This window comes from Danio rerio, chromosome 3 (genome assembly GCF_052040795.2).
Source record: "Danio rerio strain M-AB ecotype USA chromosome 3, GRCz13ab, whole genome shotgun sequence".
In the NCBI taxonomy this organism is placed as follows: Eukaryota; Metazoa; Chordata; class Actinopteri; order Cypriniformes; family Danionidae; genus Danio; species Danio rerio.
The window spans coordinates 49,088,756-49,232,934 of NC_141023.1; the positions used below are offsets into that span (position 1 = coordinate 49,088,756).

Genomic DNA, 144,179 nt, shown 5'->3' on the forward strand with positions numbered 1-144,179 from the left:
TCTCCCTTCTCTGGTAACATGCCGGATCTGTTACCCCGATCTGTTCAGGGACCTTGCAATTTACTAGTTTAGCACTGGAAACACCCATATACACTCATTCACACACACACAAACACACTTATACACCATGTACAGTTAGAACCAGACGTTTACATACACTGTATAAAAAGGCACATAACAATTTTTAAAAAGTCAGATGTTGATGTGACTAAACTTTTTCTCTTTTAGGTAAGTTAGGATTATCAAATTAGTTTCTATTATGCTTAATATCAGAATAATGAGATTTTTTTGTGTGAAATTGTTATAACTTTTCTTAAAAGTCAAGTGTACATAGAATAAGATTATTATGCCTCTGAAAAAAGCTCAGATGATGATGTCAAGGTTTTGGAAGTTTCTGATTGGCTAATTGACAAAATTTGAGTTTATTGGAGGCACAACTGTAGAATAGTATTTTAGGAAAACCTCAAACACACTGCTTAATTTTGTGACAACATGGGAAAATAAACAAGTCAGAATTAACAAAAAAGCCAAATTAAAATTGACTAAATTACTCTGGGACAACAAAAATTTTTTGGACATATGTCCTGTGGTCTGATGGAACTAAGATTGTAATGTTTGGCCATAATGACCAGTGTTACATTTGCATGACAAAGGTGGACGCTTACAAGCCTAGGAACACCATCCCAACTGTGCGGCAGCATCATGTTGTGGGGCTGTTTTGCTGCAGGAGGGACTGGTCCACTTTACAGCATAGATGGCATCATGAAGAAAGAACATTATGTTGAAATACTAAAGCAACATCTCATGACATCAGCCAGGAAATTAAAACTTGGCCACAAATGGGTCTTCAAAACCGACCATGATACTAAGCATACTGCCAAATTAGTTAACATGTGCTTTAAGGACAATAGAGTGAATGTTTTGGAGTGGCCATCACAAAGCCCTAATTTCAGTCCTACAGAAAATTTGTGGGCAGAGTTGAAAAAGCTTGTGCGAGCAAGACAGCCAACAAATCTGACTCAGTTGCACCAATTCTGTCAAGAGGAATGGGCCAAAATTCCTTCAAACTGTGGAATTATGAAAAGCTTGTGGAAGGATACCCAAAACATTTGATCAAAGTTTTACAGTTTAAAATCAAAGCAAAAAAAAAAAAAAAAAAAAAAAAAAAAACAAGGAAATGTATGTAAACTTTTGACTGTCAAGAAATTAATTAAAAATATATCAAAAAAGAAATTCTCTTATTATTCTGGCATTTAGCAAATGTAAATGATTTAAGTAATCCTAACGGACCTAACATAGTAAACGCTTAGTATGATTTAACACCTGAAAAAAAGAAATGGTTATGTTTCTTTTTTTAGAGTGTGTAAACTTGAATTGATATCTTCAAACTTTCAAAGTATTAGTAACTTAAACATTTCAAGTTCAGTTATCAAATCACTTCAGGTTTAATTAACCTAAACAACAATAAAACAACTATAAAGCTACTCAAATCGTCACCTTAGAATTATAGCATTTAAATCTGCATTCTAAATGACTTAGAGATATTGAGCTTCAAAGTTTTTACATTTCATAGCAAAAAGTATGTGTAACATTTTTTTTTTTAAATCCCATAATGTAAATAAGTTGTCAGTTAAAAAGAATATGTCAATAACTCAATTTTGACAGAAATATCAGATAGAACTTTAATAATTCCAAAGAGGTGAAATGGTCTGGTATTCCTTCTAGCATTAGAGTTAAGTTAACACAATATTTATATAAAATTCATTTACAACACATTCAGTTAGAGTTCTTCTTAATATAATCAGTTTATGAGTTACTTTAACTCTTTTTTCATTGAGTTAAAGTAACTTTTAAAACAAACAAACAACTTATTTCATTTAGTGATTTTAACTGTTAGGTTTAACCATTTTCAAAAGGTTAAAAAAAAATGTAGTTAATAATATAAATAAATGGTCAATAAGAATATGTAATAATAATAGGATAAAAATATTGTGTAAGAAAAAAAAGAACTATTTTCTGAAAGGAACTTTTGTAAACTCCATGTGACTTATCAAATTGCAGTGAAATTCTCCTTTTATAGAGTGCAGTTTTCTGATTGTATTTAGATTGACACAAAATAATATCTGTATACAAATCCTAAGTTTACAATCCTAAGTTTAAATATTTAATTTCAATATTGTCTAATCTATTTCAACCACTACAGTATACCAATATGAGTGTTGTGATTACACACTTCTGCGTCCCCCCATCTGCGGTCTTGAGTCAGCAGCCGCTGCGGTCTGACTGGATCCCACCAATTGACACAATCACAACACTAGTCAAAACAATCAGTTTATACATTTACACCATACAATCCTTAACACACATAAATCAGACATATTGATTTATTAACCTCTCTTTGTAAAACAATCTATCCTCACTAAATAATTTAGTGCAGTTTGATTTCCCACTTCAAACATTTTTTAGACTATATTTAACTTTGCAAGACGGTTTGGGGGGATTTCAAGGAATAGTTCACCCCAAAATGAAAAGATTTTAGTCACCTTTGACTTGTTTTAATAGTCAAAGTATTTGTCTTCTTTCTAAAGGACATATACTGAAGAATGTTAGAACATAATAACCACTGACGTCTATAGTATTTGTTTTTGGTAACACTTTATTTTGATGGTTTAATTGAAAATAAGTAGACCATCTCCTTAATATCTGTTAATACTGCTCCTTCAACAGACCTTTAACTGACTACAAGAAACTTTGCAAGTAAATGTAAACTTACACTAACTCTAATCCCAACCTTACAGTTTACTTATAATCTAATGAGAATTAGCTGACGTGTAGATGCAATGTAACTTAAATTCAACAAAAGGACCATCAAAATAAAGTATGACCTTGTTAATTATCAGTTTCCAACATTCTTTAAAATGTCATTCTAAAAAACTTTATGGGCAAACTGTCACTTTAATGGGTGAAGAGTAAATGAACATGCCAGCTCAAGTAAATGACTGTTTTGTGGACAATCAAGCCACTTTACAAACACTCTACTGGTATTGTAGTGTATTATAACAGTGTTATAGTAAGTAATTTCAAAATAAAGTTTAAAAAGAACCCACATAAACCACATATAAACAACATTTGAGACATGTTACAGTAAACTACTTGAATTAATCCGTGAACAAAATTGTATATTTACCAAGGTAACACAACAACTATTTAAAAGACAACCACCCGATACTGTAGTTTTCTACAACTATAATAGGGTATTTATTACAGATTATCAGTCCACTATTAATGTAGATATTGTATAAATATTGATTTTGGCTGAATTACTCCTTTTTAATATTCTAGTTTCCTGTAATATTATCACATATACTGTATAATACACATTACTATAGCAAAGTTCAAAAACACTATACATAGTAAAACCCAACAGTCAACTTTATCTAATGAAATGAGTGTAGTTAACTCAAAATTTTGAGTTAACTCAGTTGACTCAGAGTATTGAACTCTGTAAACCCGTAAAGTAAACCCATTGAAACTTGGAACTGTTAAGTTGACTTAATTTTTATTATTATGCAAATTGTATTCATATAATAAATACACATTTATTATCTTTGTTTTTATTCCAGCTTTTCTGTATCTATCAAAATGGCAGAAACTGTAATATATCTGTTCTTCCAGACTCCATTGTGTCTTCTTAATTCAATACAGGCTGTAATTGGAGATTTTATACACATAATGAAGCACCAAATATGTAATTATTAAAACAGACATGCTGAAATAGTCTGACACTATAAAAAAGGATTTGTTGACTTGAAAAGTGAGTACAATTAGCATAATTATAAAAATTTGTCAGCTTAACAGTTCCAAGTTACAATGGATTTACTTACATTATTTATGTAAAGTCAAAGCAATTGGCTTACTAACTATGAGTCACTACTCAGTTTTTACTGTGTAAATACCTCATTACTTTAACTCAAATGGAGTAAGTTCACAGTACTCATCTAGATTAGTTTATTTCTTTTACCCCAAAAATTGGTTCCCTCAAATAGTTTGAGTTGCCTTTACTTATTGGGTTTTACTGTACTCAGTTGGTTTGAGTTCTCTTCATGTATTGGGCTTTACTGTTCTCAAATTGCTTCATTTACTCAAATAGATTAAGTTCACAGTACTCATTAGGATTCGTCTGTGAACTTAAATGGTTTGTTGCCATCAGTTTTCTCAAATTATTTGAGTTACCTTTACTTTTTATGATTTACAGTGTAGTATTTACTATAATATTTTTCATGTGTTATGCCTAAGTGGACCTCATAAATGTCACCATGTAGAAAAAGGCCTAGATATTAATATAAGGACTAATTCTCACTGTTAACTACAGTAGTTGCTTATTAGTATACAATTAAGAAATGAGCTGTTTATTAGTACTTACAAAATACATATTCAGCACAATCTTATTCTACATCCCTAATACCTAAACTACTACCTAGCTAACTTAATTACTAAGCAACAAATTATGAGTTTATTAAGGCAAAAGTTATAGTTAACAAATTTTTTATAGCGATAACTGAACCTTAAAATGAAGCGTGACCAAGTTTTCTCATCCATACCTGCTGTTTACTTGGAGCCGGCGATTCTTTAGGGATGAAATGCAGAGATATTGAAGCTGCCAGGCCAAGAGTGAGTAGCGTGACCCATATGATCAGTCCCCGAATCAGCGTTCTCTGATGGATCAAAGCACCATTAAAACCACCACCACCACCCCTGTCTCCACTTGTATCACGGCAGTGTTCGGCAGACAGAGACATGATGCAGTAGTGAGAGAAGAGTGAGTAGCACTGGTGAGTTCTCCGATGCTGGAATTGACAGTGTGTCGATTGAGCGTGGCCTCAACCTCTCGCCTTCTGGTTGGCCCGTAGACAAACCTCAGAATGTGTCAAGCTTCCTGTACCGTGGCTTTGTGTTTGCGCGAGTGAGCGCCTGTGTGTTCCTGTTCAGTTTCTCAGCAGATGTCCAAGAGGAGTGCTGAAGTGTACTTTCCCCAAAGCATGGGTGAAGTGCAATGCGAAACAGCTTCGGGTACAGGGACAGGCCCTCCTACTCGCTGTCAACTGAGGGAAGCAGGTGTCACAGTCCCTTTAATAGACTGCTGGGAGTTTTTCTTACTACAAAACCATCACCTTCTGTAGGCCACGCAATGTGACGCACTATGCGAGACCTGTGCTGGGCTGTTGTGTACAGGTGCTGGTTTTGTTTTTCTTGCCGTCAATTTTTGCGGTGGATGAAGTGAACAAGTTTTGACATGTTGTGGAGTATGTATACGCTGTTATTCTAAGACATGTTCGAACGTGGGAATGATTACAGGACGCCGATGCATCATATATGACTATGATATTCATGTATAGTTTTGACATTTACATTAGATTAGCAGTGGTATTTACACCACACTGAACTGAATTTCAACAGTGAAAACTGGACTGAAGCAGTTTCGATTTACGTCTGTGCTAGGCTGTTTTGACACAATCTCCATTGTAAAAACACTATAGAAATAAACTTTAATTGAATTTAATTTAAAACATAGTTTTGTTTTAAATTAGTTCATTCATTTATAAATTGAGTTCATTACTTTGGCTGTGTCCGAAATCGCCTACTCAGTAGGTACTGCATTCGAATTTGAATTAACTATATGACCGTTAGAAAAGTAATGTGAGTAGTATGAATGGAACTCGGATGTACAACATCCACCATTTTTCATGATCACTCGATCTACTTACGCCAATTGTGTTGCTTCACTTCCATTTGAGAATTCTCTCGCATGCCCCCTTCAAAATCTCGCAGGAAGTAGTAGCTCATCCTTTTCGCATGCTGTTTTTCGAATTCTATAAATTCGGACATACTACTCAGCTTACATACTTATTTTTTTAGCATACTATATAGTATGAAAGTATGCAATTTTGAAAGCAGCCTTTTATTTACGTATATTGATGTAGTTTTGACTAAAATAAAACATTGAATAGAGCTTTTCATTTTTTTTAAGCTTTCATTTTTACGCATCATACCCTTGTAGCAAACTAATGGTTAGGTTGGTTTGGTTAAAAATATTGTTCTTGACAAACTCACTATCATGAATCTGGTTCGTTGATTGTCAACCTTTTCCCCTCTGTGTTCTCCTACCAGCTGTCAGAGCTTGCAATCAGTGCGAGCACTGATCAGCAGTCACCTGTTCTCGCTTTGTCATTATTGACACTCCTATATCTACCTCCCTATTTTCTCCCTCTGTTGTCAGATTATTGTTATTCTGTGCGTTTGCTCTCCATGTATTTTGTCTTTACCAATATCAGATCACATCATCATTGTCTTGTCTCATCTCGTCTGGTTGTTGATCACCCTCCTGTGTTCATCGTTTTATGTTGAGATTCCCGCAGCTTGTTGCTCACCTGTTGACTGTGCTCTGACCATCAGCACCCGGAGGTCAGAGGTTCCCGCATCGCTGTGGACCGATTGGCTCTTCCTCTCTCTCGCTCCCGGTGGGTGGCCCCCTTTTGAGTTTTGTTTTAAAGATGTAGATGTGTGTATTTCCTCTGAATTACAGTCAGACTGCTTTTGTTGAATTTTCTATTAAAAGACTTAGTTGAACTGCACAAACCTCTCTATTGATTCTGTTTCGTGACACTCGCATCAACAGAGAAGGATTACCACTCAAAAAAAGTAAATTGGTCATATTTGATTAAAGATTCAATTGCAGTTTTTTTGTTAATTAACTTGCAATGAATGTTTGTTCACCTAAAACAAATGACAGCTATGTTTCCTTTCAAAGATGTGAACTATATGTTTGTGCATGACTGGATTATCGCATAGAAAACGTGTAAATAAAGCAGTGCTTCCAACCAAGTAGTCAAAAAGAAAAAAAAAACGTTCTTTCCTGATTAACTGGCACAAAATATCACACGTAAAAACTGAATTTGCTGACATAGGAGAAGCTCCGTGAGTCTTTTCTTTAAATGACTAAATGATAATGATAATTTAAATGATAGTGTGCCGATAGCAATGAATGCTTGGTGGTTTTTGAAGGCATCAGACATTTGACTCTTGACAATTCTGGAGGTAATTATTAATTTAATACTATAGTATATATTATAAAATAATATATACAAAATGCTAAAAGGGACTAAGCCGACAAGAAAATGAATGAATATACAAAATGCGCATAAAAATACAGCTTTGGATACAGAATTCTCTCACATGCACACTTCAAAATCTTGCCGGAAGTAGTAGGTCACCCTTTTCTCATGCTGTTTTTCGAATTCTATGAATTCTGACATACTACATAAAAACAGGTGGATGAAAATGTAACTGAGGTGTGCAAGAAAAATAAACATTGAACTTTTGATTTCACACAGACTTTAACATTATTGTTGGAAGAATGGGTTTTAACCACACTGGTTCGAACTGTAGTTCTGCCGAGTGGCTAAAAATCAGCATGATGGTAAAAAAACTGTACATTTCTAGTCAAACTATTCTTCTGCGATCTCATACCAAAAACAGAAATAAGGGCAGTGTTGATAGCTTAAAATACGAGAGAGTGTTGATTTTATGCAATTGTATTGTATTGCAATATGGAGCAAATAAGTGTTGATGTTAAATCAAAAGTTATTCACAAATACTTGGTAATGAGATGATTTAATGACAATAATTTTCTATGGTTACAACTGAATTAATTACAAAATAACTGTACAAAATAATAAAATATGAAATGATAAAAACATTATAATAAATGTACCCATCTTAAATGTAAAAATAAAGTTACCAGAGGTAGAAGTAGAGACAGGGGGAGGGAGAGACAAAGGCCGTACTCACACTAGGTACAGTTGCCTCGAACCGGGCCAAAGCACGCTTGTCCCACCTCCCGTCTCCCCCGACGGCCCGCGCTCACACCACAAATGGGCTTCGGCACGCTTACGTCATCGCTGCTGGGCTGATCAGTGAGAAGCGCTCTCTCACTCAGCAGCACAGTGGAGATTTCTCTAGTTATATCGTTTCAGTCGTTTGATATGCCGTCAAATATTTCGCCTAACAGTCCTTAGAGATGCAGGGACACGCAGTCAGATATTTCGCTGAACAGATACGCTACTTTTGGCGCTCATAAACAATCATAAAGCCCTCGTGCTGCAGGAATGAGGAGGTCTGCTGAAGGCGCGCAGCTTTCGTGAAGTGAGGAGTTTGCGTCTTTAATAAACGACGGCAGTTTGCATTCACTGAACAGTAAGAATGAATCCATATGAAACAGTCCCTTAAAAGTCACGTCTCGCTTTTAGTTTCGGGTTTTGGCGCGTTTTGCACTCACACACAAGCGTACCGCGCCAAAGCCCAAGTGAACCGGGCTCAGGCACACCTCTTCCAACCGGGCCAGGGCCGGCCAAGTGAACCGTGCTTGAGCCCGATTCAGCGCACTCACACTTCTCAAACGATCCGGGAAACAGGCCAGGGCACGGTACGGATGGCATAGTGTGAGTAGGCCCAAAGAGAGTAAGTAGGCCTCAAAGAGGCAGAGAAGATAGGCTCCAGATCAGGAGAGGAGCAAAGCAAGAAAGCACAGAGCTAGAAAAGAAACAGAGCAAAGTTTACCACCTAATGTGTCACTTTCTTGACCATGTGACTAAAGCCCAAATACTGAGACATTCAAACTGACCAATCAACATGTGACTACATCAACAACAAAAAAAAAAAGTCCACATACCAGGCCCTGATCTAATCAATATCTGCCTTTGGAATTTGTGTGAGCTCTCTTTGGTGATTGAAGACATGTTTTGTCATATAAGCAAATGCATATGATAATTTAGACTTTGAATTTACATTATGAATACTAAAGATCCCAACATCCAAGAGGGCAATTATTTGATCAGAGATTGTGAAATATTTTTACAATTCTATTAGAATTTTTGATAACTCTAAGTATCACTTGTCACTATTATTTAATGGCCTATTATCTGCTCACTAATATATATATTGGCTCTTCATTACTTACATAGAACATATTCACAAAGTCATATGTTAAAGGTGCCCTATACCTATATGCATTGTCGAGTTCAGTATATAGAAATGGCCATACCGTTAGCCTCAAACACAATTGTTTCCTCCTTCTCATAAAAAAAAAAAATCCACAAATGTAAAACCCCAGTGGACAAAAGTTTAATCTGAACACAAAGCAGATTGTTTCGGACTAACGGGCCAGGCCCTCAGCATTTGCATGTACTTCAGGTTGTTTATCTGGATCTGATTAACAACCAAGTTATCAGGTGAACCTAGAGTGAAATGTAGGTCTGGGGTTGTTAATATGCACGCCTCAAGCTGTGTTTGTTAAGCCACAATGTTTCCTAGTGAGACAACAATGGTAATTTGTTTCTCTTCCTTGTTTTAAGTTTACATTCAACTTATGTTTGTGGGAGTTTTATTTTGAAAGTGGGAAATATGGATAGTTTGCTATGCGTTACTAAAAAAGGCAACATAATACATCTCTATCTGTCTATTTCATCAAGTTTAATTATAATTTAGTCTTTATCCACAACAGGAAGGAAAATGAGGGAAAAAAAGATACAATACTCTGATGGGTTTACATTATAGAGTTCACTCACTCCATGCATAAATAAATAAAAAAAGGAAAAGGAAAAATAAGCCTCCATTTATCAATTTAAAAAGATTTATCTAGACTTATCTACTTATCTTAATTAACTACTTTGTTTGTTAAAATACTTTTTTGACAAATTTTATAATATTATATTGACCATTTTCAGCATACAACATGCTGTGTGAGTCTGTGAAAGCTAAGCAGAGCTCATTAAGGCCCCGTTTACACTAATATGTTTCAGTGAAAACATCTGAGCTCCAGGCAGTCATCTATCTAAATGAGAGCTGTACACGTGGAACTGTTTCTCATGGATCTACCGCCTGATGTAATCAACCTATCTTTGTTAAACATGATGTGTAATTAATCTTGTTCTTTATCCAATAACATATTCTCCAACTTTTAAATTATTAATTGTTCTCATGTGTTTTGGCTGTGTGCATAGTTAATATATTAAATAATGTAACCACATACACTGATTCTACTCATTTGACAGATTGCTTGCATTTAGGTCCTATAATGTATAAACTTATTGTATGTTATACTACTATAATGGCCATTATTGATTATTAAAACTGATATTCAGGAAAAGAGAGGGTATGTTTCATATTTTCAATGAGAATGATAGGAGGCAGAAATATTTTTGGCTCCATTTTGTTATAAATATGCATACAGTGAAGATGACGCTCATATAAATAAATAGCTACACGACAGTGTCCCAACATTTTTGGTCTCTGTTAAGTTGCTAATATTAAAATGAAAATAGGCAGTTGCTTAAATCATGTTTTTGTCTTATTGCTAAGAAAGTGAAACAACATAGCCAGGGTGATGTGAATTAGGTATAAAGTAGCTACACTGTTTCTTTTGAAGATTTACCCAACATGTCCTTAGGAGTTTGTTTTCCTTATCGAACTTGCAAAGTCTGAACTTACAAGAAGAGGATGCAAGTTTGATCTGTGTATAAGCTACTTAATATTGAGAAAAAAGCCCCAATTAGATGCAGGCAAATGTCTGCAGCCCCGCCTCGATTTTCAGATGTCTATGTTTTGTCTCATTCACACTGACACATAGCAGCAGCTTTTTAAAATGAAAATGATCTCTCCAGTGTTTTAAAAAAGCTGCGTTTTGAGAGCTCGAAAACACATCGAAGTTTGGACAGATGACATAACCATAGCAAAACTTATGCATTTTCAAACTGATTTGTATCAGTGTAAACAGGGCCTAATTTTCATGACTGACCCAAATATGGTCAATTGTTGACCATCTGATTCTAGGGGTATTTTTGGAGTAAAAAAATGAACGAATAAAACTATTTTTGAAGATTTTTTTTTTTACTTAACAAAATGCCATATAACTACTATGTATATTTCATAGAACAATTTAACTTATTGAACCAAATGCAGTATACTGTATATCACCTTTATTAGATAAAAAGAAAATGCAATTATTAGCAAATTTAGAAGAATATCTCCAGTTTTAGTGTTACGTGATTCTTCAGGAATTATTTTAATATTCTTATTTGATTATCAAGAAATATATTAATAAAAACAAGGGTAAAAGCAATTGTACTGCTTAAGTTTAAATATAATTTAATAAGTTAATAATTAAAATTTTTTAATAATTTAAAAATAGACAGTTTAAAATAGAATGCTTTTAAAACATTGTTCATTCATTCATTCATTTTCTTTTTGCCTTAGTCCCTTTATTAATCTGGGGTCACTACAGCAGAATAAACTGCTTGCTTATCCAGCACATGTTTTACGCAGCGGATACCCTTCCAGCTCCAACCAATCTCTAGGAAAGATCCATACACTCTCACACACACACAATTTTATCCTACCCAAATCACCTGTACCACATGTCTTTGGACTGTGGGGGAAACTGGAGCACCCGGAGGAAACCCACGCGAAAGTTGGGAGAACATGCAAACTCCACACATAAATTCCAACTGACCCAGCCGAGGCTTGAACCAGACCTCGACCTCAGAACTCGACCTTTTTGCTGTGAGGGGACAGCACTACCTACGTACTGCGTTGCCTGAAACACTGTTAAAATGGATATTAAAGTTTTAAAAAAAGCTATTGGTTTTAAAAATAGCTTTCTCATAAAGCTCAATTAAAAAAAAAAAAAAAGCGTTCAACCAAATTCACTGACTTTTCAAAGTGGTTCAAGATATTTTGAAGAATAATGGAAATTCTGAAACATGCTGGAAAAAAGTCAACTATAGACATTCATAATAGGAGTGTACTAGTTTCTTTAACATTCTTTAATATATCTTTCTTTTTTATTTAACAAAAAAAAAAAATGAACTATCACGTTAAAGCATTAGCCAGATTTATTATTTTATATATTTTTTTAAATTATTTTTATTATTTTATTTTTTATTATTTATTCAGATTTATTCTAAGAATTGAAATTCTCTCAGAAAAGCATATATATATATATATATATATTTTTTGTATATTGTATATACTCATCTGTGAATTTGACCTAATTGTGATTTCCTCCTGTGTGACCCAGAATCATCAAGAAAGCCTGAATGTAAAAATGAATGCAAACACTCTTAGTAATACCAGTAGTTTCCCCCCTGCTTCCTTTTTATATATCATTCTCTGAATTTGGAAGAATTTTTGATTCCAATCATTTAGCAGCAAATTCTATAAAAATGACCTAAAAAAGGATGTTTGTTTGTGTACGTGTTGACCTGTGTATGCTGAAAGCTCCAGCTTGTGGTGGAAGTGTGAAAGCTTTGGGTAGAGCTCTTGCTATTTGTCATCAAGCAGATAAAGTGCTTCACAACACCTGCAGGAAAATAATAAACCAATAAACCACAAAGAGAGAAATGATGAAATATCAACACTTTCCAAAGCCACAACAGATTTCCCAGTGTTAGCTTTTTAAAGCCTTCGGCAAGACAATAAACCGGTGAAGAGGAGAACCAAAAGAGGAACAAAGGTACTCTGATGTGTTTGATTGAGAGGAACTAAAACAGATGAAGTGGCACAAGTGCAGGATGAGGTCATTCATGACTGTTGGTCACTCAGGAAGCTTAGAGATCTGAGAAAAAAAAAAAAAATACAACACTAGAGATGTGTGGGGAAAGTTAGGTTTGATGAACATGTTTCAAATCTACAAATGACCTTTCTCTCTCCTACACAGATTCCATCTTTAACCAACTGACCATGCTGACATTATAACTAATTATCTAATGAACTAGGCTATACTTAGACTACTTAGAAAGGTTTCTTGTGGTATAAAATGGTGAGTTTTCAGAGGTGGTATATGGTTTCAATGAAATAAGGCCATGGGGGATTTTGGAGGTAAGGTGCTGTAAGATGTGAAAAAGTGACATTAATCCAGCTCAGGGTGGATTTACTGCTGTAATTTGAAGCGATAAAGACGACTAATCATTAATTCACTTCACTGGAATTGAATCTTTCTTAGAAGCAGATGACATTCCCATGTCAAAACATTCCTTTACACGTGTAAGTCACATTCAATTTTCGCTTTCACGTGAATAACAACAAAAAAGTACCTTTTAAGGACTGTCTGTTCTCTCTCCAGGTTTATTTTTACCGCATCTGGGCAACATTTTTTATGACATCAAGTACAGGATGGGCGAAATAAGGGGAAATAAAGGGTTAGTTCACACAAAAATGTAAAAATAAAGCAATTACTTCATATGGGTAAAAACTATTTGAGTTTCGTTCTTCTGTTTAACTCAAAGTTAAGATATTTAAAAAAAATAAATAAACAACACAAGACCAAAAGAAAGAAAGAAAGAAAGAAAGAAAGAAAAGTTAAAAATCATGAAAATAAATGCTGAGGCTATTTTTGTTGTTGGCTGAACCATCTCTTTAAAAGCACATGTAAGTTTTACAACAACAAAGAATCTTGGAAATGTCAATACGGATCCACGTTTTACCACTTCTCTTTTCCTCAAATCTTCTTGTGCTTATTAAGCTATTTTTTTTTGTCATTTATTTCTTCTTTCGGCTACAGAATCCTCAGCATACAATAATTAAAGTTCATGTTTATTTATTTTATAAAGCATTTAAAAACAGCTAAAAAAATTGACTAAAGTGCTGTACATAGTAGTAGTAGTAGTAGTTAACTATTTTGTCCTCGACAGGAAATTTGTCATGCATTACCATATTGCAGACATTCCATAAAAACAAGCAATAAAAACAACACAAAATACAGTAGTTACAATAAATATAATGCTAATTAAGATAAACTATTGTTAAGTAAACCCACTGAAACTGGTACAAAGGATCTCTTGTATCGGTTCAACCTACACTTTGGCACTTTATATCTCCTACCAGAGGAAAGCAGTTCATAATGTGGAAACAAACAATGAGTTGGATCATTCTGAATTCTTTCCACCTGATTGAGGGCACAATTCTCATATAAAACTTGATTAAAATATTCATCATGCCCAACAATTCTCCATCCTGTCTTTAAGAGATGCATCAACTTAGATTTACACTGTACAGATAGGTTGCCAAACCACACCGTGCTACCATATCTAACGATGCTTTCAAGAACAGCTTCATAAAACATTATCATAAGCTTTTTGTTACTTCAAAAAGACATAACCTCCATAAAAAATACAATCTCTGGTGTAAACGAGAGCAAACCCACTCTATGTGTTTTCATTGTAAAAGAACTATCAATGTAAATGACCAAGTAAATACCAAAGTGCCAATGGCCACCTATACACTATGGGTCTCTTTAGTTTTTTAGTATTTATTTTTAGCTTATTGTTATCACACCAATCCACAAACCAGCTTATTTCTGACAGGTAACTAACACTATATAGAACAATAATGATTAAAGCTGCAAGCAGCAATGAAAGGGTCCTCCTGAGACCCAAATAATTTTTTTCCCCCGTGATTTCCTACATTCACAAAAAAAAAAATAAAAAAAATAAAATAAAAATAAATAAATAAATAAATAAATTCTAAAATTTAGAGTTTTTACATCTTGTTTTTATTTTTTAATTTTATAGCATGTCCACTGTAGTGGACCACATGACCATTTTTGTTTGAAACGACCACCACTCAGACAAAAAAAAAAAAAAAAAAAAAAACTGTACAGGATATGGCTGTAAAGGAAAATTAATCCAATATAAATGTAATAAACAAAACAAACGCCATTTTTTCCTTTTGAATTTAAATTTCTGAAACAGTTTAGTATGAAAGAGAGTGGAACTAAAAAAAAAAAGAAGAAAAGAAGTGATGTTAATCCAAAACAAATTTAACACAAAAGCAATTTAAAACTGATTGTCATTATTTAATTGTCTCTAATCTAACTTTTTGATTTAGTGCGGGGGCAGGGCAGCCGAAGCGACTCCCTTTAGATTCAACATGCATGATTGCGTGCATCAAATTTGCTTAAACTAAGCATTCTAAAGTTTGACTGTATGTCACAAGGATTCTGACACAACAACGCAAAGCAGACACTAGGGTTTAAAGGGGAATTCAATTCAATTCAATTCAGCTTTATTTGTATAGCGCTTTTACAATGTAGATTGTGTCAAAGCAGCTTCACATAAATGGTCATAGTAACTGGAACAGTGTGGTTCAGGTTTTAGTGTTTAAGTTCAGTTCAGTTCAGTTTAGCTCTGTTCAGTGTGATTTAATCATTACTGAGAGTTCAAACACTGAAGAGCAAATTCATCGATGCGTAGCTCTACCAATCCTGAACCATGCGAGGCAGTGGCGACAGCGGAGAGGGAAAAAAAACTTCACCTGATGGGAGTGAAGAAAAAAAACCTTGAGAGAACCAGACTCAGTTGGGCACGACCATTTTAATTTCTCCGCTGGCCAAAAGTCTTGTGCAGAACTTCATTCGCCGTGGTTTATGCTGGAAGATGGCCTCAATGAAGACTCGTCTGTCCCTGGAGCGTCGCTGGAATCAGACTCATGTTCTCCACTCCCTACGCCAATCTGCGCAGCAGCAGCTCAGGATATGGCCTGGTCCCGGATATGGAATCCTTGGGATCATCACGTCGCTGGTCTTGGATCCAATCAGTGACTCCGCCTAATCTGAGGACCTCGGGATGAGTATCCCCAGGTAAAAATAGAGAATAAAGAGAATAATTAGCGTAGCTGCTGTTCATAGTGTATATAAGCAAGATGTAGAAGCCAGTGTGGAACCCGCTAGGTGATGCATTGAGTGTATGCTTTACTAAACAGATAGGTCTTTAATCTAGTTTTGAACTGGGAGAGTGTGTCTGAGCCTCGGACATTACCAGGAAGGCTATTCACGTCAAACTTAATACAACAATGGAGGGCGCATGTTGAAAGGCAGAAGAATGCGTTGCCTTTGACAGTTCGCGACTTAAAGGGCCATGAAACCCCCTTGTTTCAGCAGGGTGTTTTCACACCTCTACTTTGGAAAAAGTCAGAAAAGTGGGCGTGTCCTGCTCTGTTTAGGGGGGAGTGTCGGAGGAAGAAAAGTGGGATGGTGTGGAAGTGTCTATTTAGGTACGCGCGAGTTTCGAAGTCAAAACACACACACGCACAAACATGGGAGAAAGTTATGCCATTTACATGGACATCTGTTGTCGAACTATTTGCCAAAATATTAAATGTTGGATTTTAACTGCAGTTTGGCTCTTTCAATCAGGGAATTCATTCATGCCCCTCGCGACAAACAAGATATTTGATTTGAGGAACTGCTTTAAGAGTATAATTTTCATGCAATGTTGATACCGTACGGTGAATGAGAGAAAAAAAACCCTCATTTCCCAGAAACTTAGATGCACACAGCAGGTAGCGTCAGAAAGCTGCGTGTGTTATTCTGGTCACTTAATACGATGAAAATCCTACACGAGGTTAAAGTTTGGTTATGGTGCTAACATGTTTACACTCGGTGCAATATTTAACTTAGTTCGATACGAACAAACTGAATAAACAATGAGCACTGGTCGCTCACTTACCAAATCTGTAGAGACAGGACCATCCACAGCAACTAGAGCCGCTTCTTTATTAAGAGGAGACTACAAGCGAATCCGGATCTCAGCATTTGCAGATGAGAACAGCTCTCAGGTAAACAATAATCCTCCTTAGACACACAAATTGTTGTTGTCGAGCGTCGCGTACTATGTTAATCCACACGTGACTCCAGCTGAGCTCTCACAGAGAGAAAATGAAAACAAAACTTAATGGCAGCAAACTATAAAAGCAACACTTCACGCTTGTTTTGCCAATACAACGTGGCGTCTCTGTCGTCTAAACACTGTGACAGTAATGAATATTAATGAAGTTGCACAATAGAGCGTGCTAATTGGTTTGAACCAAGCCTTACTCATGCATTAATGCATCACACTGTAAGACGTAATAAGACACACTCTGGCACAGACGTCCAGTCTGCACGTTGGAATACAACGCTATTATGTCATGATCGTGACGCAGCTTAAAAAATTAGTTTCAAACCGGAAGTACGAATGTGCTTGAAATAATGCAAAAACAACCAATTTACACTTTTTAGCGAAATATAAGTGTCCTAATAGTGTTTTTAGCAGTGTGGGACACATATACGACTGTCAACAGCTCAAAAAATGTGTTTTGGTGTTTCGTGACCCTTTAATCTTGCACTTCATTTACATGGACACCAATACTCTGATTTTAATATGAATAAGATAATACTCTTATTGAGAGTCTAACATGTAAGCAGCGATTTTTGATTACCTTAAAAGACCACGAGTTACGAAATGCGGAGGTCTTTCTTTTAGCTTTGCCATGCGACATACATTTTTTTATACTGAAACTTGCTTTCAAAAAGTGCTTCCTTGGCCTTATCCATATTTCCTTGCACATTAAACACACGTCGACCACAACAAGAAAAAAAATAAATAAATAAACTATATACATATATATTCTTAACTATGTACTATAACATAGGACAGACTAAACAAGTACTTTTACAAATGACAGAACAATATTGTGCAAGATATAGTGCAAAATAAGTATTAGTAAGGTAGAAAAAAAACAAGTAGTGCAACATGATTTGTATTACATTCACAAGTAAACTTTGTTTTCTTTATTTTGCCCTTCTAAGATGGAGTTTAAGTAATTTTTTGGTTCATATATAGAGAGAGGAGTGTTTCTATGGGTGCTTTGTCAGGCCCACTCACCTGTGTGAAACACACTCAGAATACACAATGCTTTTTAGAGATATGGGCTGATAAAGAAAGTGTGGTGCAAATGAGGAAACTGGTGCAAATGTCTGGGAAAGAGTCAGAGAGATGAAAGAGTGTGTTTTCAGGTGGTTTCCTTGCTGATTATCTTTAATTTTATTTAAATAACAAATGTAGGAAGACAAAATGCCCAAAGTTTTCAGTAAAAAAATGTATTCTGAAAATTAACAAATGATTTAACTTTGAAAATGCAATAAACTTAAAAAAATAAAAAATAAAAATAAAAAAATATGGGACAGAGGCAAAAAAAGTGTAAAGGCCATTGAAAATTCAAATAAAACTGTTTTGAAAGCATGGGTTAGTCTTAAGGGTGTTCAGGGTGCCACTAAATATTAAAAAAATTGCTTTCTAGACTAATTTATACGAGCAATATCACACTCGTAGCAGTGCGATATGGCTGTATATCAGCACTGGTGGGAGGCGTGCATTACATGCCTTAGCGTCCCACCAGTGCTGATATATAGCCTCATCGCACTGCTACAAGTGTAAAATTGCGTTTATACAACCTTTCGACGGCAAAACCGTGTATAAAAATAAGAAAATCAAACATGAAGAGTGTAAAACCCCTTTTTTATTAGGAACTACTTTCTTCTGCCATTCATTCACATCTGCAGCTGATGTCAGAACAGCAGAAGGTGTTAATAATCCACCAATGTCACTTTAGACATAGTGTTTAAATGACTCTCTATAGCGTAATGTCTAAGTGATAACAAAACAGCTGATTTTGCTGACATTTTAAGATTATAAGACTGAACATGAAATAAAATGCCACCCGTCTCCCTACAGTCTATTACAGTCTTCAGTATTTCTCTGTTGTGTAATCAGTTTATTGTGACGGGTGTCAGGAATAAAAAAAAAGGGAGACTATTTCACTCTTCCTATTTGTATTTATGTGTTTCTCCAAAGTTATCGCTGAACTGAGCTCCATGCATATGTGCTTACATCTCAAAGGTTAACCAACCACAGAAGAAGTCATCTTAAAGGGGACATGACATTTATACACAATGCATATCAAACATTAAGCAGCAGTTACAATATCAAAATAATTAACCCTTAAAAAAGCAGACTGCTGTTATGTTTGCAATAAGGAGGAGGTGTTCGGGGGTGAGGTCTCTGAATAACACTGTTATTGGGATAGGAAAGTAACTGTATTAAAATAGGCACTGTTCTTATAAATAAACTGCATAGTTGAAGTCTATAGAAAAATAGATAGACTTAGAATATCACCTAACAGTTTAATAATGATTTGATCAGATGTCGTTAGAAAACACACAGTTTTAATCTTCTAAGCAAGGGCTTATTATGCGGTCCTGGCGCCATTTTGTGGATAGACAACGTCAACCGTCTTTGACTAATGGACACCGATGCGTTGTCAGAAACTATAAATATTTTGAAAAAGGCACTATACTTATAAATAAACTGCATAGTTGCAATCTAAACAACTACATTCTCGACTAAAAAAGCCCCAAAAGTACATTATGTTTCCCAACAGCAGGAATATTTGTCAAACTGTAGAGTGCCCTCTGCTTGTATGTCGGCAGACACAAAGGTGAAGAGGCCTTTGTATGCGGTTACTGGCAAAATATCTCATGGCTATCAGCCAATCAGATTCAAGAACCAGTCATTATATATTTATATGACAACAACAACAACGATAACAGTGAAGAAGATTTTATTCTCTCTGTATGAAGTATTTTCTAAGTGTAAAGCAGTTAGTTTTCTCTTCTCAAAATGTATGTAGTGTTTGCAGCAAACATGCCAGCGTGTGTTAAAAATACTGTGTAAGATGAGTATGCCTGCACATGAGCAACACTAGGAGAAGGCTATGCTGAAGAATGATTGTGTAGAATAACTGAATATGTAAAGCACTGATTATATATGTTAAATACTTGTATGAAGCTATATGTGTCAGAAGTTAAAATGAGTAACATATTATCAAGTTATTATCCTATCATAACAATGTATGTAAACACTTAGTTCCTTTGCATAAGTTGCATCTATACTTTGCTGACATAGACCTGTAACATCTCTGTTGACATGAGCTAGTGGGCTGAGAGCCAAGAATAGCAGCACCCCTTAGACTAGAAAACCTATTCGAAAATGGTCAAGAGTTAAAAAGAGACACAGAGGGGTGTGTCAAAAAACATGTATAAATATTTTGGAAACACACAGAAACTTTAGAAGGAGCAGGAGGAGTATGCTATAAGGTCTGCTCTGCTCTTTCTCGGCTTTATTATGGAGAATAAAGTCTATTTTCTGATATTCAAAACCTCCTGTCTGATAATTTCTAATTGATGAGAAGTCGAATTACGACAACAGTCACAAAAGGGACTGAAACAAGGTTAATAAGTATTAACAGGTTATTGTAAGGCAGGAATATTTATTTACTTGATGGATATGGCTGAAATGATTGGAAGATGTATATGGACGGACAGGAACACAGTTAACCAGATACAGGTGAATCAACAGACAGGGGACTAGGATAGACCACACTAGGAGGGAAAGATGCAGGAGATTACAAGGAAACATGAGAGTTGTGTACTCAAATAGATGAGGTGCGTTCGACTTCATGCAGCATTCGACTGCATAAAGCGGTGCATTCTGGTTCGAAATTTTGTCCGGATTGGAACTGCATTGATGACAGAGATATAGGCCGAGTTCACAGCATGACAATAACCACATGTGTTTCAGATTTATTATTGAACAAATTCCAATTCACAAATTTCAAAACAAACAATCAACATTTCATAGCATTTCTATCTTGTGATGCTTATTGAAAAACTTAAAATATTTTACAGCAGTATGCAAAATACGATGGGACCATTGCAACTGGCCCACCTTTATAGGTCCTCTGCCCTGCACCAACTGTGGGCCAGTGGCATAACTGTGGTATAATTCCCCCCTCCTTTCTTCCTTCAGCACCAGTTAGGGAGTTAGGGATATACTCTTTATAAGGGTTTGTGGTTACAGCCGGTCATCAGATGGGCACCCTCCTTCCTTGGTGTTTCAACAATTTAAGCCCATGACACCTCAGGAGGGCTTGACAGCAGATTCAGCGTCCTGGATCTACTCCTGCTGACCACTACCCAACTCTATGATATAGTTTGTCTTTCAACAGGTTGGCTTTTCTCTCATGCCCTCCCATCTTGTCCAGCTGCCCTGCTTTTTCATACCAACAGCTTTAACTTGCCGAGTTTCCTCCTCTGCTTTGCGGACCTCTGTTTGTATTAGCCTGCAGCATTCCTTTGGGTCTGCTTTGTTCCAGCTCGCACTAGTGAAGCAACCCAATCCAAGCCTTCTCTGTGCTACTGTCCCAACAATATCAGCATGCTGCAGTCGTTCCTCTACATCCCTTATCGCTTTGTTAGCTGAACATTTGCGGCCTGCCCTTACCACAATGTCTCCCTGGCGTACTTTTTTATCCTTACTGTCTCGCAACATTATGGCCTGCCGAGTTTTCGTTACTTTGTACTCCTCCAGAACTGATGTCACTGGTAGCTGTAGCTTGCTGCCTGTGCTATGTAGACCAATGGAGCAGAAGCTCCTTGGCACACCCAACCACCGTCGAAGATAGGTGTTCATCTTCTTCTACAGTCCTTCCACTGGAGAGACAGGCAACTCATAAACAAGCAGAGGCCAGGGCAGTCTAGGAAGTGCTCCATGCTGGTAATCCCAGGCCTTATATTTGCCAGGTATGCCACTCTTCTCTAAAGATGTCATCCAGGTATCTACTTGGGCAATCATTTGCCCCACGCTTTCTTTTTCATTAAGGTCTGCCCTGTACCACATCCTCAAACAACTTGACTGGTTTCTCTCTGACTGTTGGGATGGAGGTACCTTTTATTATGAACCAAAAGCCGGTTCTGAATGCACCCCCTCCTCAATACCAGGCTCCTGGACTTCTCAGGTTTACACTCCATCCGTGCCCAATCGGTGAGTTCCACGAGATCCTCTAGAATCCATCTCCCTTCAGGTACTGATTTTGCCATTATGGTGATGTCATCTATAAATTCTCTTATAGGCTGGTTGCCATTGGTCAACATTGCTCCATGCCACAATTTCTCTGCTGACTTAACAAGAAGATGAATTGCTTCTGAAAACAAGATCACTGAAATTGTGCATCCAGTGACAATGCCCACCTTTAGTCTCTGCCACTCTGTGGTAAAATTCCTACAGGTGAATCGAATGTGGAATTTGGCATAATAGCATCGCAAGAGCTTCCAGAATCGTTCTGGGACATGGTAAGTCTCCAGTGTCAAATCCACCAGGTTATGGGGTATCGTTCCATATGCATTTGTTAAATCAAGCCACAAAACTGCCAGATCACCACGGTTCTTTTTCGCATCGTCAATGATCTTGGTGATTACGCTGGTGTGCTCAGGGCAGCCTGAAACCCCTGGAACTCTTCCCTTTTGGACAGATGCATCCATGTATTCATTTTCCATCATGAAAGATATCAATCTCTTTGCCAGAATCCCAAGAAAAAAAATTTTCCTTCGACTTTAAGAAGTGAGATAGTTCAAAATTGATTGATTCCTGCAGAATTTCCTTCATTAGGGATGAAACATCCCTCCGCCACCAGCCAACTATCAGCAAGAAAATCCTTCTTCCATGCCACTCTCAGTAGCTTCTACAATCGTCTCCTCAGCCTTTCACAATATGTATACACTTTGTATGGAATGCCATTCAGTATCATCTTTTGTTAAAAAATCTGGTTATAAAGACTAGATTTATTAGATTTAGACACAGGTTTATTTTCCAACCTTTTTTTTACAGACAATTTACTCCATTTAGCTCCATGAATGATTTTATATATATATATATATATATATATATATATATATATATATATATATATATATATATATATATATATATATATATATATATATATATATATATACATATTAGTAAATAACCTAAATATTAACTCAGTTAAGTCTAATAAACTTGAAATAAAATAATTATAATCATGCCAGAACCGCATGATAAGCCCTAACGCTTAGACGCTTATAACACACTGCAGTTTGTAATTTGTAACTATATCAGATCAAAGCATTATTAAACTGGCATGCCTGCCAACATTCCTGTTTTTTATTTCTTCCGGAAAACAATTTCACCCACCCCCTCTTTGGCACAGTCTGCAAACACCCCCGGGTTGTCAACTTTGGTACAGTCCAATCGCAGGCCAAAACCTGCTGCATCCCATCCCGGTTCTCAACAGCGTTATTCACCCCTGAACACTGATTATCAGAGACATTTTGGCAGGTTAGATGATCTCTCACTTTTGTATGTTGTAGTGCTGTATTTATACCAATTTGCTCGCATATCAGGAATGTGTGTTGTTTTAGCAGATTGAAATAAGCAAAGTCCGCACATAATTAGCATTTTTCCTTATCACAAACACAACAGCAGTCTGATATTGATTGCATTGCTTCTTTCGGGGTTAATTATTGTGATATTCCGATTGCAACAGAGGAATGCTGTAGACTGTAACACTATAAGAAAATATCTCTGTAGATGGATGGCATTTCATGTCATGTCCAGCCTTATAATCTTAAAGTGAACAACATCAGCTCTTTTGTAATCACTTTAGAAATTAGGCTATAGAGAATCATTTAAACTCTAGCTCTAAAGTAATGTTGGTAAATTAGCAACGCCTTCTGCTATTTTGATGTCAGCTGCAGATATGAATGAAAGGCGTAAGAAAGTAGTTTGTAATAAAAAGGGGTTTTTAGACTCTGTTTCTGATTTTCTTATTTATACACACGATTAAGCCGTCGAACTGTTATATAAACACAATTGCACACTCGTAGCAGTGCGATATGTCTGTAAATCAGCACTGGTGGGAAACTAAGGCACTCGGCCTGCGGCCTTGTGTCAACGCACGCCTCCCACCAGTGCTGATATACAGCCATATCGCACTGCTACTCGTGTGATATTGCTCATATATAATTTCCGGTCTAGCCATTTATACACAAGTTTTAAAAGTGACATTGATGTACCTGCTCTTTCTGGAAAACTTCTACTTAAAGTGTAGCTCACTTATTTTAGGAATGTTATTTTGTTCAATCTTTGTGGATTAAAGTGCTCTTTTTGAAAATGCTTTCATTATTAAAAATAATCTTAATCATTGTTTAAGACGTAATCAAAACACCTTTATTTGGGATTTACACTGATGTATGTTGGAAAGTTTTATATCTGTAAATGTAAATAAATGTAAACCCCTTTTTAGCATATTCAAACAAGAAGTAGCCTAAACTAGTGAAGTTTAAACTCTTAAAATGTGTGCTTATTGCTTTGTATTTAATAGGCCTATTTATTTTTATGTTTATATTACCCTCTCATTTCCCTTTATTTCTCTCATACATTTGTTATGTTAATTCATAATTCATAATAATACACATTCTGTTTGTTTAGTAAACGGATTTCCATCGCAGTTTATGCCCATCTTTTCTTATCAAATATAAAGTTTATCCTACTCAGTTATGCGTGTGTTTTTTATGCGTATTTTCAAAAGTTATGTGCATCTTGACGTTTCCATCAATTGTGTTTTATGCACATATTCAAAATGAGCATCAAAATAGATGGGTGGAAACGTAAGGCTAAGGCGAGAAATACAGCTTTGTCTTTAAAAAAAGAAGAGAAGACTGACAAAAACTCAAAGTTTAGTGAATAAAACCTCCTCCTCCTGACCAGGTTAGGTTCACAGAGTAAGTTACCACAGTAACTGGCTCAAAGTTAAAGTTACCTTTCTCTCAGAAACAGGCTTGACTAACTGCCTTTTCCAGTTTAACAAACCTGCCATTTTGAAACGAAAAACCCAGAGTTTCTCTCATTTCAGGGTTACAATACTCTGAGTTTTTACCTAACCTTCTTTCTGAATCAGGACCAATGTGTTATGCCGTGGACACACTACCCTGCTGAAAAATCCAGCCTAAACCAGCCTAGGCTGGTTGGCTGGTTTTAGCTGGTTGACCAGGCTGGTTTTAGAGGGGTTTTGGCCACTTCCAGGCTGGTTTCCAGCCGTTTTCAGACTGGTCTTAGCTGGTCAGGCTGGGAGATGACCAGCTAAAACCAGCTTGACCAGCCTAGCCAAGCTGGGAGTCCAGCCAAAACCAGCTATATCCAGCTTAAACCAGGCTGGTCAAGCTGGTTTTAGCTGGATTTGGCTGGTCATTTTCCAGCCTGACCAGCTAAGACCAGGCTGGAAATGGCTGGAAACCAGCCTGGAAATGGCCAAAACCCCTCTAAAACCAGGCTGTTCAACCAGCTAAAACCAGCCAACCAGCCAAGGCTGGTTTAAGCTGGATTTTTCAGCAGGGTAGTGTTTGAGCATGCAAAAATCTGTCATAAGGCGCTGCGAAAAAGAGCAGGATTAAGGCTCGTACTCACCGGGATGCTTTTCGTTTGTGTTTATTGTCAGCGTTTTACGAGACTTTTTCCAGATTCAAACCCAAGCGATTTTCACTGGAGTCAAGCAGAAGAGTATGCAAAATTACTCCTTGACGTTAGATGGCGCTACAGAACTTTAAGCTTCTAACACCCTGCTTATAACACAAAGGAAGAGGAAGAGAGGAAGTTTACACGCTTGTTGTTAAAGTTTCTGGTGACTCGAACAAGCATGGATGGTTCAAGTAGCAGCTTCAGCTCTAGCGATGAAGAAATAATTATTGTACACAGAGCAATAAGCAGCTCTGTGTACAGTTAGACATTTATAAAACCCAGCATTTGGTCCATATTTTACATTTCTGTCTAGAGAGGTCATGTTTTGATCTTTGATTGGTCTATTTCAATGCTGTAATGTGATTTCGCAGGTCAGAGTTCACCAAGCTTGAACTTTGCTATGCAGCTAACTGCAAAACTTGTTGCACGAGCTTGCGTCTTTAGTCTGACGCATCTGCGTGTGTATGAATGGCAGTCTACGGGGCGAAAAGTGCAGTGTGACCGCGGCTTTAGAAGACCTGCTGCTAAAAGGTCAATCAAAAACATGACTAACTGTGTCTTTGCAGTGATTGGGATGGAGAGACTGCATTTAAAGAGACACCAAAAAGGGACCGTAGCAGATCGAGAGCTACTCCAAAACTGTGTGTTTACATTTCTTTGTGTTAAGTCACAATAAATACAATTATTTTGTTCCTGTGTCTTACCTTTGTCCTTAAACAACACAGACTTGTAAAATGAAATCAATCAATCATACTTTTAGCAGAATCGCCAATTCTGGACTGTGTACTTTGGTTCATGAAACACCAAAGAAATGATTTATAATCCTTAAAAACATCATGAATTTATATTATTTAACTGACTTATTTATGCTGAAACATGAATGTATTGCATGCTAAATTCAGCAAATGTCATCTCATTATGTTTGATAAACAAGAGTATTATTAGATTAGTTTTTTAATTAATTAACATTTGGGAATCTGATCAAATGCATGCATCAAGATTGAGATGGTAAAAAGCAGGTCACTGGGTCATGGAGTCCAAAGGGTCTACACCAAAACTGTTTTGTAGATGTCACATCTTGAAAAGAATGTTATAACAATATTATTTTCACTCTTCATTTTATTTACATTATATGTGTGCTGATAATTTCATCAAGACACATGTCTACATTTGGTCATTCTGATCTTAAAACAAATGGCTGTTTGTCTCCACCTACAGGTCCTAAACAGTTTCTATACTCTATGTGATTTTATATGTAGAATTAGAATCAGAATGAGTACAAATTCTTATTTTTGTAGTTTACAGGAGCTCAGGGTACATACTGTACATACATATTAACAAAAGGGGAAAGGAGCTTTAAATAAGTTTTAAACAAAGTAAACAATACAATTCTAAGTATTATATGTAGACTGCTCAGCATAAATGAGTACAGGGTGTGAATTACAGGGGGGTTTGAGGGGATTGACGCCCCTAATTAGGGTTTGACTCCCCACCTCCCACCCCTAAAGAACATCAAAACAAAATGTTCCTTTAAATCTGAGAAAAAGTTCACTCTAATTTGTATTTTAAATAATAATGTTGATAATTGAAATAATAGATATCCATTTGACCACCGCTATGTTTCATTCCATTGGGACAGCATAATCGCGTCAATCGATCTATGCGAGAAAAAATAAATAAATCATTCAACAGTCTGAAACTGGCCGATTTAGAGCACCGCATTTGATTTCTCATAAAATAGGTGCTTTTTTCTAAAGGCTAAAACTAGTTAAATCTGATGTGTTGCCAAAAAAACCTAAGCCAAAAAAGTAAGCCAAAAGTAGCTAATCAGGTCATAACACACTAAATAACCTTATACACTAAACAACGCATATCACAGCGATGCGGTGGTGCAGTAGGTAGTGCTGTCGCCTCAGAGCAAGAAGGTCGCTGGGTCGAGCCTCAGGTGGGTCAGTTGACGTTTCTTTGTGGAGTTTGCATGTTCTCCCTGTGTTCGCGTAGGTTTCCTCCGGGTGCTCTGGTTTCCCCCACAAAGACATGCGGTACAGGTGAATTGGGTAGGCTAAATTGTCCGTAGTGTATGAGTGTGTGTGAATGTGTGTGTGGATGTTTCCCAGAGATGGGTTGCGGCTGAAAGGGCATCTTGAGTGTAAAAACGTGCTGGATATGTTGGCGGTTCATTCCACTGTGGTGACCCCGGATTAATAAAGGGACTAAGCAGAAAAGAAAATAAACGAATGAATGAATAAATGAACTATGTTTCAAAAGCATTCTCTTTAAAACTTAGGCAATTCTTAAATTTCATTCATTACCTTCATTTATAGCACTACCTACTGCGTCACTGCCTCGCCCCAATTCTTAAATTTAACTTATTAAATTCTATTTAAACTTAAGCAGTACAATTGCTTTCACAATTGCTTATATTAATTCATTTCAAGATAATCAAATCAGAATATTAAAATGATTCCTGAAGAATCACGTGACACTAAAACTGGAGATATTCTTCTAAAATTGCTAATAATTGCATTTTTATATCTAATAAATGTGCTATATACTGGATTGGTTCAATAAGTTAAATTGTTCTCTGAAATATACATAGTAGTTATATGACTTTTTTAAGTAAAAAAAAATCTTCTGAAATGGTTTTATTTGTTAATTTTTACTTCATAAAATATCCCTAGAATCAGCATTGACCACAATTTTGGTCCACAATTGGACATATTTGGGTTAGGGTTAGGTCGTGAATATTAGGCCCTGTTCACACTAATAAAATTTAGTTTGAAAAGGCATAAGTTTTGCTATGGTTATGCCATCTGTCCACACTATGCTGGACACAAAACACTGAAAACTTAAATATATTTTTTTAATAAATTAGATGTGATTTAAATAAATACATAAATTTGCATGTATTACACAAGCTAACATTACCGAAAAAGTTGACCCACAAATGAAAATTCTGTCATCATTTATTCACCCTTCACTTGTTCCAAACCTTTGTGTTTCTTTCTTCTGTTGAGCAAAAAATAAGACAATTTGAAGAAAGCTGGAAACTTGTGACCATGTATCTCTATTTGTTTTGTTTCTACTAAGGAAGTCAATGGTAACAGATTTTCGCTTAATTTATTATTTTTTTTTATTAATTATATTTTGTTGGATTTTTTTAAGAACAACCACAAAGAAACACATACACACAACACTCGCCACTGTCCCAGACAAATCCCATCGAATGTGTCAAAGAGCAAAACAACAATGACAACATAGTTTAGCGGGTGACAACAGAAAACATTATAAAGAAATAAAACTAAATAAATTAATAAATTAATAAAATAAGTCAATCAAGTCTCTGAGAAATCACAGAGGTTGACTGGCTGGTTTGTTCATCCAGATAGTTAAGAACCCTAAACACTACAAAAAATGTCAATAGAATGAGTCCTCAGAAATCTCAATCATTCTACCTGTATTACCAAAATCATGTTCGCAATTCAATTTGAAAATGAAGGGGGTAAAGATGACTTCCAATCCCGTTGCACAAGCCACAATCATACCTAAAGACAAGGACTACAAGTTCTGCATCAGGTGGTAAAGATTTACCATAAGCTTTAGAATGCCAATCAAATATGCTTGATTAAAATGTATATAACAAAGGACAAAACCATTCAGCTAACTTCTAAACATCTTCTTTTGTGCTCAGCAGAAGAATAAAACTCATACCAATTTGGATCAACTTGAGGGCGAGTAAATAGTGAGTACATTTTTGGTTACATTTTTGGGTGAACTGTCCCTTCAAGAGCACAGAGAGGCTCTCCGAGGTGGGACGGAAAGGAAAATGTCATTGTCAAAACACTCACCAGATGGCAACATTTCCCAATTCTCCAAAGATCCCCAGACTTGCAAATATAACTGAAAACATGGAGGTCTCCATGAAACCTTTACAAGAACCAAGATTATGCAAAGTGACATTTACAAAAAAATAAATAAATAAAAGTAAAAAACTGATTACAGTTAATATTATTCTGTTGTAATCTGTGCTGTGAGTACATTGAAAAGGTGTGAACAACAAATATATATAAATCTACTACATTCAATTAAAAGAAAAAAGAAAAAAAGAGAAAAAAATCTGCTGATCAGTGCCTTAAATTAGTTGGAGCTGAAAGACAAGAAGAGGCAACATTTGCTGCTCTCATGAGAAAGGATAGAGAGAGGAAAGAAGACAAGCTTTGCTGCAGGGGATTTAAGTTGATTGAACAGATTTGCAGTGTTGACCGACAGAAAGCTTTCAATAAAATCTATGAGCTTTAAAAGTGGTTTCTGTCAGATACTTCGCTACACTATTGATAAAAGACAATTCTTTCTTTCTTTCTTTCTTTCTTTCTTTCTTTCTTTCTTTCTTTCTTTCTTTTTTTTTTTCTTTCTTTCTTTCTTTCTTTCTTTCTTTCTTTCTTTCTTTCTTTCTTTCTTTCTGAGTGTGACTATTGCTTTTAAAAACTAACTATTGGATGTTAATTTACATAACTGTTGTAATTTTTGGACCTGAAAATGTTTTTTTTTTTTTTTTTTTTGGTCGAAGTGCAAGACTTTTTTAAGGCAATTTCAAGGTACACGTTTTTGAAACCCACACTCTTATCAAATCAGTGTTATCTATACAAACATAACTTTGAAAAATGGTTGACATATGTCTGCAAGATGTATTGTTTGGTAAACATCTGCTGTGTTCAAAGGTCTAATAAACATCAATAAAAGGTTTGCTGAATAAACACTCTGAATTTTAGGACATATCTTTAGGACTTATTTGAAATGTCAATGACTCTGCAATGTACATGTGTTTATAAGGATCAAATATTCCCAGTTTTGCACTGTTACATGCCTTGCATGAATAAAATGTTTATTTATTTATTTATTTATTTATTATCCATTCATTCATTTTCTTTTCGGCTTAGCCCCTTCATGAATCTGGGGTCGCTAGAGCGGAATGAACTGCCAATTTATTCAGCATATGTTTTATGCAGCGGATGTCCTTTAAGTCACAACCCATCACTAGGAAACATCCACACACTCTCATTCACACACACCCTCAATCACTTTGGACAATTTAGCTTATTTAATTCACCTATACTACATGTTTTGTACTTGTGGGGTAAACCGGAGCACTGGAGGAAACACACACGAAAACGGGGAGAAGATGCAAACTCCACACAGAAATGCCAACTGACCCAGCCAGGGCTCGACCAGCGACCTTCCTGCTGTGAGGCGATTGTGCTACCCACTGTGCCACCGTGCTGCCTCTTATTTATTTAATATTTTTTATTATTTATTTAATATATTGTTACCTATTTATTTTTCTTTTTTTTTTATTTATTAATTAATTAATTGGAACAAGAATGTTTTGACATTGTGGTCAGTTTGTAATGTAAAACCTTTCAAATGTACAAAGGAAACACTTTCTTTTTCATTACACTGTACATCTATCGTTTGGGGTCAGTAGTTTAATTGTTTCAAAATAAGCTTTTCCTGCTCATCAAGGCTGCGTTGACTTAATCAAAAATACAGTAAAAATTGTAAAATTGTGAAATGTTATTGTGCTATAAAAATTTTATTTAATAATTAATTCCAGTGATTTAAAATATGATTTTTCAAAGTCATTACTCTAGTCTTTAGCATCACATGATCCTTCAAAAATCACTCTAATAATAATAATTATTATTGGTATTATTATTATTATTATTATTATTATTATTATTATTATTATTATTATTGTTGTTGTGGTTGTTGTGTTCATGTCATTATTATATTTATATACTACTACTACTACTACTACTACTACTACTACTACTACTATTAATAATAATAATAATAATAATAATAATAATAATAATAATAATAATGATTATTATCATCATTATTTCTATTGTTGTTGTTGTTGTTACTATTGTAATAAAATTAAAAATGACTGGGGTAATAATTTAATTTGAAACTACATACAACAAGAAAACAGTTATTAATTAATAAAATTGTAATATATATATATATATATATATATATATATATATATATATATATATATATATATATATATATATATATATATATATATATATATATATATATATATATATATATTAATATATATATATATGTGTGTGTGTGTTTGTGTGTGTACAGTATGTATATATACATACACACAATATTTTTAACAATTTAATAAATAAAAAACAAACATGAAATAAAAAAAAAGAATAACGATACTGTACATTAAGCCAAATATATAATATATAAACCTGTCCCAAACAGAAGCTTTTGTCTATTTTTGGCTGTGCCCTTCATGCACAGATCTAGAATTAGCTGCATATGACACTGTTAAATAGCAATAACAAATAGAAAGTCATAAAAGGATTAACTTTCTATTTCATAACATAACTTCTTAAATTCTTAATGTCAAATCTGAGGGACATTCATACCAAGAACATTATAAAAACGATTTAAAAAAGCGCAGCAGCACATCTGCACTACATTTTCTCTGTCTGCATGACCATTTTTAAGGCATAGAAGTTAATTGGCAAACAATGTTTTATATTCATCAGCTGAAAAAAAGAAACTTTTCATATAACTGATTACACACGAGAAAAAAAAAAAATAAATAAAAAATAAATATGGGCTGAAGCAGGGGTAGTGCTGTCACATCACAGCAAGAAGGTCGCTGGGTCGCTTGTTTGAGTCTAAGCTGTGCTTGGCTCAGTTGGTGTTTCTGTGTGGAGTTTGCATGTTCTCCCTGTGTTTGTGTGGGTTTCCTCTGGGTGCTCCAGTTTTCCCCACAGTCCAAAGACATGCGGTACAGGTGAATTTGGTAGGCTAAATTGTCTGTAGTGTATGAGTGTGTGGTGGGTTGCGGCTGGAAGGGCATCCTCTGCGTAATAATTTGCTGGATAAGTTGGCGGTTTATTCTGCTGTGGCGACCCTGGATTGATGAAGGGACTCACTAAGCCGACAAGAAAATGAATGAATAAATAAATAATCACGGTTTTCTTAAATGCTTAGGCTGAATCAAATTAACCTTATGAGTCCATTGAAATTATGCTATGTTAAACTGACTTAAAACAGCCTGCGTAAATTCAAGTTAGAACCTGATTACTTAGTTTAATAAGTTGCAATGAACTAAAAACCTTCACTGTCATAAATATTTGCTGCTATAATCATATAATTTTGTAGAGTGCAGTTAGTTTATTCATATCATTCCACTTTGTTGTGGTCTTGTGGACTATCCTGTTATTTTATACTAAGAATGCTTTTACTGTGTCTTAGTAAATCTTTATGCAGGACTTCACACAATTACGTTATGTTGTCGCAAAACAAATTGATTTAGTTGTTTTTAGAAATTATAGTAGATTAGATATAAAACAGTTAAGTTATTACTAATATTATTTATTATTTCCTTTATTTAGCCAGGAGATCACATTGGGACAGTACTCTCTCCCTGGTCAACATGGCTGGCAAATTACAAAATCACCATTCATAAAAAGATCAGATCATAAAAAAAAAAAAAAAAAAAAACAAGTTCAACCCTAAAACAAAAACAAGAAAATAAATAAAAAAATAAAAAATAAACGATAAATAAATAAATAAATTAATTAATTAATAATAATAATAATAATAGTAATAATAATAATAACAACAACAACAACAACAACAACAACAACAACAACAATAATAATAATAATAATAATAATTTTATTTTAAATAAGTAGTTTGAACAAGCATTAAACATCTTTTTTCAATGTTGGTGTTAACGATCAGATTAATTAAAAATAAAATTTCACAGGCGAAAACGTTCCCTAAGTATCCATCTACCAAGTTTTCACACGTTCGGATCGCATATTCAACACCAGAATGCTGTCTAGGAAGGAAGCTCAGTAGGATTTGTGACAGCCCCAAAGAGGGGCGGAGGAATAACTAATACCCACAAATCAAAACACGATCCGCTTCAAGTTTTCTCTCGGTTGGGGAAGGAAATAGGAGTTTTGACATGGAGAGTACAAGTCACAGAGGATGACAACTTTTGACTGACATATGTTTTCAGGAATGTGCTTTTCTCCATCATGTCCAGATGATGATGGCCAAACTGCAGCTCAAACTTCTCTCAAGTGCTGGAGAAAGGAGTTTTCGTGTAAAAGAGAGCGAACCAGGATCCCTGTGCAAGATTGTTCGCTTTTATTAGTTAAAGTTTCGGCATTCACTTATTTTAAACGTACGCTTGAGTTGTGACAGTTATTGGATTTTAACGGAAACGTTCAGAAGGATTCGAAACTTAAAGTGAACTTTATTCTTAAGCTGTCAAGTTGGTTTTATCTGCGTTATAAAGGATAACATATACGCAAAAAAAGTATTGAATTTTACGGACATCATGCAGAAGTTGAATTCGGTGAACAGTATGAATTCGGAGCTCCAGCAGCGGCTGGCGGATAACGGCGGATCCGGAGAGGCAGCGAGGGAGAACGGCACGAAGCACATCCTGAGCCCCGCTGAACCTGTGGATACGGTTCAGTGCTCCAGCAGAAAGATGCTGGTTGGGCTGGACATCCTCTGTCTGCTCGTGGGTAAGAGAAAGAAAGTTGTGTGAGAGTTTGAAATAACTTTCATTGTTATGTTAATGACATAATGGCATGTCATTAGATCATTTGCAAAAGTGTCATCAAATAACTAGGTTACACTTCTTGGTTTTAGCATTAAGAAACATTATATAACGTTCTGCAGGTCAGTTCAAAGATATTTCATAACTTGTTATGCATTAAGGTTATGCCAAGCTGATGCAATTTTTTCCCACCTCCTCTGCTTCTATGCAAAGAAAACAATTCTAAAGCAGCACAACAGATTTATAGCAGGGCTTTAAAAGTTGTGCAACTACTTCATGTGTTGTCCTCACAATATATAACAAAAATGTTTCTGACGCAAACGACTTGACATGGGAACAAAGTCTCAAAAGTTGCTCAATCCAAATAATCCCCCTAAAAAGCCAAATCAGAGCTTAGAAAGGGAAAATAATAAGTTCATAACCTCTGCGCACGTGGTTTGTGTGTCTTCAGTTTAGAGTTGGCAGGAAAGTTTGTCCTGGGAAATTCAGCGTATCCATGGAAACAAGCAGTTCTCCAGAGAAAAGTGAAACTGCCTTTTCAGATGGCTCGAACCGCATGTGTTATTTACTTTGTTTTGGCTGTACTTTATTGTAACTTTCATTAAAAGTTAGAAAAAAGTGAAACTGCTATTTTTACTGTTACCACTACCTGATCTGATGCATAATTAAATGCTTTTTTTTTCTAATGAAATGCATTTGATTATGTCTGATAATGCCCTCATTTTGGCACTACAAGAACTGGGAAGGGTTTTGGTTCTAGGAATGCCATTTGAACGAACTACATTAGCACAGAAGGAATTGCAATGGCATAAGAACTGATCACAACAACAGCACAGCATTTTACACATTCAAAAAGAAAATGTCAGTATCATGTGTCATCTTTGTTTGTGGCGTGCCTTTTTTTGCCAAGCTGATATTTAGCACCACAAAAAGTTTATATATTCCGGCTTTTTGTTATTTCATTCACATAACTCTACATTTCAACTGTAGGCCAACATACTGTATGACACTTCAGAGTTCCTAATGACACAACCAAGAAAACTGTCTAAAGTAAATTAGTTTTTAGGGTACTGGTCCTGGTGGATGGTTCCTATTAGCGAGTTCCTATACAGTATGTGTCACTTCAGAGTTCCTAGTTATGCAACCAGGAAAATTGTCTAATGGAAATTTATTTTTGGGGAACTTTTTTCTGGTGGCTGGTTCCTTTGAGCTAGTTCCTATATGCCACTTCAGAGTTCCTAGTGACACTACCAGCAAAACTGTCTAGTGGAAATTAGTTTTTGGGGAACCAGTCCTGGGGGCTGGTTGCTATTAGCTAGTTTCTATAACTATATGTCATTTCAGAGTTCCTAGTGACACAACCAGGAAAATTGTCTAGTGAAAATAATTTTTTTGGGAAACAGGTCCTGGTGGTTAGTTCTTATTAGCTTGTACCTTTGATTATAATTCACTTCAGACTTCCTAGTTGTGGAATCAGGAAAATTGTCTAGTAAGAATTATTTTTGGGGGGAACTGGTCCTGGTGGCTGGTCCCTCTAGACCAGGGGTCACCAACCCTGTTCTTGGAGAGCTACCTTTCTGCAGAATTCTGTCCCAACCCTGATCAAACACACCTGAACCAATTAATAGTACCTAAAGCAGCAATTGATAATTACAAACAGGTGTGTTTGGTCAGGGTTGCAACTGAAATCTGCAGGAAGGTAGCTCTCCAAGAACATGGTTGTTGACCCCTGCTCTAGACCCTATAACTATAAGTCATTTCAGAGTTCCTAGTGACACAACCAGGAAAATTGTCTAGTGGAAATTAATTTTTGGGTAACCGGTCCTGGTGCATGGTTCCTCTTAGTTAGTTTCTACAACTGTTTGGTGCTAAAGCCCTTGCATTGACAAAATAAAATACCCACCCAATCTCACAATAATTTGTTACTTTTTGATAAGTTGTTAATTCGTATGAATTTGTTTGATCTTATTTTATACATTTAAATATGATTTGCTCATAGTTGTTGGGTTTAGAGGTGGGGCTTGTGGCCCAAGCCTTCAAATAAAAAACATAAATTTTAAAATACTTAAAATAGTTAAATTTCTTGGCTAACAATACAATGTTTTTAGTCATTTTGCTAATTATGGTAAGTTGGGGTTGTTTTGAAAACACTCTATAACATCAGCTCTTTCTGAAAACATCCTCCTATATTTATAGAGATTGTGAATTTTGCTGCCAGAAGTACGTATGGCTGCATTTTGTATTAAAAATTAATGATACAGGACGGTATAATGGCATTCCTGCTTTTCCGCTGTTACCAATTTGTTCAGTAGTTTGCCATGTACATCGGCAGACTTGAGACGCAGAGAGGAGTTGACTATGATGACCGGGTTACTATGTGACAAATTACAGTCCTAGAAAGTTGGTAAGACAAAAACAGAAACCAGAAAATAAAATAAAGAAGTAAATAAAAGGGTGAGAATGTAGTAAAATCTGAAAATGTGGTAAGGGCTTTTCTTTTTCTGGTTTGCTGTTTAAAACACTGTCAGTTGGATTTAGGTATTAGGTGGGCAGGTCAATCTGTGCTTTTAAAAACACTATTGGTTTTGTTTTGGGTAAGGAGGAGGGTGGGTCAGTCGATGAGTCAGTCTGTCGACAGCGGCCTCTGGTGGATTTACGCGATAACGGCAGGTGTGGATGTTAAGAGCAGGCATGGATGGCACCTTTAAAAAAAGTTTGAGGTTTGAGGTAAAAGTACATACACAGTGGCCACTTGTGGGTTTGCAAAAACAAAAACTGCAAAAAACAAAGCACCTAGGACATATTTGGCACTCTCCAGAAATGTATATAGGTGTACGTTTTCAGAATGAGCTTGGGTTGATACTGTCTGTACACAAAACATTTCATATATGCAAAAAAAAAAAAACTTTTTTGTTTACCATTGTACCATAAGCATACACTCAATGTAGACTACATGAACTAACCATGATGATTTAAACAAGTTATTAAAAATGGTAAAGTTTCCCCGCCACTACAAAAAAAAAAAAAAAAAAGGTCTTTTCATCTCCATTAAACCTTGAAAAATGTTGTCCCGGTGGTTTCTCTATGGATTTACTACATTTTACATTGCTGCTAGTAAAATCAGTGCACACCCCGTCTGTTTCAGACGATTTAATGTGTCACAACAACATTCACACTAAGGATGAGGGGATAAACACTTTTAATTATGTCTTTTTTATGTCGTTGCTTTTGCACTGCCAGATAGAACCTGTCCAGGCAGCCAGACAGGTTACAGTGAGTTTTTCACCAGTCTGACTGAGTGCAAATTACACAAATAGGACCTGCTATAGGCCTTCAGGTGAAAGTCCTTATCCCACAGAATCTGTTTTTAGAAAAGTGTAGTTATAGTAGTGTCAGGGAGAGCTTGAGGTTTCTGAGGGTAAATGTCATGCAAAGAACTTCCTTTGATTCAGGATGACTATCGTTTTACACCTCGTGATGCTACGCTCATGCACTCAGCAGTTTTGAGAACGCGTAACAGGATTCACACATGATTAAGAAGGAGCAGTTCATGTAACCTTGTGATGACAGACTGGAGAAAGTGGAGAGTGAGCAGAGAGGAACTGTGGGATGAGGCATGACTTGATTGAAGACGAGGTCATTTGTAACTGTTTGCTCCGGTTACCATCGTACACGTTTCCCTCGTTTAATGGAAGAGAAGTTTGTGGGACTTCCTTTTGTCATTCATTACAACTCTCAAAAAAACAAAACAAAAAAAAAAAAAAACAAAGGTACATGATGCAGATAATTTGTGCTGTATTCTCCTAACATTCTGACTTTTGATTTGGAAAAACATATTTATTTTGGATTCATACTTTAAATAAATAACATAACATATAAGTTACAAACATTTGAAGAATATAGTGCAAATATTCTAGTGAAAATATTTTGTTCCCCCACTACCACCCCCACCCAAAAAAAAAAACAAAAACAATTATTCACCCTCAAGTGGTTCCAAATCTTTCTTTATTCTGTTAAACACAAAGTAACATGTTTTGAAAAAAAAAAAATCTATTGATTTGCATTGAAATATCCCCAAAAAGAACTCTGACTTGACTTCCATAGGACAAACAAATTCTATAGAAGCCATTAGTTAGTTTTTTAGCCCTTTTCAGAAATATAAAGAAACTCATAAAGCTTTGAAACAAGTAAAATGTGAATAAATTATGGCATCATTTCATTTTATGTGAATTATCCCATTAAATTGTATTATTGTTTAATAAAAAACAGTAAAGTGAAATGAAAATTTTGCCCACTTAAGTAGGTTTTAACAGCATCATTATATGTAAATGATGACAGACTTTCTATTTCTGGGTAAACTGTCATTTTAAAGCATTATGTCACGTAAAATCCACGAGAATCAGCAGAATAAAAGAAAAGCAGCTTAATTCAGAGAAGAAAATGATTCACAGAATCAGACGTGGATCATAATCATTAACAATGAAAACAAATAAGTGACAGAAACTAAAAATATTGGGTGTTCACACAGTTCAAGTTCTCTTGGTCTGGACTGAAAGGATAATAACGCATTTACAGTAGGCCTGGTTCACTTATCACTCACACAGTCATAATCACTGAATATAAAGCTAAAAATATGTTAATTTTGCAGCAGAACACGATTCTGTGCTGTGCTAAAAAAACAGTCATTGTAAGCCAGTATATGTAGTAGGACTGGGGCCGGTATAAGATTCTGACGGTATGATTACCTTGGATAAAAATATCACAGTATCACGGTATTGTGCTCACTGCTCTAAATTATAATATTTTTAAATGTGGGTAAAAAACAAAACCTTTTTTCCCCTATCGAAAACAATATATGTATTTTTTTTTTTAAATGTATAATATTTTATTACAGTAAACATGTCAGGCTAATTAATTCAAATAAATTATTGACTTCTGCTGTCTTTGTTTCAAAAATACAGATTTCTTTATAATTTAAAACAACATCTTTGGATATCTTTTCAGCTGGAGATACTATATTACAGTAAATGTGGGCGGTTTTAAATCCTTGACTTTTCCAAAATGCGGTAAACCTTGAAAAGGGTTGTCATCCCATTCATAATATGCGGCCTAATGGTTTGTTTTTTCTTTGTATTTAATTTTTTTTTTTTTTTATCAATTGAGAACTTAGTTGTATAACTGTAAAATTTAAACTAAAGGAGTCATAACATAAGAATTCCTCCATTAAACACAAATAAAAAAAAAATCTGTTGAAAGGAAACATGTTTTTAATATCTATATTAAACTGTTTACATTGTAAAGAAATGTTGACTTAACTTAAAATTTAATGTAACAAAATTCAGGACATTTTTTTAGTTTACTCAACTTAAATCGAGTCAAGTGCAGTAATTGGGTTGAAAGATGAGTCAACTCAAAAATGTCCTGAAGTTTGTTGCCTTAGAACTTTTTTTTTTTTTTCTTTTTTTACAGTGTAGGTCTTAAGACATTAAAATGAAAAAAAAATAAATAAATTATATATATATATATATATATATATATATATATATATATATATATATATATATATATATATATATATATATATATATATATTAGGGATGTAACGGTATCAGAATTTCACGGTTCGGTAATACCTCGGTATGAATGTCACGGTACGGTATTTATTGAATCATTTACAGGAAAAAAAAAACTTTTGAAAATACTCCAAAAAAAGTGCCAAAAGTGTCAATGACATACAAATTAGCCATCTATCTGTAAGCTTTGAAACACTAACTTCAATTTTAATAACAAAAAAATATTAAACCATGTAAAAAAATAAAGTTTCAATTTAGTATTGTTGAAAACTCATCACATTCAACATTTAATCACTCACTCACTTAGATAGAGATGGGTTTAAAGGAAAATTATCATATAATTATAATCTGGTAAAAGCTGGTATCTCTGGGCATTTACAATGTCCCCTGCAACAGAAAAAAAACCCTCTCATTTGGTACTGAGGTTTCTGGAACAAGAGAGATATGACTTGGCCCAGGTTGACAGCAGTGGGGTAACATTGTGCATTGTCTTTCCCCCACTTGAGAAGACAAATCATGAGTGAGATAGAGGTCTCTTTGCGGTACAAGTCAATGTCTGAATCAATCTGAACAGTGTGCTGTGTTTCTGCAGTCCCCATGACTTTTATTAGTCGTATTCCCCAACTTGCAGGCACGTGCACACATAGGGCTCAACCTGTGCAGTGCACATGCCCTTTTTAGTCTTGAATAGAAAATGCCCTTCCAAAACGATCAAAAGTGCCCCCGCGACGCGACACACCCTCCGTCCAATCCAGCCCTTCAGTAGGCGCGCGACAACACCTCTCTTGAATATGCGCGCTCAACCCCCCCTCGGCGCTTTACAATACGCGCGCCACAACACAGCTGATCAGAACGCGCGCGACAGCACCGCTATTCAGCACGCGCGCGGCGACAACACCCGCTTTAGGTTCGATCATTTCCATCTTTTTTTCATCTCCGCTACTAGCAGCACACTCCATTTCCGCATTACTGGATCTGTAGCGACAACAGACCGCAAAGGATTATGGCCACGCCGGGGCTGATGGGAAATGAAGTTTCAGCTACGTCCCGTTCGCTTCATTCGCCTGAGCAAATTTTCTCAGGAGACCTATAGTTTTACCGAGTCATGCGACTTCGGTAATATCGAAAAAAATTAATATTGCGGTATGACGGTATTTACAATACCGTTACATCCCTAATATATATATAAATAATTAAACTACTGTTATCTTTTCTGTGTAATTAACAAAACTATGGTTTTGTGAAATGGGTGACACATGTCTGAATTATGTATTTTAAAGATCTATTAGTCTGGAAAACTTTTTTTGTGTTTAAAGATCTGATAAACCTCTCTAAAAGGTCTGCTGAGACATTTCAAAAAGATGCTTTAAATTTACGCGTAATGGGCATTTCACAGATGAGCAAATGCTTTAATAAATTTGTCCTCCAGATGTAAACAAGCATCAAACACATTACTTGTTTGATTATATTGTTTGGAAAGTATTTTCTTTATTCAAAGATCTGATAAATGTCATTAAAAGGTCTGCTTAATGAACAATCTAAATTTGAAACATCATAAGGGCATAATATTAATGTCAGAAAATTTACATGTATTAGAAATTTAGCAAATGCTGTTTGATAAACATAAATAAATAGACGTCTCTGTAATGTCTTAATGTACAGCAAAGATTTAAAGATCTGCTAAACAAAAAGATCTGCTTAAGGTCTGCTGTATGAATGCTCTACAATTGAAACTTCTTAAAAGCATACCTTAAATTTCTATTTAACATCAGAAAATTTACGTGTAATGGACGTTTCGCAGATGAGCAAATGCTTTAATAAATTTGTCTACCAGATGTAAACAAACATTAAATGAATAGACGTCTCTGTAATGTCTTGATGTACAGCAAAAATTTGAAGATCTGATAAACATCTTCCTAAGGTCTGCTGTATGAACACTCTAAATTTGAAACATCTTGTAAGCATACTTTAAATGTCTATTAAAATTCAGAAAATTAACATGTAATGGATGTTTCACAGATGAGCAGATTTTTTAATAAATTTGTCTTCCAATTGTAAACAAACATCAAGCACATTACTTGTTGTGATTCACAATAAAATGTATTGTTTGGAAAGCATTTTCTTTGTTTAAAGATCTCATAAACATCTTTAAAAGGTCTGCTGAATGAATGATCTAAACTTGAAACATGATAAAGCCATAATCCTAACATTAGAAAATTAACATGTATTAGACATTTTGCAGATGAGCAAATGCTTTAATAAATTTGTCTACCAGATCTAAACAAACATTAAATGAATAGACGTCTCTGTAATGTCTTGATGTACAGCAAAGATTACAAGATCTGGTAAACATCTTCCTAAGGTCTGCTGTCTGCACTCTAAATTTGAAACATCTTAAAAGCATACTTTAAATGTCTATTTAACATCAGAAAATTAACAAGTTGTCAACATTTCGCAGATGAGCAAATGTTTAGACAAATTTGTCTTGCAGATGTAAACAAACATCAAATACATTACTTGTTGTGATGTAAATTAAATTTCATATTATTTGAAAAGCATATTCTTTGTTTAAAGATCTGATAAACGTATTTTAAATGAACGTTCACTGATTAATTTGGTTTTCAGTCATCCAATCAAACACTGATTCATCTTACCTCAGTACACATTTCCAAAGTGTGATGGTCTGTCCCAGTTGTCCAAAGAAGTCGACAGCGCTTCTGGACACTGTTAACATAGGCAGCTAGCTCTCTGCAACTCTCACATGGTCGCCCACTGAAGCTAAGCAGGGCTGCGCCCGGTCAGTACCTGGATGGGAGACCACTTGGGAAAGCTGGGTTGCTGCCGGAAGTGGTGTTAGTGAGGCCAGCAGGGGGCGCCCAACCTGCGGTCTGTGTGGGTCCTAATGCCCCAGTATAGTGACGGGGACTCTATACTGCTCAGTGAGCGCCGTCTTTCGGATGAGACGTTAAACCGAGGTCCCGACTCTCTGTGGTCGTTAAAAATCCCAGGATGTCCTTCGAAAAAGAGTAGGGGTTTAACCCCGGCATCCTGGCCAAATCTGCCCACTGGCCTCTGTCCATCATGGCCTCCTAACCCTCCCCATATCATGATTGGCATATCATCACTCTGTCTCCTCTCCACCAATCAGCTGGTGTGTGGTGTGCGGTCTGGTGCAAAATGGCTGCCGTCGCGTCATCCAGGTGGATGCTGCACACTGGTGGTGGATGAGGAGATTCCCCCCCATTGTGTAAAGTGCTTTGAGTGCCCAGAAAAGCGCTATATAAATGTAACGAATTATTATTATTATTATTAGGGCTTCCTTTTGGCACAGTACAGCTTTATTTGGCATTTCTTCTAAATTTGAAACATCATAAAGGCATATTCTTAATGTCAGAAAAGTAACATGTAATATACGTTTTGCAGATGAGCAAACATTAAATAAATAGATGTCTCTGTAATGTTGTGATCTACATCAAAGATTCAAAGATCTGATGAAGGTCTTTTAAAGGTCTGTGAAATGAACATTCTACATTTTAAACACCAAAAGGCATATTTTTACTATCAGAAAATGAACATGCAGTAGACGTTTTGCAAATGAGCAAAATGCTTTTATAAATTTGTCTTCCAGATATAAACAAGCATCAAATAGATGTCTCCGTATTGTCGTGATGAAAGATTCAAAATATGATAAACATATTTAAAAGGTCTGCTGAATAAACGTTAAACATTTTAAAAATCACAAAAGCAGAGGCACATAGCACGAAGGTCACTGGATAAAGTCCCAAAAGGGCCATTTGGCAATTTCTGTTTGGAGTTTGCATGTTTTCCCAATGTTGGCATGGGTTTCCTCTGGGTGCTCTGGTTTCCCCACAGTCCAAAGACGTGCGCTACAAGTGAATTTGATTAATTAAATTGGCTGTAATGTATGAGTGTGTGTGTGAATAGATGTGTATGGCTGTTTTCCAGTACTGAGTTGCAACTGGAAAGGCATCCGCTGCATAAAACATTCTGGAATAATTGGTTCATTCCACTATGGTGACCATAAGGGACCAAGCCAAAGGAAAATAAATGAGTGAATGAACATTGGAAAAATAAATCTATCTTTAAGGTCTGAAAATTGACATCCAAAAGATATTTTGCAGATGAGCACACACCCTAATAATAAAATGCTATTGTTTATGATCTTGAGGCATGCTTTGTTTTTGCATTTAGATGGGTTTGGTTTTAGTTGTCTTTAGTGGTCAACGTATTTTGAGTGCCTGGGTTTGGACGCCAGTGTTTAGAAATAAAGCATATATAGAGCAGTCAAACCAGAGTTTGCCTGAATCAATGTAAACCTGCTAAGTGTGAAAACATCTTAAAAGCCCATCACACATAACATAAGTGTGACAGTATGATCTGCAATTGAGTACACCCGTGTTCATTTGAAATGCAATATTATATAACAAATTGGAGTTCAAAAAATTACTGTACTTCTTTGAAGCATGACAAAAGATGATTAAAATATAATTATTCAATTATCTTTTCATTTGAAACGATTACTAAAATGTCCTAAATATGTTAAAACATCCATCAATCAATAAATCAATCTTTTTACAATTATGGTTACTTATTTACATTAAAAAATAATTATCATTGAATGAATAGATTTACTGTGCAGACATACTGTCATTGTGTCATGTGTCATCAGTTGAATTTTGTGCAATGGACTAGTTTTCTATGTTCCATCCTGCAGTTTGGCCAGTGAACATTAATGTAGAACAAGCATGTGCAGTCATAGTATATTATTGTCAGCTATTTCTTCATAATATATAATATGTTTGCATTTGCTTTAAAATCTGATTTGATGAGATACAGTAAAATCTGCTACACTAACAGTCAACATATTAACACCTGCGACTCCACAACAATTAGTTCATACTGTATATTGATGCTTGAACAGTTAACAGCGCACAGATAATGAATAATATTTATTATCAGCCTATTACAAATTTTATTTCTAAAATGTATTTGGTTATTTATTAGGACTGAAAAAAGTCATGTATATTTGAAATGAAAAAAAAAAAGAAGTAAAAAACGTATGTTTCATATTATTTCAGACAAAGGAAAGCACCTTACAACATCTGGAAGTAAACAACCTTGTTATACTGTTGCGTAAAACTAATCAGACATTTTAGGAATGCATTCTATCACGATCACCACCAATCTACTTCTTGCAGATTGCCGATGAACTACACATATGTCACTGAACTGGACTACAAATACCTTCATGCACCTAACACACACCAGTTTCTGATAACCCCTGATTACACACACACACAGCTGGTAACTCATTATGGACTGATTTCCTGGACTTTATATTTACCTCTCACACACACGTTGCTGAGTCTGTTTTTCTTTGCCTCCTAGCCTGACCTTTTGTCTGTTTTTTTATTTATTTTTTTACTTTGTATTTTGGATTACCTTAATGCTACTGTTTGCTATGTCTTTGACCATTGCCTGCATGACTTCTCATTAAATAAACTGCAGGCGTATCCTCATCTCTGTTGTCAATATCCATACATTACACAAACAAGCAAAACATGGTAAAAATGAAAATGAATGTTTTATGCATGCTCATAGCAACTGTCGTTAAGTGTAATTTGCTTAGTGATATCATTTTAAATGCAAAGGTGAAATTGTTTGAGACATCTTTGTTATGATATAATTCTGGACATTTAAAGCACTTTAAACATTGTGGGGAATCTCCTCATCCACTGCCAGTGTGCAGCATCCACCTGGATGACGCGATGGCAGCCATATTGCACACCACACACCAGCTGATTGGTGGAGAGGAGACAGAGTGATGAAGCCAATTATGATATATAGATGGTTGGAAGGAGTCTGGACCTCGGTTTAACGTCTCACCCGAATGACTGCGCTCACTGAGCAGTATAGAGTCCCCGTCACTTTACTGGGGCATAAGGACTCACACAGACCACAGGTTGGGCAGCTTCAGTGGGGGACCATGTGAAAGTTATAGAGAGCTAGCTGCCGGCTATATAAACAATTCATCATAACCTGTCTATGTCATGACAACTTGACATTAGAAAACAAAAGCTGTCATAAATCTGTCATAAACATGATTGTCAGGAGGCCATTATAATGGTGTCATGAATTTTATAACAGCATTCTTTTAACAGCATTTCTTGACCTTAACTACAGTTGACTGTGTCTTAAATGTCAAAAAATAATAATGACTCTGTTTTAAACAATTATTTGACAAATAATTGGCAGTTTTAATGAGTAATTCGAATGACACATTTAGTTTGTTCTACTTAAAAAAATGATCAGAAAAGGATAATTCATTCATTCATTTTCTTGTCGGCTTAGTCCCTTTATTAATCCAGGATCACCACAGTGGAATGAACAACTAACTTATCCAGCACGTTTTTACGCAGTTGACGCCCTTCCAGCCACAACCCGTCTCTGGGAAACATCCACACACACTCATTCACACTCATACACTACGGACAATTTAGCCTACCAAATTCACTTGTACCGCATGTCTTTGGACTGTGGGGGACACCGGCGCACCCAGAGGAAACCCACACGAACATAGGGAGAACATGCAAACTCCACACAGAAAAGCCAACTGTTTCCCTTTCATTTGCAATCCTCAAAACTGTCATATAGCGATGCGTGACTGTCAGCTAACGCGCTTCATAGTGATAAATAGACGCTGTTTCCCAAACGGATTATATATACGCAATTTGAAGCGAAGCAAAAGTCTGGGTTCTTTAGCATGGTGGGCATATCCCTAATTTTCACATCCCAATGTTGACAAGTATGGTGTGAACACCTGTTCAATCCCCTTTTAGTGTGTAAATCTGTTGCTGACTTCACATTTTCTTATGTGTTGTGTTGATTTTAACACAGGCTCGTTGTGAAAAGGTACCCCCATATACATTACTGGAGAGCACGAGTTATGTAGCCAGAGCTACGTATGGCTGCATATTGTCTTTAAAATGAATGCTACGGGGTGGTATGACGTGTTGCTAGCTACTGTTTCGTTTTGCGCTACCAGCTGACCACTTACTTCCGTGTGGATGGCTTTTTTACACTGTTAACAGTTTGCCCAGTAGCTCACCATGTACGTCGCAGAGAGGAGTTGATTGTGACGATGGGATTCAAGTCTGGCAAAAAACGGTTCCAGAAAGCACATAAAATAAAAACAAAAGATAAAAAATTAAGTAAACAAGTGAATAACCTGAAAATGTGGTAAAAATCAGGCGAAGCCTTTCTTTATCTGTATTGCTTTTGAAAACAATGTCGGTTGGGTGTAGGGAAGGAGATGATTTGGTCAATCTGGTCAATTTTACTTGAGTAAAAATGTCCGCAAGTGAGTTGTTACCCAATAAATAGGTATATTGTTCTTTAAATTTGTCTGTAGCCAACCATACTGAAACTGTGACCCCAAAACTGTCACACATACTGAACCAAGAGTAGGTTGAACCCAAGTTATTTAGCGGTTAGCTCAGAATAACATACTTTATAATGTTACGACTGATTTATCAGAAGTGAGTATTTTAACCGTTAAATACTATTAACTAAACACCAGTGTCTTTCCTTGTTTTTCTCTATGCTGGCTTAATAGCTGTCGACTAAATGCTAAAGTGTTGTAACTGATTTCAGTTTGTTGTGTTTCAGTAGTGAATAGGCCATTCATGCCGCAGCATTCTGATCCACTTTTAATAAGTCCAACAAAGCTGGAATAAGAGCAGCTTTGAGCGGATCTGTTTGAGAAACTCTTGCTGTGCATGTGAATGCGAGCGGCCGACGGCATCAGCAGCGGAAAACAACACTGCAGATTGTTTACAGAGGCGCTGAGACACGCTGAGGCGATCGATCACACACTTGGCTCCGCTTCTCTCCAACTCTTTTGTCAGTACATTCCACTCGGCCGGGCTACAGTGCAGCGAGGAGGTTTTGGAGAAATGCTCGCCCCGGAGATATGCTTCAGTACCTGTGGCTTGAGCAGGGTCAAAGGTGAAAGTGTGAAGCAAAGTTCACAGGCATACCTGAGCAAGCTAAAGCAAGCAGAGCCACAAGGATGTATACATGCTTTTAGTGTAAACAGACTCGGTTTACATCCGGTCTTTAGATGGTTTTTTAGAGATTGCAAGTGTTTGGATGAAGCTCTGGTACTTCTACCTTGTAGTAATTCTTCAAATGGGTCGATTTGTTACATGCTTTGGGACTTTATTTGAGATTATCCTCTTTTTTGTGATGATTGTTTAGTGCTGCAAACAAGATAGTAGTACTATGTAAAACAAACACTAGCTCTACTGTGATATTTAAATTCTTTTTCAAATTTTTCCCATGTCATGTTTCATTAGGTTAACTAGGCAAGTTAGCTTAATTAGGCAAGTCACTGGACAACAGTGGGTTGTTTTGTAGCCAATCAAAGAAGAAAACAAAAAATCAAGTTGTCTTAATTTGTCTAATAATATTGACCCTGCATTTATGTATACAGTTGAAGTCAAAATTAATAGCCCCCTTTAAATATTTCCCAAATGAGGTAGGAAATTTTCACAGTATGCCTGATAATATATTTTTTCTTCTGGAGAAAGTCTTATTTGTTTTATTTTGGCTAAAATAAAAGCAGTTTTTAATTTTTTTATGAACCATTTTAAGATCCGTATTATTAGCCGCTTTAAGCTAATTCTGTTTTTGAGGGTCTTGCCTAATTACCCTAGCCTTTGTCTTTTTAACTAAATTAAACTAGTTAAGCCTTAAAATGTCACTTTAAGCTGTAAATACTTGTCTTGAAAAATATCTAGTAAAATATTATTTACTGTTATCATGGCAAAGATGAAATAAATCAGTTATTAGAAATGAGTCATTAAAACTATTATGTTTAGAATTGTGTTGAAAAAATAAGCAGGGGGGGCTAATAATTCAGAGGGGGGTAATAAGTCTGACTTTAACTGTATATAAAACTGGCTGTTGCCGCTAAATTTGTGCCATGGCCTGTTTAATAATGAAAACATAATCAAGAGGTTCATGATTGTGTGGGTTTGTTACTTTGTTTGTATATGGGTCAAAGATAAAGAGGGGATTTCACAAATCACAACAGTAGATGGATAGATTAGAAGACGCCCACTAAAATGTCATTTAGTGTAACAATAGTTTATGGTATATAACAAAAATGATGACAGTCATATTGAGAATAAGAATCATTTGATGACGCATTGAGAGACCCAAAAAAGGATCTCCAAAATACTCATCAATTGTATTTCAAGTATTTATACTTTGCCTCTGTCCTTCGAATCACTAGGTTTTACACATTTGCCAGCAAAAAGCTTTTAATAATTTGAAACATAATACAATTAAAATGATTGTTTATACTTTTAAACATCTTAGTAAGTACAAATCAGAGTGTGCTGTTCCTTTTGAATGTAAATATCTGATGCAATGAATGAGAAAGTTAGAAAGCGGAAATCGTCACCTAATAAGGTTCTATTTGATTTGTCAAAATTGAGTCATTGACATATTCTTATTAAATGACAACTTATTTACATTATGAGATTTAAAAAAAAGTTGTTTACATTTTAAGACTTTTTATTAAAAAAAAAACAAAAACAAATGTTACACACATACTGTTTGCTATATGGAATGCAAAAACTTTGAAACTCAATATCTCAAAATCATTCAGAACGCAGATAGAACCTATAATTCCAAGGAGAAGAAATCTTATTTAAACAAGTAGACACTTTACATGTATATGAAATTAATTTGTAATATATTACATATTAAATATTAACAGTGTGAATTTTACATTGACATTTAGGTCAGCCTTTCTATTTTGTAATAATACATAGGTATGCCTCATTAAACGAAACTCTTGTTGTAGGTTTTAGTAAATTCTTATTTATAAATGTAATTTATGTGGTACATTTTTCCGAACTGTGTCAATCAAATTTATATAACCTTTATTCCATTTTTTTTCATACATATTTTTGTCATTATTTATTCATTTATTTATTTTATATATATATTTTTACAAACTATTATTTTTTGGAAACCAGAGCACCCAAAGGAAACCCACGTGAACGCATTGAGAACATGCAAACTATAACTGACCCAGCCAAGGCTCCAACCCGCGACCTTTTTGCTGTGAGGCGACAGCACTACCAACTGCGCCACTGCGTCACCCCTCATATTATATGTATATTATAAAATAGTTTTTGGGACTCTTTTGATAGTACAGTTCACAAGAAAGAAGTAAAAAAAAGAAAACAAAAGAAGAAATAATAAGACTGTCACGTTTTAGTAAAGGAAATGTGCAAGGACTTAAATGCAGGAAAATAGATGGGTATTTATTAATAATAAAATAAAATAAAACAGCAAAAACAAACTACACTAAGGGAGGTCATTATCAAAAGGCAAATAACTCGACTGGGCTGTCAAGGCAGGACACGACAGTACTGGAACAGGAATACAGTCGAAGCATTGACGACAAACTGTCATAGGATATCAGAAAAGAGTGACCTATAAGCAGAAATAATTAACAAACAAGTAGGTGAACTGCATAAACTAATAATGGGATAACAAGGAGGATGGGACTAGACTAGACAATAAACAGCAGAGCACATAAGCAAAAGATTCAACACAAGTCGTGTGCGAAGTCAAAAGCTTCGTAATGATACAGGGTAAACAAGACTCAGCAATGTGGGTGGAAATGAGAGGTGTCTTTATAGTCCAGGTAATGAATCAATGATGAGCTTTAGCTTTGTGTCTGTGTGTGGATGTCATCAGGGAAAACCAGAATAGGTGTGTGAGGTGCATTGTAGTCCATTTGGTGGCAGGTTTGTAGTTCTCTAGTGATCCACAGAATTGAGATCGCTGGTGACTTTAATTTTTACATTGCAGCCTTTCACATTTACCAAATTGCAATGTTACAGGATGTACTGTCAGTTTTCAAAATTGTGATAAAAATCACAGATCTAACGATAAATGCAATTATAAATTGTACTTTTATCAATCTTTTTTTTTCTTTTTTATCTGTAGTTTTTCTTTAAACTGGCAACCATGACAATAGTAGTAATAGAGTAGTAATAAAGTTTTCTTTTGTGTGTGTGTGTGTGTGTGTGTGTGTATGGTTTGGATTTAGTGCTGCTTCAGTGACTCTGCGTCAATCTGACCCTTAGTGCTTCATCAGATTTGTACAGGTGAGCTGCCCGCAGGTCTGCTCCAAAGGAAATGATTGAGACATCAAAGCAGAAGACATAGACACGGTAGCGACTGTGTGTGTGTGTGTGTGTGTGTGTGTGTGTGTGTGTGTGTGTGTGTGTGTTAACATCTCATTGAGCATTTTCAGGACGTGCTGCCTATCAGATGGAGCAAAGCTGTACCTGAATGAAGCCTCTCTTCCTGTTTATCACTTCTCTCTCCTTCACCTTTCTTCCCTGACACAAAAAAAAATGTGGCAGCAAATCAAAAGTGCTTTTACAAAAGACTCGGCAGAAAGTGTGTGTTTGTGTGAAGCATCTTGTGTTTCCACTGAGTTGGCAGGGAAAGCTGTGGAGTGAGACAGTAAGATTGCAGCACGCTGTAGCATGTCAGTTATGTGGGCGGCTGTACATTCAGAGCACATGGTGTCTGCTGTTTCCACATGCTCATTCATGTTGATAAATGCACTGAGCAACATGAACTCGCTTCAGTTCACACTAATAGCTCAATCAATATGTGACTGTATGGCGAGTATCAACTATTGTGCTAGATAACATTGGTGTTCTAGGATGAAATAGTTATAGTAATATGCAAAAGTTCTACATTGTTAAAAGACAAAATGCATATGCATGAATGTGAATCTTCTTACATTTAAGCAAAAATAAGTTTGCATGTATTGCTTTCTTGAAATATTTATATTTATTTATACCGAGTAGACCTTACTAGTACTGGGTTGGACCCCCGTTTGCTTTCAGAACTGCCTTAATCCTTTGTGGCATAGATTCAACAAGATACTGGAAACATTTCAGAGATTTGGAGGCCATTTGAGTACAGTGAACTCGTTTTCATGTTTAAGAAACCAAGCTGAGATGATTTATGCTTTACGATATGGCGCAATATCCCGCTGGAAATGGATGGGTACACTGTGGTCATTTGGGGATGGACATGGTCAGCAACAATACTCAGGAAGGCTGGGGTGTTGAAACAATGCTCAATTGGTACTAATGATCACAAAGTGCATACATCCCAATGGGTTGACAGATCTGAAGAGGGGTGGGGCAGTATGCGAGCTGAATAGCGGTGGGAGCGAGTGGCTCGAGATATACCTGAAGAGCTGGGTGGAATGCAGTGGAGAGGGGTGTGCGATGTATTTAAGGACCAAGCGGGAGACCCGCGATTTCCGGGAGATTATCATTCATTTGCTGGCATTCGGGAGTCTCTATGCATTTGCAGGAGACTCCTGTGACTTTCGGGAGACTAGGGATGTCTGAAAGTGTGCTAAGAAAATATCTCCCACAGCATTACACCACTCATACCACAGACTTATCAAACCTGGCAGCTTATTTTGTCCAATTTTGCTGAGCCTTTGCGAATTGTAGCCTCAGTTTCCTTTTCTTACCAGGGAGGAGAGGCACCCAGTGTGGTCTTCTGCTGCTGTAGCCCATTCGCCTCAAGGTTGAACACGTTATGCATTCAGAGATGCTCTACTGCAAACCTCGGTTGTAATGAGTGGTTATTTAAGTTACTGTTGCCTTTCTATCAGTCTGGCCATTCTCCTCTGACCTCTGGCCTCAACAAGGCATTAGCGCCCACAAAACTACCGCTCACTGGATATTTTCTCTTTTTCTGACCATTTTCTGTAAACCCTAAAGATGGTTGTTCGAGAAAATCCCAGAAAATCAACAGTTTCTGAAATAATCAGACCAGCCCGTCTGGCTCTAACAACCATGCCACGTTCAAACTCACTTAAATCACCTTTCTTTCCCATTCTGGTACTCTGCATGAACTGCAGCAGATCGTCTTGACCATGTCTACATGCCTAAATGCATTGAATTGTTGCCATGTGATGTTTAAACAATTTGCGTGAATAAGCAGTTGGATAGCTGTACCTAATAAAGTGTCCGGTGAATATATATATATATATATATATATATATATATATATATATATATATATATATATATATATATATATATATATATATATATATATGATTTATGCCTTGATTACAGCTTTCACACCTTTATTAGCAAATAATCGTCCTGTCAGATGGAGTCTAGTTCTACAATCTACTCTCATTTGTTCAATAAATGACCACCGAGCCCACCCTGCCATTATCTCTGTCTGTGTTCTCGCCTTGGGCTAAAGTGCATTAGTCTAGCATCAGACTCGCTCTAAGCTACTCAACACTGATCCAGTGCAGCCTGCTGGAGCCTGCCAACTCTCTTCTGTGCGCAGGGTTACAGCTCTAAATGAGGAAACCGCCCAGGGCCATCAGAGAAAGAGAGATATGCTGTGTTTGCTGCTGGATTAATACTGTTGTTTTGAATTTAGCGAAAGGTCAGAGGTTAAAGGATGGTGCTGGCTGAGATCTGTGATAGCAGTTTGTCTCCCACGTGACTGAATGAAACCACAGTGAATCCTGCCCAAAGACACTACAAATTAGAGGATTACACTGTTTTTCTTGAGAGAGGTGAGGGAATGAGTGGCAGTTAGCAGTTCAATTACCTGTGCTTTATTACTGAAAATTGTGCACCGAAAATATGCAGCCCTGCCTGTTCATGTCTGTTTGTAATACCTGTCTTTTGCTGTGGTCTCAGCTGTATCAGAGGAATGTGTGAACTAATGAAACCCCTCGCTCCTCTCCACCTCTATGTATTAGAGAGACAGCTTCCCCCTAAGATGTGTCATAATACTGGTATACCGGATCAGCCTTTTGTCAAGCCTGCCTCAACACAGCTTCATTCCCAAAACTCACACATGCTCTTAAAGAGCATGGAGGCACCGCTGACCCCTTCAGCTGTTCGCTGTCTCCTGTGCACAGTGTGTTGCATGATGGGGTAAAGTATATCCCCCAGCCTGAGGACGCATGTCTGGACTCGGCTACTGTAACACCAGAGGGGGGTCAGAGAGGGATAAGAAGGAAACCCGAGCAAGCTTCAACTCATCTCTCCCTGTGGTTCTGCTCACCATCACCTCAACGCCTGACAGATTAGTTTATTTTTAGGTGTGTAGGAATGCTTGAAGGGGATACGGGAAATATTGGCTGCGTTTCATAGAAATGCATAGATGTTAAAATCAGAGGAGATCAGGGGTTTTCCTGCTGAGATTATCTGCAACCCTGATCAAATTCTCTTGCCTGTAAATTTCTTGTTCAGATATTTTTGATTAGTGTTGGAAGCTAAAGCAGTCCTCTAGGGTTGGAGTTGAGAATACCTGAAATAGACAGTGGGCAAATGCCTACAGGAAATATGCATCCGTATGTCCCATTAGATTTGATTCCAACCTAAATCCAAGAGCCCTCACAGTTGTTATTTTGTATGTTCCTAGTGCCACTTTTCTACTGAGTGGTGAAGTTCAGTACAGTACAATATGGTTCAGGAAGGGTCACCTTGATCAGGCTTGCATTTCCAATGGTAATAGTACCCTTACATGGTAAGTGTGGTGTATGACAAAACAATGAGATGGACTTCATTCCAATTGGAGAAGAAAGCTGTTATTGTCTGCTCATACATCAGTTCCTTTGAACCTTCAAGTTCATTATTTCAAATGTAGATGAGCGTCAAGTTCCTAAGAATTATAGGAGAGGAAGTAGCCCACCTTGGAAACAAAAATATAATATGTACTGTACTGTAATATACTAAATCATCATGCTCAGTGGAACTTCATGAGTGTGTAAGACATGATAGGTTTGCAATATGGTCAGTATTTTGGTCCTCCAGGATCATGGAGCTACTCAGTTTGAAAGACATTAACCTTTAAGTGGGGATTTTGTAGAAGTGATCATCGTAGGGAGATGGGGTGTGAATCTTTAGGGATCGATCAGGGAAGCCATGACCCAAGTCAAAAATGATTCTTAACCTACATTTTCCTCCTATTTCTTCTGCTGTATATATTAATCTTTAAAATTTAATTTGCATTACAGTTACATGAAATTGTGAACCAAATTTATTAGCCCTCCTGTGAAATCTCCTTCAACTTTCAACTGTATATAAATGGCCTACATTTAGGGACCGAGCACCGGAACAGTGTGTAGACCCTATTGGAATTGCTCTATTTATTATTATTATTATTATTTTTTTTTTTTTTATTATCACCATAATAATTGAATAACATTCAATTATTCATTCTGGAATGAATTGAAGAACATTTTTGAGGGTCTGAACCAACTCAACAACTCAAAAAAATTTGTACGCACGTCAGCTGCCAAAAATTTACATGTGGTATGTGTTTCAGAAATGGGTATGGCAAAATGACTCAACAGTACCACCTACAGGTTTCAGAAGTGGGTGTGGAAAAAATGACTCAACAGCGCCACCTATAAACATTCAATGAAGTCCCTCGTGAGCTAAGTTACATGCACACATACAAAAATTGGCACACACATCAAACATGCCAAATCCTACAAAAGAAAAATCTCAAACCCAACAGGAAGTTGGATATTTTTTTCAGTACCTCCGCCAAAAAAGTGCAGTTTTTGCCATTTCCAGGTGTTGTATTTTAATGAACTCTTCCTTGGGATTTTATTAAATGAACACCAAAATTGAGTATAGTGTCATGTAAAGGCCTTGGCTATGTTAAATTGCGAAGATCTAGAGTTTTCATCAAAGGCCGTGTCCATGGTGGTCTCATAAACTTTGATGCTTCGTTACTACAGGGGAAGTTGTTATAATTCATGCACAAATTGTCCAATCTGTCCTAAAGTACACACGTTTGATAACAGTCCTGACCGTAATATGTTCAAATGCCAATTTCCAGTTACAGTTATAGCGCAACCTGCTGGCAACTGAAAATGACATAGTGTAACAAACTCCTATATTGAATCCCAGTTGAGTCAGTCTAATTGAAAGGCCTTTGTAGTGTTAAATTGTGAAGATCTACAGTTTTATCGAAAAACGTTTCCGTAGCGCACTGACAAAGTGTCACCATGGAGGAGGTACTTATATCTCACAGTTTTAATACGTTCCCTCTCCTGAAGACGTGCGCATGCCAATATTGTGTCAGAATCAGAATGTAAACCACAAGCCTTAACTCATTTGTAATGGAGTGTGTTGTAATGGTGACATATGATTATTTTATAGTCAATGTCAATGTATCACGTTAATACCAACTAGTCTGCCTCCTGTAAAGATTCTAAAGTTGGTCACACACTGGAAGCACAGCGACTTGAATATAGTCCTTAAGTTTATCCATCCATGACAATCAAATTTGCATACAGAATCAATTCTAATTCATTAGGGAAAGAATCATTGGGTCATTTGTTTGTCCCACCCCTAGTTGATTAGCTGATACTCTAAATCAAGGGTCACCAACCTCGTTCCTTGGGGTCTGGTGCCCTGCAGGGTTTAGCTTCAACTTGCCTCAACACACCTGCCTGGGTGTTTCAAGTATACGTAGTAAGACCTTGATTAGCTTGTTCAGGTGTGTTCGATTTGGTTTGGAGCTGAAATCTGCAGGACAACGGCTCTCCAGGAACAAGTTTGGTGATCCCTGCTCTACATTAATAGATTCATAAAAAATTGAGGAAATCTGGCTATGTTAAAATTAGGTAGATAGAGACCAGCATTGCAAATTCCAGCCGCAGAAGTACATTTTCTTGCAGAGTTAAGCACCAGTCCTGATCAAATTCTAATCCTGATCAACTTTCTAAAGGCCTTAATTGTTTGAAAGCTTTACATTAGTTTTTGGAGGAAGGTGATCCTTTAGACCCAGAGTTGAAAATACCTAATATTTGGAGACCTGAAATTGATACTAAGTAGAAAGTAGACTTCAAAGTAGACTTGGAACTTTTTTTTTGTGTGTGTTTAGGGACTCTAGGAACCATAGTCCATTGGAACCATAGTCCTACTCAGTCTCAAAGGCAGATGACTATTCAGGAACTAGGGCACATGTGTGCCATAATGGACATTGTGGAAGTAAAAATCAATGCAATTCCTCATTTTATCTGTGCGCTACAACAACAATAGGACTATCTATACATCTGACAATGTTTGGGTCATGTAACAGTATAATTACCTTGTTAAGGGGACCATTGTATGTACCCTGTGTTAACAGACAAGTGAAAGAGTTCATTGTTAAGGGATTTGGTTGTTCACTTTCACTTGGAATGCCCCTGCGATAATGCCCCTTTTCCAAAGTGCCCCTCTTTAGATGGAATTTGCCCTATTTCTTATGGTAGCAGCTTAGGTTGAGTAAAGAAGTACTGAGCCCTTGATGTAGCCATATGGTATTTTGATTACGCTGTAAGGGGAAAGAGAGGTTTTGATATTAGAGGACGAAAGGAGTTGTCTTGGCAGCTCAAGGAGACATTTAGCTTGTTCTACAGAGTTTGATGGAGGTCAAAATTAATGAGAAGCACTGTGACAAAATGCAATACTGCAAGTGGAGACAATCTTTTCCCAATGGTACTAGTCGTCCCCGAGGACTCCTTAGTTAGCTGAAGCACAGAAGGCTGTGCAAACAAAATAAAAGCAGACAAATAAATGTAGAAGAGTTGTATTTCATTTAAACAGGATCAAAATGTAAAAGTATGACTAGGAATTTAAATAACCTTTCCAGGGACACTTTTTTTTATTACATAGGTTTAATGGCATCTGGTTTCTATGGCATCTTTATGGAGTAAAATGTTCTGCTTTGTCATCAGAACCTAACTAGGACATCACTAAGTAGGTTCTGTGGTGTCATAGGGATTTAAAAGGCTCTGTTATATCATCGGGACTAAAATCGTTCTGGAATATAATTGAAAATGAAAAAAAAATAAAAGCTGAACAGAGCACTCTGACAGTGCTTTCACACTAGCACTTTTGGTCTGGTGTGATTAGTCAGTGTGAACACTTCTTTCTGAACTCAGGTGCACATGCACCCATGAACCGTACCTGATATTGTACCCAGTTTGCCTGAAGGAGGTGGTTTGGGGTGCAGTTCGTACAAACTCTGGTACGCTTCACTTTTGATATGAGTGCAATCATACCATATAACGAAAGTGAACTGCCAATTGTACAACAATTTTTAGTTTAACGTTAATTTTTTTGTGTATGTCTGTGTATCACCTACCTTGGTGACAAGGAGGACTGATGCAGTGCAAACAGTGAAAATTGTCTGCTAGTCTCCACCAAAATTGACTTCTGCAGACATTGCATGATGTTCTGAACATTTTTAATGTATATGCGGCAGATAGATGCAAGTGGCTGGCTGTATTTTGGTAACAAAACCAAAAGATTCAGTAAAAAACAGAATGACCGTGATATGTAGACGTCTCCATTTTGGCACTTTGTTTTGTGGCAGCCTCCTAGCAACAGCTGTACACAAAACAGCAGCTTGATGATGCAAGCGTACCGGGGTTTATAAGGAAAAAAAAAAAAGACGATGTGAACACAACCCATCCGCGAAGGTGGCAAGAAGGGACAATCAAACTTGGGTTTGGTCCAGGCAACTGAACCAAGTGTGAAGCCACGAGATAAACAATTATCAAGTCAAGAAGGAACACCAAGTACAAGTAATTATGTTCAATTTAGTATATTTTTTTACAAATATTTGCAAACAATATGGATCATTAGAGTGAATCCTTCTTTAGCAAGTTAAAAAAATACTGTAAAAATTGTACTTAATCCTCCTCAGATGCAGAAAGACTAATGCATCTCACACAGGCATATGATGCACACTCTCCTTTTAGTCAGCTGCTGTCCGTTTGGTGTGTTCATACAGCTTTTTGGTCCAGATGGAACCAGACTTGAGCCAACACGAGGTGACAATGCAGCTGTTTTCAATGTTGCTAGTTGTTTGGCATTGGCTTGATGTGTCCTGGCCAGAAAAAAATGCCAAAAACATTAACAAAGAAGTTGTGCATTGCATTTAGATTGTTGTGAAAAATTACTTTCATGTCCACAATGCCCAAACAGTTGAAATGTACAATAATTGGGGAAAAAAATAATAATCCATGCTTCTCAGGGCTAAATGTAAAGCATATAAGGTCCTTGGTCAGATTAAGTCAAAGTTTGTTTGAGATGCTGTTTTATTTATTTATTTATTTTTGGAAAATCCCATTGCTTTGAAGTTCCACAATTTATGCAATTTATACAAATGCTAAATGAATGTTCAATTGGATGACAACAAACTCCAACCAATGGCAATAGATTGGAACTAACAATAAATGGCCGACTGGGTTAACACAATGATCCAACAAACTCCAACAGACTCCAATGCAGTGTGAATTGGCCTTATATCATATTTACCTCAAACCTTGCAAGGTACTACAGCATTGTGTGAACTTAAAAAGCTCTTTGATATCTTAGTAACTTTAAAAGGTTAAGCTTATCAACCTATAGAGTTCTGTGACATCTTAAGATCTTAAAACAAATCTATGACATTATAGGCCCTTTGAAATCTTAACTTTAAAAAGCTCTGTGACATCATATGAATTTGAAGTGTTTCAAAAGATCATTTGAACTTAAAAATTTCAAAGGAATTAAGTGAAGATTAAAAAAAAAAAAAGGTTTAGCTTCATCACAGTAAGTAACTTCAGTGGGTTCACAGAAACTTCTAAAAGTACCTTGGAAAGCTTTATTCTGAATAATGCGGTAGCTTTGTTATTTATTTGTGCTCGTATCTGTTGATGTGTTGCCCCTGTCTTCCTCTCTAGCCATGCTCCTTTGTTCTTGGTGTGATTTGTCTTTAGTGTGAGCTGATCAGGGTAGACACAACAGAACACCAACCAACAACAGGAAGAGTAATGTCACCCCTTGAGCTATCTCTCTCTTTTTACAGAGATCAGCTCTGCCCGTCTACCCAAACAGACGCTCTTCCAGACAATAGCTTCAATTAGAAGTTTAGTGGATGATGGTCCTGTGATCTAAAACACAGCCGCAGGGCCAGAGGCTATATCATCTCTGTCTCATCTCGGTGTGCTTGTTTGTCAGACTTTAACTCATGCACACCTGACCATGTTTTTTTTTTTTCCTCCACAAAGCCTCTTTTTGTCTGATGAAAAGACACAGAAAACATAATGCAGACAATGACGGAGATTAAACAAGATTTGGCAAGTAATTACATCCCACCTCTCACACACTTCCTTTGATGAAGAGGGAATGTTTTGCTTCTTGTTCCCAGAAAATATACAGGATGTGTCTCGATCAGAACCCATCTCCGAAGTCATGGATCAGTACACCAATATGACTTCACCAAAACCCAATCCCAGTTCTACTCCTTAGCACTTCCCCTTACTCCAACCCTTCGATTTGCGCATTTACATAAAGGGGTAGGGATGTCCCAAATCTCTTTAGCTTGAAGGTGAAGGGCTAAGGGGAAGGGTTAGATAGCCCTTAAAACTGAGATTTTTTAGGACCACACTCAAACCAAGGGGTACAAAAAAATCCTAGAAAACACCATCTACAACCGCAGCATGACTACATACAGAAGTCAGAAGATGCACAAAGCAATAGTCATTATGACAAAGTTTTACGAAAAATAAAATAAAATAATTGGAATTGGGCCCAAGTAAGACTTTCTTGATTTCTTTCTTGTTTCTTGACAAACATCTATGTTGATCCGATCAGTCAATCAGAATTAAGGGATGTATTTACCCTTTATGTTAAGTTTAGGATTACGGTTAGGTTTATACTCTTCTACATGATTATTATCCAACTATTATTCCCCTCAGATTTTGGAAATAATGTACAGTTATGGTTGGGTTTAGAGGTAGGGAATAGGGTTACACTTTATTTTGATAGTTTGTTTAATAAATATAAGCTACATTGCATCTACATGTCAACTCATTCTTTTTAGATTATAAGTGGATTGTTAGGTTGGGGTTAGTGTAAGTTGACATGTAATTGCTAAGTTTCTTATAGTCAGTTAAATGTCTGTTAAAGGAGCATATCAACAGATATTAAGCCTACAGTCTACTAATACTCAAATGAATCATCAGAATACAGTGTTACCAAAAATAGGTATGGATTACATTTTCCAACAAAAATGATGTTCCAGGATCAACATATATATTAATCCAGGATTGCATCTTACTTGGCAAAACAACCTTCTTGATGTGAGGCGACAGTAGTTAGCGCTTTATTAAAAATAAATAAATATAAACGTCTCTTGTTTGGCATTATGTTTGATGATTTGATTCACGTGCCTCATTTTTTACACTTCTGCACTACCATTAAGGGCGCATAGTAAGCATCAGTGCACCTTAATTTCCACAGTTAACTTTGGCAACTATCAGGGCATGAAAGTTTCAGTGTACTGGAATGCTGTGTTCACACAAGACACGGAAGAAACATCAAGTATGAGTGATTTACATGTTAAGTCAATGCAAAGATGCAAGTAGTCATCCTGCTGCATGAATGACATGATTCACACGAATAAAGTGGCGCTAGTTGACTTTTTTTAGTGCAATTGGCGCACTTAACATGCATTTGCGCAAATCACTTAAGTTAGAATATCTGAACTTCAGCACACATTTGTACCGCGTTAACCAATTAGGAGCTCTCTCTTGTAGGGGTGTGATTATGATGTAGTGTCTGTTGTTCTGGGGGAAAATCCTCTTGTTGTCAATGAACAACAGTTCATTGAAGTGGGCTCAGCTCAGTCAGAAGCATCACTGAAAGCGTCCATCATCCATGTATAGTTTTTGGAGGAGTTGACGAGTTCACAGAGCTGGATGCACCTCTGAAAGTCTCTAGGAAACTCAAAACAAATCGACAATGTTTAATCATCATTCCTAAAGAACATAAACACAGCCATTCTCTCAATAAAATCCTTGTTAGCCATTTAGCAGCGAAGCTAGAGTAGCAGACAAACAGAAGCCCTCCCCATGATGCGAATCCGTGTCTGTTGTGAAGTAAATTGCACGCACGAATGAAACAGATTTGACGCAAGAATGAAGCAAGTAAACTCAAAATGTGCATGCATCTATTTGTGTGTGAATAGCGCAATTTATTTGCACGTTCCTTGACTGGTGTGACACAGCAGAAGAAGTTTACCATTGAGAGACCCTAATCAGTGCGCTGACTACAAAACAAGGGTGCTGATTGAGACACATGTATATTTTTCTTTTTTAATTGCCAAAGGTGGCTATATTGGTTCTCATAAGTTTGTCTTTTCATGCAGAGAAGAGCCTGTCTACCTGCTTGGTTTTCCAAGCAATACTGTGTTTGTATAGTCCAAGGCCGTCCGGGGTCATTTGTGTGTTTGTGAACGTGTGCGGCGCGGTTGGTTTAGTCTGCGTTTGTGTATAGATGACGTCCGTGTGGTTGTATATTGACACTGTGGTTACTGAGGTTTGGAGAGGTGTTTGTGTATCTGTATGCTGGTGCGTCCGTGTGGAACCAGTGGTTTTTGCAGCCATGTTTTGTAAGCCGATCCCCAGTGTTGTGGTGATTTTGATGGTGAAGTTTGTCAGTAGGGTCTTTTTTGTATCGGTTTTTAGGGCGCTTTATTAAACGCATGTGTGGATGTTTGAGTTGAGGCTGGCGGTGATGGGGTGTTTGTGTGTAGTTTTGCAAGAATAAGTGCATATTGTAATAATGAGGTGTTTGTGTGAATGTGTGCGTGTATTGTTATAAAGAGGAGGGGGCCTGTTTACAAAGTAGATTTCAACTGAGCCTCGTTCTCTGACCTCACATTCCTGAATCGCCGCTAATCGCCTCCGTCTGGCAAACTCTGACTCTCTCGTTCTCATCTCTCACACTCACTATTCTGCTCGTTCTTTTCTCCAGCTCCTCAGTTGCTCAGGGCTTTTTAGGCTGTTTAGTTGATTCTTAGTGTTGTTTGCAAAGGCAAGCATTGCTTACTCTCACTCACATATGGGTATTGGGTATTAGGGCATTTAGACACTTTCAAACCTTTGAATAGTAAGTAAACTTACCAAAAACATAGTTTTATTTTCTCCATTAGTTTATTGTGTTTTTGTGAAAAAAAATCCAGAGTGTATACTGTTTTTTATTTTTTTTATTTGAAAGTCTCTTATGTTTATAAAAGACTATGCAATTTCTATATATAATTCATAACTTTTTGATTGAGTTGCAAACTTGTAAAATAATATTAATAATAATAATAATAATAATAATAATAATAATAATAATAATAATAATAATAATAATAATAATAACATTTCCTTACATTTATTTAGTACTTTTCTGGACACTCAAAGCACTTTACACATTGGTGGGCTATCTCCTCATCTACCACCAGTGTAAAGCATCCAGCCACATTGTGCCAGACCGCACACCGCACACCAGCTGATTGGTGGAGAGGAGACAGTGTGATGAAGCCATTTATGATATGGGCATGGTTAGGAGGCCGTGGTAGACAGGATGCTGGGGTTAAACACCTACACTTTTTTAAAGGACATCATGAAATTTTTAATGACCACAGAGTCAGGTTTAACATCTCATCCGAAAGACATCATCCCATCAATGTAATGGAGCATTAGGACGTATACTGTATTTCATTTATTGAACAGCAAACTTGACATTGCAGGCAGATCATCTTTAAAAACAAAATGCAAAAATTGTGCTTTATAGGAATTTGATAGTGAAAGCAAACTTCATCCCAGCACTATAATAGCCTGCAGTGCTCGTGGTCATGAAATTCAGAAGCAAAAGCATAAAACATGTGAGCAAGCATTCAAAGCAGGCGTCTTTGGTGTTCATCTTGCTCGATAATGAGCAATTCTAATCATAGGTGGAGCGTGTGTAAGGCTCAGGAAGGCTTAAAAAAACTGCATTAAAAACATGTAGTGGGTGTAAGGTGAAATATGAATTAATTTAATGTTGATGAATAACAGAACACTTTAGTAATTGTAAGTTTGTCAGTCTAATTTAAAGTTCCCCTCCGCACAAAAATTGTACCCATTTCCAACTTAGCACTTTGCACTGATGAGCGCTGTTTATTACTGGAGTTTGCAGCAGTGCTGGAAACGAAGCAGCAAAGTATTAGCCAGCGAACTATTGGCCAGCTGGCCAGGGGGCTATTATGGTTTGCTGGTCAAGGACATAAGTAATACAATGACAAATGAGCATTAAGAGAGGTACTGTATAATAATCGATTATTCTGGTTTAACTTGTTTTCAGCATTAAATGAAATTGGTAGTTCCATTGTAATGTATGGTGTAGTAATCATTTTTAGGCAGTTTGTAGTTTTACATTTCAAATGCTACATTTCAAAGTCAAATATTTATTGCTGAATTACAAGTTCAGTTTTCGATTGGCCTCATGAAAAGAGAATGATTTTGGATTCTTGACACATTTTTTCAATTTAAAAACAAAGACAACATCAACACTTACATTGTCAGGTCTAAAAGGAAGATTTTGCTGCATGAGGTAGGGCAGAGGCTAATATTTATTTGGTGCCAAAACACATTTTTGGTTGTTAGACAGAAGGCTATAGTTATAATAATATAATATAATATATCATAATATAGTGTAATAAAATATAATATAATATAATATAATATAATATAATATAATATAATATAATATAATATAATATAATATAATATAATATAATATAAAATAAAATAAAACAATATAATATAATATAATATAATATAATATAATATAATATAATATACTATAATATACTATAATATAAAATAATATAATATAATATAATATAATATAATATAATATAATATAATATAATATAATATAAAACAATATAATATAATATACTATAATATAATATAATATAATATAATATAATATAATATAATATAATATAATATAATATAATACAATATAATATTATTATTATTATTATTAATATTATCATACAATACCCGTCCAAAGTTAAATAAAATTGTGAAATGTTATTGCACTAAAAAATATCTGTTCAAAAGTAGTTTATAATTTAATTGAATTGTTTCTCCGGTGATTTTAAAGATGATTTTTAGCTTAATTACTCCAATCTTCAGTTACACGATCCTTCAGAAATCACTCTAATATTTATTTTTATTATTATTATTATTATTATTATTATTATTATTATTATTATTATTATTATTATTAATGTAATAATAGTAATTAAAGCAACAAGGAGTAATAATTTCATTTAAAACTACATAAAGTAAGTCATAAATAAATATTTAACAAAAGTATTTAACAATTTAACCTTTTTATATTTAATAAATCATCACTTTAAAATTATAAGGTTTTATCTGAAAAGGTTATATTTTTTGTCAAAATTTAGTTACTGACATATTCTTATACTAATTATTATTACAATAATTCATATAGAGCATAACATTTTATAAATATTAACATATTAATTAGACTAAAATTAATATCTGCACTGGACAGAATATTTAACACAGCCTTGTATGCTTAATTTGAACACGAAAGAATATTCATCCTAAAACATGAAATAAATGCTATAGAAAGCAAAAATTGTAGTTTCTCAAGCATCAACATATTGTTACAACACCAACTTATATATTTTTGGATTGTATTTTTGGAAAAGTAATGTTTTAATGAATGATTTGCCAGATAGAAGCTTATAATTCCAAGTGGAAAATGACTTTTTAGAATGAGAAGGTTCTATCTGCATTTGCCGTGTTTTTTTTTACTCCAATTTGCAAATGTAAGAGAACTTTGATAATTTACATTTAGAGAACCCTTAGGGTCTCTGTCATGTTATTGCATGAAAGAAAACTGTAACACACATATTGTTTGCTATATGGAATGGAAAAACTTTGAAGCTCAATATCTCAAAATCATTTAGAACGCAGATAGAACCTTTTAATTCCAAGGTGATGAAATGCTTGATGAACAGAATACTTTTAATCACATTTTTATATTTAATTTATAATTAAATAAACTGAAATAAACTGGGGGGAGGCAGTGGCGCAGTAGGTAGTGCTGTCACCTCACAGCAAGAAGGTTGCTGGGTCGCTGGTTCGAACCTCGGCTCAGTTGACGTTTCTGTGTGGAGTTTGCATGTTCTCCCTGCCTTCGCGTGGGTTTCCTCCGGGTGCTCCGGTTTCCCCCACAGTCCAAAGACATGCTGTACAGGTGAATTGGGTAGGCTAAATTGTCCGTAGTGTATGAATGTGTGTGTGGATGTTTACCAGAGATGGGTTGCGGCTGGAAGGGCATCCGCTGTGTAAAAACTTGCTGGATAAGTTGGCGGTTCATTCCGCTGTGGCGACCCCGGATTAATAAAGGGACTAAGCTGACAAGAAAATGAATGAATGAATGAATGAATGAAATAAACTGACCCCAAGGTTTTGACCAGCAGTGTAGATCAGTGGGTTAGTTTAATAAAATAATTTAATGTGTTTTTTGAATATAATAGATGTTTGTTGATGGCCGGTGATTTTGTTAAACATCTTCTTTGTTGGTCGCAAATCTTTTTTAATGCATTAAAGGGCAGCGCATATATAAGCTTTACCCTGGAGTTTGTTCACCCTTCGCTTATAAATATAACTGTGGCATGTCACTGCTTCATTTAGGAGGGTTTGAAACAACAGACTCGACTCTGGTAGTCGATTCCTGTCATGGAGTCAGTTCTGATCTTAGGTCAATGAGAGTTGAGGAATCAACTCTTTTGGAGTTGACTCCTCATCCCTAGATGGTAGACAAACCTTGGAAGTCACATGGCAGGACTCGATACTTTTGACTTTTGACAGTCTGTAAGCAACTGACAACAAACTCGATTGAGTTGAACAGAACTCTAGCAACCACATAACAATGCATAAAAAACTTTCCAGATCACCACAGCAAACACCATCATAGTGTTGCATAGCATTTTTGTGTTTACAATCACTTAAACCAACACACATGATCTACACCAGAAAACCGAACGCACTTTTGCCTGCTTTTCTCCGCTCTCTGCTGTTGTTCCTTCTTGTTTTATTATTATTCTTTCACGGTGAGCTCATTCTGGGCTGTGGTTCTCAGAAGTGTAAATTAGAACCAGATCGTTTCTTTGCGAGCGATGCCAAGACTGCTTCTCATCTAATGTTCTGTTCCCTCTCTTGTGACTGAAAAAAAATGGCCCAGGCTGAAAGCAAATTGTGCAATTCCACGCAGCCTCGCGCTCTGTTTGTCTTCCATCTTCTCTGTCCTGCTTTCCCATAATCTCCATCCATGTTCTCTGTGTGTTCTCTCCTTCAGCCAGGTGCTGGAGTTTGCTCGCAGCTGCTTGACAGATTACGTGCGGCCAGCCAGTGGTTTTGGAGGTTTGTTGTGAAGCTCGAAAGAGAGTGTATCTGCGGTTGAAGTGACCTCACAGTGCTCATTTGGACTCATGTGCGCTGCTTGTCTTCTGTGTGTAGCGTGTTTGCACTGGGCTTGAGCAAAGCCGGCTTGTGGCGCGTTTCTCAGTAAGGACTGAATCACGGCTGTGTTCGTCTCTGAGATGCCAGGGTTTCTAGGCCATGGCTTTTTGGGTGTGATGCTAATGTAGACGTGTTGATCTGCTAACTTCACAGGCAGTTGGCTAATAATTTATTTTTAATTGTTCTAACAATGCTTGAGAACACTACTATAAAGATTTAGACTTGGGATTTTTTTGTCTAATTTTGATACTGGTCAAGCAAACAGTGCTATAATATTTTGCAATTCAAGAGTTCACACTTAGCTGATGATTTATAAAAGCTTGTTTGGCATGCTGTCCCGGGACAGAGCCCCGAGCTCAAGGGATCCTCGAGTCCGGGGCTTCCTCCCGTTGGCAGAGCGAGAGGGGAGTCTCAGCTCGGTGGATCTCAGAACTCACTGACTGCGGTAGCTAAGGGAACAGAGAGGTTAGAAAATGCTTGATTGTTATGCATGTTGAATGTCTTTGGATGGTGAGAGGAAACCGGAGAACCCGGGGAAAACCCACGCGGACACGGGGAGAACATACAAACTCCTCACAGAAACGCCCACTGGCCCTAATGGACCAGGGCCGGCAGTGTTCTTGCTGTGGGGCTTGCAGTGCTAACCACTGGGCCGCCGTGCCGCCCAAACAGAGGTAAAGGAGAAGAATAGGGGAGAAGGGGGGTTTCTTCCAAACGAAGATAAAATGAGCTGAAAACTGTGGCTATTTATAGTAGCTTAGGGCTCATGTGATTGAAATATAATGATTAGCAAATACGGGACCGGCCGTGATAAATCATAAGCATGTGATCCTCTCGAAATTAGTTTATGAATAAACTTCACTCAATCGAAGTTTAATTTTGATTTTCATTTTGGCTTCAGAGCAGACACAGACTTGTAAAGTCATCTTTTAGGTCAAATACATGCATTTAATGTGGCGCTGTGCTGTGTTATGTATTGCATGAGCATAAAGAGAATGAAAAGGCATGTGTAATTGTAAATCGGAACTGTGCTTTTAGCGTGGTATATTCTTGCAACTGCTGACTGTAATTATCATTAATAAATAAAACAAAGGGCAAGGACAAAACTGCTATTGATGGAAGAACTTTAAACATAAATTGGTAACACTTTACAATAAGGTTCATTAGTTAATGCATTTACTAACATGAACTAATCATGAACAACACATGTACAGCATTTATTAATCATAATTGAACATTTTCTAATGCATTAATAACATCCAAGTCCATGCTTGTTAACATTAGTTAATGCACCATGAGTTAACATGAACTAACAATGACTAGCTACTGTATTTTCATTAACTAACATGAACAAATACAGTAGTAAATGTATTGTTCATTGTTTGTTCATGTTAGTAAATGCATTAATTACCATTAACTAATGAACCTTATTGTAAAGTGTGACCAATAAATCTAAAAAAACAAAACATTATATTAAAACTCTTTTTTTTCTAGAACAACTCACCACAGAGTTATAGGAGCAAAAATGTCAATCTGTTTATATGTTTATACTTTAAATGAGAGAGAGAGAGAAAAAAAAAAAAACATGCGTTATGGATGTGACACAAACGCCTGCGTGTTTGCAGTATACAACATACTATAAATTAAACTGCACACTCCAAAAGAAACAATGATTATCAAAAGGACAAGAGTCGTCTCTCTATAAAACAAAAATGATTGATTTTATTTTATTTAATATTTTCACATTTATGAGGAAAAAAGTGTCATTATGGATGTGACATCTCTCCGTTATGGATGTGACAGATGTGAAATTGCCACTTGTGTGACTTTGGTAAATCAAATAGAATAGTTTGACAAGATTGACAGATACATGTTTAAGTATTTCTAAGGTGCTGTGAAATACCTGCTTACCCCTCACTCTGTGGTCCTTAAAGCACATGTTAACTAATTTGCCAGTATGCTTAGGGTCATGGTCTGTTTGGAAGACCCATTTGTGGCCAAGTTTTAATTTCCTGGCTGATGTCTTGAGATGTTGCTTTAGTATTTCTACATAATGTTCTTTCTTCATGAGGCCATCAATGCTGTGAAGTAGACCAGTCCCTCCTGCTGCAAAACAGCCCCACAACATGATGCTGCTACTCCCTTATTTCACAGTTAGGATAGTGTTCCTAGGTTTTTAAGCTTCCCCTTTGTCCTTCAAATGTAACACTGGTCATTATGGCCAAACAGTTCAATCTTAGCTCCATCAGACCACAGGACAAATCTCCAAAAAATATTATTTTCCCCAGTGTAATTTAGTAAATTGTAATTTGGCTTATTTGTTGATTCTGGCTTGTTGATTTTCCAATGTTGTCACAAAAGGAAGCAGTGTGTTTGAGGTTTTCCTTGAATACCATTCTACAGTTGTGCCTTAAATTAACTCAAATGTTGTCAATTAGCCAATCAGAAACTTCCAAAACCTTGACATCATCATCTGAGCATTTTCAGAGGCATACCAATCTTATTGTATGTAAACTTGACTTTCAAGAAAATTTATAACAATTTCTCAAAAAAAATAAAAATAAAAATCTCTCTCTATATTCTGCTAACAGAAACGAATTTGATAATCCTAACTTACCTAAAAGAGAAAAAGTTTAGTCACAGTAACATATTACTTTTTTTAAATGGTTATGTGACTTTTATACAGTGTATGTAAACTTCTGGTTTCAACTGTACATCAAAATAATAAATATAAATAACATTCTATGATTGAAAGTAAAATAAAAATATATTCAGGCAACAAATAAATATTAGTTCCGGTTATAATAATAATAATAATAATAATAATAGCAACAAATAGCAAAAATACTGGGTTGTATGTGGGGCAGGGGTGATATCACATGGCATTTTGCAATCTAAACCTTGTCATAAAGTTTACAGATATTTTGATATTGACACACACTCATGATGGTCTTTCCACGATAATATGCTTTTGACGATCTGAATCTCAGTTGTGTTCATATCCGAGATGCCAGCATTTCTGGGCCGCAGCTTTTTGGAAGCGATCTGCTAATGGACTTGTGTTGATCTGCAAACTCCACAGGCACACTGGTGCGTTAATGGAAACAACATGTAGAATCTACCTCAATCAATAGCATCGATTGGGTCTAAGGTTATAAACGCAAAGTAAAGAGACCGATGGATATGGGCTATTGCATTACCGCGTGGATCCATTAGCGATGTCCTCTTGAAAAGCGAGCCTGCTTGGGTGGGTCACTGATCCTGACATCAACTCTCAGCGTTAATGGAAGTGTTTCGCTGCATTTTACACAGTACTCCGATGTGGCATAGATTTTTACCAGCCCCTCTGGCCTTGTCCCATAAACAAATCCAATTGAAGTGTCACTGATACAGCAGGCTTTAATGACTGCAGACACCTGTATCAGTGACTTTAAGATGGCAAAACTGCTACATTTGAGCAGATGTCTTAGTCAAAGAGGAAGTGTTTTATTAAAGTTTATAATATATGCAGTTACTGTTCTGTTAATGAACAAATCTGATTTTTAAATTAATTATCTAACAAAGTCACAAGTGTCAGGTGGACAAAGGGTAAAATATTAACTTTGGCCCTGGTTTAAAATGTGTTTTTATCACATACGTGGTCAGTTAAGATGGATTACTCTTTCCAATTGGTATTAAAGGCAGAGTAGGTGATTTAGTTAACCCTGTTGAAAGTCTCTTCACATCCCAGTAGCACTCATTAAAGATGATATACAAAGAAAATCTGGATATTCCTAGTCATAATAATAGTTCAGTACATGAAAATGACATACTGTGAACCGCTAACATGATCGTTTCCTTGTTCTCATGCTAATGCAATGAGTGTAAAACTCTTGTGAAAATCAGGTCAGTTGGAACAATACACAGAATGTTACATTGCACACTGGATTATTAATATGCTTACCCCAGGCAGTGTTTGATTGACAACAGTGTTTCCTAGTGAGATTACAACAATGCTAGTTGTTTACCCTTAAAGTTTATCTCTGCTTGTACTATACACATACCGGCCACTTTATTAGGTACACTTTAATAGTACCAGGTTGGGCCGTCGTTCGCCTTCAGAACTGCCTTAATCCTTCATAGCATTGATCCAACAAGGTACTGAAAATATTCAGAATATATTCAGAAAAATTTTCAGAAAAATCAATCAATATTGACATGATAGCTTCACGGAGTTGCTGCAGATTTGCCGACTACACATCCATGATGTGAAACTCCTGTTCCAACACATCCCTAATGTGCTAGCTAGATCTGGTGGCTGAGTACAGTATCTCATTGTCATGTTCAAGAAAGAAGTCTGAGCTGATTTGCGCTTTATGACATGGTGCGTTATCCTGCTGGAAGTAGCCATCAGAAGATGGGTACACTGTGGTCATAAAGGGATGCAACAATACTCAGGTTGGATGTGGCATTGACAGGATGCTCAACTGGTACTAATAGGCCCAAAGAAAATATGCCCCACACCATTACACCACCACCACCTGAACTGTTGATACAAGGTAGGAAGGATCCTTGCTTTCATGTTGTTGATGCCAAATTCTGACCCGACCATCTGAACGTTGCAGCAGAAATCGAGACTCATCAGACCAGGCCAAGTTTTTTCCAATCTTCTATTGTCCAATATTGGTGAACCTGTGCCAATTGTAGCTTCAGTTTTCTGTTCTTAGCTGTCAGGAGTGGCACCCAGAGTGGTCTTCTGCTGCTGTAGCCCAAGGTTTGACATGTTGTGCGTTCAGATATGCTCTTCTGCATACCTCGGTAATGAGTTATTTGAGTTACTGCTGCCTTTCTATCAGCTGGAACCAGTCTGGCCATTTTCCTTTGACTTCTGGCATCAACAAGGTATGCGTCCACAGATCTGCCACTCACTGGATATTTTCTCTTTTTGGGAGAAATTATTAGCCCTGTCAATTCTTTTTTCAAATATTTCCCAAATAATGTTTTAGGAGCACACCAAACACGCTTTTTGCATTGAGAGGCCCATGTTTTGAATGGTTCACTAACAGCCGCAAGCGTTTAGCATGCTGCTTTTGCGCCCTGCATGCAAGTTTTAACCTCCTGCTACACCTCGCGCTTTTGCCGTTGTGCACTGTGCGCTCACAGTTAAACAAACGCCTGAAAAAACTCAGAGCAGATAAAGCGAATTACTTCAGTAGTGCCTTTTTCATTCCCCAATCAAATGAAAGCAGAGGCAGAGTTTCTCTTAAGGTGACAGCAGTGTTTGTGCTGTCAAGACAACTACGGATACTTTTAAAGATAGAGACGTGACTATTAGTCGCTGTTTCAAGCGAAATATTATTAAATATTGCTATTATAAAAATATAAACAGTGCACAATATACAGCTGACATTAAAAGCACACCACGCTGTCTGGTGTGCCTTGCTTTTTTGTAAAATAAAAGCGCGTTCTGCGTGATTGGCGCCTAACAGAGCAAGAAATTTTTTAACAGTATTTACTATAATGTTTGTTCTTCTAGAGAAAGTTTTTTTTGTTTTATTTTAGCTAGAATAAAAACTTTTTTTTATTTATTTTTTTATTTTATTAAAACCTCTTTAAGGTGAATATTTTAGCCTCCTTAACTAACTTAACTAAAGACTAATAATTTTGACTTCAACTGTATGTAGAACTTTTATTTTGAAAATTGTACATGCTTTAAGGAAGAGTAATGCCGAGTTCAGACTGCACCATGTTCAAATCATCAGATTGCAAAATGTAAGTATAAACAGATTAAAATGTCATAAAGTCAGTTTAAATTAAATTAATTTTTTGTTTAACGTTTAAGGCCTGTGCAGACTGAAACATTTTTTGCTCGCGTTTTCTGTCAACATTTAACGCCTCGTGACTAAATAAAGGGTGGCAATTTAATCGTGCACATCAATACATAAAATGCAAGACGTAAAAGCCTCATTAAAAAAAAAAAAAAAATCTCATGCTTGTTTTTTTTTTTTTGTTGTTTTTTTTGTTTTGACGCGCCATGCTTAAACCTTCTTCTCCAATCAGATTGGCACTTTTGTTCACGTGCACAGAGCTGCTGAAGTTACAGTAAACAACACATGGAGGGTTAATGCCACAGGAATAAATTGACCCAACTGTAATATTTTTCCATTCATGTTTTTTTTTTTTTTTTTTTTTTTTTGGTGGAGTAGTTTTGGTCTGTGTATCCTTGATGGGAGGGATGTTTAGCTTTAGAAACTGCTAGCTACTCTGAAATCACCTTTCAATCCTTTAACATAAAATGAATCTCTTGTGAGCATTTGTAATCAGATTTTGTTGAGACCCTTTCTTATTTTATCATGCGCTATATACTTTCTTTGGAGCTCTTGGTACCATGTAGTGACTTAATCCACACAGCTTGTGAGTGAGCGGGAAAGCAAGTAAAAGAATGTGGGTGATTTTAATCGTAATCCACTTGTTTTGGTACAACTCAATATGTTTTGGTGTGCTTTCTCACAACACATCCCATAATGATAATAATGTACGTCAGTAGACAGAATGAAGGGTGATGCCGTCCTTTACAGTATGTCTCTTTTTTTTTTATACAAATTTAACCACCTGAACGTTTACACTTCGAATTAAATCCAACCGGAATGGGGTAGTGTTTCTCAAGGGCAGAAGCTCAAATGTAAAAATAAAAAAAAATGATTTTAATATCTAGTTTTCATTGACATATTTTTAATCACTCTATTTGTGTAGCAATATATTTTGGCCATGTATACGAGTACAATAAGTTAAAATTGTAAACATTGGCACTAAAACTAAATATTTTGAGTAAAACCCAATAAAAGTTTTGGAAATCTTTATTAACAGGACAAAATTATAGATTTAGATTAATTTAGGGTGTAATAATTCTTGCAGTGCCTGAATTTATTGTCTTGTATGTTATATTTCTGTCACAAGAGTTACTTAGTGGGTAGCGCTGTCGCCTCACGGCAAGAAGGTCACTAATTCGAGCCTCGGTTGGGTCAGTTGGCATTTCTGTGTGGAGTTTGCATGTTCTCTTTGCGTGGGTTTCCCTCCGGGTGTTCCCGTTCCCGTTTTCCTCGGGGTGTCCCGGGGGAAAATCCTTCTGCCTACACTGACAAAAGGGCTGGGCTAGGCTTTGTCAGAAGCACCGCTGAAAGCTTCAATCATCCCGGTTAAGTTTCTGGCAGAGTTTTTGAGCTTATAGAACTGGGTGCACCTCTGAAAGGATCTAGTGGACTCAGACACTGCTCCAAACGAATCAACGCTGTTTTAAGCCTTCATAAAGCACATAAACACAACTATTCTCTTGATAAAATCTATGTTAGCCATTTAGAAATGAAGCTAGAGTCACCAGGCAGACAGAAGCCCTGCCCATCATGGGAATCCGCATCTTTTGGGAAATAAATTTGATGCGCGAATGAAGCAGATTTTGACATGCAAAGGAAGCAAGCAAACTCAAACTCTATCCATGCGTACCGTGTCTGGTGTGAACACAGTATAAGAAGGTTAGGGGAAAAGCAAGTCAGTCCCTGTACTTAATACAGTTGTGATCCCACAGTAGTTTGTATGTTTAGGGAAAGGTTTAGGTGCCGTCTTTTTCTCTAAATATATCCATTTTCATAAAACCAGTAATAAAGCAGTAGCTCACAACATCACGCGAGATTAACTTAGAGGAAAACCAAGAGGAGGAAGTGTTTTCAATCAATGCTTTATTTCCATTTCTCCAAAATAAATCATGACACAAGGAAACTGAAAGTGTGTCAGTGTGTTGTAGGGGGGATTTTTCAAGGACATGCATTGTTGGATTAATTCTCGATCCTTGACCTGTCTGCATGTGGTGCATACGTGCCATCCAGTTTACCACAACTGATCTAGCTAATGGTTAACTCCGCTGACAGCTGCTAGCTAATATGCTGTTTCAGTGATAAGCAGTTTCCTTTAGAGATGTGAGCTAGCGGACCACCGTGAGCTGGGTCTGTGAGGACACCGTGTGTTAAGTGTGTTCAGCTCAAGCGTTGAGGGTGCCATTTCCCTACAGATTTCCCAACCTGACCAAAGTGTGAGCGTCCACCGATAAGAGGATTAGTACACCAGGGAAGATTAATGCTAACCTCATCTCGTTCCTCAGCCCAGGCAAAGCGGTTCAGAGTTACATTTGGCATTTCACAGCCTGCAGAGTGTCTTTAGAGATTTTGTCAAAGCCCGACTGTTGTTAGCCAACTTTCCCAAAAAGAAGAAGCGGAAGAGTGGCGGGACTTGTAAAGTTTTACAAAATCAAATTTAGATTCACGGACAGTTTACCAAGATTTTAATGAGAGGAAAAAGTTTCTAGCGTAGCTGATATAATGCTCGGTTGCCCCCAGACGAGTGGTCCGCTAGTCTACATTCGCAGCAGTTTCACAGGATTGCACCAGCTCCAAACTCTTATTGCCTCCTGCCTACTAGTAGACAAACATGGTGGAGGATGATGATTTGCAGTGCTCTACAATACACACCGCCTACAATTAATACTGGTTAAAGAGATGGTTCATCTAAAAATGTACATTTACTCACTATTTTCTCATACTCAAAATGGTTTTAAACCTTTATAAATTTATGTTTGATGTTGAACAAAAAAAAAAATGTTATTTAGAAAAATGTCAGAAAACTGTATCCATTGACTTTCATTGTAGAAAAACACATATGCCTACTAAGTCAGCAGTTTTCAGCATTAAAATACCTTATTTGTGCTCAGCAGCAATAAGAAAATCAAACAGGTTTGTGGCAAGTAGAAGATACATGAAACATTGTTACTCAACAATTCGCTAATAGCTTTTTTTTTTTTGTATTGTTTTGACAATGCCCGAGAACACTTTATGGATCAAACTGTATTATAATTACATAAACATGTCATGCATGTCACATGGACAGCTTTGCGACCTTTTTCTGTATGCAAAAAAATAAATAAAATAAATAAATGAAAACTAAAATAAATAAACAAATGAATAAAAGTAAATAAATGAACGAATGAATGAATGAATGAATGAATGAATGAATGAATGAATGAATGAATGAATGAATGAAGGCGAGACAGTAGCCCTCACAGCAAGAAGGTTGCTGGGTCGCTGGTTCGAACCTGGGCTCAGTTTGAGTTTGAGCATGTTCTCCCTGCTTTCGCGTGGGTTTCCTCCGGGTGCTCCGGTTTCCCCCACAGTCCAAAGACATGCGGTACAGGTGAATTGGGTTGGCTAAATTGTCCCTAGTGTATGAGTCTGTTTGTGAATGTGTGTGTGGATGTTTCTCAAAGATGGGTTGCGGCTGGAAGGGCATTCACTGTGTAAAACTTGCTGGATAAGTTGATGGTTCATTCCGCTGTGGCAACCCCGGATTAATAAAGGGACTAAGCCGCCAAGAAAATGAATAAATGAATAAATAAATAAATAAATAAACAAATAAATAAATAAAGTTGAAGTTTGAATTGATTAGCCCCCTGAATTGTTAGCCTCAATTTTTTTTTCCCCCATTCCTGTTTAACGGAGAGAAAAAAAATTTTCAACACATTTCTAAACATAATAGTTTTAACAAATCATTTCTAATTACTGATTTATTTTTATCTTTGCCATGATGACAGTAAATAATATTTTACTAGATATTTTTTCAAGAGACTTCTATACAGCTTAAAGTGACATTTAAAGGGGCTAATAATTTTGTATGTAAAATGTTTTTTTTTATTAAAAAAAAAAAAAAACTGCTTTTATTCTAGCTGAGATAAAACAAAGAAAACTTTCTTCTGAAGAAAAAAATATTATTAGACATACCGTGAAAATTTCCTTGATCTGTTAAACATAATTTGGGAAATATTTAAAAATGAAAAATAAATAAATAAATAAATAAATAAATAAATAAATAAATAAATAAATAAATAAATCAAAGGGGAGCTTTTAATTCTGGCTTCAACTGTGTGCATCATTTTTTTTTTTTACATAAATATAACTATAAATAAATCAAAGAAAAAAAATGTAACTGGAAAACAATCTAAAGACACAACTGGAGAAATGCTAAGATTATTTAAGAAATCTTTTGTGTGAATATTAAGTTTCATTACAATAAAATTCTATAGACAGTTCTATTGAATACAAAAAATATGTTTTATAGAATTATCTGTTGTGCATTGTCTTAGACACGACTATTTTATAACTGTAAAAAGAGGGAATTCAATTTTAAAAGAGCAATCATAACTTTATTTATCAATATGTGAACCTTTTTGGGTTTTTGGAAGCTATGGAAATGTTTTTTTTTTTTTTTCTATTTGGCTTTAAGTTCTATTAATCTGGTTTTTAGATTGAATTTAATTTTAAAGTACTATCATCATGATAGACAATAGAAATTAGTTATAATATTACAATACTATCTTTGTTAAACATTACTTAGGAAATATTTTCACAAAAATTAAACATTGTCACAGGAGGGCTAATAAATTTGCCTTCAAGTGTGTGTGTGTGTGTGTGTGTGTGTATGTGTGTTAAATAATATATTCATATTAATATATGTGACATAGTAATGAGGGTCTTTCAGTGTTATTCATTTATATAATTGTTGAAGCTGTAAATTATCGCAGCTTTGTTAATATTTTAATAAGTTTTTAATTGAATTGAATTGAAGGCTGAAGTATGAGAAGGAGGTCTATCCCACTGAAAATTTTGCCCTCTCCTGTGGTCTGTAATGTTTTAATTCAGAAATTTCTCATCACAGAACGGGTATTTATAATGTGTTAAATGTATAATTAAAAAAAGGAAGAACGAAAAATAAATAACAAATATATAAAAGTATAAATGTATATAAGTACACCATTTTATAATGTGTGATATATGCCAGCTGTTGCCAAATCTCTAATTTATCGTTATCATTATTATATAATTTTAGTATATTATTATTATTATTATTATTATTATTATTATTATTATTATTATTATTATTATTATCAGTAGTGTATATATATATAAAAAAATGTCAATGAGAAATGATCTGTAGTAGCCTAATCTTTTAAAACAATCTGCCTTAAAGATTAAGGAAGTTTAATGACTGTAGACTTCTATTTAAAAAAAGCAATCTGGACAGGAGCTTGGTCACCAATCCTTCATATCTGTTTACTGCATGGAGACCAGTGCTAATGATAGAGATCTCACTTAAACACAAACACACGTGGCCGGGCTACAGTGGACCCTGCAGGGTAACAGTGTACAGACCTATTCAAAGCATGGAGGAAATGTCAAGCATGAGCCCTAGCGAAAGCGAGATCAGGGTCAGATCAGGTTGTTGCCGACGTGAAGATCAGCGCTATCTCGTCAACAGTTTGTCTTCTTCTGCATATTCAGCAGTGCAGGATGTTGCGTCTCACCTTATCTTTGTTTGGCCTCTGCTTATTCTCAGAAAAGCAGCTGTCAGTGATATACACACTACAAATTGAATTTCTAAAATTCTGATTAAACTTATCAGTGTTTCCATAAGGAGCACTTGTAAGCATTCATGCTGATATACAGGTCTGCATTTGCGCTTGTTGAGTATGTTGTTTTTGAGATATAGAAATGTGTTAGAGTAGTATGGCACCGATTGGGGACTGAATTTAAAAAGCATATAGCGCTTTGATTTAGGTATTTGATTTGTCATACCAGTGTGATTACAGTGTTCAGTGCATCACATAATCAGCCTCTAAATTCAAATCTGTTTTTCCGAGATAACTCAAGCTGAGCCAGAGGGAAAAAACAAACAAACAAACAAAAAAAATAAATAAATAAATAAATAAAAAAAAAAAATATGCACAGTGCTTTTCATAAATCATATATTATGTTTACAAGACTGGTGCAAAACCTTTATAATCATAATATGACACAAAATATATTAATTTATGCACGGTTATGACAACAGTCATTGTGTCATTTGCTAAGTCATTTTAAATGCAAAGATGACCAATACAGGCTCATTAGTAGATCAATACGTAGCCCTGTACATTTCTGGAATTATGTAGCAGAGGTAGGTATGGCTGCATTTCGTCTTTGAAATAGTTGCTATATGGCGGTTTGACGCCGCCACCGGCTTCTTTTTTCCTTTCGCGCTACCAGCTGACCACTATCATGTGGACAGCTTTTCTCCTGTTACCAATCTGCCCAGTGTACATTGGCGGACTTGGAAGGCGGAGCGGAGTTGACTGCGACGACAGGGTTCAAGTCCGGCAAAGAACGATTCCAGAAAACAGGTAGAATAAAATTAAAAGACAAAAAATAAATTAATCAAGTAAATAACAGGGTGATAATGTGGTAAGATCTGAAAATGTGTTAAAAATTAGGCTTTTTCTTTGGATTGCTTTTGACAATACTTTTGGTGGGGTTTGGGAAAGGGGGTAAGCGCTGGTCAATCGGTGCTTTTGAAAACACCATCATTTGGGTTTAGTTAATGGAGGGGGAGGATCTGTCGGACGATCAGTAAGTCAGTCAGTTGACAGCAGCCTCTGGTGGATTTACGCGAGAAGAGAAGGCGTGAATGGCACTCTTGAGAGAAATTTGAAATCTGAAAAAGTTTACACAGCATCCTCTGATGGACTCCTCAAAACAAAAACTGCAAACAAACATACCTCCTGGGATTCATTTTGAGCTCTGTAGGAATGTATACGGAGGTACGTATCCATAATGAGCCTGGGTTGAAGATGACATTGTTATGACAACATAAGAAAACAAATAGATTATAACCTTCTTTGTCATGACAACTTGACATCAACAAGACAACATAACGTCATAAATCTGTCATAAATATAATGCCAGTGTTACCCAAGTTATTTTTAAGAATGGCATCAAGTAATTAGATTCATTTTTTTTTTTATTTACAACAAAGTGCCAACAAAAAGACATTATTTCTAGTGGATTTTCCTTGTTTTCATTGCACTCCTTTAAGTGCATATATTAATGGACTAATGTAGAGAAAATTGAATGAGTGTGTACACTCTCAGATTTAAAGGTACAAAAACTGTGCCTGATGTGATACCTTTCCAAAAGGTACACTTTGTACCAAAATGGTCCCTATATGGCCTGTTTCCACTGAGTGGTACAGTACCGTATAGGTCAGTACAAGTCACCTTTATCAGTTTCCACTGCAATAACAATAAGTGTACCAATTGTACTTTTAGTGAGTGTGGTGTTCGACAGAAAGCTTCAGTCAACGTCAATCTTGCTAGAGGCAATATCAAAGTACAGCTGTACGGGTCGTTCACATGTCATATGAAAGCACTCCTCACAAAACAAATACTTTATACACAAATACAGTCACATACACATACAGAACCGTACAGTCTCTAATATGTTACCAATTATTATGTTACCCATGTCTTAGATTGGTGAAAGATTAATTTGCTCTTTCGTTTTTTCCAGCTTCTTCTTTTGTTTTTTCACGATTCACTCTCATGTTTGTCTGTTTCTGAAAGGATCTGATGTCAGAAGCACTTCAGTAATCATGCACACCTTATTATCATCAGCTTAAGAAATCATTATTTTAAATATAGATGCGTGGCGAGTGCACACAAGCTCTCTGGAAAAACCGCTGTCGCTTTATGACCTTGTAAAACAAAAACAGTACACATCAGATTTTGCTCTTCTTGGCTTTGTGGCTGTTCATCAAGATGACGACAAGGTTTGTTTGAGCTTGAGTCGACCATGGCTTGTTATTATATGCATATAGTATTTTGATATAATGTCTCAGCTGTATATTAAGAATGGTGGTTCCTTTGTTTTCATTCTTCTGGCTTGTGCACAAGATAGTGACATATTTCTGTATACCAATAGCGTTCAGTTGCATATCTAGCTTTTTTGGTACACTTTTGTTGTGTTAGGTATCCTCTCAAAAGGGGAATCCAAAACGTGGTATGGTAAAGTTCGTTTTTTGTGTATCTTTTGACAGTGAACATGACCATAATAGAGTACCATACCGTACCATAGCATACCACTCAGTGAAAATGGGCCAATAGATACCTCAAAGGTACATATTAGTACCTAAAAAAGTACAAAGCGTACCGCTTAAAATTTGCAGGTACCAATATATTCTTTTGAAGTACCAATATGGACCCTTTAAGTACAAATGTGTGTCTTTTAAAAAAGGTGACAGCTCTCTTACCTTTATTTTAGAGAGTGTAGGGGCAATTTCAGACATAGCCAAGGTCTTTAAACTGACTTGAAACTTCCAAGCAAGTGTGTTGGAGCAACTCTCGATAGCACAGATTCATATTAGATTAATTTTGCTCACAAATCTTTGCTAACTACTGGCGAATGTGACTGTGTCTTTGTGCATGTACACATAGCATAGATATTCCTGTCTGACATTCTCAGTTGTCAATAGCAAAATTACTCAACTGTTGGTCATAGGGAGGGTCAATTTTGCAAACCTTTGCATCTTTAACCACTTGAAATCATTAGAAGGTTTGCACTTGCATCGAGATTTGGTCAGTTGCGTATGCGTGTCCATAAATGTCGATACTCATGTAAACAACAACAAGGATTGCGCAGTTAATGTCCCACTGAACATGTTGTTCTATCTATTCATGCTGTAAAAACTATAGGTTAAAGCTGCTAAATGATATAGAAAATGACTTGGTATGCAGGAAAGGGTGCAGTATTTTGACAAACTGAATTTGATAGGTGATAAAAGATTCATATGATTAGTAGAAGCCTAGTATTTTACTTACTTGACCAGAAGTTATAAGAACAAGCATGAATCTTGTCAAGTTTCTTGCCCTGTTATTCCTGTTTCAGTGGGGTCAATCCCAAACACCTTTTGTTCCTCAGTTGTTTTTTGTCTCTTCTGCTTGATTTGTTATAACATTTGACAGTCGGTATCACTCTAAATGTTTTTTTTTTTTTCTAGTCCAACCAGCAAGTTATATTTAGCAAAACATGCAAGTTTTGTTCGGTTCAGTGGCATTGTTTACGTTCTGTGCCTTCAAAATGGCCGACTGATGAGGCACAAACCATTCTATACTTTTGTTTAGTTCAGGAGACTCTAAGCTCTTAGTAAATGTGAGATAGTAATCAAAGTCTGTGAACTTAGTACTTTTCTGGCATCAGAGACCTACTTTTGCACTTCCATCCATCTCTGGATATGTTTTGTGCGAGCATGTGTATGTGCCCTGGAAGCTGAGCGGTCACATACTCTGAGAGATTCCCTGGCAGGGGCTGTGTTTTTTTGGCTGGGTTGGTTCCAGCTTAGGGAGAGAGTGGAGGGTTAATGATTAGTCTCATGCTCTGTGTGGATCAAGGGCATGGGACTGTAGGGGCCTGGGGGAAACAAGAGAACAAGAGAAAGGCAGAAAGAGAGCACAAACCAAGAACACAACAGCTGAATCACTCATCACATCTATATTCATGCTCAGCTCCTGGAACAAACCTATATTTATGCACCAGTTCTGCGTTCTCAACATTCATTTCCAGTAATAAGTGTATTGTATATTTAATAATAACTAATCATTATCACTCAGTCCATTAAAGTCACTGTGAAATCAACATTTCCAATGTTAATTTTGCTAGCGCACATTGTTTGGTCACACTTAATTTGATGATCTGTTTGTTGAATTTAAGTTACTTTGCATCTACATGCCAACTAATTCTCATTAGATTATAAGTAGACTGTTAGGTTAGGGTTAGGGCTAGTGTAAGTTGACATGTACTTACAAAAGATCTTATAGTTTTATTACATGCCTGTTGAAGGAGCACTATCAACAGACATTTAGCAGACAGTGTACTTATACTCAAATAGACCATCAAAATTAAGTGTTACCCACAGTTTTTCCTTAGGTGAGTAATAATCAGTTAATCCACTGGAAAAAAAAAAAAATTAGCAATCAAGCTCAATCAAATTCTGATCAATTGCTTCCACTTTTGGGGTCATTGTCCTTTTGGTTTCAGCAACAATATTCTAAACCATAGCCCTCTTAAATTGAAGTGACAGACGAATCTCCACTTTGATTCCTTGGGCAGTCTGAACACCCGCCGGTAACTTACACCTACATCTTCTCCACGATGGACGTCCAGGATTCAGCCTGTGGCACTTAAACTGTAGCTCTGCACAAGATATTTGGCCAGATTAGAAATGGTCGTGCCCAACTGAGCTTGGTTTCTCTCAAGGTTTTTTCCTTTGATTTTGTCAGTTGATGAAGTTTATTACTGTTGCCATTGGCTTGCTTAGTTTATGACTTGTGGAGCTGCACATTGATGGAACTAAAACTAAACTATAATCAACTTCAACTCTGAAAACTGCACTTACACCATTTCAATTTACTTATTAATTATGTTTAGTTTGCTACAAGGGAATGATGTGCTAATAGAAATCTCTACTCTCTACTCAATATTTCATTACAATTGGAAGTATGTTAACTTACTAAAATAAAGGTTTCAGCAACATCCAGATCATGTGGACTTTAAGGTTATTGTAAGTGATTTTTTTTACTTGCCAGGTGGCTCTAAATAGACCAAAGAAACTGCATTTGCCTGTGTGAAAACACAGAATTGTGTAAACTGATTTTTTTTTTTTTTTTTCGAAAAACTAGTCAATCAGAAACACCAAATGTAAAACATTTGCTCACTTGGCTCTCATTTTTTTTAGATATTTGCCAAATAAGTGGAAATGTACTGAAATTGATTACAGCACTTTATATAATATATATTATATAATATATAACTTCATAAAAGTTTCAATTTGTATTTTATTAATTCCTAATTCATGTAGAAATTAAATAATAGCAGGCTCAAGATCAACTGAAAATGGTTGTCTCGGCCCTACTCCAAACAAACTGATGAGTTGGCCACTTGTGGTGAGAAAGCAATATGACCCAAATGACAAGTGAACCAAGCTTGTCATTAGAAATGCATTGAATAACTCTGGAACAGCGGCAATCAAGGCTAAAATACAGTATATGTGTGCATGTTTCTGTGTCTGTGGAACAAATGAAACCAAGGAGTCTGTATTTTAGACAAAAGCAAAACATTCTACTGGTCCCTTAGACAAAATGTAATTATAGACATTTGTTACTTGCGTATGGGGGACAACACAGTGGCTCAGTGGTTTGCACTGTCGTCTCACTGCAAATAGGTTGCTGGTTCGAGCCCCGCCTGGTTCACTTGCCATTTCTGTGTGGAGTTCTCCTTGTGTTCGTGAGGGTTTCCTTTAGATGCTTAGGTTTTCCCCCGCAGTCCAAAGACATGCGGTATTGGTGAATTGAATAAACTAAAATGGCCGTAGAATATGTGTGTAAAGGAATGTGTTTGGATGTTTCCCAGTACTAGGTTGCAGCTGGAAGGGCATCGGCTGTGTAAAACATGCTGGATAAATTGGAGGTTCATTCAGCTGTGGCAACCCATGATTAATAAAGAGGATAAGTCGAAGGAAAATGAATGGTACTTAAATGCTAGAACATACATTTTATTGCCATCTATTCCTCGAATGACTTTTATTTTGATCTGTTTGCTTGCTAATTTCTAACTACAGTGGTCACCCATTCACTTGGAACAACATCCTGGTTCAATTGCCTAGAAGTTTGAGTGTTACTGCCTACTGTCATAATGTTTAATCTTTAAATAAGTAATTGTTCAACAAGGAAGTAGAAAAAAGTCAGACACACTGAAATCAATTCTGTTAGGAATTCTGGAAGGAATAATCCAAGCAACAGTAGTGTGCAGAACTTATTCCACTAATTGTTTTTCTACTCTACTTCTATTGTCTTTCCAACACACCTGTTTGCAACCATCCAGGTTAGCAATGGATTTGTGTGTTTTCCTAAAAGCGAAAATCCCTTGCACACTCCAAGTGAACCATATCCACTGCAAAATTCGCAAGAAACTTTCCAATCTCTGACCTCAATCCTGTATTCTTCAGGGTCTTTTCTTCTCCACATGCCTCATCTATCCAGGCTGTCATTCTCTTTCAGCCCCCACCCTTTCCTTTACACTTTCTGCCAGAGCTATGCGTGGAATGTCATCTCCTTGGGCTGGATCTCTATTCCCATCAGTAAGATCGAATGACAGTCTCAGTATCTAAGCCACATTCATGATTCTAATTGCACATAATAGAGCATTAAAGATGTATGTGTGTCTGATCGCGTGATGCCAAAGAAACACTGAAAGACAGAGAAGAATGTTCCTCTAGGTAATTCCGAAAGGAACATTAACTCATGTGTATGTCTCTCTCTTGACAGCCTCCATTCCATTCTTCGCCTGTGAGCTCAAAGCGGTGACACCATACATGAGAGGCTTCTTCTGCGGGGATACCAGCATTACCTACCCTTACATAGAAAGTGAAGCCATTCCTGATAGCGTGCTTATAGCCGGGGGCATCATAATCACAGGACTTACGGTGAGAATATGCACACTTACAAAAATATCACTAGCTGAAATCCCTTCAAGGTATTCTGCACCCTACTGTTTTCATCTACTCACCCTCAGGCCAGACATATCTTCTTTCTAGGAACACTAAATTTTTTCAAGAAGTGTATTATTTTCCGTGGAATTGCAAAACATTCCACAAAAACAAAACAAAATAGGGTCCAAAACTAAATTAAATGATTACAGTAATAGTATAAATGACTTGTGCCTTCAGAAGACTTATTTAAAAAGGCCAGGGCAACCAGTTTGATTTAAAAACCAAAAGTAGTGACAACTAAACAAACTTGTTGTCTTGTTGCTGTGACTTGCATCTAGGCCCAGCAAGTTGTTCTTCAGTTTACCACAAGTCTACAGCCTGTGGCTAACTAGCACAGGTGTTCTTTACCTGTGCTGGAGGAAATAGCTGTCCAAAGCCGCAGGTGGCCATAGTCTGAAACAGGAAAGTCCATGTCTGAAAAAGGAGTTTAAGGCCCCGTCCAAAATGACAGCTGTCAGGCAGATGTCTAATGCTTATCTCACCTTAATGTGGGCTCAGTAAAAGTGCACACTGAGGTCAGTGCCAATAGCCTAGTGATAAAGTGTGCCAACATATAGCACTGAGATGCTCACGACAACCTGAGATTCCTGGCTTGAGGTCCATCACCGATACTTCCCCTCTCTCTGCTTCCCATGTATTCCTCTCATTCTCATTTCTACTGTCCTATATAATAAAGGTGAAAAACCCCTAAAATGTTTATAAAAAACTGCACAATGAGGAAGAATAGAGGGATTACTTAAAAGGGATGCTAGTGATCAGCCTTCTGAAAACTAAAACGATCAATGGGACACTCTACATCAGGTGTCACCAAGCTAGGTCATGGAGGGTTGGTCACTTGCAGAGTTTAGCTTCAACTTACCTCAAGTTCTAAGTGTACATGGGCAGTCGTGACCTAATGGTTAGAGATTTGATTTGGGATCCAAAGATTTGAGGTTATAGTGCCAGCACCAGAAAGGATTTTGAACAAGCAGCACTCTCTTCCACAAGTCACTTTGGATAAAAGCATCTGCTAAATGCTAAATTGTAAATCTAACCTAGTAAGAACTTGATTTGCTTGTTCAGATGTTTGATTAGGGTTGGTCCTAAAATCTGCTGTAAACTGGCCCTCCAGGACAGAATGTGGTGACCCCTGCTCTACAGTCTAATAAACTTATTACACACACATGCACGTCACAGCAATTTTAAGACGATGTGTGTTTTGGGACAGGATGAAAAGTTCTTGTGAAATTTGCTTACTTTTGTAACTTTAATTTTTGTTCTTGTGTGTAAATCAGAACAAAGCTGAATCAGATGGCAGTTCAGCTTTGCCAGTCAGCTAAAATGGCCTGTTGTGAAATATGGAGCAAAAACTAGTTTAACACTATTCAATCGTGGACAGACAATAGTATGTTAAAGTACACTACCTGACAAAAGTCTTGTTGTCGATCCCAGTTGTTAGAGCAACAAATAATAACTTGACTTCCAGTCTTTCAAATGGAAAAGTGGCAGAAGATAGATTTTTCTAATTAATCATCTGTTAAATTCCCAATCATCACAAATAATGCAGAGGACCCCTTGGAACCCGCAATGGACCCAAGCATCTCACAGAAATACAGTATGTTAAGTTGGGAAAAATCATGATTTGGGGTTACATTCAGTATGCACGAGATCTGCAGAGTGCATGGCAACATCAAGGCTTTTGTCAGGTGGTGTATATGAGTTAAACATAACCTGACCACTCTTATTTGTTAGCAAATCACTCATTTGAAAGATTTCTCTCAAGTCTTATGAGCAGGATAAGGAAATATATGCTGGACGTCAATCATAATTATTAATGTCTTTTTTATTTCCTATTTACCCACACACAACAATTGTAATAGTTTGTGAATTACTTCAGTGCTGTATAATTGTAATGAGTGAAATCTTATAATTTAACATTGTCTTTTTTTGCACTGGAAGAAAGTAAGTCATCAATTATAAACAACATGACAGATGACAGATGCTCATGCATTTTTTTTTTTTTTTTTACGGGGTGAACCATCCTTCGAAGAGCCTTGGTGTTCACAGTAGTATTAGCCCACGGTTCTCCAGTTACTGAGGGCTATTGATTTACTCTTTTCATCTACTTCGCTATTGAACAAGAGTCTCTCTTTGTGCAAGAACGCATGTGTGTGTGTGTGATGCTGTGAATTATTTAAGGCTTCATGGGCCTTGTAGTGTTTAACTCAGTGTTGCATGGCTGTAACCTCAGTGGTGTTCCCTGTTTGTTTCAGATTGCAGTTGGAGAGTGTTACCGGGTACGATTCAGAGATGTGCACTCACGGGCATTTGTACGCAACCTCTACGTGTCCTGTCTCTACAAGGAGTTGGGCAGCTTTTTATTTGGCTGCTGCGTGGGGCAATCTTTAACCAACATGGCAAAGCTGAGTGTTGGCCGACTCCGTCCCCACTTCCTGTCGGCGTGCAATGTGACCTATGAATCACTTAACTGCACACCCGGAACCTACATCTCACATGTTGTCTGCAAAAGCTCAAAAAAGATAGTGGAGGAAGCCAGGTAAGTGGTGGAAAAGAGGATTTTTTGAAGCTGTGAAGATGAGATGAGCTCTGTTCCAAAACCTAGGCTGCCTATGAAACTGCATTCTCTCTGAGTAGTTATTTCTTTTGAAAGAGCACTTGATTTGCAACTGTTTAATGTATATTATTTTGACCTTGGTGGCAGCCCCTGTTAATTAAGGGACTATGCTGAAGTAAAATGAATGAATGAGTAAATATTGACCTTGTTCTTCATGTATGAGCAAATCTTTGTTGCTCGGGATTTCCAGTCTCTTTCAGGTCCATTAATTTTTTAACTTTAAATACTTGGTGTTTCCTACAAGTCCCAAGACATGCGGTACAAGTGAATTGGGTTAAGCTAAATTGTCAGTAGTGTATGTGTGTGAACCCAGTTACGGGTTGCAGCTGGAAGGGCATCCGCTGCGTAAAGCATATGCTGGATAAGTTGGGGGTTCATTCTGCTGTGGTAACACCAGATTAATAAAGGGACTAGGCTGAAAAGAAAATGAATGAATGAATGAATTAATGTTTTATTTCAACCAGTGCCTTAGGTATTAATCACAATTAGGTATTTCAGACATTGCAATTCCTAAGTTCACCTGTAAGCTTCTGAATTTTCTGCTAAAACCAGAATGCTACAATGGATCAAATGGAGACATACTCCAATGTCAATCTATAAATTTGTAGAAAAGATGAGCAAGTAATTTTGAATCTTGACTGTTAGAAATACACTTTAAAGTAAAGCAACCTGTTATAATTTGTTAGGTGAGATATCCATACAGTGATACAGAACTTACTGACTTAATTACTCCCAGGGCCTTTTATATCGAAGTTGATATTTAGATGCACCATATTGTTTTTTTGTAACATCAAGTGTCTAGTATAAGAGTCAATCAGTGATCGCTATTGACCAGGGATGTCAAACTTAATTCCTGGAGGGCCGCAGCTCTACACAGTTTAGTTCCAACCCTGCTTCAACCCACTTACTGGAAGGTTTTAAAGAAGCCTGAATGACTCAATTAGTTTGATCAGGTGTGTTTAATTAGGGTTGAAGTAAACTGTGTAGAGCTGCGGCCCTTTAGGAATTGAGTTTGACATCCCTGCTATTGACTGATGAGTCTCTGGGGGAGTTGCTTGAACCAGAAGTAAATTTCTGCAGATTTTGTGATTCAAATGTTTAGAAATTAAACTAAAGCCACAGTAGTTGTTTCATTGTACTGTTGATTTCTGATATGAAATTTAATCGTAAGCTTGGAAAGCAATTTTGAAGAATTTAATGTTTCCCCATTCAGACAGAATGTCCGAGCATACTGCCTGAGAAGCATAAGATGGATGCCAAGGGAAATTACTTGCCTTAAAGCAGGCATGTCCAAACTCTGTCCTGGAGCGCCATTGTCCTGCAAAGTTTAGTTTCAACCCCAATCAGACACACCTAGGCTTGCTAATCAACCTCTTACAAGGCTTTCTAGAAACATCCTTGCAGGTGTGTTGAGGCAAGTTGGAGCTAAAATCTGCAGAACACCGGCTCTCCAAGACCGAGTTTGGACTGCCTTAAAGGGACTTTGCTATAGTATCAATAATGGGGTTTCATTGGTAATGAACACTAAAATATTGGAATTAAGCCATCCCGACATCGCCATCTTGCATTGCGGAATTGGATAAATTTGACAGTTCTTTATAATTCGCCCCAAAATTAAATATCAAAGACTTTAGGAACTGCTCTATTTATGAAGACTTGATAAACCGTCTAGGTTGGGGGCTTACTAGATTTTGGAACAGAGTTTAAATCACATAGTTTGTTTTATGTGAATATAGAGGAATTAATTTAGAAAAACATGTATGCTTGTGATTGCCTAATATAACATCATGCAGACAATGTTACGAGCCATAAAGCAGTGCAGTGGTTTAATGATTTGCAAGATTATGACATTTGGTTAGTAATATTTCCCTTCTGCTCTTCCTAAACAGAAAATCCTTCTTCTCGGGCCATGCATCTTTCGCCATGTACACCATGCTTTACCTGGCAGTGAGTATCTCTGTGTGTGGGCATGTTTACCACAAGCACACTCATACACTCAAACACAAGTCAGGGTAGCGCTGAACGCCTGTGCTTGCTGCTGGATGCTGCTGCAGAGCTTCACTGCTGTCAGCTTTCACTTCCCATCCCTGCCATGCGGGAGAAATGCCAAAAATTCCAACTGACAAGAAAGTCTCTCAAACTTCAGCTCACACAAGCGCACACAAATACACTCAAACTGAAAGAAGAAGGCTCTGAGAACGCAAAAAAACTCCCAAAAGGCATCTTGCTTCAAGCGGAAAAGAAAGGCTTGAGTGAAAGGGGGAATGTTCTCCAGAGGCCTGATGAATAGATGAGTGGAGAGAGGGAGAGCGAGGGAAAGCTAGCCTAAGACAGAGGAGGCCTTGTTTAGTTGTGGGTTGGGTCGGGAGGGGGGAGCTTTGGCCTGCTGAGAGATAGACAGGCTTCTTTCAGTTAAACCCCTCTCTCCCGCTCTCTGTTATGGCCTGGGGAAGGGGCACAATGAGGGGGAAAAATGACAAAACACTCGCAAATAGTCATAAAGCTTGACATTCAATAGCATTCGCATTTCTCTTTCACACAACTGCCCCACAAACCTTATCAGAATTTATTCTGCCTTGTGTGCCAATCTTGTTTAGAACGGAGGGAACAAAATTCGCCCCGTTGTGTAAAAACAAGCTATTTTCTGCCATTCATCTGATTCAATTCACGGGCCTCTGGCTGCTCTAAAAGCAGGAGAGCTCTTCAACTCTCATTAGAGAGCACTGGAGAGAGAACATGAACAGAGTGAGGGAAAAGCCTATAGTCAAGCTGTGCCAGGCTCTTTGTCCTTTCTGCCTGTTTTTTTCTCTCTGGTGCATCCAATGGCTGCACTGTTCAGGCTCAGCCCTGCCTTGCATGCCTGACCTGCGGCCACATGGTCTGGCACTGCGCACCAGCTGCTCCAAGCATTACAGCAGGAAGCCAAACACCTGTGACAGGGGTGATTTGAGGGGTATGAGGACCCCTAAAAGTTTGGAATGTTTCACAGTCCCTGGTGTGACATCAATATCCATAAACTTTATCTACAGCCAATGCTTATGCCGTGCCAACTGACCCTGTTATTTCCTCCTGACATTCGTTGTGTAGTTTAGCTAGCTCATGTGTGTGTGTGTTGTACTGGGGGCTATTTTGAAAGCTAATAGCTGCATCTGAAAGCTTTAAAAGGCTGCCTTCAGAGGTAGCCTTCCAAGGCAGGAAGACTTCAAGGCTGAAACCAAATTCTGCATCACTTCTTCTTCCGAGGTATCTACTTCTGATCGAATTTTATCAGCGTAGATGTGTCCTTCAGTGTCTTTAATATCCCACAATGCTGTGCATTCCATTTCGGACAGTTTAGCCTAAAATAAAAAAAATAAAAAAAAGGTATTTCGTACTGCCGCTTGAGAGTCATTTTGAGAGTAAAGCCTGGTTTATACTTCTGCGTGAATGATCAGCGTGACCCACAGCCTTGAGCGTTGCCGTGCATTTATACTTCTGCGTGCTGTTTCTGTTGCTGTGCAATAACACTTCCGAAACACTAGCTGGCAGTAGGTGTTTATGTTCCTCCATGTAGAGTTTCTTCACTGGTGTTTTGATTTTTCTGACGATACATTAGGGCGTACTCACACTATGTACAGTTGCCCTGAACAAAGCACGCTTGTCCCCCTTTCCGTCTCCCCTGATTGCCCGCACTTATATTACATTTGGGCCTGGGCATGCTTACATCATTGCTGATGCGCTCGCTGTCAATTAAGCGCTCTCGCTCAGCACAGTGGAGATTTATTTAGCAATATTGGTTTAGTCATTTGATATGCAGTGACGCAGTCTAATATTTCGCCAAATAGGTCAGCCACTTTTGACGCTCATAAACAATCATAAAGTCCTCGTGCTGCAGGAATTAGGAGGTTTGCTGAAGGTGCAGCTGTGGTGCAGTGAGGGGTTTGCGTCTTTAAAATCTAAGACAGTTTGTGTTTATTGAACAGTAAGAATGATTAATGAATGCATACAAAACAGTGCCATAAAAGTCACGTCTCATCTTCAGTTTCAGGCTCTGGTGCGCTTTAAACTTACACTACAAGCATACCGCACCTGAGCACAAGTGAACCGTGCTCTGGCACACCTCTTCCAACCGGGCCAGGGCCATCAAGTGGACCATACCTGAGCCCGATTACGAGCACTCACACTTCTCAAACGACTTGGGAAATGGGCCTGGGCACAGTTCGGATAGCATAGTGTGAGTTGGGCATTAATGTACAAGTGGCTCAAACTCTCTTATTTTGAGGCTGGAGTCAGCGTACATGCAACAACATTAATCATAAAGTAAACAAAAACAACACTTTCCATCCGGAGCTCCTTCATGGGACTCCACACTTGCTGCATCAAGCTCACATGTCTCTCACCTCTGCCCACACTCGTCAGCACTACCAAGATGACCAATCACAGAGCTTGCCCTACGCTTCGTTGCGGAGTGTAGTTACATTTTTTGAGAGGTGCATGTCAGCGTAGCCGATGGCTACAGCAAGGACTATGTGTCCATGCGTAGGCTGCACCGTAGCATACGTGTGTTCTTACAGCAAAAGTATAAATCAGCCTGAAAGGGCAGATCACACCAAACACACTATTTCCTTTTAAAAATGTGAGTCACACTACACTGTCTATTTTGTTGACAGTAAAAAAAAAAAAAAAAATGTGTGATGCGTTTTTTAAAGTCGATAGGCAATGACTGAATCAGCCGGGTATTGTGCATGATTGTTGATGTTGATATTGTTATAGTTTTATTATTTATTAATAATATTGTAAAATTCAAGATTTGTGAATCATACAGCATCGGATAACCCAAAACAGTGACCGCTAGCCTCTCCTCCATTTTCAAAAGTTTCCGTAGTCCTGACAACACAAACACTGCAGGCACTTCAATGGAAACCACGCCTCTGCTGTCATTTGATTGGACAATGAAAAAGATGCTACTGACAAAATGTGTTTTTTCTGCACAGAGTTTACTTTTTCAACTGAGAGCACAGTATGCAATGGCAAAAACAAGAGGTGCCTATGCCGTATAAACAGTGCGCAAAACGCTCGTCGTTAATAAATTGTGAAAAAAGCAACTCTCAATGCAAAAAGCATGTTTAGTGTGATTGGCCCATGAATGTACATTTTTGACCAATGTTTTCACTTTTAATGGCATTTCTAGAGAGATGTTAGAATTTTAGTAAGCAAATATTAGTGATAAGTTATCACCAAAGCTCTCTCACCAAAATGTAGTTTAATGTAATTAAATTGTTGTGCTGTCCTAAAAATATGTCTGAAATCACATTTTATGGCGCCTTCATGCACAAATGCTGCCTCTAGAGTCACTTTTTGGTAGGGTAGCGAGGGGAAGCCTAAGCTTTCGGATACAGCCAATGTTTACTTCTAAAGTCCTTTGTACACTACACTTTCTACATTACGTATCATGCATAGCCGCATCCGCACAGTTTTCAACTATATTCAACCATGAATAAACATGCATGGTGAATTTCGTCACATTTGCAGTATGATTTATTTTTTAATGCTTGAAAACAGAGGCCAGCACTGACTATGTCGCCTAATAAGTCACTCAATTATACTTAAGGTGCGTCCCAAATAACACGCTTATGAACTATTCTACACCATTTTGTAGTATAAATTATGTAAGTAGTGCATTTACACTGAAAACTAAAAAAATAATAAGGGCACTTTATTTCAACCGGTAAAATGAAGTGTGGAATGTTGGATAGTCAACGCACTCAATGGCCACAGCTTTGCTCACTTAGCCAAAAGGGCGAAGCTTTTGGATGCTCATGTTGTATTACTTTATTTATTTTGCATTGTGAAAGCCAAATTCACAGACGAGAGTAATTACACCGCCTCATGATGGTGAATGTGGTTATTCTCATGGCAGATATTATTTGGTACTTTCGTCATTTATTTCACTAATTTGAAAACCGTCAAAAATCAGGGAAACGGTTTGAGATTCCGCTTAGTAAAACAAAAAAAAATAATAAAAAAAAACATTAGTGTTCCATTTGGGACGACACTACATACATATACTATGCTATAGAGTAAGTGCAAAAGTACATAGTGCATAGGAGCATAGCATATAGTATGCCATTGGGACGCATCTATAGAGTTAAGAATCAAAAGAACAGAGAAGTACAGTTGAAGTCAGAATTATAAGCCCCGCTTCGTATTTATTTTTCTTTATTATTTTTTTTCCCAAATGATGTTTAACAGAGCAGGGAAATTTACACTGTATGTCTGATAATATTTTTTATTCTGGAGAAAGTCTTATTTGTTTTATTTTTGGCTAAGATAAAAGTTTTAATTTTTTTAAACACCATTTTATGGACAAAATTATTAGGCCCTTTAAGCTATTTTTTATTTATTTATTTATAATTTTTTTTTTGGATAGTCCACAGAACAAAGCATCGTTATACAATAACTTGACTATTTACTCTAACCGGCCAGGTTAACCTAATTAACCTAGTTAAGCCTTTAAATGTCACTTTAAGCTGTATAGAAGTGTCTCAAAAAATATGTAGTCAAATATTATTTACTGTCATCATGGCAAAGATTAAATAAATCAGTTATTAGAAATGAGTTATTAAACTGTTATGTTTAGAAATGTGTTAAAAAATCTTATTTTCGTTTAAAAGAAATTGGGGAAAAAAACAAAAAGGGGCCTAATAATTCAAACTTCAACTGTATATGCTGCTATTTTGGAAGAGGAACAGAGGAAAATGTAGAAGAACCAAATTGTGGGACAATTGAAGGGGGCAGAGTTTAAGCCAGGGATGTCCAACCCTCCCAACAGGAGTGAGCTGATGACCTCAAGAGTTTAACTCCAGCAAGCTCATACATATTTACCTTTGGCTTCTGGTGACTTTAAAAGCCTAGATTAGCTATTTTTGTGTGATTTTTACAGTTGTTGCTATATTCTACTAATATCAGTTTTTTTTTTATTTTTTATTTCTGGTTTTTGCTAAGTAGACAAAATGATATATGTCTTACTTGTCGATAGACATAATCTTGGCAAAAACATTGAATCTACTTAACTTTACAGATAATTTTAACTGTACATCAATTAAACTTAGACTTATACATGGACTTAAAAATTAACCCTGGTTAACTTAATAAAATACGAGTTAACAAAATCATAGGTTGTCGTGACTAAACAATCATATCCTGTATTACAGTGTAGGACATTTTGATTTAGCTTTGAGGATGGTCTATGAAAGATTGCTTTATGGTTTATAAAAAGATAGGTTAGGTTTATTAGCCAACTTCTGGGAGGTTTTTCAGGAAATGTGTCATCAAACATTTAGGAAGGTCAGACACACTCTCTCTCTCTCTCTCACACACACACACACACACACACACACACACACACACACACACACACACACACACACACACACACACACACACACACACTGTAACCTTTATTTATCAGTCTGCACACTCTTTTATCAGCTCAAATGTTAATCATTCTTAAAACTTCCTGTGCAGTTCTACCTGCAGGCGCGGTTGTCATGGCAAGGGGCACGGCTTCTACGACCGCTGCTGCAGTTCATGTTGGTGATGTTGGCAGTGTACACAGGACTCAGTCGCATTTCCGACTACCGCCATCACCCCACTGACGTCCTGACCGGCTTCTTGCAGGGAGGACTGACTGCTTACTGGGTGGTAAGAATCATGTCACCACAAGCTCTCAGCTCTTACTCTTAGGATCCACTTTCCATCAAAGTTTAACTATAATGTTGATCAAACTCACTCTGCTTTAGCCTTATAGACCCTAATTATCTACTTTTATATTATAGTGATTATCTTTTGACTTTGAAGATGTCAAAAGCAACTATCATGTAATGAATCCTATTAGATTGCAGTTTGGGTGACCTTGCAAATCAAGTTAGGACTGCAATCAATTCAAAATGTTTAAGGTATAAAAAGAGGTATAAAGCGAAAAGTGGACTATTACATGCGGAATAGATTTAGTTAAAAAATGTTAAAGATGCAGTGTGTAAGTTTGACACCCAGTGATTGAACATGGTATTGCACCCGTAGTTCAAAACACACGCAAGAGCAGGTTGCCAGATTGATGACGCCAACAAATACTGATTTAAGGTTGATTTAAATTGTGTTCCAAATAAAAGTAACGGCATGCAATAGAAGGAATATTTTCCATATTAAAAGCAGTAATGTCCAAACTAACACGTAAAATTGATATTTTAGAAACAACTTCTGTTTACTCACAGGTAAACAATGATCACCTCAGTTACATCACATGTGCTTTATTTAGTTTTTAATGCTACTAAAGTGAGTTTGAATGCCGTGTTATTAGACATTTATTGGCATACAACTGAAAACAAAAGCAGAGAGTTCAACTCAGATCTTGAAAATAAAAAAAACAAAACGTTTGAAATTGAACATTAGAACTGTGACTTAGTGGAAGCCAACACATATTAGTGACTCAGCATGTACATTTAATAATTTTAACTAGATTTAATATGTATTAATTAGATTATTAACCTTACAATTCCACTGAAGTGCAGTAAGCGCACTATTATGTGCTTTCGTTTGTAATATTTATGTTATTTGCTAATTAACAACCACTTCATGTAGAATCTAATTCTGCATCTCATTTCGGAGGCCTTTACTGTCCCTCGGAGGTCACGTTTCAGTTCTGGCACGTAATCCACATTTTCAAAGCAAAATATCTGACTTTAGCATTCTCACTTGGCATGCTTCTTAAATATCTGCAGACAAATAATGCTATTTTTATGCTTAAGAAGAGTCAAAAACTTACTCACAGCACCTTTAATATTAATAAGAATAATACTATTAATAATAGTATTTCTGTTTCACCAATGAAAATAATTCCAAACAAAGTTGTAATAGCACATTTGAATATTTTAGACAATGATTTAACCACCCGTAAAGACAGTGGACACTTTAACCTACTAAATGCAAAGCCAAAACAGTCTTGTGATAACTCTTTAGCTGCCATGTTTCAAAAAGCACCTTTTCGAGAGTATTGAATTTCAGATTCAGCCCATCACTTGCTTTGTTTCTAAACAATTTCCAATTTAAATAAGTCATTTGAACGAATGATTGAAAGAATGACGATGCCTTCAGACTACATTTTGTTATTGTTGGTTACGGCAGTCAGATTATCTGATTTGGATATTTTAAAGGATGCAACAATACACTGGGCAAATTTACTACCCTTTTATTATGTTAAGGATGAAAATATTTACTAAGTTAAACTGCTTTAAAAATGATAAAACATTCTTTCCATAAATCTGTTAATCAACCTCAGTCCTCACTAAAACTACTGAATTGCTTAAAAAAAGCTTAACTTCTAGATTTTTTAATATGGAGAATAACAGCAAATTAAAGTGTGTGCATGTGTGTCTGAGTGTGTGAGAGTGACCTTAATGCACTTACCTTGATGTTTCTGAGAAAATCAAAATATGCATCTCAGCTCTCAGAGCAACATGGAGTAAACAAAAACAAGGACTGTGTGTGTACTATATGCACCATCAAAAGTAGTTGCAGTTTATATATATATATATATATATATATATATATATATATATATATATATATATATATATATATATATATATATATATATATATATATATATATATATATATGTGTGTGTGTGTGTGTGTGTGTGTGTGTGTGTGTGTGATGCATTTTTGCAGAGGTTTCAGTGGACGTTTTCATCCTGACCTCAACAAAAAGGTAGTAAATTTGAACAGTGCACAAGGGTTAAAATTGAAATGTTATTATTATTATTTTTTTGGTCAACAATGCAAGCTGCAAGTCCGAGTTTGAATAATGATTTAGCTAAACTCTGCAGGAAAGTGGAGCTTGAGGGTAAACAATTGTTACTTTAAAACTGTTAGTGTACTGTACATTTTTCTTTAATTTATTCTCTGCTTGGTTGCAGGCCTTTTATATCTCGTCCATGTTTAAGACGTCTCGTCCAGACATGTCTCCAACAAGCTTGTCTCTGGAAAGTCCCCTGTCCAGCCAGCAGACCGTCTGCTAACAGACCTGCACACAGAAACACCTGAGGGAGACTAATAGTGAAAGCGCTAGTGATCGGGTATGGGACAAAGAACATGTTCGTGTCTTGACAAATCCTCAAAAATTTCCAGCCCACCCTAAGAGAAGAACAGTTATATATCATACATGTCTAACCCTTCGACAAACCCGTCCACAGTGTATCAACCCTCCTAGATAAATGATATTTTTATATAAAAAGTTTATCCTTTATATTTTTGAAAATATGTTATAGTTGAAGCTGCTAATATTTTTTGTTTTATCATTGGTCACCTGTAGTTCAGGCACAGAGATCCACACGTCTAAGGGATCGAACTCAACATGTCAAGCTTCGGCTCATGTTGAATATTAGAGGCCCAGTCCAATCAAGTTACATTGGACAAAAAAAAAAAAAAAAAAAAAATTAAAATTATATATATATATATGGACCAATCACAACAACCCTTTATGGAGCCAGATCAGTCTATACAATACAATTCATTGATCCACAATACAAATCACATTCACAAATTCAATTAGTAAATTCAAAACATGATTTGAAAACCCACAAATTCATTTCATAAATACAAAACACGAATTAAAAAATACACAAATCAAATTCATGAATTCACAACGCCACTCATAAACACAAATCCAATTTGTAAATTGAAAACACGGTTTGAAAATATGCAAATCCAATTCATGAATTCAATACACGATTCATAAACACACAAATCCAAATCATGAAATTAAAAGCATGATATGTAAACACAAATACAATTCCTAAATTCAAAACACAATTCATAAATATGCAAATCCGATTCATTTGGTGAAAAAATTAATGACTTTTACTTTACAATACAAATTGTGTTTATAAATTTTGTAAATGTGAATTGTGTTGTGTAATTTTAATTTTGGAAACATTTAATTTTGAGACTTATCTGGCTCCACACCCTTTGGCCTCAAAGCACACCTCCTTTATGTCTGTTATTGGACCTGCCTAGACCACTGTTCTGGTGCGCTGTTGCACAATCATATTGGTGCCGATTGTAGACACCCTCTGTTTTTAAAAGCACAGATGCTAATGCTATTAAGCTTGTGTTGTATTAAAGTGGGCTAAACTTATTTGTACTAACCACTTTCACTGCATGAGTGTGACTGAAAGGAGATTTTAAACCTCCTCGTGCCCCTCCGCATATTGAGGGCAAAATCGTGGCCCGACGCTCGTCGTGGCCCGATGGGGGGTTTTATACCTGTGTACCCTTTACTATTCATAGCACTTGAATTACTCTACAGAATCGTCTAATTTTACAGATAATATTTTATATTTTGTCTTCTTTAATCAGTGTTTTTCTTTCATCCTGCAGTCAGTGCCATTTGTGTTCGTCTTTGTGTTTATTTTCCCCCCAAATTATAATTATTCAGAATGAATGTAAATAAAACATTTTATAAACGCTCCAGATTTTCAGAAGTATTAGCTCACGTTTTGTAAATTCTTGTTTTAAGTGTTTATACAGTATATATATATATATGTGTGTATGTTTTATGTTCATCAGGTACACAGAGTTATTGTTGCTAATTGTTAAAGAGACTAGTGACTGAGCCACAGATTGTCAGAAAGCTATATTCTACTTATTTAGTTTTGTTTCATTTGTTGGTTTCCCCTGTGAAAAGCCGGTTCGGCTGAAATAACCACTGTATTAATAAACCAAACCAATAAAATGAATGTTCAATCTTTGTATCTCCTTTTTCTCTCTATAATGGCAGAACTAACATTGCATCCACCCACACACCAATACACAACCCTTATGAGTACAGCTGCTGTAAAACATCTGACTGCAGCACATCAGATGAAAATTGTATCTACACAATTATCTGATATCTTGCTCAGCCTACAGAAAACATTATAGATTTTGTAATGGACTACATTAGCTAGCTGCAGAATAATCTGTTATGGTGCAAAGAATATTGTTGCTAATTTATTTAGATAAAAAAGTTTCTTTAATGTTCTACTGACTATATGCTGTATAAAAAAAATAAAAAAATAAAAAACAATATATATATTCTTAAATGACCTAAGGCTTAAACTGTGGTCCTTGATGATTCAGAAAAAATGAGTCATAACTACCAACACTTTAGGTCAAAAAACAAACACTCATTGGCCACTTAGGTGCACCTGTTCAATTGCTTGTTAATGCAATTTTCTAATCAGCCAATCACATGGCAGCAACACAATGCATTTAGACATGTAGACATGGTCAAGACGATCTGCTGCAGTTTAAACCGAGCATCAGAAGGGGAACAAAGGTGACTGAACATGGCATGGTTGTCTAATCAACAACAGGAAAGCAAGGATTCATTCTGCCTTGTATGAACAGTTCAGACTGCTGGTGGTGGTGTAATGGTGTGGAGCATATTTTCTTGGCACAGTTTGGTACCATTAGTACCAATTGAGCATAGTGTCAATGCCAAAGTCTACCTGAGGTCCATCCCTTAATGACGATAGTGTACCCCATCATTTTTAGCCATCTTCTGATGGCTAATTCAAGCAGGATAACACATTATGCAGAAAAACTATATTAAAAATAATCCAACAAAGTGCAAGCTATTTAACCCAACTGGTTGAGTTATTAATAAATAACCTAATAAAGGTTAAAAATAATCCAGCAAAGCACCAAATATGTTTAACTCAACCATTGGGTTAAATAAATAACTCAATGCTTTTTAGAGTGTAGTAAGAGCTTTTTATTTACCCGCCCTCGCCTCCTTAGTATTCTATTGCTACATTGCGCATAGGAGATAAATGACATCAGTACGTAATAGCTGGTTATGATTATTACTAGACCGTTATTGATTTGTCCCTGTCTGCATCACAGTGCACCAAAGAAACAATTAATTTTGTCAACCCTATTAGCTAACAGTGACCATATCCTCTTTGGCTATATGCCAATGATGTTTTACACCCTTGGTTTCCTGGCTTAGTTTAATAGAATACAGGGAAACACCAAATATTCTTCTTTTTTGTCATGCTATTATTATATTTTTTTAAATGAATTTAGTAAAATAAAAAAAGTGTTCCTTCTGCTGATCATTGCACACTCAAGTCTTGTTTTCATCCAGGGCTCGAAATTAATCTTTTTGCTTGGTAGCACCGGTGCTCTTAACTCTCTTTGGCACTTCAGCCAAAATTTAGTCGCATTTATAAGCACCGTTACTACAAGTTTTATACATACATATTTATTGCAATTAAATAGTAAGATGTGTCATTATTTGTAACTTTAGATGCCATAGTTTCTAAAACAAAATCTGTCAGTGTAATCTTCATTCTCATTTTCAGTGCTTTAGTTTTTCGCGGTACTTGCTCTCTCTGTCATCCCAAGTCAGAAGGCACTGACTGAGTGATTGACAGCTGATATTTCAGTTCTATTGCAGTGGGCCAATAAGAAGAGCGCGAAGGCGGGGCAAGCATTACGGACTTGGCTTTGTCTACTGCAGCAAGTTGACATGACAACAGTTTTAAACCATTCCTGAGCGCTGTGTTTCAAGTGCAGAGATGCATTCTGCGTTAATGTCTCCCAAATCCGCGCTTGTGGTGAACATTTTGCAGTAAAAACTGGTCGCACACAATTTTTTGTACTCGCACAAATGCTCCCAAATATATTTTGAGGTTGCAGAGGTAAAAAATTCGGGCGCATATGCGACCAAAATGGTCGCAATTTCGAGCCCTGTCATCATAATACTCTTTTGTTTGTTATGAGTGTGCTCCCTCTAGAGGTTAAATGACATACTGTGTCAAGAATCTCAAAATATCACTCTTTTGAGGACTGTTTGCTGAGGCTGTAAATTAAATGTATGTAATATGATTAAACTGCAATGTATGATCAGGAGCTAAGGGGTATTCATTTTCTTTTGCCTGTACATGCTTTTATGTCTCTCAAAGCACTGAAAGCCCCTAAGTTGCATTTTTTCAATCACCCAGATTGTGGATCAGCCAAAAATAAATGTAAATGTTCTGTTGAAGAACAACAAGCCCAAAATTGTTCTTTTGTCATATGAAAATCAATCTAAAATTGACGTTTTGATTTGCATTCAGCAACAATAAATGGCGATCTGTCAGAAATCGCACTACAGAAAAACAGCATGTCATGTGACTGAAGGCTGATTTATATTTCTGCGTCAAACTCCGTACTATGCTACGGCGCTGACGCATAGCCCTTCGCCGTGGCCATTGGCGTCGCTGACGTGCACCTCTCAAAAAATGTAACTACACGTCGCAACGACGCGTAGCGCAAGCTCTGTGATTGTTCGGCTTGGTAGCGCTGACGAGTCTGGGCGGGACAGAGAGCCACGTGAATGATGCAAGCCTGATGGAGCGAAAGACTAGCGAAAATCCCGGAAGTGGTCAACAAAACAAAACAGCAGCAAAGAAACTCTACACAGAGGAGCATTTACCTCACTGCCAAATACCGTTTCGGTAGTGTTAATGCAGACCAACAGAGACAACGCGCAGAAGTATAAATGCACAGCAACGGCCGTTGCATGCGCCGATGGTTTCGCTGGTCACTTGACGCAGAAGTATAAACCAGGCTTTAGCCAAAGCACATCATTGGCTAGACTAAGGTATTCTCTTTACAAAAAAAATAAAATTAAATAATAATAATAATAATAATAATAATAATAATAATAATAATAATAAAAATAGAATGTTGGTCTTTAAGAAACAGAAATGAACATAAATCTCATGTTAACACCATGCGGTAGAGGCTTAAGTTTTTAATTATGCTACTCCAAAAAATCACTACATAGAAATCATCAGATTCTTTACAAAATTCTTAACAGAAATAGATAAAAAATGTCTGCAGATTCTGTCTGGCCATACTGTTGATTGATATCTTACAGATATTATATTTAGTAGTTTAAACTGAGATAATAACGGCATCAAAAAAAAAAAAAACGCACTTTGAGTCCTGAGGTCCTCAAAAAAAAAAATAAATGTAAGGGCTTCTGTTTTTAGTAGAAAACAATGATGCAAGCCCCTTATTCTTGACACCACATGAATAAATGATATGTTGAAACATACAAAATTCCTAGTTTTTATTATATTTTTGTTTGAAACAAAATGCAGCCTTGAGAATAAGAAACAAATAGCCCATTAGAACACAAAACTTATTCTGAATGACTTTCAATGGAAAAGAATGCTTCTTGCTGCTAGATGTTGTACTTACTACGAGGATGAGCTGACTGCTAATACTAACAAGTCAAACCTTGACCCTTTGAACAATGAAAAAACAACACAAATACAACACAACAGATAAGCAATGCAAGGCTGATTCAAAAACAGAACTGTTGTTCTTTGAACACCCCCTCTCATGTGTTAAAAATCCGCAGCGCAAAACCTCTCAAGGCTTATTGCTTCATCAGGCTAAAGTAGCTTCAAACTTCAACTCAAGATGTTAGAGTGCTGAAATAATGAAACATTTCTGTCGAGAGAAACACAAGAGCAGCTCTTCAAGGAAACTAGTTTAACATTAGACATCCAATCCCCGCGGTTTCTCTCTCTCCCTCTCTCTCTTTCTCTCTCTCTCTCTGTTCAAGTGCAATGGAGCGCATTGGCTGCTTTCGGGGTCATGCTACCATTGCGATTCCCGGCCAGATAAAAGCTGGCAAAGTGTTAGAAGCAGAGGGGGAGGCTTTGCTGCTCTGCCTGTGTCCCAAACTTGCTCCCTATTCACTATGTAGTGAACAATATCAGGTGTCTGCCATTTTGCACTGCTGAGTGATTTTATTCCCTATATTCAATCATTGCTTTTTACACATAATCCACTCTGATATTTGATGTGTGTACATATTTTAAAGCGCCATTTCTCAAAAGCATTAGGAAGCAGGGAAAGAGCAAAAAAAGATGGAACACAGTTGATGTAAACAATGGAAGATGACCAGTTCCACTAATAATTGAACCCATATTACTTCACAAATGACTGGATAATAATTAAACAGAGCATATTCATACACTTGTGTTTTATAGTTGATAGTTATTTCTCATATTTATTCACAGTTAAAATTAGGTTTAGTGTTTTTTATAAAAAATAAATGGGTGTCAGCCCTATTTTACACAATTGTTGAACTGTTGCGAAATGTTAAAGTATTTTAACTACACTTCTATAATTTTAATTGAACTATCAAAAAAACAGTTGTTCTGTTCTCTTTTTACCAAATAATACAAGGAATTAGACAAAAGAACAGTGAATTGTAGTCTATAAATATTAACAAAAATTAACCAATATTCATTAAACAAAATTGAAAAGTTAAGGTGCAAAAGCTGCTAAACACCACTTCGGCCAAAAATAAGTTACGATCAGACTTTGGGTTTTGGTTGCCATACCTGACAAATAAATGTCATCATTTGACGACATTGGTTTAAAATGTTGGCTCGACATTGAATTTTGGTCACTTTTCAAAACAGTCTAAAATCAACCAAACATAAACTACATTTGATGACGTTACTGGACAGCAAAATACTTTATTAGATGTCCCTAAACGCTGAATTTTGGTGACATCACAACCTAAATCTAACCTAATCTTATGATGTTTGTGCTTTTTGGGTTATAGCAACAACTCCACCTCACTGTTGAGCTGTTTCTCAATACCAAGTACACAAAGTTCAGACTTGCAACCTTGGAAGTTCAGACTTGCCAAGTTCACACTTGGAAGAACGGACTACAGAGGACGCGAGGACACAAGTCGGGTACTACTTCAAATAGAATGGCGGTGTACTTTATAACGTTACTTACCTCACCATGGATTCATCGGTTTCACTGTACATTAAGAATAAAATGATTTAATTAGGTACGGCCCTATAATTAATATTGTATTAATGTTATGAATGAATATTTTTGATTTAAGAGAATATAAGCATAAATAGCCATACATGTAAAGTGAAATAGGTTATTATACAGACTCGTGTCTTTGATTATCAGATTTAATAAACTACAATGGACATTACACAAGTATAAAGTACAAGATGTAAATAATAGGAAATAAAGATAACGCTAGTCAATTTGATAAACAAAGACAAACAGCTTACAACACAATAACATAATTAAAGACAATTATAAAACGGAATAAAACAACACTGCTAAAATATTACACCTGAGAACAAATAATAGATTTTAAAGACCAAAGACTGTCCGCTAGATATGCACAAGATGTATTAAATATCAAGTATTAACCACAATGGAGACATGGGATCCAGCGGTACATCTGTGATGACAAAGCTCCTGCTGACAGGCTGGGGGTCAGTTCACATAAGCTGAGGCACATCGCCAAATACACGCTATTTTTATAAATAAACTGCCGATTCAAGTTTAAAACAACTACATTCTCACCTAGCGAGGCAGTGGCGCATTAGGTAGTATTGTTGCCTCACAGCAAGAAGGTCGCTGGGTCTCTGGTTAGAACCTCGGCTCAGTTGGCGTTTCTGTGTGGAGTTTGCATGTTCTCCCTGCCTTTGCGTGGGTTTCCTCCAGGTGCTCCTGTAGACATATGGTACAGGTAAATTGAGTAGGCTAAATTGTCTGTAGTGTGTGAATGTTTCACAGAGATGGGTTGCGGCTGGAAGGGTATCCGTTGTGTAAAAACTTGCTGGATAAGTTGACGGTTCATTCCGCTGTGGCGACCCTGGATTAATAAAGGGACTAAGCTGACAAGAAAATGAATGAATGAATAACATTCTCACCTGAAAAACTCTTAAAACTTCATTTTGTGACACAACAGAGGAGTATTTTTAAAACCGTGCAGGTTTTCTCCTCTACCTTTAGCTTTCGCTGGTTACGCTGCAATGCATTCTGGGATACCTGTGCTTCACAAATTCGCACAAGTCCCCTCTCTATGCATCCTTGGCAAAAGGGGCAGATCAAATACACATCCGGGAATTTTTTCTGTGCTTGGCAAGATGTGATCTTTGAATTGGAACAGTACTTCGGCGACGGTTGATGACGTTTCACAAGAATGCAAGTACAGACAAGAACGCATATTGTGAAACAGCCTTGGTCTTTCCTCAACATATTCCCACAACATTTCAAAGTGCGGAAAGTAAACAAATGCCATGAGGAACTGATGCGAACTGTGAGGCCTCGTACAATTTACTCATGTGCAGTAAGCATTTTTAAATGTTTCGGTGTGAATGGCCAACATTTTGAAAAAAAAAAAAAAAACTGAATGAATGAAAATTGATCCATGTTAGTGTAGACATAGTCTAGACAGTTCCCTCTTTCATAATATAGCCTACTCAACTGCCAAACACTATGTAGGGACTACTTAGCAAGTGAACAAGTGAGCGCTTTAGTACGCAGGTTCTGTTTTATTCTTCTCCAGCGCACTTTCAGACGAGTAAAAGTCAAGCGAGGGAGAGATAAAGTGCAGCAGTGAAGGCATGAGCGGAGGTGTGGTATGAGGGCCAAGGGGGACGGGATCTGCGGTTGGCTGTTGCTGAGGCACAGGGAGGTGTTTCGGGGGCTCTGGGTGTGGGGCGCTGGGGTGGGAAGGAATGTGACCGTGGTTTTGAGGCTGTTTTGTTTCACAGTGTTGTTACCAGGAAACATATTTCATACCTGACTTGTAGTGTACATGTTCCATAATGTATGGCTCTGTTTTTTTTTTTACATAACGCATTTCGCTTAACTCGTCTTACCACTAAATCTTCACCAACGGCCTTCGCTTTGCCTAATAATCCTGCAGCCTGGAGTCAACAACGATAAGATGAGATTCTTCCCATAAATACAACTCCCTGCTACTTTCAAAGACAAGATGACATGCCAATTCTGAAGGGTTTAAAGTAAAGTATGAAATCATATTTTAGAATTGCTAGATATTATTATGTATATTTAATAATATTTATTAAGGGCCAAAGGTTCAAGAAACTGCTGTTGCAAAGTTAGATTCATTGTCTGCATGAGATTTCTGCAAGATTGAGTGATGAATGCAGGGAATGAACCACATTCTGTTCCTGGAGCAGCTTCTGATAAACCTTTTGACATTTTAAAAACAACTCCTGCTGAAGAAAACTCCTTGAAACCATGACACTTCACCTTTCATGACTTCTGCACACACTTTCAGACTTTCCCCATTGGACTAAAACAAATGAAATCCACCTTCATGACTAATGTGAACTTTGGTCCAGTTCTCAGTCCACACAGCATGCTCCTCAGCAAAGGTTAGTCTGGTCTTTTGATTTTTTACGCTGTTGAAGTTTTGGCAAATTCCCAATTGATAAACTGAAGTCAAGATGCAGTTTTATTTAGATTTCTGCAATATGGTGTATAAATATATTTAGCAGAATGTTCTTAGGCAGGACATTGTTTCATCCACAACGAATGTGAATGGTGATGTATTATTTTGTTTGCTCTTGAAGGATTAAACAGAAGTATTTTCAGACATGAAAATCTATCTATCTATCTATCTATCTATCTATCTATCTATCTATCTATCTATCTATCTATCTATCTATCTATCTATCTATCTATCTATCTATCTATCTATCTATCTATCTATCTATCTATCTATCTATCTATCTATCTATCTATGTGTGATCCATCCCTGCAGGCATAGGACATTAACATGTTATATTGATGTTGTACTCCAACGTCCCTCAACGTTTTGTTTAGAAATGAAAATTGGGTTGACGTCGGAACCCAATGTCAGGCCGACGTTAGTGTCCAACGTTCAACCTAAAATCAAGAAAATATCGCCTAATCATATTACACCTTGACATTGTGTGGGCGTTACCACTATGGCATCTATCAGACATTGGATTTTGGTCACTTTGCAACCAAATATCAACATAATTTTGACGTTTTTATTTGAAGTCAAAATAGCGTTGTCCTACAGCCTGATTTATGCTTCTGTGTAAAGTGATTGGCGTGACACATGGTGCATGCAACGCGCTGTGCATTTATACTTCTGCACACTGTTGCTATTGCTCTAAAATAACACTTCCAAAACGCTAGTTGGCAGTGAGGTGTTTTTGTTCCTCTGTGTCGAGTTTCTTTGCTGGTGTTTTGTTTTTCTGAACACTTCCTTAATGTACAAGTGGCTCAAACTCGCTCATTTTGAGGCAGGAACCTTATGGTTAACAACTTTAACCATAAGGTGAAAACAAATCATGCCATGATGACAGTAAATATTTGACTAGGCACTTCTATTCAGCTTGAAGTCACATTTAAAGGCTTAAATAGGGTAATTAGGTTAACTAGGCAGGCTAATTAGGCAAGTTATTATATAATGATGGTTTGTACTGTAGACTATAAAAAAAAAAAATATATATATATATATATATATATATATAACTGATTTTATTCTTGCCTAAATAAAACAAATAAGACATTTTCCAGAAGAAAAAAATGTTATCAGACATACTGTAAATGTTTCCTTGCTCTGTTAAATATAATTTGGGAAATATTTAAAAAATTAATAAAAAAAATTCAAAGGTAAGATAATAATTCTGACTTCAACTGTATGTGTGTTCAACCCTGTTGTACAAAGAAATGTTTGTGCAAGAAACTTGGAACAGCAGCCACACACAAGTTATTATGAGATAAGAAGCTTGAGCTCATTTGATGAGACTTTGGAAAACATGTAAAGATGTTGTAATTAATGTTCCACAGAATTATATTTTCTCTTAAATCATGCTAGTTGTTAACTTGCACTTCATCAAAAGGCAGAACAAATCTTCTTTTATACTTCTATAATATGTATTAATAATGTATTTGATAGTCTGTGAATGAGTAAATTAACAACCAAGTTTTAATTTCAGGTGAACTATGCCTTTAATAGATTCTGATGTCATGCTTACTTTAAAAGCATTCTTCCTCAGCACTTAACTCCTGCCTTTTTCTGCTCTCTCTTTCTATTTCCCAACAGTTGCATCTGGCTCGCCCCTGGACATTTCGATCTGCCTGATTGAGTCCTAATCGGAGCCTGTGAAACATTTCAGACCTTTCACCCCTCGTTATCAAGGAAAACAAAGATTACCAAATGTTCTTCTTTGACCAACACATGGCTCGTACCGCATGGGAATGACATTGATAAGAAATTAGGTGAACAAACATTCAAAAATAGCTGCCCTCATCAATGAAAGTGACGTCTTTGAGATAAGAATCGAATACGATGGAGGATTTCTTCTGCATGTATTCTTCCACGTAGGTTCCACTCAGACGCGAGCGCTTCATACCTGAGACAGCAATCAGATGAAGGGCATACCTTCCTGGATCTGATTACATTCCTATCGGCTCATTATCAAGAACACTTGCAAACAAAAGGCCGGCAAAACACTACACAGGCAGCGGTTCACCCCACAGCAGCACTAAAACTACCTCATAAATCCAAAGCCGCAAACACTTTGCTATATAATGATCGTCATTTTTTATTTACGCTCTCTCCGCAGCTTATGACGGTGGCGTTAATCTGCTCTGGGAAAAGCTGAACCTCAGCACTGCCAAAATGAGCTGTACGGGATATCAGGACTGTTCTCGCCACGCTCCGTGGCTCATGGCTTCAACTCTGCGTGATGCCAGCTCAATTCCTAATAGAATTAGCTTGGATTAATTGGCTGTTTATATTCAAGAGTTCCAGTCTTGTTCCTTTCCCTGATACGGAGAGCATTGCTCCATTTATCCCAGTAATGAAAGTGGAGAATGCAGTGGCAGCGGTCATTACCGCTCCCCGACCAGAACAATGTGTTCTGACTCCAGCCTGTGAAAGACATTAACTAGGCCGTCTGAGAACACTGATGACTAAATATCTCAGTCTCTTTGCTCCGCAGCTGACTGCAGGGACTGCACTAGGGTCAAAAGCACTGCAACACTGCAAAAAACAACCCTTACCAGTTTCAAAATAGCTCAATGCCCTTGAGGGCGGAAGTGTGATGGGAATCTGATGTGTTGAGGAGATCTGCGGTGTCTGTGTTGAACATAGACACGTACATCACCTCCACACCTGTCTGGCTGGAGCCTGCCAGCCCATACCTGAGAGGACAAACCCACAGAGGTATACACCGCCACACATCAGATCTCAACGCTCCTCTCCGTCATGTCCATATTTGCGCAACAGAAAGGTAGATCACTTGCTGTACGTATCAGCCAGAACATCAAGTGTGAACTATTTACAGTGCTAAGTGAAGTATCTCCAAACATCTACGGAGGCCCTCAGCATTTCATTGAATTCAGTATATTATGAAAACAGCTTCAGAATTCATGGAAATGTGTTGAAATTGTCGGTTACACTTTGTTCAGATTTTTCCCTTTAAATCGATTATATAAATACAGTACATTTGTAGCTATCACCTACTGGATTATTGATAGAGTTTTGGTCAACTGAATCAGATCGGGTAAGCAAAATGAGTTGAGGTACAGTACTTGGAAAGTTACTTTTTCCATGCAGTTTATTATTACATTATTAATACTGTAATTGATAATTGTATTGAGGATGTAATGTATTAAAACCAAATAGACCACTTTCATGGTATTCGACTGTGTTAGTGTCCTTGGGAAGGGTAGTGCATTCTGTGATGGCACTCAATGCTGAAAAGCACATAGAGATTTTGTAGCACAATATGCTTGCTGGTTGCCATACCTGATGGATAAAAGTCATCATTTGTCGTCAATATGACATCGGTTTAAGGTGTTGGCGTGATGTTGAATTTTGGTCACTTTCCAACACCTGCCTAAAATCAATCAAATATCAACGTCATTTTATTGGACAGCAAAATAACATTGTCCTTAGATGCCTAATATTAGCCTAACCTAACCTAATATTAACGTCTAATGAATTTGCAAAGTCCAGCTGCGGAGAAAGAGGATAGAGGTAATTCATTGGCCTGTCTGCAGTCCCGACCTGTCTCCAATAGGGAATGGGTGGCACATTTTGACGTAAAAACTGCATCAACAAAAACCCTAAATATATACACACATACAGTTGAAGTCAGAATTATTATGCCGCTGAATTATAAGCCCCCTATATACATTTTCTACCAATTTCTATTTAAAAGAAATATGTTTTTGTTAAACACATTTCAAAACACAATGGTTTGAACAACTAATTTTCTAATAACGTATTTATTTTAACTGTGCCATGATGACAGTACATTCTACTTTACTGGATAATGGCTTAATTAGGTTAATTAGGGAAGTTAGAGTATTTGGGCAAATAATTGTCAATAGTGGTTCATATAAATATGAACCACTTAATTTGTGCCAGAACACAACGGTCATTTTACCGATCCACCCACCTACCCGTCTGCTATTCACTTTCAATTTTTTCTGTGACTCTCTAACCCTCTTCACTTTTGTCCGTGACACCTCTCCGCCATCCAACGCCTGGATATACCCTCTGCCCTGAGCGCGACACCTCTGCATCATCATTTTGCCATGATGGCAGTAAATAATATTTGACTAGATATTTTTTCAAGACACTTTTATACAGCTTAAAGTGACATTTAAAGGCTTAACTGGGTTAATTAGGTTAACTAGGCAGGCTAGGGTAATTTGGCATGTTAGTGTATAATGATATGATATAGTGATGTTTTTCTGTAGACAAAAATCAAATAAATAGCTTAAAGGGGCTAATAATTTTGACCTTAACTAGTTATTAAAAAAATAAAATAAGACTGCTTTTATTCTATCCGAAATAAAACAAATAACATTTTCTTTAGAAGAAAAAAAAAATATTATAGGAAATACTTAAAAAATACCTTGCTCTGTTAAACATCATATTTGAAAAGGAAAAATAAATTCAGGAGTGCCAAACAAACAAACAAACAAACAAACAAATAAATAAATAAATAAATAAATAAATAAATAAATAAATAAATAAATAAATAAATAAATAAATAAATAAATAAATAAATAATTTTGTCATTTCATTCCATACAACAGGAACAATTATATATCAAATGTTTTTTTTTTACTTATATAAAACAATTTATGAGAAAAAAAAAATACTCCTTTACATTTTAAACTTGAGCTACACAAATAAGTTACATTAAATTGAGATTAAATTGAGTGATTCATCAAAAGCTGTAATTCTCATGCACATCTTGTCAGTGAAGCAGAGCACTGAAATCACTAATTAATCTCCAACAGCTAGAGGGCGCTCGTGTAGACACTGCAAGTTCAACTCATAGAAGACCATGGGAAATCAAACAGGGCAGATGATTTAACTGCTTTTACTGATTCAATGTCACTAATAAACACCCGTCAATGGAGCTAATCTAATGATAATTATCATTACTGGTATAGCAATGATATAATAGAGTAAAAAAAAAAAAGTCACATAGTTTTTAAGGCTATGTTAACATCTACATTCTACAATCTTCTACATTATTGATGGTAAACCTTTATTCACAGAAATGCTGAAAATGTGAATGCTGTAATAATTGGAAACCAAAACTATCCTAAATGTCAACTTATGTGAATTGACATCATTTTTACATTTAGGGTACACCTTTGGTCATATCGTATCAATATATTGGTTATATAATTGAGAATCTGCTGTTTTAGATTTTAATAGTTTACTAAAGACCAATTACTAAGCCCCAGAAAAGGCTTTCCCATCCTGGAAAATGTTCCTAACCTCATGCTCTCACAGGTTTATGCAAAAGTAGGAAACATAGCCAACAGGTGTTTCTTTCACGACTAGTAAGATTGGTGTTTTGTTTATATATGTAGTAATGACCACAACTGTCATGAGGAGTGTTATCTGATCTGCCTTGGCGCCACACAGGGAATTAGTTTATTTTAGTGTGTCCATGTTAAACATTATGCCCTAGGCCAACTTTCTACCTCAACAGTGTCAAGGTTACTTGGGTTAACTGCGTTACATTAACCCTTGGAGCCACACACATTCACAGCGAGAAACACACATACCACACCTGTGCAGATAAGACTGACAGGAAGGAATTTCAAGGGAATCAACATGCTTGTCTGTCTATAACATATCAACTTAAAGCATAATGAATACAAAAAAATAGCTTATCTGTGCGACAGACAAGGTCTTGTTCTGAAAAAAAAAAAAAATGATAGCAGGTTTTGTGTTTGTAGTGTCTGAGCACAATATGCTTGCAAATATGTGAGTGTTGTTTTGTGTGCTTTTGCAGGTGTGCAATGATGGTTTTTGAATCCGCACCACTAAAAGTTACAGTTAATGAAAATCTGAATATACAAAAGCATAATAATACGAGGAAGCCACCGTTGTTTGCTTGTTGTCATGCAAATCTGATTTGTGCAAAATTATCAGCAAAACTCTGCCACTAGGAAGACACCTTTTTAAAAGGTACATTTTTGTTCCTGACAGGCCTTTTAAACATACAGATCAATAACTAAAAAATATAAATGTGTATTTTAAAGGTATAAAAAGGAAAGCTAAAGGTCCAAAAATGTACCCATATAGCAAAATATCTCTGGCCCACTCAATCAGATTTTGATTAGTCCACATGCCAGAGTGAATTACGATACATGATTGGTCCAAGTTTGGCTTCAAGACAAGGTCCAAACATGAACTATATCTGGGCCAAGTCTCAGCTAAGTTATACCCATAACTAAAACTGAACTGTTGGCAGGGGCAGGGGCAGATTTAACCAATAAGCGAGGTAAGCAGCCGATTAGGGCCCCAGAAAATATCTAGAAGTATAAATTATACCTTTAAACAATATATAACATTGCTCTATCATATTTTGTATAGTGAGAGTCAAAGTATAAATATAAAATTAACATAATTAAATATTATTTAATAAAAAAAAAAGAAATATATATATATATATATATATATATATATATATATATATATATATATATATATATATATATATATATATATATATATATATATATATATATATGTGTGTGTGTGTGATCGTGCTACATGCTAACATTGTTATGGCATTCCATTCCACTATCGACCACTTGAGAGATTGACCACCTGAGAGATTGGAGATCACAGTTATTCAGCTCCAGATTCCTCAAATATTTTAATTACTGTATGTTACCTGTTAAAGGTGAACTATTAAAATGTCTTCCTATATTTATTTGAGGAACATTGTTTTGAAACATTGAAATAATTTTCTCATGTATTTATTGTTAAACTGGCAATCATTGGTTCATCTTTGCTCTTAAAAGACTAGACCTTTTTTGATGCTGCTTTTGTAACAAATCATAATTACAATCACCTGTTGACATCACCAGTTTCAAATCACATCATTATTTACACAAATTAACCTGATTACTAGCCCTAAAAATGCTCCTGTCTCAACTTTTTATGGAATGTGTTGCAGGTCTGAATAACAGGAAAAGGATGGATATTTAACATGAATATTGTCTGTAATGAAATACAAATCAAAGTAAATTTAGAAATTACTACTTTTTTTTTATTTGAATTTTCCATACTGTCCCAACTTTATTTCTGATTTTGGGTTGTAGGTCTTGCTGTAGGGTTAAGGGGTTTTGAGTTTTTTAACCCTCTACCACATGCATAATGATAAATCTATAAATTTTTTTGGTACCTTATGAAACGTTGCCATATGGCAACAACATCCAACAATGAATATAACTAGAAATTTCCAACTTAAAACTCTCCTTATAATTAAAAAAAATGTTGTTTGAAATTAAATGATTAGTGTTGCACTATTATAAGCTTTAACACAGAACTTATAAATGATTCCTTATACACACTTTCCAACAACTCAAATTTCAAATTCAAATGAGCTGTTTTAATATAGATTAATCTAGAATAATTCCGAGATTAATCAAGATTAAATAAAAAACATTTTTTGGCCACTTATATTTATAATTAATAAAAACATTTTATTCTATTTTTTTCTATTCTATTCTATTTTATTTCATTCTAACATGTATTTGAGGTTTATTTTATGTTATTTTGTCAAAGTACATTGAGTGTATTTTTATTTATTAAAAATAATACACTGTATATTGCTAAAGCTAGCATGAGGTAGTGAGTTTGTAAGGTCCATTGCATTGTGTCCTAATGAAACAACAACAACAACAACAACAACAACAACAACAACAACAACAACAAAAACAAAAAAGCAAGAATGCCTAGACTTGTGTCTTAAAGCTGGATAACAAATTTCTCAAACACAACTGTATATTGTGCTTTGTTTTCACATTTATTCCTCCAAAAATATTCAGTGCTTAATACTACTGGATGGAGGGAAACCCTAACCAAAGTCAACACATGGTTTTTGGCAGTTTTTCCCGTCTTGCCTGGAGAACAAAGTTAAAAGAATTTGTTGCAGAATAAGCCCTATTTCCTGCAAGGGTTTATACCAGTCATCAAATGCCTGATGCATGAAGAGTAGAGAAGATTTGTATTAATTGGCTGACTGACTGACTTACTGACTGACCAACGTAATCTTATGGCAATTCGTAACTTTTGGATTTAGTGGGTAATTCGTATGAATTTGTATCTAATTTGTACAATTTAGTATGATTTGCTTATCACCCAATGATGGTTAGGGTTAGGGGTGGGGGTTGGGTGCCATGCCTTCTTTTTAAAATCATACTTTTTTGTACGACTGAACAGGAATTAGTACAAATTAGCCAATAAACTGACAAAATGTAAAATACTTTCGTTTCCTCGTGAGATCAGGCAGGACTGACTGACTTGCTAAATGGTTGGTTGGTTGGTTGATACAAAAGCTAAATTACAAAAAAGTGAATATCACAATCTGACTTTAGACATTCCTTTAAGGATTGATGACAAATTTCTTCTCACCCCATTATTAATGGCTATTTAGTGGACATCCTGTGTTGCTCACTGTGAGTTATTTTCAGGTAACAGTGATGAATGTCATGAGGTCTGTCCACTGCCAGATTTTCTTTTTTAGGTGCTGGGCTATAACATGCAACTAAGAGATTGCAGAGTTTTTCCCCCCTCAAACAGCTGGAGCGTCTTCAAGGACTGGCTGAGCTCCACATCATTACAGCTGTTATCAGCAGTGGTGTGCGTGCTCGTGTGCACTGCAGATGATAGCCGCTCTGTTAAATGGCTTATGTTATATGTCACCGAATGGGTAAAATGAAGGCTGTAAAGTTTATACGAGCACTTACAGGCAGCAGAGCACTATTAGAGATGGCTGTAAATGGATAGTGTTTTTTCTGCTGGTCTCTCCGAGCGAAAACACAGATTGATTTTACATATTGATTCGACTCAGAGAGCCTGACTTTTGACTGTTGGCAGAAAGTCTGGAGTGGTCTGTAGATTAGTCCACCCAAGAACTGCCTATTAACAGAAGAAAAAGCCATTGTGTTCAGTTAAGTGATTTTTTTGTATGAGTAAATCTGAAATCAATCATACAACAACAGACCAACAACATGTAACAAAGTAATAGTTTATTGATAGTAGGATAAAACAAATGATTAGAAAGTTTTATTTTTATTGTAGGTTTGTTAATGTATGAATTATTTAAGGTAAACATTTCATGTAAGGGGTTTAATAATAACCTGGTCATTCAATCAAATTGAAAATCTAGCTATTTTGTTTAGTGATCGGTTTAAGCGCCTGTCGGCGTAAAAAAAAAGAAAAAGAAATGAACAATTACTTCTGATTATTTCTTTCACTTGGTGGGCTTAGTATTCAAGTATAAAACATTTATTCATTCATTCATTATTAATTTTCTTTTCGGATTTCTTTTCAGTCCCTTTATTAATCCGGGGTTGCTACAGCGGAATGAAACCACACACCACACACACTCATTCTCACTCATACACTACAGACAATTTAGCCTACCTAATTCACCTGTACCGCATGTCTTTGGACTGTGGGGGAAACCGGAGCACCCGGAGGAAACCCACAAAAATGCAGGGAGAACATACAAACTCCTCACAGAAACGCCAACTGACCCAGCTGAGGTTTGAACCAGTGACCCAGCAACTACCAACTGCGCCACAAACATCGCCTCCTTTCCCTGATTTATTATTTTTGTTATACATTAGAGTACTCCAAACAAAATATCTTGTCAAATTTTTGAAGAGCTGATGCAGAGTCTGAACATAGTCGCATGCAATACTCACACAGACGCCTTTTAAAAGGCTGAATATCCACGCGCTCCCAATAATGAGGTGCTATCATTGGGTGATTAGTAAATTGTAATTTTAGTAAATTGTACTAAACTGTACGAATTAAGCTGAGGTCACACTTGACTTTTTTCCCCATAAACCTCCATTCAAGTAGGAATTCATGTGAATTAGCCACTGAATCAAAAAGTTACGAATTGCCGTGAGATTGGGTTGGGTGTACACAATAAAAATACATGCGGACGCCAGTAGGTGTATTCTGCCCTCAGTGTGTCACTACAAAATTCTTAAAATAAAACCTCTTACATTATGAAAACAAAATAAAAGTTAAAGTAATTATTTTATCAAATAAGTTGTTAATTAGTTGTTTTTTTTTTAACTTAATCTAATTTAGCTACTTTTTAGACTCACTAGTGTGTGGGACATGGCAAAATAATATCCATTCAATGAAAAAATATGACAAAACTTGACAAAAAACATTGTGATGTGGTATTCCTTTGTTAAGATGTCCATGGTGATGTTTACTTTCACTGTTTCATTTAGGGAAACTCCTTCGGTAAATAAATGATAACGTTATATCTGAACTTATCTGAAATAAAATGCTGCGCTTCCCACCTCCAGTCGCAATGACTTCTGGGACATCTAGAGTGAGTTCCGTGGTGAAGTCTGCATCGGTGCGTCCTCGATATCAAGAACACATTTGGAAAGTTTAACGCATCCTCCGTACTTGTTGTCTTGAGTATTGGAACTGAACTTATGCAGCTGATGATGACGTTGCATGAGAACGCAAGACCGCTGAAGAACGCATATTGAGAAACAGCCAGAGAGAGAAAAGCCTGAGAACACAGACGAACCCACAAGTACTACATTCATTAATTCATTCATTCGTTTTCTTTTCGGCTTAGCCCCTTAATTAATCCAGGGTTGCCACTGCAGAATGAACCGCCAACTTATCCAGCACATGTTTACGCAGCGGATGCCCTTCCAGCTGAAACCCATAGTTGGGGAGCATCTATACACACTCGTTCACACTTATACGCTACCATCAATTTACCCTATCCAATTCACCTACACCACATGTCTTTAGACTGTGGGGGAAACCGGAGCACCTGGAGGAAACCCACGCGAATGCAAGAAGAACTCCACACAGAAACACCAACTGACCCAGCCTAAGCTCGAACCAGCGACCTTCTTGCTGTGATGCGACAGCACTACCTACTGCGCCACTGCGTCACCACAAGTATTAGATGCAATACAATATTTTGAATACAGCAGATGTAAATTGTTTTGCGCAGACGAAAGTGAAGGGGTTGGGGGTGGGGATGTTGAGATGGCGGAGGGGTGTCGTGGACGGTATTGAAGAGCAGGGGGATTTATCGTGGATGGAATTAAAGAGGGTTGGGGAGTCAAGGAAGAAATTGAAAGTGAACAGCAGACGGTTGAGGAGGTGGTGCACAATCCCTTTCAGATATTGTGAATATCATATTTCTATTAAATTCACACTTGGCGCTCTGATTTATCTCAATGCAAAAATATGCAGGCCTATTTTAAAGGCAGTCTATGAAATCAGTTACCAGGGATTTTAAAAAAGTTTAATGGGTGGATTGAGATGCTTATTAGTTGTGTGAATCAAATTAGCTCACCTTTATGTCTATATGACACTGCTATGCAAATATAGGCATATTTTAATGGCAGTCTATAGAATCAAATACTAGGGGTGTTTAAATGGTTTTGCAGCATGACAAAGCAGCAAATTATTAGTTTATTGAGGCAAAGGATATAGTTTATAGTTTATTGATAGCAAGAATTGTACCTTTAGTGTGACCAAAAGTACACAACGTAAAGGTAACATTAAAAAACATTGAGTAAGTATAATAAAATATCTGATCAATCCATCGTTGCCCAGCTTTACTTGTCAAGTGAGGTTTGACAAACTGAAGCTACGGTCACACTGGGCTTTTCTTCCCATAGACTTCCATTCATCCGCACGTGAATGTGTCAGACCGGAAACGCAGGGTCATGCGTTCATTTTTGCAGATTGCTGCCGTGCAAAGTGCAAGCTTGAAGTCTGACCTGCAAAATCGCTCAATTTTTAAAATACCTAATAAGCATGTCTAATCCCGCCCCTTTTCGCAGCGCCGTACGACAGAATTTCGCACACACAAACTCTAGTGTGACCGTAGCTTAATTTTGAGAGGAGCATTCAATATGATTGACCGCGGCTGGTCTTTTATATACAATCATTAGTTAGCCAATCAGATTAATCCAAACTCACTATAAGTAGCCTAGAATGAGGAAAAAAAAGTCCCTTATCACCGTTTTCTGAAGAAATCCCCCATCCACCCCTTTTCCCCCTTTCTTCCTTTACCACAGGGAGCTCTCAAGAACTACCTGATCTGGTACTCCCCTTACATGCTCAATCGACCAGGTGGGAGCCCTGGGCTCAATTATCTCCGAGCTCAGGGTTCTCTCCCGGGACAGCATGCCAAACCTACTAAGATTTGTCAAACAATAAAAGTGTAAACTCTTGAAAGTGCTTTTGTAGATATTGTATGCTCATCACAGCAGACTCATATAAACATGTGCACTCTAAATGAAAGACACAAGTCAGTCAGTCAGTCTGTCAATAAAATTTTACAATTTATAATTTTGGAAGCTCTTGTGCTTTATCCTGTGTACCTGAGAACGTTTCATGAGACTACACACAGCCTAACCTCAGGTGCTGACAGAATAAAGTACTGAGACAATACTGCCACCTAAAATCACATCTTTGTTGTGTCATTCAACAGGAAAGCAGAAGGATCATGAGGAATGGCAGGCTTGTTTTCCACAGGTGTGTGACAGAGCATAATAGCATTCAAGCAGGCCTGTTCCGACACGACCAGGATTGTCTTCTCTGCATGTGCCCACCTGCACACTTCCCTAAAAAATGAATTACCAAGAATTCACCACATGAGAGGGATACGAGTAGGATGCTTAGTTAAACAAAGACTCTGTTTATACAGTGACATGCAATGATCTTATACAGATCAGCTGGGGGAAGCAGACTCCAGATAAACAAGGGGGCGTTGAGAGGTAGGAAAGCTGTCAGTCCTGCAGAGAGGAACAAGGGCCATGTCATAAATCATTGCCCTCACTTTCTCTCAAGGGCTGTTTACATGATAACTTTTTTAGCCAAAACTTCTAAACTTTTTATGGGTTTTACCTGTTTAAGGCAATAAAAGTTCTGGCAATAAAAGTGTTTTGATTTGATTTGATAATGTTTTTACGGCAACACCATTTTAGTGACTTCAGGTTTCAGAGCTTACATTTGTGAAAACCCTACTTCTAAAAATGGTAAAGTCATTCACATCTGCAATACATGCTGCTTTTAAATGGTTTTAACTTGTTAATAAAGGTTCAGCAGCGGAACCAAGCCTCACTTTGTCTTCTTAACCAATCACCTACTCCCTAAAACTTTTATTTAAGGAAAACCATCCCTCTAGCACTGTTCTTCTTGTTCTTTGAACCCACCCTCCCTTCCTCCATTTCCTCGCTTCCCATTCATAATTCTATAACCCTCTTCACTCTTACATGTAGGTTGAATCGGGGGGTCCAATCACTCAACAATCAATCAACAGTACCCCCACTCTGAGTCTCTGGGTATAGTAGGACGCTCAATCAACCTACCCACCTGTTTACCAGTCATCCTCTTACTCCCCTTCCCCTTCATCCCACTGTTCTTCTACCATCCCTTTCATCCCTACATCATTACTGTAAAGTATAGCTTAATGTGCGAAGTGGGTCATGCTGGTTATAGGCAAGTTAGAAAAAAACCAAAAAAAAAACACACACACACACACAGAAATGGTAGTACATTGATGTCCCAGCAGACACAGATTGTCAACATGCCGTCAGACTGACGTTATACCCCAGCATTGGGGGATGTTGCATTTTGTTTGGAAATGAATATTGGGTTGACGTCAGAAACCAGCATCAGGCTGATATCAATGTCCAATCTAAAATCAACCAAATATCAATGTCTAATGATGTTACAGCTGGACGTTGTGTGGACGTTACCACCATGAGGTCTATCAGACATTGAATTTTGATTGCCAGATCATTTTACATCAATGTTACGTTGGTTTAAGATGTTGGCTCAACATTGGAATTTGGTCACTTTCCAACCTAAAATTAACTAAATGTCAAGATCATTTGACATTGTTATTGGACATCAAAATAACATTGTCCTTAGACACTTGCTAGACGTTGAATTTTGGTTACCTGACCTAACTCTAACCTAATATTAACGTTTTATGATATGTGCCTGCGGGGGTACCAAATAGTAGTAGTTTCAAAGGCAACAAAAGGAGTCCCACAAGGTTCAATTCTGGCATCTTTTCAACCTTTATATGCTCCCACTGAGCCAAAAAAGACAGATCCAAATCTCTAACCACAGCTGACACTCAGATTTACTCTAGGCTGAATTATACATTGGGGGAAATAGGTATTAAACATTAAACATGTCAACAATTCTGAAAAAAAAAAAAAAGTTATGTGTGATAACAATTGAATGACTACTCAAACTACTGAAATGTATTTGATACTCTATATAAAAGGCTTTTTTGATGATGACAGCTTAACGATGTCTCTCATAAAGATAATTAAGTTACATGAATTTCAGACAGTGTGATTTCAGACTTCAACAGATTGTAAAAATGTAGATGGTTCTCGAATCGGATATGCAAAATAAAGATCAGATTTAAGTCAGGTGATTGGCTGGGCCATTTTACAGCATTGTGTTGCTGAAAAGTCCACCCTGGTTTCACCTTCATCATCCAGCTAGGCTAATGTAGATGTTGGAGTGAAGTATTAATATTTTTTACAATTACGAAGTGTAGATGTTTGCTTTCTAACTACTGAGATATTTTAGCTGCTGTCTGGTCTTTCCATGCCCTTCTACACCTCCCTTTCTTCATGTGTTTTATATTTTTATCATGTGTCATTTCATTTTAAACATAACATAAATTGTAAACTAATTAGTTTTGGTTTCTTTGAATATATGGATTTCTTTAATTGTTACCAACATCTGGTAAAAAAAAAAGTCAACAGCACCTTTAAAAATGTTTTCAATACTTCCATGCTGTTCAATATTTATGAATCCACAGAGCATGCCTTGCACGTAGCAGTGTATTTATACTTATGCTTTGTGTTTGTGTTGCTTTGATAATAACACTCCCGAAACGTTAGCTGGCAGAGGGGTATCTATGTTTCTATGTTCATCTGTGTCTAGTTTCTTCTCGAGTGTTTTTGTTCAGACTGGTAATACCTCATTTATAGGCGGGAACCCTAGGATGTGCAATAACTTTAATTATGAAGTAAAAACAAAACAAAATATCTATCTGGAGCTTCTCCATAGGACTTAACACTTGTTATACACTCATGCCAACAGGTTCATTACTCTCCTGTGGCTATTGGCCATACCCACACTCATCAATCCTACCAAGCTGACCAATCAAAAAGCTTGTGCTATGCGTCATCATTTAAAAAATGTACCAACATTTATTGACATTTTTCGGAAAGGTGCATGTCAGGGTTGGCATCAGCCATGTCGAAGTGTATGAAACTGTACGAAAGCCCTCCGCATACACTCGATGCAGAAGTATGCCCAAGCCCATTGCTTAACCCTCTGCCAACGCATTATTGAACAATTGAATGTGCCAAAACCTTCAGTTAACCGAAGACAGAACTGAAGTCATTGCATTTCGAAACAAAGTTGAAGTTCTCATCCTGTGATTCTCTCATTACAGACAAGCTCTGTACTACTGGATTGATATCTAGTGACATTTTCTGTTTAAACATTACAACATTTTTATGTTTTGTTTATGTTTGGATGACTCTCAGCTTAAAGTATGCCAAGAAAACATCCTTCACACCAATTTCATCTAACAATTAAGGGGGATAATAAATATAACATTTCTTTGGAGCAATTTGTGAAGGGGACACAAATAATACCAATTGTACTCGTAAGGATATGTCGCCAAAATGAAAATCTTCACTTCTATCATTATTATTTTAGGGAAGGGGTGGATGGATCAGTTGGGCAATCAGATACATCTGAGAGCTGTTGAGAGATAGAGCTTTACTTTCACTCATCAATATTTTGGTTGATTTGAGATGTCTTTCATATACAATAAAAACAAAGAATTAAAAAATAAATAAATAAAGTTGTATTTGAAATTATGACACCTAAGAACAGAATAAAAAAAAATATTATACAAAAAAAGTAAAGTGAGGTCATTTCAGTCATAGCACAGTGGTTATTTAGTAAATGCACAGCTAAACAATGTGCTAAATGTGTCCGTTAACAATAAGTAAACATAATGCCAAGTCGTCAAGCAAGCTAACGTTGACTAGATACGTAACATTTTAATTGCTAATATAGCAGATTCATAGAAATTTGAATTTTTGCTGCAACTAATTTATGAATGAGTCTGCATCAACTATATTAAAAAAGATTTGCTTTATTTAAACTGAATGAAACACCCTACTGACTTCAACATTAATTAAACCAAGATGGACAGATCACTCATATGTGTAGAGTAAGGCTGTTTCTCAAACTGCATTCTTCAGTGTTCTTGCATCCTCATGTAACGTCATCATCAGCTGCCAGTTATAAAACTCAAGACCGCAGAAACGGAGGACGCATGAAAGTTCCCGTAAAGTTCGAGTATGCATCGATGCAGATTTGAGCCTTGAAGTCACAAAAATCATTGCGGCTGAAAAAAGGAGGTGGGAAGTGCAACATTTTATTAAGATTTATAAATAAAGTTTGGAGATATAACCTATTTGTTAGCTTTGTAAATAGATGCGTGAACATTTGAGTTTACTTGCTTCATTCGTGCATCAAATCCACTTCATTCTAGTGATGGGAAGTTTGGATCATTTTACTGACTCGGATCTTTGAGACTCGTTCATCAAGATGAACAAATCTTTTTTCGAGTAATTTCGTTCATTTGGTTCAATTTGCCAAAATATTATTAAAATGTTATGAATTGCTTCCAAACACATCTACAACTAGCCCAAAAGGTTGATTGCACGACAAATAAGTCATAAATAGAATATAATAAGGAGAAAATAATAATTCAATGTTTACCTGCTCTTTTGTCTATGAAGGTATTGTTGTCTCTTTGCTCAGCTCACCTCTTCATGTTTTCAAATGTCAGTGGTCTATTCACGTTACACTGACAGTCACATATAATCTTAATCAATGCACAATCTAAGCCGATAGAAGCCATGATCGTTCGTTCATCACGTGACAGAATGACTCAAACCCGAGGACTCGAGAGATGAACGGTTCAATTCTTTTTCCAGCTCTAAACGCATATGATTGGCCCGTGAGGAACGAGTGACTCAGACCCGACAGAGGACTCGAGAGATGAACGGATCAAAATTTTTTCGGGCTCTAAACGCGTATGATTTGCCCGTGAGGTAAGAATGACTCAGACCCGATAGAGGACTCGAGAGATGAACGGATCAAAACTTTTTCCGGCTCTAAACGCGTATGATTGGCTCGTGATGAACGAGTGACTCAGACCCAATAGAGGACTCGAGAGGTGTGCAGATCAATTCTTTTTCCGGCTCTAAATGCATATGATTGGCTTCTGCCAATGTGATGAAGACTTGAAATTAACGAATCTTCATGAACGACCCATCACTACTTCATTCACGTTTCAAATTCACTTCAGAACAGACATGGATTAGCATCATGGGCAAGGATTCTATTTGCCCATTGACTGTAGCTTCGTTGCTAAATCGCTCACATGAATTTTATTGAGAAACTAACTGTGTTTATGTGCTTTAAAAAGGCTGAAAAACAGGGTTGATTCATTTGGAGCAGTGTCTGAGTCCACTAGATACTTTTAGAGGTGCACCCACCTCTGTGAGCTCATGAACTCCTCCAGAAACTTAACATGGATGATGGAAGCTGTCAGAGGTGCTCCTGACTGAGCCGAGCCCAGTTTGATAAACTGCTGTCAGTGTGGGCAGGAGGATTTTCCCCCGGGACATCAACAACAGGCGCTACGTTATAATCATGCCCCTACAAGAGCAAGCTCTTGATTGGTTAAGGCGGCGCGAATTTCCACTGAAGTTTAGATTTTTGAACTTGAGCGATTGGTGCTGAATGTGCATCAAATGCGCAAAACGCTCATTTCACGCTTTGCCATTCGTGCAATTTGTGCATATCACGCCGCAGGATGTCTATTCGTGCCTTTGCATTGACAACATGTGAATCACTTGTGCTTGAGACTTTTTCTGCGTCTAGTGTGAATGCAGCATCAGGAGTTTCCCTCAATAAAATGGTAAAAGTAAACATTACCATGAAAACAATGAACACATTAAAGCCTGGTTTATGCTGCTGTGTCGAGTGATGAGCGTGACCCACAGTGCCTCCCTTGTGCATTGCCGCGCATTTGTACTTCTGCATGCTGTTTGTGTTGCTCTGCAATAACACTTCTGAAATGCTAGCTTGCAGTAGAATTTTAATGCTCCTCTGTGTTGAGTTTCTTCGGTGTTTTTTTTGTTTTTTCTGAACACTTCCTTAATGTTCAAGTGGCTCAAACTTGCTCATTTTGAGGTAGGAACTTGCGGACATGCAACAACTTTAAACATAAGATTAACACAAAACAACAGTTTCCATTTGGAACTTGTTCACATGGCTGGACACTTGTAAACACTCGCTCAATCAAGTTTGCATGGCTCTCACCCCCACCCACACTTGTCATTGTTACCAAGCCGACCTATCACAGAGCTTGTGCTACACATCGTTGGGATGTGTAAATACATTTTTTGAGAGGTGCACGTCAGCAACGGCTACAGCGAGAGCTATGCAACCACACGCATGCTGCGCCAGAGCATATGTGTGGTTCTTAAAGCAGAAGTATAAATTAGCCTTAAGGTTGTTTATTTGTTGTAATTTGTTTTAAAATTAGTTTTATTTGTATTTTATAACATATTTATATGGTCTTTATGCATATTACATATATTAAAAATGAGGAAATCTATAAATCATTGTCTGAATGCTTTAATGTTTAAATCATTTTCCATTACAAACATGTGGAGGTCATGTGACTATCAGGAAGAACCAGGAAAGAAGCAGCATCCCATTTCTCACTGTTCTCTAAACTTTCTCACTGTTCTCTAAAGTCCGTTCTCTGTGTTCGGTGGGTGGGGCAACCCCAGAGATGCATCCCTCCAGGAATAATGCCCCTGCCCACACCATTACTTTTTCACCCAAATCTGGCCATACCATTTGTATGTCACAACAGAAATTGTAATTATCAAACCAAGCAACATTTATTTCTAATATTTTATTGTCCAGTTTTGTTGAGCCTTTTTGACTATCTTTAGTTTGATGTTCTTAACAGAGTCTGATCAGTGTGCTCTATGTCTGCTGCTGTAGCTCATCTGCATCAAGCTTTAATTTAATTGTTTAATTGCTATTTGGTATTCTGTTGCCTTTCTATTCTGAACCAGTCTGATCATTCTGCTCTGACCTCTTGCATCAACAGACCACTTACTGAACAGCTTTTTGGTTGGTTGAATGTGAAATCCCAGATGCTCATTTACATTCTGATGCACAGATTTAACTTCAGCAGATTGTCTTGACCACATTTGCATACCAAAATGCAGAGAGCTGCTTTTATGTGATTGGCTGATTTTTTCTCATTATTGAGTGAACCTATTCTGGTAAAAAAGCTTTTTTTTCATGGTAGCTCCTAGATGTTTCTTCCAATCTTCAGCTGTTCTTAAGAACCTCTCATACTTTAGATACATTTCAGAAGTCATTGAAAACACTTATTTTCTTTAGCTCTCAGTCACATGTTGTAAATTGTATGTATTTGGGCTGCTTGCATGTTTATATGCATTTTTTTTATGTACAGCACTTTAAATAAAGTTGTGATGACTTGAGGATAGTGGCTGGAAAAAAATGGTAGCAAAACAACAACAACAATAACATTTAATGCTGCATTGAGGCATGCTAATGTTAATAAGTGTTGTGTTTTGCTGCGGTTCATTATGGTGATTAATGTTCCTGTTTGTTGGCAACTTGGTCCTCATTTCCTTTTAATGATCTTCATCTTCTCCGGAAAACTGTTACACAGAGATACAGAAAAAAAAAAAAAAACAATCTAAACATAATAATTGAGATTATAATTTGCAATTTATAGTTTATGTTGAAATTCTATATTACAAAAATGATTTAATAGATGTCAACACAACAGATGCCAGAGTCTTGCTTAATTTTAAACGTAGAATTATGACCCTATAAACATATAAAGTATTTTAAATGTTTTAAAAAAATGTGTATGGAAATTGCTTCGTTTACTAAAGTAACCCTCGTTCCCAGAGGAAGGGGACATAAATGCTATGGTGGAGAATCCACTATGGGAATTTTATTCAGAAAGCCAATTATCTGAAAGAGTATGTAAACGGGCTAATGAAATTTCAATGAGTTGGCAGCGTCAGTTTGCGCAGCTGATGCTAGTTGCAATCAATTTGGCAATACAAGCAAAGCAAGAGCAAGGCTGAGGCATCCTTTTTAAGCTGAAGAGACCATTACTCACAGCTAAGGGACAATCATTATGACAATGGAACATAGCTTTTCCGTTCACCCCCTTGGGAAATGAGGGTTACTTTAGTAACCGGAGCGTTCCCCTTCAGATGCTGAACTTCAATGGTATGGTGTAGAATCCACTATGGGGAAATGTCTGGAAAACGCCATAATGATTGCACCTTACCTTCGCCCCAGATGAGAGGTTTGCCAGGCAAGCGTGAGCGCACCTGCATCACCTAGAGGTGTAGCTAAAAAGGCCAGCCTGGGATATGGGGGAGTCAAGAAAGCGAACGATGACGATTTTGCGCATATAAGCCAGGTTTAGCCAAAGGTGGCGCTCCTGGACCACTAATGTGGACATCGTCCTCCCCAACTCACATGCATCGGACTTAGTGGCCCGAAGAGCATAGTCAGTTGCAGTGGAGAGCTCATGTAACAAGATTGGGTCGGACCCACCCTCGTGCAGCCGGGCCAGCGATTGTACTTGGTAGCGCTCGTAGGTGGCCATAGCGTGCAAGGCGGAAGCAGCCTGGCCAGCAGCCTTGTAAACTCTGAGGGTGGCTTCGAAGGCTTGGCCTTCTTGTCCTCAATGTAGCACCCATCTAGTTGGTCTGGCTGCGGACCTGGGGAAAACCATCTCCAACCCCACGGCCAAAGCAGCCCGGAATAGCATGACTAACATGTCCGTTTCAGGATCCGTGACAGCGCTCACCTGCCTGGAGGGGGTGAGCCGACCTGGATCTTGGTTGGACAATGAAAGCCCACCCTCCGATGCAGCAGTGGACGTCTGGTCCCTGATGTCATTAAGCGTCAGGGCTACCATCTGGGTAAACAGATCGCTTCCTTTGCTCGAATCTTGGATGGAGGCTTGGAGGAGCAGGAGGTCCGCAGGCCCGGAGGCAGCGGATAGTCTCCCACTGGAACCATCAGACCTGCCCAAATGCCCACTGAAATGCAGGGGACAGCTGTTGGCTAGAAATCGATGTCGATTAGCAGAAGGAACCCTCATCGACTCTCTCAGAAGGCTGTAGAATTTTCTGAAGCAAAAAGGATGCCTCAGCCTTGCTCCTGCTGTGCTTATATTGCCAAATTGATTGCAACTAGCATCAGCTATGCAAGCTGACGCTGCCCACTCATTGGCATTTCATTGGCCTGTTTACATACATTCAGATGATTGGCTTTCTGAACGAAATTCCCAAAGGGGATTTTCCACTATAGCATTGAAGTTCCCCATCTGAAGAGGAACAAATTGAAACACACTGATAATGTTCCTTTAAAATTTATTTATTTAAATAAATAAGTTTAGTCTGATTTTTTTAGAGGTAGCCACAGCGGAATGAACCGCCAACAATTCTGGCTTGTGGTTTATGCAGTGGATGCCCTTCCAGCTGCAACCCAGTATTGAGAAACACTCATACACCACAGCATTTATACACACTCTCATACTGTCACACCCTCAGCTCATTCCCGCAGCCTTAGCCAATCACCAGCCACCACAAACTACTCCCGTGAACCATCACCCGAATACTAATGGCCCACACCTGGTACCCCGATGATACACTCCCTATAAAGTCTCACCTTCCCCCAGTCACTCACTGGCTGGAATCAGCATCAGATCGGCTCTCCTGTGAACACGTTACCTCCTGCGCTCTTCCATGGAAGGCCCCCTAATTCTGCTGTGGATACAAACAGCCTGCTAAAGGGAAGTGCCTTTAAAGTGTGTGCATGGTGTTATCAATGAACTGGACTCAACATACAGAACTTTGCTTCATCACTTACTTGCTTCTTAATCAGTTGTTGCTGTTTCATTTGAGTAAATACTTGAAAGTCTTAACCTCCATTATCTTGCTTGGATGGCCGTAACACACACAATTTATTTTATCCTGATCACTAATACGCAATGTCTTTGGACTACTGGGGAAACTGGATCACCCCGAGGAAACCCACACGAACAGAAGTCCCAAAGCATAACGATAAATCACTGCAATCCTTGTGAGTCTTGATTATTTAGTCATAATTTGGAATATTTGACTAAATATGTCATCACCTTGGATTTGTAATGTTCTTCCTGCATTCTAAATGATATTAAGATATTGAGCTTTAAAGTTTTTGCATTCCATATAGCAAACAATATGCATTTAACAGTTCTCTTTCATACATCAGCATGACAGAGACCCTAATATAACCCTAAATGAAAATTATCAAAAATCTCTTAAATTTATAAATTGGGCAAAAAAAATAAATAAAGAAAAAAACAAAAAGAAAAAAAAAGGCAATTGCAGACAGAACTTTCTAATTCTGAAAAGTCATTTTCTGCTTTGAATTTGAAGCATTATTTCAATAAATACAATAACAAAGAATAAAATAAAATGAATGTTCTAACAATATGTTGATGCTTGAGAAAGTTAAATTTTTGCTTTCTGTAACATTAATGTTTAAGATGAATATTTTTCTTATTTAAATTAAGCATGCAAGGCTAAATAGTATATCCAGTGAAGATGTTTTTTAAAGACGAACATAAGAAGATTATATAAAATTAATATGGTAAGAACTATATCATAAATGCTTTATGTAAATTATTGAATTGCCCATGAACTAAGTTAAGTATTTGCCTTTCAAGGCTTACTATCGAATTTAAGGACTATGACAAATGAGCAAATGAGTTTAATAAACATTTTTACTGTTGAAGTCAGAATTATTTGCCCCCCTTTGAATTTTCTTTTCTTTTTAAAATATTTCCCAAATGGTGTTTAACAGAGCAAGGAAATCTTCACAGTATGTCTGATAATGTTTTTTTTCATCGAGAGAAAGTCTTATTTATTTTATTTCAGCTAGAATCAAAGCAGTTATTAATTTTTTAAAGACAATTTTAATATCAAAATTATTAGCACCTTTAAGCTATAATTTTTTGATAGTCTACAGAACAAACCATTGTTATACAATAACTTGCCCAATTAACCTAACCTGCCTAGTTAACCCAATTAACCTAGTTAAGCCTTTAAATGTCTCTATAAGCTGTATAGACGAGTTGACATAGTTTTTTTCATTTATTTATTTTTATTTTATTTTATTTTTTGCTTCATATTGAGTGACTTTTCCTAATTTAATAGAGAAAACTTGGTAAACATAAATTAACATGATATTATTTTTTCAATGCTCTGTACACATTTTGTCACATCAGTGTTATTATGGGTCAATTGGATCCCAGGGTATTTAAGCTGCATAAAACATAAGAAATATAAAACTTTTTACACTTTTTTGTTTTGGGTGAAATTGAGGTCACTATAAAATGCTATGACTTTATAATATGCACTAACATTTTATATCCTAAGTAAAATAATAAATAAAAAAATAAATAAATCACATAAATGTACCTGTAGTTTTGCGAGGACCACTGGACAGTACACATGCCATAGGGGTAGTTGGAATTCTCACAAGAAATTCGATATTTTCATGTTTATTTTTTATTTATTTATTTTATTATTATTTTTTTTGTGGGAGGGGAAAACAAAATAATTCAAATGGTTCACTATGCAAGCTTGCAAAGAACCACAGAACCAAAGACAATTACCTGACACCAACCTTTTGGCAAAAAAAAAAACAAAAGAAAAAAAATCATATTCTGGAGGTTTTAAATTGCTAGGGTCAAAAGGTGATAGCAGATTTTAGGCTAACATGAGGGTTAAATAAAAAAAAAAAAGTATTTAAATGTAAACAGCTCATACAAAAAAAAAAAAAACTTCTCATAATGTAAATAATTTGTCCTTTAAATAATTATATGTGATTAACACAATAATAAAAAAAAATAAAATAAAAAAAATAAATAAAATTCATAGAACCTTTTAATTCTAAGCTGATGATGCTGAAAATGTGACACAGTGGCCCAGTAGGTAGTGCTGTCACCTCACAGCAAGAAAGTTCATTCCACTGAGGTTCATTCAGCTGTGGCGACCCCAGATTAATAAAGGGACTAAGCCAAAAAGAAATTGAATAAATGAATAAATGAATGATACTGAATATGATTTCTTTGCTATAAACTATTATTATGTTGAATGGCATTTTAGGGTCTTTCATCTGTAAATCGAGGTACAATGTATACACAAAAATGAATCAGGGCAAAAAAAAAATTTCCCTCTTCTCAATTTAAAAGTTTTAAACTAATTTTTATAAGAAAAAATCAATCATGTAAGAACGTCAATCGCTATTTTAGCCTTGGCTAACTTTAGTTCTTTAAAATAAAGTGAACAGCATGTTTTTTATGGAAAAAAAAAAAAGCACACATCCAACATTTTCACGAGTTGATGAAGCTCTCAAAGGAACACAGTGAAAAAAAAAAGAAAGGAAAAGACATGCTTCCTTTGAGTTCTGAGGACTGGATGTACTTCAAACCTGTTTTTAAATAAAAAAAGACTTCCACAAAGACTTGTTGTGTTAACTTCAGGATATCGCTCATAAACAACTCGGGTATGAATCGTCTTTGCACTAAAAAAAGGAATGGGCTGTTTAAACTTCCCTCAGACACAAATGCATGTGTACCTTCTCTCATTTCCCTTTAACAAACTCCTTATCAGTTTATCAGCATCTTCTGGGAAGCTCCAAAGTCATTCTCTGGAGTTTTTGAAGAATCTCAAAGCTTCGCTGAATCATATGGTTCCTTTCATCAAAATGGCAATATGAAGCCAGCCAGACTGCATCAAGTCTGTTCTTCCTTAAAGCTGAGAGGCCCTTTGGGATGGAGGCCCAGAAAGTATTAGATTTAGAAACATCAGTAAATGAGCAGATGAGGGGTGAGAGAGTGAGAGGTGCTGTTTAATCTAATTTTTTAGTATGGAGTTTCACAGACATCTCAGGTTGCTGTACATGAGAACTAGTGCAGAGGGCCTATAGAGGCTGACTCTTAAAGGGGCAGTTTATACTTAAATGGCAGAAGAAAAAAACAAAAAAAGTACAATATACCACATTTTTTTTTTTGCATTTGACCAGTAGGGGGCACGTGCCCCAGTAAAAGGTTTCTAGCGATGCCCTTGCTTTGACTGTTTAGATGTACAGTAACTGCTGCTTTTTTGCTCATCTTATATGCGATATTCAGTTTTTGCACATACATTTAATTTGCATATTTAAATGTAAACATACTTAAAACTGAAATGTTAATATGCTACTTCTTTGCTACTGTGGGTCTGAAAACCCACCTGTGGGTGACACTCTATATGTAACACACATCTTATACACACCCCATACTTATTGGAAAACTTTGTGTGATCCTGAGCATGCTCCACTTTGCTGAGTGGGGTTGACAAACCAACTGTAGTACACACATTCTCATTTCCATTTGCTTGAGGGAAAAATAAATAAATAAATAATTGTCATAGCAAATGTACAACATATAAAGTGCTTTTTTATCCTCATTTGTAAGTCTCTTTGGATAAAAAAAAAAAAACATATACTAAATGAATAAATACCACATCATAGACGGCAGTGTATAAATATGCATCTCACTCTAAAACAAGGGTGCCCAAACCTGGTCCTGGAGGGCCAGTGTCCTGCAAAGTTTAGTTTCAACCACAATCAGACACACATGGGGTAGCTAAACAAGCTTTTACTAGGCCTTCTAAAAATATCCATAGGTGTGTTAAGTGATGGATTGCAGTTGGAAGGGCAACTACTGCGTAAAACATGTGCTGGATAAGTTAACGGTTTATTCCCCTGTGGTGACCCCTAATTAATAAAGGCACTAATCCAAATAGAAATTTAATGAATAATAATAATAATAATAATAATAATAAATAATAATAATATTTCCCAGAGATGGGCTGCGGCTGGAAGGGCATCTGCTGCATAAAAACGTACTGGATAAGTTGGAGGTTGATTCCGCTGTGGCGCCCCTGGATTAATAAAGGAAGAATAAGCCAAAAAGAAAATGAATGAATAATTAATGATAATAATACAGGGTTCCCGCAGGGTCTTAAAAAGTCTCATTCATTGATGAAGCGGATGCCCTTCCAGCCGCAACCCATCTCTGGGAAACATCCACAGATCCACACACACATTCACACACTACAAACAATTTAGCCAACCCAAATCACCTGTACCGCATGTCTTTGGACTGTGGGGGAAATCGAAGCACCCAGAGGAAACCCACGCGAAGGCAGGGAGAACATGCAAACTCCACACAGAAACGCCAACTGAGCCGAAGTTCGAACCAGCGACCTTCTTGCTGTGAGGCACTACCTTCTGCGCCACTGCCTCGCCCTGTCTTAAAAAGTCTAAATTTTAAAAATCTTAATTTAAGGCCCTAAATATTTTTTTGGTGTCCATATAACGCCACATCTAATGCTCATTTAAATTATTTTTTGTTGTTATTGCTAGGTTTTTGGATTGTTGTAGTTTTTTATTTCATAAGCTCACTTGTAATTTGCGGTATTGCAACTACAAAAAGGTCAACTTGCAAAAGCCAATCAGCTTTCTGTTATTAAACTCAGTGCGCATGGCAAATGTGACATCATCACTGTGTTTGCAGAAGTTCGCTTTGAATGCTCGCGACATGATTCCGGCTGGCAGAGAATGCCGTTATTTCACTGACAAATGTCGTAAGCGCTGTTTTATAAATCGGGATTGCTGTAATACGAGAGAGCCAATCTCTGTCACGCGCCGGTTTATATTTGCAGCGTATTATATTTGAGAGCTTGCACGCAGTTTTGTCCACAAACAGAGGAATGCAAACTTGGTGCATGAGCAAAGAGATTCGTGAAATAATGCCATAGTGAAGCTAATGGAATTTTTTTGAGACTCGGGTAAACAGTTTGCGCGGCGCTGCATTTGATTTAAGTTGAAAATAAAAAACTTTGAAGAGATTTTGTCTGAAACAGGTACGACTCTACAGACATCTTTATGATCTGTCCATGTGTGATCATATGGAGAACCAAATGACCAATAATTCTTGCCTAGAAATCACAACAGCCATGGGAAAGGAAAAAAGTTTTTGTAAAAGTTTGGAAAACCTGAGGGATAAATTTGTTAAAACAAAAAAAAAAAAGAGGCCCCCAAAAACATCTTCAATGATAAAGATTATCTTTTTATTTGTCTGATTTTACTGTCTGTTTCTTTTGACCGTACCCTGTCATTTAAAATAATATCTCAATGGTGAACGCATCAACGCATAAAAGCCTGATCAAGTATAAAAACCTGTCTTTAGTGCTGTTCAATTTAACTACATTTATTTTACCACTAATTTTGTGATTTTACATTTTCTCTCACGTGTTTTTGATATTGCGATATAGTTCTTAAATTTAATACAAAATGGTCTTCAAGCATCTTAAATTTGACATCATGCTATCTGTGGAAACCATGTAATGATAATAATAATAAAACAAACCCAATAAAGGGTTAAAATAACTTGAGGGTGAGAAATGATTAAATTTTTTTTCTTCTTTCTGTGTGTGTGAAATATTTACGAAATGATACTTTCCCTCTAGAGAGAGTTTGCAGTTGCTTTACTTTGGCAGTCCCTGTAATGTACGTTCTAATAAAGCCACAATCATTTTAGTGTGTGTGTGTGACAGGACTCGATATGTCAAAGTGCACGCTATGCTGTTTTCTGAGACTGGGCTGCTCGTGTTGTTATTGGACTGTTGTTTCTCTCGAGTCTGGAGTTCGCGTGTGGGTATATCGTCTTTCACATGTTCCACCCGAACCCCAGAGACAAGGACGCCTTTCTACCAGAAGCCTTTTCCAACCACAGACCCTGGAACAGACAGAATAAAAGGAATTATGTTTCCCTGTTCTTAAATGCTGGGAGTCCTCTCTGATTCTGCCAAGACAATAGCTGTTAGTCTTCAGTTTCACTTTGTAATACAATTGAGTAACATCAGAATCTCATAAAAGTAAAGAACAAACTAGAATTAATCTTTCTCTCTGGAGAGGACAGATGTGTGTGAAACATTACCCAGCTGAAAAGACATATGTTGGGTGGATGCTGGTTCCACAAACAAACGATAGTGCTACAATTAAAGGAACAGTTTACACAGAAATGAAAGCTCAAAAGAAGACGGAAGCTCGTGAATGATCAGACACTGCCAAGCTCTGAATAGGACAGGAAAGCAACAACAAGCTAAATGCCAAGCCTTTTGATGTTATTCATTTATTCATTCATTCCTTCATTAATTCATTCATTTTCTTTTCAACTTAGTCACTTTATTTATTAGGGGTCGCCACAGCGGAATGAACCACCAAGTTATCCAGCATGTGTTTTACCCAATGCATCATCTGGAATCACCAATACACTCTTATTCACCCACATACACTACGGACAGATTAGCTTACTCAATTCACCTATAGCACATACCTTTGGACTTCGATACAATTTATGTTTAAAGTTAGGCTTATGCATACTCAACATCTCTTGAATTAATGATGAAAACTTAAAGACATCATGTTGTACTCGCCCGTACAGACATCCAGTCTCCTTGCTGAAAGTTGCACAAGGATCTAATTGCTATGACATAGCTTCTAAATTTGTTTTCAAACCAGAAGAATGAATTTGCGGGAGATGCGGTGACACAGTAGGTAGTGCTGTCACCTCACAGCAAGATGGTTGCTGGTTCGAGCCTCAGCTGGGTCAGTTGGCATTTCTGTGTGGAGTTTGCAATTTTGTGTGGGTTTGCTCTGGGTGCTCCGGATTCCCCTACAGTCCAAAGACATGCGGCACAGGTGAATTGGGTGGGCTAAAGTGTCCGCAGTGTATGTGTTTTAACGAATGTGCATGGATGTTTCCCAGTGATGCGTTGCAGATGGAAGGGTATCCGCTGCGTGGAACAAATGCTGAATAGGTTGGCAGTTCATTCCGCTGTGGCAACCATAATAAGATAATAGGACTAAGCTGAAAAGAAAATGAATGTGATAAATGTTTATCAGAAGCTGCTTCAGCAATATATGTGTTTTTTCAATGCGCTCATAGCCTAACCAGCCTGACTTTTTCATGCAAAATAATGAACCCTGTAAAATAGAAAAATGGATAAAGCAGTTCTTTATATTTAACAACATTGAAATAATGAAATGGCAGCCCTGAGTCCTAATCTAAACCTGATTGAAATCTAAAAAGTCTTAAAAATTAACACTGCATATTCATTCATTCATTTTCTTTTTGGCTTAGTCCCTTTATTAATCAGGGCTTGTTACAGCAGAATGAACAACCAACTTATCCAGTATACGCCCTTCCAGCAGCAAACAATTACTGTGAAACACCCATAAACACTCATTCACACACATACACTACGGACAATTTTAGCTTACCCAATTCACCTGTACTGCACGACTTTGGACTTGTCGGGGAAACAGGAGCACCCGGAAGAAACCAACCCAAACATGGGGAGAACATACAAACTCCACACAGAAATACCAACTGACCAAGCCGAGGCTCGAACCAGCTGCCTTCTTGGTGTGAGGCAACAGCACTACCTGCTGCGCAACTGTGACACCCAACACTGCATATTGTAAGTATTTCTAGAATATTTTAAAACATTCCAAGAAGAAAAATGTCAGTGTTCGAAAACTAGCACAATCTGTCATTGGTTGTTTTACCTGTTGAAACGACTAGAAAGTGGGCGTTTAGAAAATCCAGTTGAGGGTTCCAGACTTTATGCTGACTTTATTCTGTGCCAGCCTAAACACTGCCAGACGGAGACATCTGCTCTCTGTTTTAGCAGCGTCAGTCTAAACAGATATACACCCGCATCCATCTTCCACAGCATCATTACTTTGTTCTGAAGGCACAATGGTAAAGTGTTGAAGATAGCAATCTCATGCCTTTTTACTCCGGTAAATTATTGATGCAGTTAGCAATTTGTGCACTGTATGATAATGAGTCAAGCTGAATATCAATAAGACAGAAGAAAGCACCAGAGAAGATGGAACATTTACAGCCAGGGTGCTCAAACCTGCTTCTGAAGATCTACCTTCCTGCAGATTTCAGTTGCAACCCATATCAAGCACACCTGCCTTTTTTATCAAGTGCTGTTAGGGTCCTAACTAACTGGTTGGCTTTGCTGGAAGGTAGATCTCCAGAATCAGGGTTGAGCAGCCCAGATTTACAGTATACCAATATTGGGAAGAAAAATGTGAAATAGACCACAAAACCCAACCTAGGCTCGTTATGAAAACCTAGTCCTATGGACATTTCTGAAGACTGCAAAATGCATCCTGGGAGGTTCGTATTTTTGCAGTTTTTGTTTTTACGAATCCATGAGAGGCTTTGTGTGCTTTTTTTATATCTCAAATTTCTCTCACGAGTGCCGTTCACGCCCACTGTTCTCACAAAAACCCAACAGAGGCCACTGTTGACTGACTCAATGGCCAACCAACCAATCGACTGACCCACACTCCTCCTTCCCTAAACTAATTTTATATATGGACCCGCTCAACCTCTTACTTTCCTAAACCCAACCGACAGTTTACAAAAGCGTCCAGAAAAAGAAAAGCTCTTGTCTAATTTTTACCTCATTTTTGGATTTTACCACATTCTTAACCTGTTGTTCAATTGTTCATTTTATTTTTTTGGATTCTGTTTTTGTCTTACCTGATTTCGGGAACCGCTCTTCGCTGTACTCGAACCCCTTCATCATCATAGTTAACTCTTTTCCATGTCTCAAGTCCATCAACGTACACGACGAGCTAACTGGACAAACTGATTGCAGTGGGAAAGCCCTCACCATGGAGGTACTGTAAGCGATCAGCTGCGAAACACAGAACAGCATCATGCCGCCCCATAGCGTTCGTTTAAAAAAGATCAAATGCAGCCATACATACCTCCGGCTACATAATTTGCGGTCTCCAAAAACGTCCATGGGATTACGTTTTCAGTCTGTGTTTAAAAACCCTGTCAAAGGCTGTATCTCAATTCTAAGAATGGAGAGAACGGACTTGAGTTCTTGTGGAGACCGGTCTTGCCAGGTGTCTTTGGAAGAACGAACTCTGGAGACCGCGAGAACAGAAAACGCGTCCTGTGAGAAATAGGCATGCACTAAATTCCAGGGGTTTCATTACCATGACGTAAAATGGGCGTGGCTTGGTCGGTGTTTGGGAAACGCCCCCTTAAAAAATAAAAAATACTGAGAGGTCACCGATCATGCGCAGTACAGGTTCTTATTTAGCGCGGTCATTTCAAACAGGATGATTATGGATAAAGAACCTACGGCGGTGGATTACAAGGGAAAAAAAAACAATCATACAGGTTAATCTTTTGTTTTTATAATGTTATATTTTTAAGATTTCATTAGCAAAAACAGCTGACCTCGTTTTACTCCTTTTTACTCGGTTTTACTGTCTCTGGGCTGTTGTACTTCCATTTTAAACCAAATAATAATGGTTGTGGTAAGATTAACCGTGTTTTTGTAGTTTAAAATATGGTATTCAGTCTTGTTTAAACAAATAAATACCACATTTTCTGTAATAAACTGTGGTTAATTTTTCTTTCTCGATCTTAGTTAATTGACGTAACTCATATTTATTTTCTAATTTTATTTAAAGTCATCATACACAAAACACCTGGGATCAGGACAGGTATCTGATGTTAACTAATATAAAAGTGATCATACATGAAACCCCTGGGATCAGTACAGGTATCTGATGTTAATGTATATAAAAGTGATCATACATGAAACACCTGAGATCAGGACAGGTATCTGATGTTAATGTATATAAAAGTGATCATACATGAAACACCTGAGATCAGGACAGGTATCTGATGTTAATTTATATAAAAGTGATCATACATAAAACCCCTGGGATCAGGACAGGTATCTGATGTTAACTAATATAAAAGTGATCATACATGAAACACCTGAGATCAGGACAGGTATCTGATGTTACTGTTTATAATATAAAAGTGATCATACATGAAACCCCTGGCATCAGGACCGGTATCTGATGTTACTGTATATGATATACAAAGTATTTGACACAAAAGCCCTGGGATCGGGACTGGTATCTTAAGTTATAACAGTATTAATGTAATCTGAGAGGAATCTTAAGTTAATTTGTTTAATATAACAAACACTGACTTTACATGAAACGCCTGCGATCAGGACAGCTATTTTAAAGTACTGCAGATAAAAGGCATTGGACACGAAACCCCTGCGATTAGGTCCAGGTATCTGAATCAAACGGCTGTTTTCACAATCTGCGCATGATCCGTGACCTATGCAAATTCACAGATAGGCCATGCCCACCCGATGACGTAGTAGCGGTTACGTTGTACTGAAACCCCTGGAAAAAAGTGCCTGCCGTGAGAAATAAGATGCTGCGTTCTTCCTGATGGTCATGTGACCTTCATGCATTTTTAATGGAAAATGATTGAAACATTAAAGCATTCATACAACGATTTATTGTTTTTCCCCTTTACAAAATACATCATATGCATAAAAAACATTATAAATATACATTGTACAATATAAATAAAACAAATTTTTATACGAATTTCAGCAAACAAACACCCTTAATGTGTTTTATTAAGATGTCCATAGCAATGTTTACTTTTACTTTTTTTAAATCCTGATGTAAATAAGTGATATCTCTGAACTTTAAAAATAATCTAAATAAAATGCTGCACTTCCTACCTTCAGTATCAAGACTTCTGGGACTTCTAGCTCGAGTTCGATGCTTAAGGGCCCTATCATACACCCGGCGCAGTGTGGCGCAAGGCGTGGCACAGTAGTCTTTTGTTTAAGCTTGTAGTTTAAGCTTGGCGCAAGAGTCGTTTTCAGGTGTTGCGCTACGCTGTTTAAATAGCAAATGCATTAGCGCTCATTTGTGCGCCCATAGATATTCTGGTCTAAAAAGGAAGGCGTTCTGAGGCGGACCGCTGGCGTGTCGCTATTTTGAGAAACTATAATAGATTTTTCATTAGACCAAAACTAACCCGGTCTAAACTCCGGCGCAGGTTTTAGACCATATGGGGCATGGCAGGTGTATTTGGAAATAACTCAGTATTTTGACCACACTTGGTAATTATTGTTCATTTATTCGTTTGCTAGAAATTAGAGCTGAATTTAGAAATAGTTTTGAAACAAATCTTTGCGCTTAACAAACAAAATTAACTATTTATAGACTAATTGATGTCTGTGCAAAAAGGTTTCCCTATCCAAGAGCGAAAGTGAAAGTGATCCATTATCTCTCATTCTCACGCAGTAGATGCTCTGTTTAACAGTTTTCTGTTAAAAAAAAAAAAAAAAAACTGTTAACTGTTAACTGTTTGCTTGTGAAATGCTCATTTTTTCCACTTAGACTTCCTTTGCGTCCTGTAAATAGCGAATGCGCTCTTGGCGTGACGCAGCTGACTCTTAAAGGGAATGGGAGATGAGACTTTAATTGGTTTATTCTCAAAACACACCTATTACTCATTAAGAAAATAAACTCAACCCTTTTAGACCATGCGCCAAGCGCAAGGCAGATTTCCCATCCTTAAATTAGCAAAAACGTGTCCTGACACGCCCTGAAAGCATTTGCGCCCTGCGTTTTGACCGTCAAAATAGAGCCCCAAGTCTGCATCGGTGCATCATCGATATCAAGAACACATCTGGGAAGTTTCACGCGTCCTCTGTTCTTTCGGTCTTGAGCATTGGAACTGAACTTTGGCAGCTGATGATGACGTTACACAAGGAAGCAAGACCGCTGAAGAATGCATATTGAGAAACAGCCTTAGTGTAACAGCCAGGTCAGGTTCTCCCCACTTACAGTTAACGCAATCACTTTGATCACAGTCACCTGCATATTGATTAGCCCCACAACTGCACGTCATCCCCTCAGCCCCATATAATAACCCAGCACCTCATGCCACTTACACCCCATTTACAAGGGGGTTCAGCATCATTGACTGAAGGCGTGTCTGAAGTTGAGGCTACTGCGATTGTCATAGCAGCGTCAGCCAATAAAATTCAGTCAGCAATAGGCCACTGTCTAGCTGGTGTATTTGCATAAAGCGATCTGACGGATCCACAATGCAGTTCGGCAACGCCTGACGTCACCCATTCAAAGTGAATGGGAAGCATTAATGCTGACGCCCCGTGTGAATGGGGCGTCAGTGTCTGGCCTCGTTTTGACTAGCAGGACTGTATTTTCCTTACGGGCAGTGGCGATTAACATTCAAGAGTTTACTTGCCTGTCTCACTTCCTATAATCTCAAGTGTCTGCATCTCTCCTTCCTAGTGTGGTATATCCTGGTCCCTCCTTTAGCTGTTATCGTCTTCCCTGTGTTCATCCATGTGTATTGCTCAGCACTTTAGACAGCTTTGGTAAAGTGGTCTTACTTTCACTTTAATATTTTACTATTTCCCTTTTATCTGTTGATTTGGATTTCGACTTTAAAAAGATCTTTGCTAGATCAGTGGCGTGGCGCAAAATGCGGAGGCCCCCCTGCAGGAATCACCGACGGGGCCCCCAGTTGAAGGGGGGGGGGTATACACATATACACAAATATCTATGATCGGGAGTTTTCCTGGATGTTAGTATTCAATTTTTTTTTTAAATTATGAAAATTATAATTTTACATCACTTTTCTACATTGATAAATCAGGGACCGCACGGGCATTCCTGACAAAAAGCTTGTGTTTGTACAGAAATTTACTATCCACCCTCCCTGTTAAATTTGATCTAATCCGTGGCCTGAAACACAGCTCCTCTCCTGCTTTCATTGTTCATACTGAGGAAGGAGCGATTTGTTTGTGAATGAATCTCCGTTATGAACGACTCGTTCACTAGCCGACAATAATACAAGTTTCTGGCAGCGCAGCATCTCGTCATATTTCTTTTGCATTGTTTGCTGATTTTATTCAACAAAACTAGCATCAGCCGAGTATTTAGTGCGAATTGGAGGTACTTTGCCTTATGGTGAATGCAGTAAGTGACTGTATTATCATCAATAACATTACCTGTTTAGCACAAATTTCAGAACATACAAAAACGCTAAAAACTTAATCTTACTTATGAAATGTTCTGCCTTTGTGCTTTGTTTTCTTTGTTTGCTCGTTACTACACTCGTAGACAGCGCTAAAGTCCACCATCTTCACATAATAACACTGTCTTGACATGTGCGGTTGAATGACATTTGACCTGGGAGCACTGTACCAATGTGGCGGCGCTATTGACGCATGTTCAGGGTCCCTATGCGATATCTAGTGTATATATCTATGTCACAAATTGAGGAGCGGGGAAAGGAGGCGGAGTGGAGCGACAACGCGGGGAATCCTTCACAAACTGAGGAGCGATCACAAACCGAAAGCAGCGAGAGCGTCAAAGTAGCCAGAAGTCATTCATTTTTAACGAGAACCGGCGGAGAGAAACAGCGGCACGTCTTCATTGGCTATGATGTGGTTCGGCGGCAAGCAGTCAGAATGAAGTAGTCCACCGCTTGAGAGGAGTTCAGAGAACACAGAACTGTGAACTTTGGTTCCGACCACAGTTGTTCCCAAGAGTTTGATTATTGCGGTTCCTGGATTTTCAATTATTGACAATCACGACGACCCCGTGGTGTGTGCCCTGCGGGCCCGTCCGCTACGCCACTGTGCTAGATGCTCCACTCCAGGGAAAATGGTCTTCACATCAACTCATGACTAGACAAGGGTCTTTGTGATGCTTTTATTGTATGAGCAAGCATGGGGCAGCCTAATATTACTTAAAGGAAATTCATTTGCAGTTATTTGCTGCAAGGAGACGTCTATTAAACTAATAGGCAGTGTTGCAACAGTGATGAGTGAAACAGGTATGCTAGAGCATTATGTCTTGTTTATGGCCATGTGATATCATGTTATGTTTTTTGGTCCATTTAGATGTTTTTAATCTAAGTTGTGTTTATAGTTTAGTCAAAAGTGGCTCCCTACCCATATGTTGAGCCTTCTTGGTCTGCTTGTTTCTTGTGCAGGTTGACAGTGATAACATTTAATTGAATTACCTGCACTTACAGAGCAATTGCACTATAATTCTTTATAATATAGAGACACAGAATAATTGTTATGAATGTAGTGAATTATCTCAGGTTAAAATATCAATAATTCATCTTAATTACTTTTAATTAATTGTGGTATTTAGATCAGCTGTACCCTTTTACTTGACATCTCCGAGTCAAGTGTTCATTTGTTTAACATTATAGGTTATAGGACGGGTATAAGAAATAACCTTCAAACAATTGACATGATTAGTGTTGAGATCAGCTTTCAACAGTCAGAGACCTCACTCCTGAACACCCCCTCCTTATCGTAAACACAACAGCACTCTGGTAGGGATTGTGCTGGTTTCTTTGGGGTAATTATTGTGATATCCCGATTGCAACAGAGAAATACTGTAGACTGTAATACTGTATGAAGATTTCTCTGTAGATTGATGGCATTTCATGTAAAGTTTAGCCTTATAATTTTAAAATGTCAGCAAAATCACTTGTTTTGTCATCACTTTATAAATTATGCTTGAG

General features: G+C 36.9%; 2 protein-coding genes and 1 long non-coding RNA gene across 7 annotated transcripts in view; 1 reads left to right on the forward strand and 2 right to left on the reverse strand.

The window, feature by feature from the left end:
* tnfsf18 (TNF superfamily member 18) overlaps positions 1-4,926 on the reverse strand; it is a 12,951-nt gene extending 8,025 nt beyond the window's left edge. The window contains exon 1 of one of the 2 annotated variants that reach the window (XR_015479382.1): positions 4,602-4,926. Coding sequence is in view for 1 of the 2 variants with exons in the window: in NM_001128818.1 (NP_001122290.1) it covers positions 4,602-4,799 (198 nt within the window). In the remaining variant the exon portion in view is untranslated. 2 annotated transcript variants of the gene reach the window in all.
* A 28,316-nt stretch (positions 4,927-33,242) lies between these two features.
* Positions 33,243-98,466, forward strand: ppap2d (phosphatidic acid phosphatase type 2D). 4 transcript variants are annotated; one of them, XR_015479854.1, is made up of 6 exons: positions 33,243-33,853; positions 85,160-85,317; positions 87,636-88,734; positions 88,985-89,944; positions 95,504-95,680; positions 97,953-98,438. XR_015479854.1 is itself a non-coding variant. In NM_001079978.1 (6 exon segments), coding segments are annotated over 6 exon segments (972 nt in total). In that variant the 5' UTR covers positions 33,413-33,660; the 3' UTR covers positions 98,055-98,466.
* LOC147846021 (uncharacterized) lies at positions 72,924-75,887 on the reverse strand. Its single transcript, XR_015481243.1, has 2 exons — positions 74,200-75,887; positions 72,924-74,134 (listed from the first exon to the last, which is right to left on the reverse strand). It is a non-coding gene; the product is annotated as an uncharacterized LOC147846021 (long non-coding RNA).
* Positions 98,467-144,179: the final 45,713 nt, after the last annotated feature.